Below are 144,179 nucleotides of genomic sequence, written 5' to 3' on the forward strand. Positions count from 1 at the left end.
ACCAATGGTTTTGCTAAAAGAGAAAAATTTGGGATCCATTGCCTACAATATGAGGTAATACCTAAAAAGGCACGTACTTCTCTCTGTGTGCTAGGAACATTCATTTGTGTAATTGCTTTTATTCTCTCTGGGGTCAACTTCCTTCCCTCCTTTGACAAGAGATGACCTAGGTAGGTCACTTCTTGGCAGCAGTATTGCATTTTTGAAGGTGACACCTTGTGATTCAAATCTGACAAGTGATGCAATAAAGAAATTGTAGCTGCTTTGCAAGTTTCCTTATCATCAGCAGCCACTAGAAGATCATCAACATATTGTATTAAAGCAGAACCAGGAGGAAGTACGAAGGAATCTAACTGGCTTTTTAATGCTTGACTGTAAATGGATGGGCTTTCACAATAGCCTTGTGGAGCGCGTTTAAACCTGAAGCTTCGTCCTCCTAGAGAGAAACCGAAGATATCTCTGCTTTCCTCGGCTATCGGAATGCTGAAAAAGGCATTTTTCAAGTCGACAACCGAAAACCATGCTGCTGTAGCAGGAATCAACGTTAACAATGCAGTAATGTCTGGAACCACAGGAAACTGTGGAATCACAATTTTGTTAACCTCTCTAAGATCAATTACAAACCTATATACTGGAGGTTTTGTTGGGTCAGTTCGTTTCAAAATAGGCAGTACAGGACTATTACAGACATTACCTCTAGTTTCTTCTATAACGTCTTTCTCAATCAGATCTTGCACTATCAGTAGGAGCGCACGCTCACCTTCACTAGAGATTCTGTATTGTGGAATTCGTGGAAGTTTGACATTTGCTTTCAAAGTTACTATATAGGGTGGAATTTCCAATAGACCTACATCATTAGGACCAGTCGCCCACAGAGTATCAGGGAGTGAACGCAGCTCTGGTGGGAGCGCATCCATCGACAAGTACATCGGAGAGATTATTCTTTTACCCAACGTAAGCTGTACTCCTGCTGGAGAACAGTACAATGTCGCGTACAGGCGTTTTAATAAGTCTAAACCAAGCAGATTTTCGTTACAACCTGTCGTCAAAATCAGGGGTGCTTTCAAGTGGCAGGGTCCAACAGAAATAGACAAAGGACCAGAAACCGGATTGTGAACAGGGGCGCCCGAAAAACCTACTGAAACGTTTGTTAAGCCAGACAAAGGTGCGCCAGGGAGTTTTGCATGTATGATAGAACTTTTTGCTGCACCAGTATCCAACAGAAACGGTTCGACTATACCTGATGTTGCTACTGCGACATAAGGCCCACTCTGATCTACTGGAACTGATACTACTCCCTCTCTTTGTCCATGGCTGTCCTAGTACTCACTTTGCTGAACTTCCTCACTAGCTTCATAATAATCTTCAACATGATACTGTGGAGACCTATTCTGTTGTGCAGATTGTCCATTTCGCTGGTCGAAATAATTAGAGGGGCGATCACTCGTCTGCGGAGGCATAACACCTCTTCCTCGACCTCTAGAATTTTGCATAGAACTACCACGACCTCTCTGAGCTGCTGCAGCATTATTTTGTGCCCGTACCGGACACTCAGTCTTATAATGGCCTTCCATTTTGCAATAAGCACATTGATTCCATTGGTATTGTGGCCTTTGAAAATTATAATCCGTTCTTTGATATGACCCTTGCTGTATATTAGTCTGATTCGTGCGAGGCGGATAAGCTTGCTGTAAAAGTACTTTAGTTTTTAAATCTTTCGTCTTTTTATCTGTTTTTTCCTTCTCTTCTTTATCCCTATTTTCATAGTACTGGGCAGTCGCAAGTATTTGCGCAGTCGTAGAGACAGCCCACGCACTCTCAGAATTTTTTAATTTACCACTAAGTTCTGGCAACAAATTGTGCACGAATTTATCAACAAATAATCTCTGGCCTCCTTCTGTGCTCATATCCTGACCACTATGATCCACAAAGGTCTCTTCGAATCTTGTGAAAAAGTCGGAGACGCTTTCGTCTTTCTTCTGTTTGCACGCGGACAATTTGTCCCAGTTAACGCGCAATGCTGGCATCAAGGTTTTCATTAAATCGATTATTCTACCAGGCAAATTAGCAATTAAGGGTTCAGGTTTGGAACCACCTATTTGTTGACCATCCGCTGCAATTATAGCTGCCCAGTCACCACCTAGGGCAACTGGATGATTCTCTTTACGAATTTTAGCTCAAATTGGTTGCGGTACTACATTACCAAATAGCAGATCTATGTCAGCAAGATTCAATACACAAGCGTCAACTGTTTGAGCCAACTCTTTGTAGTACCCTGCAGGATTTTTACGCGGATCTGGCAAGGCCTGAATTACTGCTAATACTTCAGCTCGCTTCCATGGAATATGTATCCATACTCTCTGGAATTGGGCCGGAGCAGCTGCGATACCAAGTTGTGCATTAGCTTGCACAGCTTCACGCCAAATTGGTGGAACCTCTCTCATTGGGTATTGACGATTTTGTTTCGTACTACGTTTCCCTAACTCTCTTGGTGAACGAAGGGATGGGTCATTCCTATAACTTAAAATCAGTTCCATCGCTTCTTTTATATTTTGACCGACTATTATACCTGCAGCAAACTCTTTCTGAACATTAATTAATTCTCCTAGATTTGATTCAGGGTCATCCTCTTCCAATTCCTCACGTAGAAGGAAACACATTTCATCGAACACATATCGTTGTGTCGGTTCATTCCATTGCATAAATGTATCTAAAACATCTTGTACATTATTAAGCATGGGCGGATTTTGCGGATTGGCAATCCGCGAACTTGCGTATTTACGGATTCGCAATCCGCGAAGATCCGCGAACTCTAGCGGATTTGCGGATTTTTCCGTTTTTTGTGTTGGCGCGTGTTCGCGCCGATTTTGGGACAAGTTCGCAATTGCGAACTTACTTTTCGGCTTGCAACGGCCGCGACTATGTTGTTTCTACGTCTGGTTTATCATCACAGGTTCACAGCACCCTCTGTTTCACCACTGCCACCCTCTGGGACACCCATGCCACCCTCTAGTACATCCTCACAGGCACCTATTAGGTTTATTTATTACTGTAGATTATGGTGGTTGAAAAAAGCTAGCACACCTGCCCTTCTTCAACTGCCATCAATTAATTTGTGTTTCATTAATGTGTCAGTAATTTTGAAAGTTCCAGTCTGGCTGGCACCTGCTTCCTTCCTTATCTGTAATTTGCTTTTTGTTGCAGTGAAATTTTTTTTTTACAGGACCTTTATGGTGCTATTCTATGAGCCTGCTGTTTGGGTCATAGCAGGGTCATAGAATTGTTGCAAACTCTGGAGGGGCCCATCAGGAAGCACTACCTTGAATGTTACTAATGTTAAGTTTGAACTTTTGCACCTGCTCATTGCTTTCATTTTAGCTAAAATCGTTTTTTTTGCAATTTCGCGCGTTATTTGGGGCGCGAATCCGTGCGAGATCGATTTCGGAAGCCGCGAATACGTGTGAATACAAAATTGTTTTTGTTGCGACGTGTATATTCGCGTGATCTTGCGCGTGTTCGCGAGGCGCTTCTAGCTATTCGTTTGCCAAGTTACCCTATCGGTCGTACACGGGCGCGGCCATCTTGTTGGCGTGACGTAATTCCGTTTCCGCCCGCTATGTGTAATCTCGCAAAGTGTGCTGCTCGCGAGTACAAGTTCGCGCGTACTCGCAAGGAAAATCTCGCGCGAACTTACCCACGCGGTCGTGAACGGGCGCGGCCATCTTGCTTCTCATTCATTGCTATGGTTCTGGGCATGCTTTCTCTATCCTCTCTCAATCTCTGCCATCCTTTGCTTGTTTGAAGTTTTTTTGATCTAATTTTACTTATTATCTAACCCTCTATTTTTCTAGCTCTATATTTTTGTGTTTTCTGCAGCTTTTAGTTACTTTTAAACTACTTTTTTAAACTCTTTTCTTTTCTTCTTCACTATTCTATTTCTTCTTTATCATTTAAGTTTATTTCTGCCCAGACCATGGTAAAGGGAGCCGGGAAGCACCCTGAGAAGGGGAAGGGTCCCGCACCCCGTGCCCGGCTCCCGTGCGGGCGTTTAAGGGGGGAGCAAGTGGTCCCGAGGGAGATCTTCAGCGCGGAGGAAGTGGCGGCACTGATCTTCCATGTCCAGCGCCGCCTCCCCAAGACGATCCTGGGAGGCGGCAAGATCGCGACCGGCTATGGCATCCGGGAGCGCCGCCAGCGGTGGGAGAAGGTGTGCCGGGCCATGTACAAGATCTCTGGGGTCCGGCGCACATATAACCAGGCCACCCACCGCTGGACCGATGTCATGGACCGGGAGCGGGACTTGCTGGACGCGCTCGGCGTAGAGGTCCCCGGGCTTGGTGAGTAGTAGTAGTAGTCCATTTACTACTCTGTTTTATCCTGCTCTGTTATTTGCAAATCTTTGTTCTTTACCAAGAGCAATAATGCTGCCGATTACATTGAGGTAAATTATATTTCAAAATCTTCTATGCATTTCATTTTCAGGTGCACTGCTCTCCTTCTCAGTAGCCTTGCTTGCTACTATGCTTCTTTGTTTTGTATGTTGTGTTCAGAAGCATTTCATTGGCCTGAGAAATTATGTATCAGTGTACTGTAAAGAAAAGAACTGCGTAATGCTAGACAGTAAGGGTCATATTTTCAATTACCGGCGCATCCCTGCAAAGTAGCAGGGATGCGGCAGTAATTGTGTGCCATGCCACCACCACCCATTGGCCCAAAACGTCACAGAAGCCTTACGCATCTGTGCCGTAAAGGCAGCGCATTGCTGGAGTTGCGTGCCAACGATGGCGCAGCTCCAGCAATGCTCTGGGGTACCCTATCTCCCCAATGCTGCATCAAGCCGTACGTCGGCTTCAAGCGCGCAGGGTTTGAGTCATGCATCATTGTCATAAAAATGACTGATTGACATCTTGTAGATTTCCCTCAGCCACTTTTAGGATTCGTTCCTGCGCAGGTACGCCCTCCCTTGCGCCGGAACGCCCCCTGATGGCGCAGGGCTTTACAACGTGATGCATCGCCCATATGCCCATATGTGTTTTTTTTTTTTATATATACGCCGCACCAACACCATGGCGAGTCTTTTGTTCTGCCGCTGCGTCAGAAAAGGCACGCAACAATGGAGGAAAATCAGCCGCAACTTCCGCAAGGGACTTATAAATCAGCCCCAACAGACTGAAGTCCAGTGTCCTTCCTTTAGACAGTCACATGGCTATCAGAAGAAATAGTGGCGGTGGTGGCGGGTGGATTGATAGTTTGAGTATTCACTGATCTGCAAGCAGGATGGACTTTGTCTGTCACGTGTTGCGCACTACTGCCTGCAGTGCCAGGCCTAGGCAAACCTCTTTAGTAGTCTGTTTATTGAGTTACATAGGAACTTTCTAAGTCAACGTTCCGCAAATCAGGCAATACGAATAACGTAGTATACCACATGAGATAGATCCCGTGGAATAGTTGTCTATCTATTTGCTATTTTTCCAAAATATGTTGTTATTGTTCTTTTGAAATGTTTGATTTGGTTGAAAAATCTCATCCATGTTTTATGGTTTTTCTTTCTTTCATGTTGTACATCAGCTCCCCCCAAGGGCAAGAGGACACAGGAGGAGGGTGCTGAGGATGCAGGCCAGGATCGGGCAGGCGAGGGCTCCTTTGCTGGCCCCAGTAAGTTTACATTTTACTAAACAGTACCTATTTTTTCCTAGCGTTCCTCATTCGATTTTTTCTAAATCGTCTTTGATCTTCTTGTAGACTGGATATAAATTCTTATCCTGCCTCGAATATGACTCCCTGTGGTATTACTAGACTATTCTTATTAGTCTGTCTGTGTAGCTAACTAAGATTGGACATTTGGCAATTCCATTGGACTCCCATTATATTCAGCAATACCTCTATGCACTGTCTCCTTACTGACTAGATAGTGTGGCAGAGTCATTCAGCTCCCGAAGTCACCGATTATAGATCCCCAATGATCTCTAGATTATTGTACGCAGGACAAGAGAGTAGTACGGAGTCACAGCACAGTCAAGAAGTGTCAGAGGCACTCATGCTTGCAAAAATTCCAAAACCTTTAGCTCATCCACTCTAGTCTAGAGGAACAAAAACCACAGAGTCTATTTAAGTGTAAAAGCTTTATTAAAAGTAAACACATTTATTGAAATCTACTTTGTCATAAAACTATTTAACTGTAAACGGAAAAGTGGTTAGTGCTGACGATTAATTGGACACATTTCTTGTGGTCGAGCCGAACTCTCACCTACTTTGAACTTGATCCTGGTCGTGTTCTTAGGACTCAGGAGTCAAGCTTCTGTCTGTTAGGAGAAAAAGTGGTGCGTGTTAAAAATCAAAAGCAAGCATTCATCAGTTGTGCATAAAAGTGCAGCAAGACAACAGCCTTCCCTGGAAAATGGGACATTTTTACTATGGAGTAGACAGTCACAAATTATTACATTGTATTCTGTTTTTTTAACATTTCTCCTAGACCAAATATTATATAGTAGTGAGTGGTGTATTCTAACTTTCTTAAATGTACTTTGTAGGTGTAACATCTGGTGACGGGGCCAGCGCGGAGGTGGCTGTGTTGGACTTGGACTCGGAGGCCTCTGGGGAGGATGCGGCGGTAGAAGAGCTGGTGGCCGTTCCTGTGGGGGATCAAACGGTGGTGGCGGAAACAGGTAAGCTATATATTCCTTACTTATTGAGATTGAAGACTGCATAGTGTGCTTTCTGCACGGGTGTATTACAATTACAAATCAACCAGGTAGTAGCCTCCTCGAAATGTACTTCGACTTAGCTGTGAAGTTTTTGGTGAGAAGAATCCCAATAAGTTCTTAGACGAACGTGATGGATGGGATGAACGAAAAGCGAAAGAAGGGTGTAAGTAAGTGGGACGCGAACTTGTATGATGGCTGGCAAAGAAGAACGATATGTGTTTGCTTGGACCCAGAGGTGGCTGGGAAGGAAAGAATATGGTATGGTGCATGGCTGGGTCAATGATGAAGCAAGGATGGGTGGAAGGACAGCAGCCTGGGTGGGTGAAACAGAAACTGTATGTGTGCGTATACTTTGAATGAATGGATGCCTGGAGCATGGTATTCTCTGACTCTTACATAGCAAATGTGTATCTAGAGAGAGTAGATGGTCGCCAGGTGAAGTAAGTGTTACCTTGAAGAGCATGTACCACCGCACCCGCACGTCCGTCCCAGTGCAGGGAAGGCAAGGAAAAGAAATTGTAAATGTGTCCAATACTACCATGAATAGTAGCAGTACTTTGTATTGCGTTTGCATTCACAGCATATATCTGGTTATTACGGTGGACACTCCGTACCTCTCTTAATAACTTTAGTTTACTTGTAGTACGTCATTCATGTGTGGGTGTATCACTGTGTTCACTCAATATTAAGCAAAGCACCTAAAGTCATCTCATCTGTCATTAAATACGTCCCATGTGAAGTGATAGATAATCAAATTAGTTAGCTTCTTCAGTTTCCTTTTCTAGTACTCATTTGCACTGTAGGGTGAAAGGTAAATTAATTAAGCAGTAGCCCTTGTAACAGAGTATTCTCAGTGCCACCCGTAATAGAAAAGTAATAGCTTCACCACCTGCATGTACTGGACCGGTACAGTAACGCAAGTCTGTCTCCATCATCATGGTGTGCAACTTTTTTTCTCGGGTGCAACTTCACTGTGCTGTGTCCATGTCATTCTGCCGGCTTGCATAAGATAACGTACCCATTTCCCTAAACAAGAGAGAAGAAGAAGAATAAGACTGGTGTACTGTCATTGTCGACTGTAATGGAAGTCCATAGTGGTCGTAGAATTAGTTCATTAAACTACCACTACTGTTAGAGCAAGGATGCAGAAGTGGGAGGTTACATAGATACTGTCCTCAATAGTTATGTACTGTGCTTTCAATTTGCTACTTGTACTCTGTGACCCAACTTTCGGCTCAATCACTTTGTGTTATTAATAAGGAGCATTGGTTACAGACTATGTCTTTCTTTCTTCATATAGTTGCTCCTTCCAAATCAACAACAAGGAGGGAGCAGGCTAGATTGGCCCGGCAACGGAGGCTGGAGGCCACAGTCGCCGAGTATCGGCGGCTGGTGGCCCTGGAGGAGGAGGAGGACACGCAGTCGAGCGGGGCAACATCTTCGACTGTGACCACTGCATCCTCCTCCGTGACTAAACCAGCGGGACCGAGCCGGGCTAAGAAAGCCGACCGCCACCGCCAAGCACCCGAAATACCAGCTGCCCCCCACAGGAGCTGCAAGGAACGCCAACGCCGCCTACGAGTCCGCATGTCCAACCTGGAGCAGGAGGTCCTGAGGTATAAGACCTTGGTTAAGGGCCTCCGCTCCGAGCTTGCCACCCTCCGCAAGGAGTATGATGCCCATGCCGCATCATGCACCAGCACCAGCACCCTCCAGTAGTGGAGTGTCCCTTGCCCTTTTTTTATAGACTTTTGGGGGGTGGGATTTGGGAGTTGGGATCGTTTTGGGACGTTTCAGAGACAATCGTTGGGGTTAGGGTGGGTGAGGGAGATTATTTTGTTAGGGATAAATAAATATATTTTTCAACTACTTTATCTGACCATACCTGTTTTTTACTGCTTTTCAGTCTGGTGGGTGGGGGGCGGGGGTGTAACAGTAACTTTGTTTTCCTGAACAGTCGTAGGACTTTAGTAGTACAACCGTCAATCTCTTGTCTACTCCGAAATAATACTCCATTATACTACCTCCCACCAAACGCTTATCTTACCTGTAATTTGTGTTAGAAATTAGGGCTAGGCCCAGGGCTGGCTCCAGGTGAAATGGGGATTAACGTTGTCATTCCTGGGCGGGTGACATTTCCTCATTGCGGTGTTACTAGTGGTGTGACACAGTGGCAGTTGCATGCCTATGGAAAAAAAGAAAACGAAACCTTGTTTGTACTCCTTACTGTAGCATTACAACGGTTACGGTACGATCGAGAAAATAGCAGGTGACAGTACACTAGAACAGTGCCATAATGTAGCCTAACAAATGGTAAAGTATTGCAAGTATAACTAGTACTTGCGTTGAATTTATTTGACATTGGCTACTACTACTAGAAGATATAGTACTGAAGCTGAGTAAGTCTAGAAGATATCCTCGTATTCCTTCACCAGCCTGTTGCTGCTATCACCTTATCCTCCCCAGCAAGTGTGTGGAATTATTGATGTCATTTTAGTCAGACATCAAGCAAAACAACACAGCCCGGGGGAAGAGGGTTAGGGTTTGTAAAATGGATGGGAATGGGGGTTTCTTTTTGGGTAGGTTTTGTTGAGAGAAGAAAAAAAAGCAGAGCATGGACAAACAATAATTGAAGATACAGAGTTTACAGACAATCTTTGGTCACAAAGTAAAGGTAAGCACATGCAGTCACACTCATAGAATAAAAGACAACAATGGATACTGTATCTGTATTGCGTATGTTGTTGGAGTTGTCCTGTTGAAATTGGTAAGTAAGTTGCATGCAGCAAACAATTCCTCTTATTGGCGGCACTCCTCCATTCCAGCTGACGCTTCGTCCATCAATGTGGTGGTGACCACTGACAGAAGAGACACCCTGTCCACTGCCTGCCTGGCGGATGTTGACTGAAACCCGGCCTGTAATTATTGAACGGAAAACAGGAAGTGCTATTACAATACCACTGATAAATAAATAAAAGGTATGTACGCTGTGTGGTTCAAAAAGTCACACTTTGATTTCCCTAATAGACAGTACAATATTTTTGAAATTGCGTGCTCTGTCTGAGTCACCTTTTTAAGGATCAATAAGTATGGCCAAAATATTATAGCGGATCTTTCCCCTCAAGGTGGGTGTACTACTGTGTTTTAGAACAAAATTTGACCTTCCCAGCAATGCTCCCACCAAGACCCTTACTAAAGCCAGTCGCAAAAATGTAGAAGAACCCAATCATATCTCCAAAAACGATGCCTAGCAGAAAAATGGTTACAAAACGTACTTTGAAAGTAACAGTAGACCCAAATACAGACCGTGGATTGTATTCAAACCACTTGCCTGCAAGCAAAAGTATCCATAGCCAGCATCGCTCCAACAGTGCTCTACAACAACAGAACCGCGTTGCAATAGAACCCCCCTAAACACATGCAATCCTGCTGCTAGGGCTAACCCTAACGAACCCTAACGTACAAAAAGTGCAAAAACTGGTGTTTCCTTATGGATTTTGTCCAACAAACTTCTAGCCGGTATTAGACCTTCCCAGGAATGCCCCAGGCAAGACCCGCCAACCCACCCGCAAAAAAACACGCGACACAACACCACCAAACAGCGAAAAAGCTAAATCTCATACTTACAATGTCTCTCGGCCTTCGGTCCAAACGCGGCGCTGTGCAGCTAGGTCGTCATCATCATCAATCATCATAACTCCTGTTTTCCACCACGGATTTCCTGAAAAGCAAATGCAATCAAGATTAGACTGTCGCAGCAGTGCTTCGACAGAGACCCCGGCCGCAACCCACCCACGAACAGCAGGAAGCCCCCCAAAACGCTACATTGAGCAAGATGTCTGAAGAAATGGCAAAAAAAAGGCTGTTCCTTATGGATTTTGTCCAAAACACTTGTATCCGGTATTAGACCTTCCCAGGAATGCCCCAGGCAAGACCCGCCGGCGCCAACCCACCCGCAAAAAAACACCCGACAACACCCCCAAACAGCGAAAAAGCTAAATCTCATACTTACAATATCTCTCGGCCTTCGGTCCAAAGTAACGCGCTGTGCAGCTAGGTCATCATCAATCATCATAAGAACTCCTGTTTTCCACCACGGATTTCCTGAAAAGCAAATGCAATCAAGATTAGACTGTCGCAGCAGTGCTTCGACAGAGACCCCGGCCGCAACCCACCCACGAACAGCAGGAAGCCCCCAAAACGCTACATTGAGCAAGATGTCTGAAGAAATGGCAAAAAAAAGGCTGTTCCTTATGGATTTTGTCCAAAACACTTGTATCCGGTATTAGACCTTCCCAGGAATGCCCCAGGCAAGACCCGCCGGCGCCAACCCACCCGCAAAAAAACACCCGACAACACCCCCAAACAGCGAAAAAGCTAAATCTCATACTTACAATATCTCTCGGCCTTCGGTCCAAAGTAACGCGCTGTGCAGCTAGGTCATCATCAATCATCATAAGAACTCCTGTTTTCCACCACGGATTTCCTGAAAAGCAAATGCAATCAAGATTAGACTGTCGCAGCAGTGCTTCGACAGACACCAAAAATTACACACAAACCCCCGGAACCCCGCCAAAGAGCACCTCAAAGGCAAGCAAGTCAGCAAAAACGGCAAGAAATTTCCACCTCATATTTGGTCCAAAACACTTTTGTCCATTATTAGAGCTTCACAGCAATGGGCCCAAAACCGTCAACTCACCCGCAAAGAAGTACAACACCCCCACAAGTGCTGAGTCTTTCTTCATTGTGCGTAATCCAGCACTCTGCTTGGAGGGAAATCGCAGTCTGGAGGAGGAGGATAGAGGAGCATGTTCTTCAGAACTTGTGAACCTGAGGAATGTAGACTGCGGCACCTTCAAATCAATAAGCAAACAAGTGAAGACAGTTCTGATGATGGTCTTGTTTTTGGGATTAGGTGATTAAAGTTTGAATTAAATTAACTGTGCAAAACAAAGAAAGAGAGACACAAAGCACACAGGAATAAAAGTGAATAAGGACGAAAAAGAAAGTTCTTGATTGATTGTCTCATTTTCAGGGCTCGGTGTCAGGGAATAAGAACAAGATTTCGTCATCATACTCTGCGAATTCAGGCTGGATGAGGTCAGTGGCACCGAACAGAGAAAAAATCCCCTCATCTACGTTGCTGTCCTCATCGTCTTCATGTGGCGTGCTTTCTCGCACTTTGTAATCTGGTGGTATGAGGTGCTGATTCATCTTGATCATTGTCAGCCGCTCCACATTTTTGGGCGATAGGCGGCTCCGTTTGGCAGTTACAATGCCACCAGCAGCACTGAAAACACGTTCAGAAGACACACTTGCGAGTGGGCAAGACAAATAGTTTATAGCCAGGTTGTAGAGCTGTGGCCACAATTGTTTTTTGCCATGCCAATACTGCAATGGCTCCTCATTAAGAAAGACCACTGTTGAGTCATTCAGATAGTCCTGCACCATCGACTCAAGGTCATCAACTGTTCCTCCACTTTGCTTACTTTTTGCTGTGCCTGTGACATTTTTTAGAGAACCATACCCCATCAAACTTAGCCAATCCTCCTCCCCAGCCACTGTTAGTGTTGTCATTGTGTGTGGTGCAGATGATCCAGTTGCCGGTGTCTTTAACGGCTGAGAGGTCACTTGTGCCCCAGCCACAGGTGCAGAAGTGGATTCTTGTGACTGCGGATGGCCTGCTGATGCTGATGCTGATGTACTGGCTTCTCCTTCAATAACCTGCCGTTCTTTTTCAAACCTCTTGGCTGACCAGGCTAACCAATGTTTGTACTTTTGAACATCTGCATCAGCGAAAGGAAAGAATGCGTTGTCTGCCAGCGCCTTTTTGTAGCGTGGATCCAGAATAGTAGCACAAATGTAATGCTGATCTGAGTTGATGTTTTTAAGACGTTCATCACCACGTAGGCGATGTAATAATTTCTCAGACAAAATGAAATGGTTTTTTTTTTTTTCATCTTTTTCAAACTCAGAAGAAACCGCCATCAGTTGGTGCTCCAGTATGCACAACAATGGGATAGCTTTTCCCAAATTACAGTCCTCCTGGCTGACTGCACGCGTGAAGAACTCAAAAGGACGAAGCATGTCTGTCAGGCTTTTAACTATGGCCCATTGCGCCTTACTCATCCGCAGGTCCTCCTTCTGAGATGTAGCCTCTGTCAAGAAATAGTGATCGAGTACCGTATACTGCTCATGCAGACGCTCAAGCATGTAGAAGGTTGAGTTCCAACGTGTTGCCACCTCCTGGATGAGTGCTTTCACTGGCATTCCACGTTGAAGTAGCAGTCTCCGCAGATGCTTCCGGGCCTTAAAAGAATGGCTGAAATGGTTGCACATTTTGCGGCAGGTGGCCATTACCTCGAACGCTGGACTCTCTTTATCACTCAAGAATTTTTGAACTACCAGGTTGATACAGTGCGCCAAACACGGCACTCTAACATGGTGACCCTGTGACATGGCCTTAACTACATTGGCGCCATTATCCGTGGAAACATAACCAATCTTGCGTTTTAGGGGGGATAGCATTGACAACACCTTTTTGTCAAACTCTTCCAAAAGGTTTTCTGCTGTGTGACTTTTCTCCAAGGCAAACATGGCTAGTGTTGCATGTTTCCGAGCAGCTTTGAAAACTTGGTCCGGGTCAACACCTGCGTTTAGCTTTGCTATAACACCTGAAAAAGAGACCCAGTGTGCAGTGATGCACATGTAATCATCGCCTGGGCCACTGGTCCACATGTCTGTTGTCAGATGTATTGTGTGAACAGCACTCTTCTGCAAAGCTGCCCCAATCGCCTGCAGCACATCTTCATGTAGTGCTGGAACCGCAACTCTGGCAAAATAGAACCGGCTCGGAACCTTCCATTTAGGGCAGAGCGTTGCAACTAATTCAAGAAAACCTACCGCTTCTACAAAAGAAAAAGGTAGAAGGTCCACAGCTAGCATTTTAGCCAGCTTAGTGTTATACAGACGCGTCAGTGGGTGGTTGCGTTCATATGGCACCTCTGAAGTAAGCATTGTTCTAATGTTGCCCTGGACCAAGCATTTACGGGCTGATAATGACTTCGTTGACCCAATTTTGCTCGCTGGTGAACTTTTGTGCGTTGGTGTCTCACTCGCTCCAACACTCTTAGTGTGCCTCACATTGGGTGTGCTGCTGAGAGGGGTACTGGGTGTAAGGGAAGTGTTTGACACGTCTTCTTCCTGCTCGTCAACATCAGATGAAACATCAACGTTTCCTTGATTTTGGCCTTTCTTGATCGCAGCTAGGTGCGCAAACCATTGGACAGCGTGCTTTCTGTCAAGATGACCACTCTGGCCGCCGGTACCATAGTTGCTACCTGGCTTACCACGACTAACTGCAAGCTTACAAAGGGTACAAATGGCGAACCTTGGATTTTTGGGACAAACAGTAAAGAAGTCCCAAACTGGGGACTTGAAGTGTCTGTGGGACCTGGAGGAGGCGGCGATACTGGTGGTGGTGGTGGTCATGAAGCTAATGCCAGATGAAGTGGAGGATCTGGATTGGCCAACTTTTGTACGTTTTCCACTTTCACCGCCACTAATTAAGGTCGAGGTTGACGCAGGTCTCTTCTTGCCAGAAAGAAATATGGAAGCGGGACGAGTTGGTGTACTACTTAACTCCAATGATTGTGGTGTTTCCACTGCCTCCTCATCGACAACATCATCATCATCATCATCACGCGCAGCAGCTCTTCGGGCTAGGGTCAAAATGTCTGTTTGCTGCATGCCCGCTGGGGCTGCAGTGACCTTTATGATGACTGGGTCGTCGTTGGCAGAGTCTTCATCAGCAGCAGTATCCGCCACTTCTTGTTGAGCCTCATCACACTCCATAAGTCTGAGACTTTGGACGAGCTTCCTTTTACGCTTAAGTACCTTTGTTGGATCATGGTGTGCCTCACTCTCAGACGGCTGTGGTGCTGGTTCCCAAGTTTGATCCGTATCATCAGAAGGAGGTGTGCTTGAAGAGGATGTAGACACCACCCTTGATCTCTTCCTTGCTAGGGTTGTGGAAGACAATGAAGGATCATCAGGAGGAGTGGCTTCCTCAAATGATACCTCGCCTTGATTGTCGATTTCCTGATGTGCCCCTACTTCGGGAGGAACAACTATTGTGGGCACTTGTTGTGACCCTCCATGCACCTCTGCATGCGCATCTCCTTGCGCTGCCTCTCCTTCCACATGTACTTGGGCTTGTACTTGCACATGTGATTGTTGTTGCCGCTGTGGTTGTTCAACACTCGTCAGATGAGCTACAACAACCTGTGTTGATTGAGGGACATTGCTGCTGCTTTCTTGCGATGAGCCAACATCACTGGTCGATGGTGATTGAAGAAGTATACTGGCTGCCTCTGCAGCACTCAAGGGCTTGGACTTAAGTTGGCGTGGTGGTGGTGGTGGCACTGAGCCCAATGGAGCGGGGGTGCTGCTGCCAGCTTGGTCCCCAGCAGATCCCGCTGCAGCTGCTGCAGGCATACTTTTTTTTTTACTCACAAAAAAAGGGGCGGGCGGCACACCAGTGTCCTTGGTAACTTGCTTCTTCTGCTCCTTACTGGCACCTTTCTTGCTAGAGGAGCTACGGGTTACTTTTTTTGGGGCCATCTTCTTCAGAGCAGGTCAGCAGGCAGCAGTTGCACGAGTTGCAGAGGGTTCTGTGTCCAGACGTGACGTCGCGTGACGTTATGCTGCACACACTGCTGCAGGACTTCTTCCTGGCACTGGTGGTTCTATTGAGTCTTCTTGTGCACCTAAAAGCAATGGAAGACAGAGGAACATCAGTTCAGTTATACACCCCAAAAAATCGACAAAACACAGAAAAATGAGCACAATCCCATGCCATCCATGATGTTTACATTGAAGACACCCCACAGAAAGACTAGGGACATGCAAGTATGCAACACTCACTACCCCTGGGCATAAGGGATGAAAAGTAGGCAAAATAAGTGCAGGCCTCAGACACTGCCTCTCCTCAAAATGGCCCCCTTACACCCCAAGCACATGTTGCCTGTACCAGCCAGCACTCAAGATGGCCACCACCACCACCCATATGGCCAGTCAACATCAACAGTACACCCCCAAAAAACAGAAAAACAGCCAGAAATCACCACAATCCAATGCCATCCATGATGTTTACATCAAAGAGAGTGAGACAACACCACAGGCACACTCAGTTCATGCACCACCACCACCCCATGGCAAGCAAAAGGCCACACCAGCAGCCCCCCAAAAACGACAAAAAACAATAAAATAAGCACAATCCCAGCCCATCCATGGCCTCAATTATGTTTAAATTCAAGAAGACACCCCACAGAAAGACTAGGCCCATGCAACACTCACCACCCCTGGGCAAAGGGCCACACCAGCAGGCCCAAAAAAACGACAAAAAACAATAAAATCTGCACAATCCCAGCCCATCCATGGCCTCAATGGTGTTTAAATTCAAGAAGACACCCCACAGAAAGACTAGGCCCATGCAACACTCACCACCCCTGGGCAAAGGGCCACACCAGCAGGCCCAAAAAAACGACAAAAACCAATAAAATCTGCACATTCCCAGTCCATCCATGACCTCAATGGTGTTTAAATTCAAGAAGACACCCCTCAGAAACACTAGGCCCATGCAACACTCACTACCCCTGGGCATAAGGGATGAAAAGTAGGCAAAATAAGTGCAGGCCTCAGACACTGCCTCTCCTCAAAATGGCCCCCTTACACCCCAAGCACATGTTGCCTGTACCAGCCAGCACTCAAGATGGCCACCACCACCACCCACATGGCCAGTCCACATCAACAGTACACCCCCAAAAAACAGAAAAACTGCCAGAAATCACCACAATCCAATGCCATCCATGATGTTTACATCAAAAAGAGTGAGACAACACCACAGGCACACTCAGTCCATGCACCACCACCACCCCTGGGCAAGCAAAAGGCCACACCAGCAGCCCCCCAAAAACGACAAAAAACAATAAAATAAGCACAATCCCAGCCCATCCATGGCCTCAATTATGTTTAAATTCAAGAAGACACCCCACAGAAAGACTAGGCCCATGCAACACTCACCACCCCTGGGCAAGGGGCCACACCAGCAGGCCCAAAAAAACGACAAAAAACAATAAAATCTGCACAATCCCAGCCCATCCATGGCCTCAATGGTGTTTAAATTCAAGAAGACACCCCACAGAAAGACTAGGCCCATGCAACACTCACCACCCCTGGGCAAAGGGCCACACCAGCAGGCCCAAAAAAACGACAAAAAACAATAAAATCTGCACAATCCCAGCCCATCCATGGCCTCAATGGTGTTTAAATTCAAGAAGACACCCCTCAGAAACACTAGGCCCATGCAACACTCACTACCCCTGGGCATAAGGGATGAAAAGTAGGCAAAATAAGTGCAGGCCTCAGACACTGCCTCTCCTCAAAATGGCCCCCTTACACCCCAAGCACATGTTGCCTGTACCAGCCAGCACTCAAGATGGCCACCACCACCACCCACATGGCCAGTCCACATCAACAGTACACCCCCAAAAAACAGAAAAACAGCCAGAAATCACCACAATCCAATGCCATCCATGATGTTTACATCAAAGAGAGTGAGACAACACCACAGGCACACTCAGTCCATGCACCACCACCACCCCTGGGCAAGCAAAAGGCCACACCAGCAGCCCCCCAAAAACGACAAAAAACAATAAAATAAGCACAATCCCAGCCCATCCATGGCCTCAATTATGTTTAAATTCAAGAAGACACCCCACAGAAAGACTAGGCCCATGCAACACTCACCACCCCTGGGCAAAGGGCCACACCAGCAGGCCCAAAAAAACGACAAAAAACAATAAAATCTGCACAATCCCAGCCCATCCATGGCCTCAATGGTGTTTAAATTCAAGAAGACACCCCACAGAAAGACTAGGCCCATGCAACACTCACCACCCCTGGGCAAAGGGCCACACCAGCAGGCCCAAAAAAACGACAAAAAACAATAAAATCTGCACAATCCCAGCCCATCCATGGCCTCAATGGTGTTTAAATTCAAGAAGACACCCCTCAGAAACACTAGGCCCATGCAACACTCACTACCCCTGGGCATAAGGGATGAAAAGTAGGCAAAATAAGTGCAGGCCTCAGACACTGCCTCTCCTCAAAATGGCCCCCTTACACCCCAAGCACATGTTGCCTGTACCAGCCAGCACTCAAGATGGCCACCACCACCACCCACATGGCCAGACCACATCAACAGTACACCCCCAAAAAACAGAAAAACAGCCAGAAATCACCACAATCCAATGCCATCCATGATGTTTACATCAAAGAGAGTGAGACAACACCACAGGCACACTCAGTCCATGCACCACCACCACCCCTGGGCAAGCAAAAGGCCACACCAGCAGCCCCCCAAAAACGACAAAAAACAATAAAATAAGCACAATCCCAGCCCATCCATGGCCTCAATTATGTTTAAATTCAAGAAGACACCCCACAGAAAGACTAGGCCCATGCAACACTCACCACCCCTGGGCAAAGGGCCACACCAGCAGGCCCAAAAAAACGACAAAAAACAATAAAATCTGCACAATCCCAGCCCCTCCATGGCCTCAATGGTGTTTAAATTCAACAAAACAGTTGTATCATGCACCCATAACCAACCCTGGTCCTACTGGATACTGTGGCTACCCACAATATAATTTATTTAATTTTCTGAAAAAGTTCCAAAATTGTACTTGCAGCAACTGTAATGCCCCAAACAAACTTACTTGTGAAAGTTGATTTCTAATCCAAAAGTGATCCAAAGACAGTCAAAAAGGCCTCAAATCCAAATATCCAGCAGCACCCACAAAAAGTAATCCTTCCAGCTCCAGATCCAAATGAAAGTGACCAGGAGATGGACAAAGCACTGGGAGGAGCCTGCTGGACAGGAACAGGAAGTTGGAGACTGTGGGGCACTTCCTTCCTCCCCCCCCCCCCCCAAAATGGACTCCTTGCAAAAAAAAAGGCCATGCAAATGTCAACCTGAGGAGTGATTCTGATAAAAATCATAATTTTCTGAAGGTTTATCCTGTTTGCTGGTGATTTTCTTGTGCGAAATTGCAAAATCTCTATTTCGCAAGTGCGAGATTGTTCCTTTCCGCCGCAACTACATGTTCGCAATTGCGAACTCTCGCGAGGTGTGCTGTGCAAGGTGGCAAGCCGCGAGTACGTATTCGCGGGCGACAAACTCCCGCGGGAACACGCAGCAAGATCTAAAATGGCGCGTCACTCGCAAAGAAAAACAACTCGGCAAACGCTAAAATGACGGAAAGTGAACGCCGTGCACCACGCCGCGCGCCGCAACCAAGCAAAAAATCCGCCGCGAGCGGATTCACGGATTTTCGACAAATTCGCGAGCGTTCGCGGATTGCGGATTTGCCGAAAATCCGAAAAATCCGCGAGCGGAGCGGATTTTACGCCCATGCTTATACATTATATCTTCCAACTTTCGAAACCCATCTAAGAGCAGTGGAATCTAATATCCCTCTTTCTTCAGTACTGGGAAGCTGACTACGTCTCTGCACAGAGTCAGAGGTAGGAGTCTTAATCAGAGTTTTATAGAAGGGAGATAGAATGTTAGAGACAGAATCAGTGATTCTCCGACGAACAGAAAGCGGAGTCATAATATTAGCAGAAGCAGTAAATAGAGTAGCAGTTGGAACAGATAGATCAGGAACAGTAGGAGTAGCAGGCAAAATAGCTTGTGAACTAGCAGGTGTGAGCGACACAGGCATAGGTAAAGAAGCCGGCAACCCTGGAAGAGGGGCTGTTAAAGGAACATGAATATTGACCACAGGAGGTACAGGAACTTGATTCAGGGGAGCGGGAACACCAGGTTGTCCAGCAACCGGTAACTGAGCATTCGGTATAGGTGGAGCCGTAGCACCCTGTGCATACGGTGGGGGTGATCGTAACAAGTAAGACAACAGGGGATCCTTTTCAGGGTCCTCTATTATCTTAGCTGTACTCGATGGCAAAACAGGATAGCACTTGTCTATCGCTAAATTACGTTCTCTATTGGCCACCTCCATTGCCTTCTCAGACTCGTTGAGTTGCAGCTGCTTAGCAGACTGTTCTAAAGTCAACTCTTGCTCTTTCTGTTCTTTCTTCAACTTTTTAATTTCTCTCTGTTTAGATTCTTTTCGCCAATAACGGAAAGAATCAAACATTGCCGGCCGGGCTTTCTTCTTAAACAACCTTCTTTCTAGATTATCGAGAACTTCAGGTTCAAAACTACCATGTAGTGGCCAACTAAGGACACCATCCTTCTCTGTATAGTGGATCCATACCTCGTTATAAGAGATAGGGCCCACACCAAACTTGCAATATAGATCATAAAGAGGAGTTCCAATCGGAGGAACCAAACACGAGTCCTCCAACTGGGAATCACTGTTGCAACTAAAACAAGACAACATACAATTTTTCCGACTTACCATTTTATAATCCGGAACACAAAACAGACAAAATACAAACAAAAAGGTGCGCACTTGAACCAAGAACTTAGGCCTACCAGAACTGACAAATGTATCGATACCCGAACTGAACAGAATGATTATCGTAACCAGAATAACCAGTGATAATCTTACAGAACTGAACTGAACTGAGAACGAAAAGGACAAAACCGAACTGAACTGGGAACTAAAAGGAATATCCAAACAGGAGCAACCCTTACAAAATAACCAACTAGCAACCACTGAATACTTAACTGAGGCACTGAAGACGTCACCAAGGAGAAACCCGTCACGTCTCGCCGTACTAAGGACTGCACCTCGGGTCCAAGACAGGGCGACGGTCAAGGCAACGGACCACTGCAGCCGTCTGAACGGGGAACCCTCGTGGAAGAGAACGTCGGGCCACTTTTGCGATATGCCGGGATCGATGAAGTGGGGCGCCTCCCTCTGAAATCTTCACACGAAGCTCCTCGAACTCTTCAGGCTTTTTGGACCGGTACCGAATGACGTCGCCCTACGTTGGGCGCCAATTGGAGTTCTGGACTTTTTGGTTCTGTCCAGAGGTGTCAGGGATAACACCCGAAGACCCCGGAGTTCTACCTGTCTTGGTGCACAAACAAACAGAAACACGGGCTTCTCGATGGTGGCGTCAAAGACCAAAGGTTTATTACTGCAGGGACACAGAAGTCACAGAAACTACACATGGGCAGTGTCTAGGAGCCTGTTTGATTTGTACAAAGAGGGTTGCTCCTTATATACTAAATATTGGGCTTCAGGCAAATTCTTTACATGTTAGCACATTCCAAAACCTTTGTATTTTACACAATAAATATTTGGCGTTGCACAGGAATCATCAACAATATCTGATGTCAAAACATTACGAACGAGGGGTTCCCACTATTCCATCATAATCCCATGTCAACTTCTCATTCAAGACCCGGACCGCCTCATCGTAAATTTCGTTACCTCCCCCTAATAAAGGCCCAGAAGGAAAGGAGCAGAGCCAGGTGCAGGAGATAGAAAGACAGGATAAGAGATATTTGTGGGTCGTAAATGGGCATGGTTACCAGCTTCGGCCGCCTAATCATGATCAGGCACGTGAACACAAGAACCAGTATAGCAGGACTGGCCTCAGGCTGGGGAGGCAGTTCTTGCCGAGTCATGCTGCCACAGCGTTACTGGCCTAAGGTGCACGTGTCACTCGCAAGGTGAATCGCCGGCTAAAGCCTACGTGTCCTTAATTGAAAAAGAGGTCATTGCGTGTCCATTGACTATGTGAGGGCAAGGAATACAAAATGGCTTCCGTGTTCTAAGATGGATGCCACGGGTAGATCAGAAATGTGTTCATAACAGGAGTGCTCTTGCTCGTAGCATAGCGAAAACACCAGGATATACTAAATGGATCATTTGCGGTTCACTGATACCAAAATTATGTATTTGCGACAATGTTACAAACACGGGTTAAAACCGTCACGGAACCTCACGGTGGAGTGCGATAGAGAGAGAAGCCTTCGCGGTGGTCTGGGCTGTGAAGAAGCTGAGGCCATACTTGTTTGGCTCCCACTTCCTGATGCAGACTGACCACCGGCCCCTCAGGTGGCTCATGCAAATGAGGGGCGAGAATCCCAAATTGTTGAGGTGGTCCATTTCTCTACAGGGGATGGACTCCAGGGTGGAACACAGACCCGGAGTAGACCACGCCAATGCTGACGGTCTCTCTCGGTTTTTCCGCCTTAGTGATGAGAACTCCCTGGAGGTTGGGTAGTTCTCCCCACTTTCAGCTGGGGGGGACACGTGTTAGACCTGTCAGCCTTAGGGTGGTCTCCCCTACATTTTTGCCCTTTTTGCCTCCTATTTTTACCTTACATTTTGTTGGACTTAGGACTCTGGGCGCCTCACCACTGCTAAACAGTGCTGAGGTGCAGGTGCTCTCCCCTAAAACATTGTGAGGCTGGCATATCTGCCACAAGCCCCTGCTACTGCAGTAAGGCTAACCCTCCATAGGATAATATTGGGAACCTCTCCTTATGGGATAACTTCTGACAGGGACCTAATAAGTCTGTCATGTTTGGTCTTGTTGGACTCGGGGCGGGGAACCCTTTCCAATGATATATAGGGTTTGGACATTACTACGCTAGAGATCCCACTTTTATAAAGGGGACCTTTTTCTGCCTACACTTAGATTAGGCTCTGCAGACTCCCCCCTCCCCTCTGCATACTGATAGCCTGCCTGGGTTGGGAGGTGGGAGTGGTGATTCACACCTTCTTCCCTGGGATGAGCTGCCCACTGTAGCCTTAACGGCCTGTCTCTCGTCAATGTGACAGCTAGGTCAGGGAAGGCAGGGAACATACCAGAACTCCCTGGACTCTTCCAGAAGCCCCTGCCTCCAGACCCTTCCAGAGACTTCCACAACTTTCTAGCCCTTAGAGTGAAAGATATATAAGGGAGGGTCCTGGCCTCACATTCTGGTTACACTGCTGGACCTGGAAGAATCCCTGCTGGAGTGAGGACTGCTGCGCAAGAGGATTGCCACTGGGAAGGAGGCTGACTGCTCCAAGGAACTGCTGCCCCACAACCTGCTGAGCTGCCCTACTGTCTGCTGATCCTGCCCTGCATGGGAGACTGCAACATCACCACCAGAGTGTCTCCACAACATCCCAAAGGAACTACTTTTCTTTGAACCACATTTTAAAGAATCTTCAACCTTTTAAATATTGCCTTTTTTGGGACTGCACCCTTTTTAAGCTAAAGGAAACTACCTGTCCTTGGACCACAGCGTTTTAAAGACTGCCCTTTGGAACAGCAACAACACTCTCAAGATTTGCCCTGCAACGCTGTGCCTGCCCTCAGCACTGCTTGCCCCGTGATCCTCCCGAGGGCTCTGTGATTGCCTCTGCTTCTGGCGCAAGCCGACTGAAACTGGCCCTGAGGTCACCGCCACTGAGACTGGAGCGCGCTGTGTAGCGCTGAGAAGCGAAGCGCTGTGTGGCAGGAGGCTCCGTCGTTGCCCTGGACTTGGAGGCACTGTTAAGCGCTGTGCTAAAGGAGCGCTGTGTGGCCGTGACCCCCACCCGTGCAGCGCCTGCTGAGCCCGAGGCCCCAGGGGGAGAGGAGCCTCGCACCCGCGCCCGCAACCACCACCCCAGGTAACGCCTCAGTGCAACCAGGCTACTGCGAGGGGGCGGGGTGCGGGTTGGCCGGGTACCTGGAGTGTGAGCTTTGTGCTTGGCTGGGAACCGTCCTTCACTGACCGGCCTACGGGGGCATAATTACTTGGTAATTGACACTGGGGCATTTTTTAGCATTACCAGCAGCGCCTGGGCAGCCGCACTTCCTACACTGGGAGCATCATTTCTATGAGAGACAAACTTATTATGCTACAAGGGAACTTTGGCCTAAGAACCTTCCCCCAGTGAATTTTGACCATAAGAACCTACCTCAAGTGAACTTTTGCCATCCAAGGACACTGTGAGAAAGACATTACCAGCAGGAGCCCTTGGCACACATGAGCTTTTGGTGATTTGATCAGGCCTGGGAACTGGATTCATTCTTATGGATTATTGATCTTGCTTGGAAACTAGAATCCTTTTTATTATTGATCTTGCCTGGAGCTGGATTTACCTGCTTTTGGTTCTCGCATAATTTTTAGATAAAGAAATTCTTATTCTTATACCAAACTGGTGTGGTGTTCCTCTTGTGAGTGTTTTTACTGTGTCACTGCTGCTGCGTGTTGCACAAATACTTTACACATTGCCTCTGAAGTTACGCCTTTGCTGCTCTGCGCCAAGCTACCAGGTCGGAAGCGGTGGTCCCTACTTGGACTAGGGTGCATACCCCTGACAACTAGAGACCCCGGTTCTAACAACGCTTATTCTGGAAAGTCACTTATTCACACCTGACTACCCCACCCCTTCTCCCTAGCTGCAACCGGACCTGACCCTCCAAAACAGAAGCATCAATCAATGCAATGCACTTGAGGGAACGCAGGAACGCAGGAACGCAGGCTCGCAGTCGCAATATCCGATCATAACGTAATGTCTCGCAACCGCTGCACCCTAAATACAGCAGCAGCCTTGGCCCTACCACAGAGAACAAGAAGGGATTCATTGTGATATTATATATAATATTTATACAATCTATGATTTTTTGGTGAGCCACACCAATACTTCATAGACAAAAGTTGCAGTTGAGCTCTTTTTGCAATTGCTGTTCATACTAAATTTCCTGCTTAATACGGTCCTCCAAGTTGTTTATCGCCACGCAATGTCCGATTTTGTTTAGCATTACTCCATATAGACATAAAAAACATTCCATTATCCTCTAACCATTCCAAGCTTCAAATTGAGTAAACTGTGAGAAAAAGTGGTGATGAATGTTCAAGGCAACACAAAACAACCCTCTCCCTTCCAACCTCCTGAGAAATTCACAAGTTAGGCAGCTACAAATTACTTCAAACAGAAACAGTGCTAATTCATGAAGTGGCCAGGCAACCAGAAGATAACTGTGGGTGCGCTAGTGCAAATTACGTGAAAGTGGCGCAAAGTGTGTGCGAAAGATGTGTGTGCGAGAGTGATAGTGGTATTTTTTTATTAGGCCAAAACACAAATAATATAGCGTGCATTGTTTATATTCTGCTGTTTTAACTAGTTTCAAGCTCAAAAGAACAATTTTCCAATGTTAAACTACCCCTTGTTTTTGGAAAAAGACAATTTCATTTTAACTCCATCAGTCGCCATGAGCCATGGAGCCTGGAGGTTCTCCAAGCAGCTTGCCTGAAGAGTGTAGTATTCATTTGATGTTGCCTTGTGTTGGCGGGGAAGCGGTGCAGATGGAAGCTGCCACTTGAAACATGGCACAGTCCAAGACTTTTAGATGAATGTGCAAATTTAGAATATCTGTGAGTGTTCACACACAAGGCCTGTCTGATAATCATTCAACTGTGTGATATACATCTAAGGTTACTACAAGAATGGAGATGCTAGAGCCAGGGGTCCTACAGTGGACCAATTTGCGCTAGAAACACAAACATAGATAGCCTGCAGGAACTTCTGTCAATTCGTGTGTCACTGGGTTCTGCCTAAAACTTGTACTGCAGCTGCAGACAAGTGCTGTAACCTGCCCTTTTTCATTTGCAGATTCTGCAAAAAGAAAAACAAGCTGGTTTACATATGCGGAAAAGCACTGTCACTGGCAAGTTACTCTGGTAACCCATAAATTGGGAGGCCCGGTGTGGCAGAGGAAAGGGGCCATTGAGTCACGAGGTGCTGAGCTTGAAAAAGTGTAGTTGACAGTTAACTTATACATTTATTTACTGCAAAGAAATTGGTGAAGAGGACACACAATAGTAAATCTGTTCCAGATTAATTAATAGCGACTTGTTTTAGTACTATCTACTACTCTCTTACCTGTGACCTGCAGTCTCCCTGGCACTGTCTCCGTTAGATCGCTGGCAAATAATGTGTTTTGGTGAGCCCCCGGCCCAGGCCAAGAGGACCAGCATGCAATGCAAATGACAAGTCAAAAGGAATTATTTATGGCCTGCTTCTGCTGGGTTTTCATTTCAGTGCGTGCGAGTTGTTAACAGAAAGCTGCTACGCACTTTTTTATTACTTCGACGATGTCGTATTAAGGTTATTGCTGATACCTGAACTTTCCAGGACTCAGGCTGCAGTGCCTGCAGCTCACTCATCAGCCCGCCCTCAACTGTAATAATTAACCAATGCAAAAGAAAATGCTCCTTGAAAGGCAGGCTTGCACTACTGACATCACTAACGTGATGCAGTCATCATGCCTGGACCTGGGAGGGCCATCCTGCAGGAAGGAGCACATCACAAGACACAGGACAGGTAGGTACATTTATTTTTAATAAATATTGGGCTCATCTCTCTGGGTAGAAAAATTCAATAGCCCTGTTAAAAAAGTGCAGGTGCTTAGCACCTGGAACCCCCTGCTTAAATTAAACACTGGGTGCCATATCGTGGAGCAGCTCCGTGAAATCTGGAAGGAGAAAGGAACCCCGGGAGGCGTCATTTTTGGGAGAACAACAAATGTGTAAATACACTGCCGAGGGTTCTGCAAGCTCCGCTGATGATGCTGTGTAGGTCAGAGGTCGTAAAAAGGGAGTGTCAGGTTGCAGTTCCAGTTCAATTTTTCTAGTTTTTTCAGAGAAGTGCACTGAGAAGTCCTCCCCATTCGGAAGCGAAGTCAAGGAAGTCAAGGAAGGGTTGGAAGAGTGGTTGGCTTTCTGTTTGAGGAGTTCAAAGAGCTTCTTGGCTCTAATTTTAGCGCTGTCCAGCTGAACCCTGAAATGGTCAGTTTTAGCAATGCAGATGTGTTTGTTGTAGGTACTTCTCATCTTCCTTAGTTGAGAGAGGTTTGTGGTGGAGGGTGAGTTTCTCCAGAGCCTCTCTATGAGCCTAAGTTTATGACGATCATCATTTATAGCACCATTAAACCAAGGTTTGGATTGTTTGACTGAAATCCATTTGAGTTGCTTTGGCGCAATAGTGTTAAAAATATTAGCCACAGTGCTAATGTAGTGATCAGAAACATCATCAAGGTTGGTCATGTTAGGGGGAAGCTGAAGCCTATTCTTGGTGATGGAAGTTAAAGCATTGATGTTGATGTCTCTCAGGTTGGGAGTCAGTTGTTTAGCTTTAGGCGGTTGTCCCTGTCTGCGCGTGATCTTTTCCAGGATGTGGAAGGAAATTTGATGATGATCCGACCAGTCACATGGTAGAATGTCACCCAGTTGTATGATATTGTCTTTAGCAATGATAAGGTTGATGGTGGCACCTTTGTTGTGGGTAGGTCACTTACAGACCTGCGAGAAGTTGAGATTCTAAAGGAAAACCTTAAAGGAGCAGACTAGAAGATCATTAATGTCATTCCAATGGAGGTTAAAGTCTCCGAGGAAGATATGGTATCGTTGGTCGGAACATAAGCTAATGACCTCCATGATTTGCTCAATGAAGAGCAGATTATCACCCGGTGGACGATATATCATGTGTAGCACACAGACAATCTTGCCCGTATTCCAAATTTCGGTGACTTGTTGCTCACAAGAAGATAGCAAAGCATTAAGAGATTGCTTTATAGTTAGGCTGGAGTGAAGAATGCAAGCAATGCCCCCCACCCCCCATTTTAACAAGTCGATCGCATCTGATAATGAGATAATTAGTCCTGGTGAAGATGTTGAGAACAAGGGAGATGGCCTCATTAAGCCAGGTTTCAGTGAGAAACATTATGGATGCTCGGATTACTTATAAGTAATCTTCATTACTCTGAACCCTAGTCTTCCTCGTCACAATCTTAAATTGCCTCCATTTCCAACCAAAGTGGGCTTTGGTGATTGAAATTAATCCTTGGATTTTGATGAAAGGTTGGTGTTCAATTAAAAGTTAGGGCAGATCTCAGGTTATACCACACAGGAAGGGGTGTAGTCAGTGCAGGGTTCCTTCCATTTATAGTTATTTATAGGATTTTGTATTGGAATACAATGAAATCTGTACATTTAAGGAGGCAAAACACATGATGTAAGGACTGTGATGAGGAAGCCTATGACTCAGAGTAATGAAGATGGATGGTAAGTGATCAGAGTGTTCTTCTTCTTCTTGCCGGTTGAGCCATCTCCACTAAGAGAGGTTGCTGCGAAAATGGCAACCTACTGGGTATAGACAACTACACAGTGCATATGGGTTGGTATTTTTGTTTGGAGGTCCTGCACATATCTTACTTAATAGCAGAGTACCATTGCTTCACAGCAAGAGTTCAATACTTCTAAAAAAAGAGTGTTGCCAACACTTGGTAGACAGCAGCCTCTCTGGGTCAGTGAGTACTTGCACTTCTACTTATCAATAGCCGCAATTGGTTCTACCAGTTACAATTTGCTGCTCATTCCATTCTGGGTATGTTTCTGAGATGATTCCATGACATCAAGGATGCCATGTTCCAGTCCTACACTTTCTTTTTAGAAATATTTTTCCACTGGTGTTACTTTAATTGGATCAGGTGAAATAATCCAAAACCATAGCCCCCAGAAAGCATCAGGTTGTTAAAAGTAAGCTCAGGATAGAGAAAGTTGTATCCCCGCTGACATGGCGTCCTCTGTAACCTTAACTAAGGGGGACCGACGGGCAACAAGGGAAAACACAATGATGATTTACTGTTATTATCAGCTTTCATCATTTACAAAGAGTACTGTGGCAGATACAAAGGTTCTTTTGCTGGAGCTGCTTACCAGATTCCCAGTTTCGTGTGTGCGTAGCTTATGCAGCCCTGATTTCACTTTGTACTCTGCAAAGTGTAGTCCTAATTTTAAAAGGGACTAATAAAGGGCTCGAGTCGGGATACCACTTATTTTACCAGGTGGACGCCATCCCGCCTGCCAAACAGCTGGACTTCACTCTTTGGCCCCTCTGGGACGAGGAGCTCGGAGCTCGGAGCTCGGAGCTCACAGCACGCTGCTCATGCGCTGACTTCTCAGATACAATCGCATTAAGGGGTGAGCGCGGGGAGGCAATGAGCCCGATGGTGCAAGCCACCTTTCGTGATGTCACTTCCTGTCGTGACGTCACTTCCGGTGACAGCGTGCCCCCACTTCTTTTTTTAGGACTTGTGCCCTGGGCTAATAGGACTACAAATCCCAGAATCCAAACAAAAAAACTGGACTGGAAGAATTATTCATGCGTGGAATTCGGAAACTTGAGAGTTTTGGCTATCATTTATGTTTTTTAGGCTCTCGTTCTCAGATAGAGGATATGATCATTCAATATAACACATACAATAGAAACACAATGCGATTTTAATATCCAGCTACAAATAGATCGACACTATTGACCATAAAGGGACGTACCCACACCAACTTACAGAGCTCTCAAAATTCCTAGGTCCATACAGAAGTACGTCAGCCAGCCCAGGGTTTAGCTTTGTAGTCCGTGGACTGTAGGTATAATATGAAAATGCGTGGCATTAAGAGGGCTGCAATCCAAGAATGCAAAGAAAATCCTTGGGCCTCATTTATTAAAAGTGACGCATCACTGCATGAAAACAGCGATGCGTCACTTTTCACTACGCCCTCTTGCGACACCAAAGATGCGTCATATTTACAGTATGACGCATCATGTCGCAAGGAGTTACAGATACGTCAGTATTTCTGACGTTTCTGTATGGCGCAAAAGTGGCGCATTGCTGGAGTGTGTCACAAAAGTGACGCAACTCCAGCAATGTGTCCTTTCACACAAGCCCCATGTGAAAGGGCCTGCATCATTCTTACGCCTGCAGTGAGGCAGGCGTAAGAAATTGACGCATTTGTTTCCTAGAAGTGGCGCAGTGAAATCTTATAGATTTCACTGTGTCATTTCTATGACCCTTTCTTGCGTCAGAACGCCCCCCCTGCATACATTATACCTGGCGTAGGTATAATGTAGCGCAGGTGTTTACAAAGTGATGCATCTACCTAGATGCGTCACTTTGTAAATATGGTGCAACAAGGCACATTTTTTACGCTGCTGGTGCGTTACAAAAAGTGACGCACCGGCGGTGTAAAAGTGACGCACAGCTTCATAAATGAGGCCCCTTAGATTTAATGAGCTTCTCACACACCGATTCGGGAAACTGGAGAGAGCTCTGTACTTGCAACTTTTTGTGGGGTGAGCCTATATCTTTTGCACAAAAGTGTTTGGTAAAACCGGGGCAGATATTGCAAGCCGCATCCTGAATCTGCAGAGGAAAAAAACAGCAAGGTGTGAAATGAGAAAACAAACATCTCATTTCGAGTCGCACGAACCAGCATGGGGTGGAGAGGAGATGAGGCTTGCACTGCTTAATTCCACACAAAATGCGAACCCCTAATTGATAGAAGTGCCTTATTATCAGCCGTCTCAGCTGCTAATGAATCAGCCCGGTAAGTCTTTCCACGTTGAGCAGAATTTTAAAAAGCACAAACGAAAGTGGCGCCCTGCCAGTGGGAGGAATTATTGACAACAATTGACTCTGTTAAACTCCCGCTCTGCTTCCATCGACTCCTCCTGCTCCCTCGCGATAAAGTACTTGTGCATCTGTGCTGAATTGTAATACCAATGTGGTATGACTTCACAGCACCTGGAGGAAGCGCGTGGCAGCTGTGCCCCTTTTCCTGTGAGAATGATGTCCATGTCTGGAAAGGATTGAACACCTCGGCCCTGCTTTAAAACTGCTGGACATTACATTATTGATAGGCCTGTGGGAAAGTCGGGTAAACATTCTTTATGAAAATTGTGTGGAATTGCAGAAAAATGCCGCGAAACGCTGATTAAGCGTTCTGCTCTATTTTTTAGCACCAAGTGAGTGATTACCTTCAGTGTTTCGTTGCAAAAACATGATTTGCTCTAAAAATGTAGCGCAAAATCGTGCATGAAGTGAGCAGCCACTTGTGTTCTATTTGCTCACGTTGTTCCTGTTCTTCCATGATAGGATTCTATTTCTTACCCGAACGGAGGCTCATGCGATGCTGCACAATGGCGTAATTTTGGCTATTTATTTAAAAAAGCGTAGCGTGAAATGTCAGAAAATTCATACGATTACACCAGCATGCATTATAGTTCTATCGCCATAAACTAAGGGGCAGAATTATGTTAACTGACGCATCCCCAGGGATGCGCCAGTTAATGTGCACCACAGTGCGCCACAGCTCCGCCACCCATGGTGCGCCGCATTTATAATGCGGCGCACCATGGGGCAAAAACGGCACAGATGCGTGACGCATCTGTGCCGTAAAGGTGGCGCATTGCTGGAGTTGCGTCGCAAGCGCGACGCAGCTCCAGCAAGGCTCGGGGGTGCCCCATCTTCACAATGCTACGTCAAGACCTACGCCTGCTTCAAGCAGGCGCAGGGTTTTGATGCAGCATTGGCCTGAAAGTGACTGAGTGAAATCTTATAGATTTCACTCAGCCACTTTCAGGAGGCGTTCCTGCGCAGGAACGGCCACCCCTGCGCAGGAACGCCTCCTTATGGCGCAGGGCTTTACAACGTGACGCATCTCCTAGATGCGTCACGTTGTAAATAGGGCGCATTGTTTGTGCCGCCGTTGCGTCAAATAAAGTGACGCAATTGCAGCGCAATTGCGGCGCAAAGCAGCGCAAGGGCCTCATAAATCTGCCCCAAAATTTCGCCCAGCATAATTATCAGACACTTCAAAAACAACTCCCCTACGGGCTACAGCCTTCTGTGATCTCATTTGTCTCTTGTACATGTTTTTGCAGCCCCTGGCCAGTGCTTAATTTGAGCTGGTGGTTTCCGATGCTCGTCACTGGCACTGGCATCTAATTGTCAACACCGTTACGACAGTTGCCACATGGTGGTGCCATTTGGATAATTTAGAGGTGGACAATTTAGAGTATACATTAAAAGCAACTAATACCTGCCGCCCAAGCCTTTTTTTGTAGCTTTGTGGGCTTTGTGGGTAGTCTTAATTGTCACACTTGTAGCAGTGTGCTGGTTAGTAGTTGTGTAGGTACTGTTTGGCAACGCTGACAGTAGCAATGGGTGGTGCGAGCTGCAGAGGCCTCCTGACTAGGGCCCTGGCACTTTATTTTTGCTTTTTTACAAATGAAGCCCTCGACGGCCCCAGATTGGCATGGACTCTATGGGATCAAGAACAGTTCCTTGTAACAATGGCAGGCCCATAGGTAACACAACCTGTGTTGTCGCACAGGATGGGTTTCCATTCTTCAGTATGAATGGCTGCAATGTACCACAACTATTGTGAACCCAGTGAATACACATCACTTTAGTGCTTCCACTGGGATGTAAACTATCATAAACTGCATCAGTGCAATTGTATGAAAGAATATCGCGGAGAAAAATATAATGTGACAAAAATATCTCAGCAAAAACATCAAGGAGCAAAAAATAAGAAAATAAGTGTAAAAGGTAAGTATAGTCTTAATGTTGTTAATTCAGCATTTAAGTACCTTGAAAATATATATATATATTGTCAAGGTATATATATGTAGAGTTAATTATAGTAAAACCCCATCATGCCATGAGCATGAATACTGTGTCCTATCTGCCAAGGCCCTTCATTGGTTGGGAAAATAGATGGGTGGGTGTAGTACTCCAAAGGCGAACGTACAGTGGCGTAACAAAGGCCCCTGCACCCACTGCAGCGCAGGGGGGTCCCAAGCTCCAGGTGGCCCCCTCAGCACAGTATGCTGGCCTGAGATCTCCTGAGTGAGCCAGGAAGGGGAGCCCTCCATGTACTTTGCAGGGGGGGACCGCTCGAGTTTCATTACGCTACTGTGAACATAACAGAATGCCATTTGGGTGAGTAAAGGTCGACCCAGAACTTCTCAAACTCATCTTTGGTCACACGAAACGTTGCATTCGCTCCAGGCTCTAATCTACACTTCTTTTTTTACAGAAAATATGATATTAGGTCTACAGAGTAAGACTCTGTTCTCATCCTGGGGTACCCAGACTACCCTGGCTCATGGGTCCACATCTTCAATGTTGGCTATCTTCAAACTGAAGGGCATGAAGAAAATTATATTTGGGTGTTATGATGTGATAGGTTACGCCTAAACAGGAGAGAACTAACAGTGACTGACACTCTGAGGGAAACCGAGGGGTGAGTGAAGAATTCCGCTCTGCTGCTAGTGTTTGCAGAGTTTTGCCCACTCTGCGTGAAGCACAGAGTTCTACAAAACTCAGCGAAGTGTAACAAAGTAGAGTTTTTTCTCTCAAGTGGCTCGCCAACATTAAGTTGGTGAGCGCTTTCGATGAAACATTGTGTGCTTGACCTTCTCATGGCAAGATTTCTCAATGAAGGTAGTTGCGGCAGGTTGTAACCGCTTGCGTTGAGGAATCTGCCACTTGCATTGAGGAAGCTGCTACTTGAGTAGTCCTCTGTCCCTCTGCAGCTTTGATCTTTTCTTTGCTCTCTCCTTTCCTTTCCTCCTACTCTTTGTGCCTTTTTATCTGTGTTTTTCCTTTTGCCTCTTTACTCTTGTTGCCTCTTTTTCTTGCCCTTAAGTGATTTCCTGTTTTCCCTCCACTGCTGACCCCTGTGCCCCTCCCCGCTCTAGCACGTCATTTTTCCCTCTCTCTGCTTCCCGCCTCCCAGCTGACCAGCTACTTAATGGCAGCCACGCAGTGAGGAGAGCAAGCCCACTGACCTGGTCAGTGTCACTGTTCTCCCTTGTACAGCTCCACCACTAAGTAACTGTCCCTGGAGTGTGCTCTGACCCTTCTGGGTCAGGTGTTTCAGCCCCTCCTCTACCGGCCGGCTCCTGCCTGGTGGTCAAGTTGGAGAGCATTCTGCTCTTCTGCCGTCCTGTTGTCTGTCCCTTTGCTGCTTCTGTCTTTTATTTGCTCTTTTACTTTCCTCCTACTCTTTGTGCCTTTTTTTTCTTGCCCTTTTCTCAGTTTTTTTCCTTTTGCCTCTTTACTCTTATTTGCTCTTTTTCTTGCTCTCCAGCAATTTCCTGTTTTCCTGCGGCTGCTGACCCCAGTTGTCCCTCCAGCGCACCCTTTTTCCCACTCCATGCTTCCCGCCTTCCAGCTGACCAGCCCCCCCCTCCCTAGACTACTTAATGGTGACTGCGCCAAAAGCAAGCCTGTCTGCACCTGTCTTCCACCCGACCGCACCCAGCGCCAGGGACCCTTGTCCTCCGACCTGCTACCGCTACACCAGCATCCTCCATGATCTCAAGCCAGATGCAATAACAACTGCCAGCTCTTTATGCCAACTAACACCCAAGGCCCGCTCTCCTGCCTCACTACCCTCTCACCTTCACCCACCTCAGTGCCCCAGCTCCCTCACCCAACCTACCAACTCTCACCGCAGCCAAGCCTCTCAAGTGCATCCTCATCAATGCACGATCCCCCCACAAACATGCCACAGAGATCCGGGACCTCCTCAGCGCCACCTGGCCCGACATCACCTTTTCTGATGGGAACCTGGACAAACTCAATCTCAGCGGCAGACATCGCCACCGCCATCCCCTACGGCTACCAGATCATCCACAAGGATGCTCCCATCCAGCCAGGAAGAGGCATTGCCATCGTCCACAAAAGCTCCCTCCACCTGACCGCCCACTTAGATGAATCAATGACCCATATGGAACACCTCCACTTCCAGATCCAGACCAAGCCGCAAAACCACCCTCTGCGTCACACTCGTCTACAGCCCACACAGTCCCTGTGCCTGTTTCCTCGACCCCGTCATCAACCTCATCACACACCAGGCCTTCACATCCACAGACTACATCCTACACAGAGACCATAACTTCCACCTGGAAAACCAAAACAATCCCAACACCTCCTCCCTCCTTGAGAACATCGCCAACATAGGACTTAAACAGCTAGTCACCTCTCCCACACACACAGCAGGACACACACTCGACCCCTTCTTCCCAGCATGAAACAGCATCTCCTACAGACACACCACCAAACTCCTTTGCACCGACCACCACTGTATCCACTTCTTTCAACAAACACACCTCACATCAGCCCGCCCACCATTTACCCCGCAGAAGCTGGAACAGAGTCACAGAAGATCAACACACCACCTTCCTCAATGAGACATTACCTCCGACATCCTCAGACATCAACACCACAGCACGCAACCTCCACCAATGGATCGCAAACTGCGCTCACACCCTTGCTCCCCTCAAGAAAGCCAGTGGCAAACAACACATCAAGAAAGCAAGCTGGTTCACACCGGCACTTCAAGACTTCAGACACACCTGTAGACAGATCAAGAAGACATGGAGGAACAACAAAACCCGAGAAGCCCACGCCGCCTTCAAAGCAGCCACCACCGCACACCACCAGCTAATCAAAACAACAAGGAAGAAGGCCCTCCAAGACAGAATCTCCAAGAACTCACACAACAGCAAAGAACTCTTCAGCATCATCAAGAAGTTCGCCAACCCAACAACGAGGCCACAGACGTCCCATCCTCCAAAGACCTCTGCAATAGACTCTGCACCTTCTCCTTCCACAAGATCAAGACTATCTACGACAACTTCAACACCCAGGACCACCCAACCGCGCCAGCAGCCACCATAACCAACACTGACCCCCAACTGATTCTGCACAGCTGGTCCCCACTCGCCAGGGACGACACCATAAAGACCACGAAAAGCATCCACTGAGGTGCACCTTCAGACCCCTGCCTGCACCACATCTTCCACAGAGCCACCTCCATCATCACACCGAGCTATGCTAAACCATTAACCTCTCCCTCTAGAGCACCACCTTCCCTGATGTCTTGAAACATGCAGAGATCAACCCCCTCGTGAAGAAATCCTAAGCGGACCTGATCGACCTCAAGAACTTCAGGCCCATCTCTCTGCTCCCGTTCCCAGCCAAAGTCACAGAAAAAGCCATCAACGCCAAGCTCGCCGACTTTATCCAATCTAACCATGTTCTGGAAATCTCCAATCAAGATTTTGAAGCAATCATAGCACCGAGACCACACTCCTCACCGCCACTGATGAAATCCGCAACGAGGGCGAAACCATGGCCATCATCCCACTGGACCTCTTAGCGGCCTTCAACACAGTCTCCCACTGCACCCTAGCCACAAGACTGCACAATGCTGATATCTGAGGCAAGGCCCTCAACTGGATCCACTCCTTCCTCACCGGCAGAACGGTTAGACTCCCACCATACCTCCATAAACCGACACAGATCAGCTGCAGAGTACCCCAGGGCTCCTCCCTCAGCCTCACCCTCTTCAACATTTACATGACCCCCTTCACAGCCATCTGCAGGAACGGTGGGTTCAACATCGTCTACTACAACGAAGACACTCAGCTGATCCTCTGCCTAACCATTGAGCCCAATGTTGCCCGGAACAACTTCCACAAAGGAATAAAAGCCGTCACTGCCTGGATGAAGGACAGCTGCTTGAAGCTAGATTCAGACAAGACAAAAGTCCTTATCCTGGGAGACTCCCCCTCCATTTGGTATGACTTCTGGTGGCCCTCTGCTCTAGGAAGTCGTCCTACCCCCATGAACCATGCACGAAACCTCAGCATCATACTGGACTCCTCGATCACAATGGGCCGCCAGATAAATGCTGTCTCCTCGGCCTGCTTCAACACACTCTGCCTCCTTCAAAAGACCTTCAGATGGGTCCCCCCGGAATCCAGCAAGACAGTCACCGATGCCCTCAACAGCAGCAGACTCCACTACGGCAACTCACTCTACGCCGGCGTCACCCAGAAACTCCTCCGAAGACTCAGGAATGTCCAGAACGCAGCAGCAAGACTAATCCTCAACTTCCCCCATAGCAGCCACATCACTCAACATCTCTGTGACCTCCACTGGCTCCCAGTTGACAGAAGAATACCCTTCAAACTCCTCACCTATGCATACAAGGCCCTTCACAACGTCGGACTCGCATACGTGAATCACCGCCTCACATTCCACGTACCCACAGACATCTCTACTCCGCGCAGCTTTCCCTGGCTACCATCCCATTTATCCGCAAGACCAGAACCGGAGCAATGTCTTTTTCCCACCTCGCCTCAAAGGCATGCAACACCCTGCCCATCTACCTCAGGAAATCACCCTTGCTGACGCAATTCAGGAAGGACCTCAAGATCTAGCTTTTCAGATGAACTTAACACTTAGGGGACCATTAGGATGGCCGGCGAATCGCCCCCGCCAGGCTGGCGGTAGCCACTGCTGGCCTGGTGGGGCCGATCCGCCCGCCATCCTAGCCAGAATTATTTACAACAAGGGGTGGTGATGGACAGAGTCTCTGAATTAAGCAGAGTACTCTCACCCAGTCAAAAGATCAGGGCTAGATCCAACACCGTTTTTTAGCTCATTGCACCATCCCAGTTTCAGAACCTGGCTGTATGCAAATTAGTCTGTCCCTGGCCCAGTGCATCATGGGAACAGGGCAGACCAGACTACAAAAGCCAATTCTTACACTGGGAAGGAAACAAGCTTCCGGGGACCGGTTTCTGGCATTTCAGCCGTCTTCGGCCCGGCTTGCTTGAATCCTGATGGTGCAATGAGCAAGGGACTCACATCTGAGTATACCCTTCCACGCTTAGGGTGGACAACATTATTTACAACAAGGGGTGGTGATGGTAGAGTCTCTGAATTAAGCAGAGTACTCTCACCCAGTCAAAAGATCAGGGCTAGATCCAACACCGTTTTTTAGCTCATTGCACCATCCCAGTTTCAGAACCTGGCTGTATGCAAATTAGTCTGTCCCTGGCCCAGTGCATCATGGGAACAGGGCAGACCAGACTACAAAAGCCAATTCTTACACTGGGAAGGAAACAAGCTTCCGGGGACCGGTTTCTGGCATTTCAGCCGTCTTCGGCCCGGCTTGCTTGAATCCTGATGGTGCAATGAGCAAGGGACTCACATCTGAGTATACCCTTCCACGCTTAGGGTGGACAACATTATTTACAACAAGGGGTGGTGATGGACAGAGTCTCTGAATTAAGCAGAGTACTCTCACCCAGTCAAAAAATCAGGGCTAGATCCAACACCGTTTTTTAGCTCATTGCACCATCCCAGTTTCAGAACCTGGCTGTATGCAAATTAGTCTGTCCCTGGCCCAGTGCATCATGGGAACAGGGCAGACCAGACTACAAAAGCCAATTCTTACACTGGGAAGGAAACAAGCTTCCGGGGACAGGTTTCTGGCATTTCAGCCGTCTTCGGCCCGGCTTGCTTGAATCCTGATGGTGCAATGAGCAAGGGACTCACATCTGAGTATACCCTTCCACGCTTAGGGTGGACAACATTATTTACAACAAGGGGTGGTGATGGACAGAGTTTCTGAATTAAGCAGAGTACTCTCACCCAGTCAAAAGATCAGGGCTAGATCCAACACCGTTTTTTAGCTCATTGCCCCATCCCAGTTTCAGAACCTGGCTGTATGCAAATTAGTCTGTCCCTGGCCCAGTGCATCATGGGAACAGGGCAGACCAGACTACAAAAGCCAATTCTTACACTGGGAAGGAAACAAGCTTCCGGGGACCGGTTTCTGGCATTTCAGCCGTCTTCGGCCCGGCTTGCTTGAATCCTGATGGTGCAATGAGCAAGGGACTCACATCTGAGTATACCCTTCCACGCTTAGGGTGGACAACATTATTTACAACAAGGGGTGGTGATGGACAGAGTCTCTGAATTAAGCAGAGTACTCTCACCCAGTCAAAAGATCAGGGCTAGATCCAACACCGTTTTTTAGCTCATTGCACCATCCCAGTTTCAGAACCTGGCTGTATGCAAATTAGTCTGTCCCTGGCCCAGTGCATCATGGGAACAGGGCAGACCAGACTACAAAAGCCAATTCTTACACTGGGAAGGAAACAAGCTTCCGGGGACCGGTTTCTGGCATTTCAGCCGTCTTCGGCCCGGCTTGCTTGAATCCTGAAGGTGCAATGAGCAAGGGACTCACATCTGAGTATACCCTTCCACGCTTAGGGTGGACAACATTATTTACAACAAGGGGTGGTGATGGACAGAGTCTCTGAATTAAGCAGAGTACTCTCACCCAGTCAAAAGATCAGGGCTAGATCCAACACCGTTTTTTAGCTCATTGCACCATCCCAGTTTCAGAACCTGGCTGTATGCAAATTAGTCTGTCCCTGGCCCAGTGCATCATGGGAACTGGGCAGACCAGACTACAAAAGCCAATTCTTACACTGGGAAGGAAACAAGCTTCCGGGGACCGGTTTCTGGCATTTCAGCCGTCTTCGGCCCGGCTTGCTTGAATCCTGATGGTGCAATGAGCAAGTGACTCACATCTGAGTATACCCTTCCACGCTTAGGGTGGACAACATTATTTACAACAAGGGGTGGTGATGGACAGAGTCTCTGAATTAAGCAGAGTACTCTCACCCAGTCAAAAGATCAGGGCTAGATCCAACACCGTTTTTTAGCTCATTGCACATCCCCCAGTTTCAGAACCTGGCTGTATGCAAATTAGTCTGTCCCTGGCCCAGTGCATCATGGGAACAGGGCAGACCAGACTACAAAAGCCAATTCTTACACTGGGAAGGAAACAAGCTTCCGGGGACCGGTTTCTGGCATTTCAGCCGTCTTCGGCCCGGCTTGCTTGAATCCTGATGGTGCAATGAGCAAGGGACTCACATCTGAGTATACCCTTCCACGCTTAGGGTGGACAACATTATTTACACCAAGGGGTGGTGATGGACAGAGTCTCTGAATTAAGCAGAGTACTCTCACCCAGTCAAAAGATCAGGGCTAGATCCAACACCGTTTTTTAGCTCATTGCACCATCCCAGTTTCAGAACCTGGCTGTATGCAAATTAGTCTGTCCCTGGCCCAGTGCATCATGGGAACAGGGCAGACCAGACTACAAAAGCCAATTCTTACACTGGGAAGGAAACAAGCTTCCGGGGACCGGTTTCTGGCATTTCAGCCGTCTTCGGCCCGGCTTGCTTGAATCCTGATGGTGCAATGAGCAAGGGACTCACATCTGAGTATACCCTTCCACGCTTAGGGTGGACAACATTATTTACAACAAGGGGTGGTGATGGACAGAGTCTCTGAATTAAGCAGAGTACTCTCACCCAGTCAAAAGATCAGGGCTAGATCCAACACCGTTTTTTAGCTCATACTACATAACTATAGGTGTGGCAGGGTATACTCAGACATGAGTCCCTTGCTCACTGCTCCATCAGGATTCAAGCAAGCCGGGCCGACGAGGCTGAAATGCCAGAAACCGGTCCCCGGTAGTTTGCCTCCTTTCTGGTAAAGAATTGGCTTGGTAGTTTGGTCTGCCCTGTTCCCATGATGCACTGGGCCAGGGACAGACTAATTTGCATATAGCCAGGTTCTGAGCTGGGATGGGGCAGTGAGCTAAATAACGGTGATGGATCAAGCCCTGATCTTTGGACTGGGTAAGAGTGGTCTGCTTAATTCAGACACTCTGTTCATCACCACCCCCTTTTCTGAATCGTTTTTGGCCACTATAGGTGTGGCAGGGTATACTCAGACATGAGTCCCTTGCTCACTGCTCCATCAGGATTCAAGCAAGCCGGGCCGACGAGGCTGAAATGCCAGAAACTGGTCCCCGGTAGCTTGTCTCCTTTCTGGTGAAGAATTGGCTTGGTAGTTTGGTCTGCCCTGTTCCCATGATGCACTGGGCCAGGGACAGACTAATTTGCATATAGCCAGGTTCTGAGCTGGGATGGGGCAGTGAGCTAAATAACGGTGATGGATCAAGCCCTGATCTTTGGACTGGGTAAGAGTGGTCTGCTTAATTCAGACACTCTGTTCATCACCACCCCCTTTTCTGAATCGTTTTTGGCCACTATAGGTGTGGCATGGTATACTCAGACATGAGTCCCTTGCTCACTGCTCCATCAGGATTCAAGCAAGCCGGGCCGACGAGGCTGAAATGCCAGAAACCGGTCCCCGGTAGCTTGTCTCCTTTCTGGTGAAGAATTGGCTTGGTAGTTTGGTCTGCCCTGTTCCCATGATGCACTGGGCCAGGGACAGACTAATTTGCATATAGCCAGGTTCTGAGCTGGGATGGGGCAGTGAGCTAAATAACGGTGATGGATCAAGCCCTGATCTTTGGACTGGGTAAGAGTGGTCTGCTTAATTCAGACACTCTGTTCATCACCACCCCCTTTTCTGAATCGTTTTTGGCCACTATAGGTGTGGCAGGGTATACTCAGACATGAGTCCCTTGCTCACTGCTCCATCAGGATTCAAGCAAGCCGGGCCGACGAGGCTGAAATGCCAGAAACCGGTCCCCGGTAGCTTGTCTCCTTTCTGGTGAAGAATTGGCTTGGTAGTTTGGTCTGCCCTGTTCCCATGATGCACTGGGCCAGGGACAGACTAATTTGCATATAGCCAGGTTCTGAGCTGGGATGGGGCAGTGAGCTAAATAACGGTGATGGATCAAGCCCTGATCTTTGGACTGGGTAAGAGTGGTCTGCTTAATTCAGACACTCTGTTCATCACCACCCCCTTTTCTGAATCGTTTTTGGCCACTGTAGGTGTGGCAGGGTATACTCAGACATGAGTCCCTTGCTCACTGCTCCATCAGGATTCAAGCAAGCCGGGCCGACGAGGCTGAAATGCCAGAAACCGGTCCCCGGTAGCTTGTCTCCTTTCTGGTGAAGAATTGGCTTGGTAGTTTGGTCTGCCCTGTTCCCATGATGCACTGGGCCAGGGACAGACTAATTTGCATATAGCCAGGTTCTGAGCTGGGATGGGGCAGTGAGCTAAATACCGGTGATGGATCAAGCCCTGATCTTTGGACTGGGTAAGAGTGGTCTGCTTAATTCAGACACTCTGTTCATCACCACCCCCTTTTCTGAATCGCTTTTGGCCACTATAGGTGTGGCAGGGTATACTCAGACATGAGTCCCTTGCTCACTGCTCCATCAGGATTCAAGCAAGCCGGGCCGACGAGGCTGAAATGCCAGAAACCGGTCCCCGGTAGCTTGTCTCCTTTCTGGTGAAGAATTGGCTTGGTAGTTTGGTCTGCCCTGTTCCCATGATGCACTGGGCCAGGGACAGACTAATTTGCATATAGCCAGGTTCTGAGCTGGGATGGGGCAGTGAGCTAAATAACGGTGATGGATCAAGCCCTGATCTTTGGACTGGGTAAGAGTGGTCTGCTTAATTCAGACACTCTGTTCATCACCACCCCCTTTTCTGAATCGTTTTTGGCCACTATAGGTGTGGCAGGGTATACTCAGACATGAGTCCCTTGCTCACTGCTCCATCAGGATTCAAGCAAGCCGGGCCGACGAGGCTGAAATGCCAGAAACCGGTCCCCGGTAGCTTGTCTCCTTTCTGGTGAAGAATTGGCTTGGTAGTTTGGTCTGCCCTGTTCCCATGATGCACTGGGCCAGGGACAGACTAATTTGCATATAGCCAGGTTCTGAGCTGGGATGGGGCAGTGAGCTAAATAACGGTGATGGATCAAGCCCTGATCTTTGGACTGGGTAAGAGTGGTCTGCTTAATTCAGACACTCTGTTCATCACCACCCCCTTTTCTGAATCGTTTTTGGCCACTATAGGTGTGGCAGGGTATACTCAGACATGAGTCCCTTGCTCACTGCTCCATCAGGATTCAAGCAAGCCGGGCCGACGAGGCTGAAATGCCAGAAACCGGTCCCCGGTAGCTTGTCTCCTTTCTGGTGAAGAATTGGCTTGGTAGTTTGGTCTGCCCTGTTCCCATGATGCACTGGGCCAGGGACAGACTAATTTGCATATAGCCAGGTTCTGAGCTGGGATGGGGCAGTGAGCTAAATAACGGTGATGGATCAAGCCCTGATCTTTGGACTGGGTAAGAGTGGTCTGCTTAATTCAGACACTCTGTTCATCACCACCCCCTTTTCTGAATCGTTTTTGGCCACTATAGGTGTGGCAGGGTATACTCAGACATGAGTCCCTTGCTCACTGCTCCATCAGGATTCAAGCAAGCCGGGCCGACGAGGCTGAAATGCCAGAAACCGGTCCCCGGTAGCTTGTCTCCTTTCTGGTGAAGAATTGGCTTGGTAGTTTGGTCTGCCCTGTTCCCATGATGCACTGGGCCAGGGACAGACTAATTTGCATATAGCCAGGTTCTGAGCTGGGATGGGGCAGTGAGCTAAATAACGGTGATGGATCAAGCCCTGATCTTTGGACTGGGTAAGAGTGGTCTGCTTAATTCAGACACTCTGTTCATCACCACCCCCTTTTCTGAATCATCCTAGCCAGAATGACCCCCCCATATTAGTATGGCTGGGGGGTCCGCGGCGGACGGAAAGACCGTCCGCCGGCGACCGGGGCGGAAAAGGGTTTATATGGTGGCGGTGTCTATCAGACACCGCCAGCCATATTAGGATGCGCAATTTTCAATGCCTTTCCGCCACGGAAAGTCCTGCAGAGTCTGCTTTGGGGGCCTGTTGCGGGCCCCCAAGCACTCCAGGGGGTGGAGGGTGCACATGGGGGGTAGCTATAGTACCCCCCCAGCAGTTCCATGCACAACATGGCAGGCACCGCGCGGTGCCTGCCATTTTGTGCATGGAAGTGCACTGCATGCCTTCCTACGATTGTGGCGGGCGGTGCTGAGTGCACATCCTGCCACAATTATAGGAATGCTGGATGCGCCCGCCACTGTGGCGGGCGCATCCTAATGCCATGCACGGGACCCCCACCCTTATGGCAGGCTGTCCCTAGTACCGTGAGGATGGCGGGCGGGCAAAGTCCGCCCGCCTTCCTAATGGGGGCCTTAGTCTGATCCTCTGCGCCCCTCCCCTCACATCGCCTTGAGACCCTACAGGTGAGTAGCCGCACTTTACAAATCCTTATTGATTGGTTGATTGATAACTAATGGAGACTGGCCATTCTGTCACACCATAGAAGGTTGCAGGCAGGGTGGGCTGCTATGACCAAACCATGCTCCATGGCTTATTGTAGTCACTGCATCCTGTGGTGTGGGCCTGTTTTGAACAATTTTACCAGGTCTAATTATGGGGTTGAGTCTGACCTTGGCTACCAACTAGGGGTGGGTATAACTCACTGAATATGCTGTACTCTAATTATGTGAAATTAGAGCAAACTTTTCCAAGATTACGAGGAATCATGTGAGGGACTTAATGGAGGAGTTAGTTCTATTTGTGTATTATGACATGCACCCTCTCATCCAAAGTGAACCTGAGGATGCATTTTGCGAAAAGAAAATATCACTAAATGCAACAGAACACAAACAGCAGCAGCCACACACGCTAGCTAAGTTCACTGTTCCTGTGCTCCTGCGGTAAAATTCTTGTGGTAAGTTACTCATAATTACATGAACGGGGATAATCTTTGGTAATTTTGCATCAAAAGAGTAACACAAAATTATCAAAATTACTCATATTACTTCTGTGTAATTAAAATGTCACCTAGGCCTACTACCAACAAAGGTTGATTCCTTCTCAGGGAAAATTTCTGTCACAGATAATCACGCATAGGCCACTATCTATATGGTAGTCACACTTTCACCCTGAGCATACCTCTAGCTAGACCCCTTCCATGTAGTAATTGAATCACTCAGCTGCTGCTATTTAAGTAACCACTATTCTATCCCCATAAGGCCTTTTGTTGCTTAAGGAGTCCAATAGGAGCATGCACATAGATCATTCATCCTCCAGGTGCACTTTCTCTTGACCTCAGTATACTGTAACAATCCGGGTGCATGCCTCCCTGCTCTGACACAGAAGCCTGTTTTGCTGTTTTCATGGTGATAGGACTACATGCCCCATAACTCCATGAGGCCAAAAAGGCTTTAAAGGCAGCCGAGGACTCCCACAGTGTGGGAAGTACTCTGATACAGATACCTGTTTTGATGCTTGCTGGGGGATAGGATTGCATGCCCCATAACTCCCTGAGGACAGGGGGGCTTTAAAGGCAACCGAGGACTCCTGGAGCATAGGGTGATCCGGGGAGCATGCCCAGGCCAGAGCAGGCCTGTCTGTGCCTGTCAGAGCCCAAAAAAGGCTGTGCTCCTCCTCCTGGCTTTGTTCCCCGGCCCTGAACCTGAGCCAATTTTCTCTTTCACTATGCAAGGTGACATTTGTTCCCTAGTGGGACTTATATTTCAAGGCCTGTTCAATATTTTGTTTGTTTTATTTTCAGACAAGTGAGCTATAGCTTGCCTGGGTCTGTACCATTTGGTGTCTTGCCTGAACTATTGCAGGAAAGGGATATAATCTGCAATATGGGCAAACACAAGTTGGGGGTACCTAATCCAGCCAAAACCAAAAACTCAACTCTGGATGGGTTCAGTGAGCGGGCGGTGGGAGACATTGATAAAGAAATTCTGCTTGCAGATCAGCTGCTATCACTGGCTGCTGGCAGCCTTCACTTACCCTCACTTACTACCCATATAGATCCATCTGTTCATACTGGAAGGGCTCAAAGCTGTGGTTCTGGAGGTGCTATAACTAATAACCATAATTCCTCAGCCCACTCCCTGTCATTGATGAAAATATTACCCCTCGCTGCCAGGTCTACCCCTGTAAAATAAAAGAAGTGTGGAAAACAACCCAGACCATGGGTCATCAAGGCAGAGTCAATGACTTTGCATTCTTGTGGCCCTTCTCACTCTTCATATCCTCCCCATAGGGATTTGACATTAATGACCTCCTTACCCGGTTGTCATACTCCTTAAAATCAATTGTATCCACTGGCCTTTCTCCAGTGCTTACTCGCTTGTCTGCCACCGAAAGTAAGCTGTCAGAGGTCATGGGCTTGGTGACTGGGTACGCAGAAAGGAGAAATCCAACTCCACCTTTCAAACTACGGCTACACAAACTAGTCTTCATGAACATAAATAAGGTACCCTCCCATTCATATACGTCTTCGCTCCAAATGCCACTTGGAACTCCATCTGGCTCACCCCCAACTCGTCACCCTCCAAAGTCCCGCCAGCATCCTATTTCTTTGGATCCCCACCAGACCTTGCCAGCCTCAGTCAGTGTCAGGCACAGTTCACCAGCATTTCTTCCACTCCCTTCTGCCTATCCTTTCAAAGGGGCTTTAGCTAATGTACCAAGACTCGAACCACAGGCGACCAGGAGCACCACACAGTTAATGAACAAGGCCAATCATTGGCTACACACTCATATTCAATGTAAAGAAAGCTTGTTTTCAGATATTCTGCTTGCCCACAGAGTGGCATGGGTGGGCTATGTGGGAAAGGAATATGAGGGGGATTGTATCATTGTTAATTTTGCCAATCCAATTGTAGCACGAGATTTGATTCATTCAAGACATTGTTCGGGAAATTGATGTGAAGGTAATTGTCATTGGGGTATTCTCACAGAGACATGGGACAGAGGGATGGTGTCCTGAGGGAAAATAATGTCCCTGATGTGCGACAGAGTGTACGCTATTGTGTGCCCACTACTAATCGCTTTTCTATTTTCTCTGGGGAGTGTGGCATTGGCTAACTCAAAAGCCCCTTTTCGCAGCCCAATTCTGATTGTGGCACTGATGTTAACATACCCATTCGGGTGTTCACTATGCTACCTGCTACTGACTTGTTCATTGAAGTTTTTCACAGTCCTACTATCAAGCTCCAATTGGTATTCTCTTACCCCTGTAAAAAGGTCAAGCTAATGAGTTGGAATATAGCTGAGCTTGCAGCTTTAAGACTTGTGTGGATTTTATCTTATCACACAATAGTCATCCTATAGGAGACCTGTGCCACTAGGGACTTAATCTGTGATGGTTTCATCTATTTTTCTGTCCTACTATATCCTCTGGGATGGGCAGGGCCCACGCTAGGTTAGCCTTTTAGTTTGAAACCACCCTTGATTGCATCATCTCTCCCATCCCTACAAATAGGTTAATCCAGGTGTTCCAAGTCAATTGGTCTAAAACCTTTAGCTGTGACCTCATTAATTTCTATAATGATAATTTTTCCACCAATGGCAACCCACATTTTGCCTTTCTTGTCGATTTTGTTGGTGACCAGCAATAAAGTTTTACACTTAGACAATGGTCTGAATTTCTTTCTTGTTTGGGACTTCAATGCAAACATTGGTTTTGATGCAGTGAAGTTAGCATGTCTTGAACCACATGTTTTCAAACCCATTCATTGGTAGCCGCTGCTAGTTTCAGGGACTATAGAGGGTTGATGTTATTCCCACCTTTGCTTAAATTTGACCTCTGTAACGCCCTTGCATGGGTAGCGTCACATGCCTTTCAACCCCCACTTTTATCGGTAGGGCTGGAACGTTAATAATCAAATATATTTTTGCAAGTTGTAACTTCCTTGAACATATTGTGGATGGAGAGGTTATTCCTAGTACCTATATTGATCACAACCCTCTTTCTATTACATTGGCATGCCCGGAGCTTCACTCCCGGAACATTGCTGTAGGGGGCATGAATGTCCTTCCGAGGAGTGATGGACTTAGCTTAGTGTGGCCACACTATTAAAACATACCTTTTGATGCCCTTAGTAAGCACCAAGATGGCCACCCATTCCTGGTTTGATAAGGCATGCAAGGAGGCCATCAGGTGCTTGCATAGGGCCTTAAGGGCTACTCCCAGGTATTTGGTGGCAGTCACCTACTGCAGACGGCTGATAAAATGGCAATCAGCAGGAGGAAAGCAGCATTTAGGAAGGATGTATAAATCACCATAAGTTCCTCTTGAAGGTCTAGAAATACTGTTTTGTTTTGCCATATTGTGAATAACAACAAACTACTTAAAACTGATGTCAACTCAATTTATGCCAATATTAGTGCAGATGCCTGGGCAGACCACTTTAGATAAGTGTGACATACGTGTGACATAGTCAGTGGTGAATCCGATGTTGGTATGCCTACTTTTCGATTGGATATCAATCTACTGCGGAAGAAGTAGTGAAAGCCATCCATGAAAGCCCCATTCATAAAGCCCTAGGAGCCAATGGAGTACCAATAGATTTATATAAGTTGTAGGTGGATTTGTGGGTACAAACTATTTCAAATGATGCCAATACAGCCAGTAATACTAGCCTGCCTGAGTCGTGGTGTTCAGCTATTACTGTCCCTATTTTGAAAAAAGGAAACAGTGCATTTCCCAGTTGCTGTAGGCCTATCTCCCTATTGGACTCTTTGGTAAAAGTTATTGGCAGGATCATCTTTAATTGAATTATGTCATTGGTTTCTGAGAGCCATATTATCTCCATTGTCCAATATGGATTTAGTCCCACCATGGGCGCCCAAGAACAGTGTCTCATCTTATATTTATTAATTAACAAATTCACTTCAGCTAAAGGTGGTATTGTCTATCTATTCTTCATGAATCTGTCCAGTGCTTTTGATAGCATGGTCAGATCCAAACGAATGCAAGTGTTGAAATCTATGAGGCTTGACACTGGCCTGGTGTCTTTCTTATGTACCCTCCATCTAGACTCCAAGGCCTTTATTAGATTTGGGCAGAATGGTGAATGTACTGAGAGCTTCAGCCTGGGTTGAGGTATCCGGCAGGGATACGTTCTGGCACCAGTCTTATTTCTTATGTTTATAAAAGGATTGGATTCCACACTAGTTGGTAAGGGGAAGGACATGTTGACAATAAATGGCCAGAGTGGTCCCATGTTTTTTATGCAGATGATGCTATTTTAATGTCAAGAACTCCTAAAGGAGCTTACTTTGTTATCTTTATGGATGGCCTAGGCTTGGACACAAAATTAGCCAAAACCTTTGTCATAGCCAGTGCCCAAAAATCTGGTCATGGTCTCGCACTTAGGGGAACCCCTATTGCACAAACTCACAAATTTCCATACCTGGGGGTGACATTAGACTCTCAGGGGACCTAGGCGCCCTGCCTGAAACAGACAAGACATATCTTTTGTCACTCGATTGGTTATCTTAGCCTAGTCACCAAAATTGTTCATGAGCCTATATCTCTCCTTGTTGAGATTTAAAAAAGGAAGGGTATACCCGTTCTACCTAATGGTTCGTGTCTGGGGGGCTATAAATCAGCCAAACATCTGAAGAATGAGGGACAAAAAGAATGCAGGCATATGCTTGGGGTCTTGTGAAGGTCACAAATGTATGCTGTAAATGAGAAACTTAGATTACCCTGTGCAGTCGATGACATTAACCTGGCTTCGATAATGTTGTGGTGCTCCATTTGGCATAATCCTCAGCCTTCCCTGACTAGCGAGATCATTGATGATTGACTTTTATTTGACAAGAGTTTCTGTATCCTGTGCTTTGCATCGCTAAAGTACAACCTGGACCCCTGCAGCAAGCTAGGGTGTCCTTCATCTTCTCTATGCCAGCTAATATTACTGGGAGAGATTCCAACTGGGTTAAATCCAGCTTTAAAGAATACAGAAGAGGGGAAAGAGAACTGTCTCAGCTTAAGAATCCAGCCAACAGAGTAGCTGCTGATTCAAAGTACTCTGGGGATGTATTTGTATCTGGAGATGGTGCCAAAAACCTGGGACAGAGCATCATTGACTAGATTCAGGCAGATCACTGACATAATATTGATCACAGCAATATCATGATACAGAAATATCACATAAAAATATTGTTTGCAAAAATATCATTTCACACTAATATTGTTACAAAATATACACGAAAATAGTCTTTCGAAATATATCTATGTATACATATACATATATATTACCTACTGGCGGTCGCCAGTAGGTAGTTATAGTTAGGACCTATTTTCCATAGGGAATCCGCAACATTCTATTTGGAATAACTTTGGCGCCGGTTTACAAATCGACATTTTCAAGACTGGTGGGTGCTCTGGTCCGCTCCTATCCTGAATGTCTTGGGGTGATTCGTGAAGCGAGGGCTGAGAAAAAAGGGCATCCCAAAACGTGTTCTCCCAATGCAATTTTCCACACGACCCGTTCCTCGTGGCTACAGCCCGAACGGCTGAACGGAATTACACCAAATTTGGCAAAGTGGTAGTCCTTGGTTCAGACTCATGCCTTTTGCTTATATGGTGTAAATCCGTTCAGTAGTTCCTGAGAAAATTACAATTAAAAGCACATATATATCTATGGCCTCGGTGGATCCACGCATCTTGCGCGCACTATAAGCGCACCGTCCCGATCACGCGCTGAATGCTAATTGGCTGTCAAGTGGTTGTCAACATTCAAAACCAGCAAGTATTGGCAGCCATTTTGTGCCTCGGTAGATGCGAGGGTCTAGAAATTAGTGGAACAAGTGTTCAAAATGTATAAAGGGAGCAGGTAAGAAATACTTTGACCCTCTAGACATGCTTAGGGGGTCCCACAAGGACATCTAGGGCCCAAAAAATACATATATATTTTTTAAAACAGAGAAATGTGTGCTGGGTGCCTGGATCCGCTGTAAAACAAATAAAAATGAAGCACTGGCTCCTGTGCTTGTTTAAAAATCCCGGGGTCTAAAATATTGCATTTGAAGCGGGGGCCAAGAAAAAAGGGAGGTCCCAAAATGTGTTTTCCCCATGCAATTTTCCATAGGAACTGTTCATTGGGGCTACAGCCAGAATGGCTGAACAGAATTGTATCAAATTTGGCAAAGAGGTATCCTCTATACAGACTTGTGCCTTTTGCTTAAATGGTGTAAATCGGTACAGTAAATTCTGAGAAAATTACAATTAAAAGTACATATATATCTATGGCCTCGGTGGATCTGCACATCTTGCGCGCACTCTAAGCGCACCGTCCCGATCACGCGCTAATTGATTGTCAAGTGGTTGTCAAGATTCGAAACCAGGAAGTGTTGGCAGCCATTTTGTGCCTCGGTAGAAGCGAGGATCTAGAAATTAGTGGGACAAGTGTTCAAAACATATTAAGGGGACAGGTAAGAAATATTTTGACCATCTAGACCTGCATAGGGGGTCCCAAAAAATTATTATTTTTGTGTGTGAAAAAAACGGAGAAATGTGCGCTGGGTGCATGGATCCACCGTAATAAAAATAAAAATGAAGCGCGGGCTCCTGTGCTTGTTTAAAAATTAGCTACCTGGGAGGGCCAAATCCTGGGGTCTAAAATATTACATTTGATGGGGGTTCCGAGGTGCCCTGTAGCCCGGGGACTGCCGTTCCTCGGTGCCACAAAATAAATTGGTCAGGGAGCTCAAAGATCCATCTAAGCCCCAGAGATTACCACCCTCCGGGCTTTTTATATTTTGGGAGGAGGGCTGCGTGGTCTGCATTCTGGAGCAGTCGAAAGCCTTGGGGAACACCACCCCCCAGGAGCGGCTCCTGCTGTGTCTCGGGGTGTCTACTCCCGGAACACTGCTGTTTGCTGTGGCAGGGCGGGAGTCGAGGTTCATGCTGTGTCATAGCAAACTTGAGGGCATATTAACAAGTGCCATTTTGCCGCAATCTTTAAAAAAAAGGCAAAAATGCGTTGAAAATTATATTGCCCTATTTACTAGGCGACGCTAATATGCATTAATGCATGTTAGCAGCCAGTTTGCTAAGGGCTCGCCTCGTATCTCCAATGAGTTGCAATGTAGGCGTTCTCAGTGGCAAGGTAGGTGTTCCTATGACAATATAAAAAGGTAGAGGGCGGTATGACAACAGCGTTGTATTTTCAAGGCGGCCCTGGATTTGAGGACCGATAGCAAAATTCTCGCTAATTGCGGTTTATGTCAGATCCTAACATCTGTTCTGAAGTAGACTTAAGCATGTTCAATATGCGAGGTGAATTGATATGGTAAGTCCACAAGCTTTTTACTTGCGAACATGAATTATCGCTGTATTTCTCGCGATATTGGGGGCATATTTACAAGGACACCGTTAAAATTATCGTCACTTTAGCGTTAGGAAAGTGCAGTTAGAGAATTTGTGAGAATTCCAATAGAAGCCCAGGTGTACACCAGAACATTTTAACGCTGTACTTGTAAATATGTCCATTACAGACTCCTAATTTTACTGTAAAAAAAAAAATCACCTACTATTGATTTTTATTATTCCTCGGTATCCCATCCCATGGTATACAACATTGGGGACTGTGGGTGGAAGCCCAATATCTCTACGGTCCCAGTTAGCTCCCTGCGTCCTTCGGAACCCGCCATTACTTATGCATATGGGGACCTGATAATATGCAGCTCCCCATGGAGAAAAGCATTCTGCTTTGCATTTTAAAAGAGAGAGTAGGTTTTCGTGTTCTCTCTTTCAAAATGCAAACCAAGTTTGGCCGCGGCTCTCACCCTGCCATTGCAAACAGCAGTGTTGAAAAAATCTTCCGGTAAGATAACAAAGTATTTTGAAGTCCATTATCGCCATTTTAGTTGTAGTTTGCTGCCGTTAAAGTGACGATAATTTTAATGCCGTCTTTGTAAATATGCCCCTAAGTTTTGTAATGTCGACAATCCCATCTTCTATTTAAATAGGTACAATGTATTTAGTGAAGTGCATTGTGAATCGTGTAGCAACACTGTATTATTGTGATCAATAAAGAATTTGAAGAGTTGTGTACTTCTTTTGCTCGTAATGTACATGGAGCAGATTTACAAGTCCCTTGCACCATTATTGCGTCACTTTGAACATGGGAAAAGTGACGCGAAAGTGGCACAAGGGGCTTGTAAATCTGCTGCACAGTGTTCTGTCGTATCAGTTTGTTTTCCCCTCTGTCATGTATAGGATCCTGGGCAAATATAACGGTTTCTGTACAGCCAGTACCTTTCAACCCTACCCCCAAACTGCTTACTGCCTGTTACGATAGTAACAGTTCATGGAACACTTAAGTGAGCACACAGGTCACAAGTTCACCACACAATGTTGCTAATCCAAACAGTAACTGTGCTGGAGTTTTTAAAATTTTCCATAGGAACCGTTAATCGCAGCAATAGACTCTTGTAAAGAGCTGGTAAAGAGTTGGCCTCAGTATTATACTTCTAGTTATAAACATCATTGCTACTTTAATTGTTGAATCTTCTCTAAGCACATGATTATCACACTAAATAATAGTGAAACATTGTTAGAAAAGGAAGACGTATACACTTTTTTTAATTAACTTTTATTACAACAAAAATAAATAACTAGAAACGTAACTTTAACATAACAATATAATAAATAACTAGAAACGTGACATTAACATAACAATATAATAAACAAAATGTGATATGGACTCCAATGGTAGGAGTGTAGGTAACCTGCAAAACAAAAATGTCACAAGTGTTTAAAGTTAGATCGATGTGACTGAATGAAGTCAAAGATCGCAAATTAACATAAGACTTGGCAATATTTGGTTATTTGCACGTCTGCAGTGTGCCTGATACATCCCAGGCCTCTCATAGGTCCACGTTGAAGAGGTGTCTGTAGGAAGTGCCTAGTGCGTCAGATCTACAGTATCGTCCAGCAGGTCTTTAAAATGATTCAGAGATGAAACAGAATTAGGTGAGAGATCAGGTCATTATGCAGGACAATATCATTTATTTGCAACACATTTAATTGGAGGCATTGTGTATCTAGGCCGCTCTGTTTACCTTTTGTAAACACTGTGTCAAACAGAGTTCACAACTTGAAGTCTGCTTTGTTTGTATACTGCAGACTGTATTAAATTCAGCTTTGATTTATTTATCTGCAGAGTGGACAGCAGTGTCCATAACTTTAAAAGAGACAGAGAAACAATGTGATAGAGAGGGAGAGAGAGAAAGAAAAAACTAGATTAAAAGTGTGTGAGAGAGAAGGCAATAGATGGAGCAGGAGAGGTAGTGTTAATAGTGGAGAAAATCTTCGTAGCTCACCTTTTTGCCTCTGTTGTGTGTACAAGCGCGTGCCGGTTTATAGTACACCCTTAAGTTTAGTGAACTGAAAGATAGTATAGAGTTAGTAATAGCAGAGTACATACAACTGCACAAGTATATTTCTGATTTATGCCTTTGGACACTCAGGATACTGTATTACATCAACTTCCACTGCAAGGTGGTATCTGTGCGCACTTTTTCTCCCAGAGTGCTATACCCATGCACTCCCACTGCATAGCGGTGGGTTCTCATTACTGCGTACCCAGACTGTTACACCCCATTGACTCCCAGAGTCCAGAGTTGAGTGCCTTTTCTGGCGCACCCAGTCTTTTCCAACCTATCCATTCTCACTGCCCGGAGGTAATTGTACATTCCTACGCAGTCAAGCTGCTGCACACTACCCACTCTCTCTGCCCGCAGGTGACTTCTTGTTGCTTTGGAAACAAGCTTCTTTTCTCACCTTGTGCAATTGGCGTGATTCAAAGAGGGTGCACCACGTGTCGAAGCAGCCTTCTCAAGTGTTGTTACGATGGCCACGCATCATCGCAGAATCCGCAGAATCCTCAAATGTTGAGCTTTGGAGGTGTTGGGGGGGGACTCCAATTTGTGAAACACAACCTGTTAGATAAAAAGGAAGATAAGATTGTGCACCATTTCTTTATCAAAGGAGAAAGGAAGTGAGAGAGTGACTGAAAAGAATATTCGCAGCTCACCTTTCTGTCACCGGTGTGTCTTCCACCACGTGCCGGGACATAGTGCACCCTGAAGCTCTACATCTAAAAGAAAGTAAAAGAAAGATGTTCTGATTGGTAATTGTCACTATCATAATGTGCAGCCGAATATCATTGTCATTTCACACACCTTCCCTCCCGCATTTAAAATACAACTATTTGTACAGTTCCAACTTGGTTAATGGGCTTTGATTTATGAAAAATTAGCAGAATAGTAATGTTTTGCATCCGGTTGTGAAAGCAAGTGGTGCGCAGTAATACACATGGTTTCAATCATCACGAGCGACGGACATTTGACTGACTTTAAAAACTTTCCTGCAATTGGAAAAAAAAATACAAATGCAATAAAATACGGTATATAGGACTGCGTACGCCTAAATCGGTGCGTCGCCTTTTTGTATCCAGTCTGCTACACCCATCTACTCCCTCCGCTGCGCACCCAGGCCTCACTGCTCACCTTTTCGCGGATAGGGTACGTTCTACATCATGCAGTCCTGCTCTGCCACCATGAAGTCTCAGATTTGGTGCTGAGTCTTGATATCACTATGGCAAAAGATATACTTGTGCACCTATCTTCATCACAGGTTCCTCACCTACTCAGTCCTTGTGGTACCACTAACTCAGTGACAAAAGTGGCCACGCACATAGTAGTGGGCCCCCCTGTTCGGTAGTTCAGGCCTGCATGAGGCGTTCGAACCACTAAGACAGGCCATCACAGCGCTTGCGATGGGAGCAACTCTAAAATGGCGTAGAGCATTTATTGGTAGGGTCATGTGTGTAGTGATGTATGTGCTGGATGGGTGTGGTGTGGGTGTATACCAGCCATGAGGGAGTGTGTGTGTGCCATTCGGACAACTAGACCTGGAAGTAAGAAATCACTACAATTGAAATCTGGGCCATGTAGCGTTGTTGTGTTTTCCTGGTAGCGTAAGTGGAGTGGGCTGGCCTGACATATGCCAGTGCTGCGCGAGGCTGTGAACGATGACTCCGGAGCTATGGGCGTGATTTTGTCATGAGCTATATGAGAAATCAACTGATTTGGGTGTCCGTGTTGTAGTGCTGCCGTCACCCGGGTCTTAAACGCAAATGTGTCATTATGTTTGTAAAGTCCCACAACATGGCAACATGGAAGTTATGTGGTATCACTGACCTTATATTCATCCATAGTTGCACACATAAAAGTTGCTGAACACGACGCATTTCTGCAAATATGAATGTTTGTTGTACATTCAGTGGAGTGGTGTAGCTGTAGTAATACAGGGCTGTGAAAGCTTTAGGTTGCAGTTTTTGGCACATGAAAGGCAGTTAATATATATACGTATGTGGTCATTCAGGTATACTGTCGAACTTGCTGCTGGAAATCATTGTTCGAGGCACATCCACATCCTGTTATTGTAGAGAAATGACATAATCTACGCATACCTGAAAATGTACTGTAAATACGGTGCTCATGTAAATTGCTGATATAGTTTTGGGTCGACTTCGCGATATATAAATATGCTAAAAAATAAATAGCACACTCTTATAAATTGACTGTACACTTTCTTTGCAGTATTGTAATGATCCACTTTGTACGCTCGTATTTGTAGAATGAGCGATAGAAAGTTATATAATCAAAGTTTTTGTTACTGGCAGAGGTAAGTTGGTTGCATACACTGTTTACAGCACAATATAATGTGGTAAGGAGCAGTAGCAGCATTTTACAAAAATAATAAGTACACAGACACAGACATAGTTAAAGTGGGTACGGGCACGAGTGCTCGACTCCATTTTATTACGTTGCTGTTGGTAACAAGTAGAACAGTAATCATGATATCATACACAGATATTCAATCATAAACAGTTTATGACTTCTGCTGGGCAAAGGTAGGAGCATTATATGTGAAATAATACACAGAAGATTCTATCGTAAAGGTTCATGAGTTGTGGTGCACTAAGGTAGGGTCGGTTTGTGTGGAGCCTGCGATGATGCGTGGTTCAGGCAAAGCGCACTGGTAAGAATGTCTTTTGGCTACTGAATTTTGCCTTAATAAGGCCACGTGGTGATTATTATGGTGCACTGAGTTAGTGGTACGTCTGGTGCTCAGCATGTGCTCACCCTGCGATGATGCGTGGTTCGAGCAGTCTGTACTCAAAGCATTGACTGTTGCATACTGGACTGCATCCATCAATGGTTTTCAATTGCTCTACAAACTAGGTCTACTGATTGCTCACCATAACAAATTTAAACGATTGCATTCTAACTTTCTCAAAATGGGGACGTATGTCTGGTGGCGATGTTAAAGGTGATGCCCCAGAGGTACTTGGTTTTTCCGGTGGTGGAGGTACATTTTGGCACAGTGTTCTACATTCTTTGTGAGCATAGTTCACATGATTCAGGGATTAAAGGGGCTTGCGCATACTAGCAGTGCCACAGGAGTATTTTTTGTCTCTGCCTGAAATTACTCAAGGCTGAATTCCCTACTGTCTGTAGTGTAGGTCCAAAGCTGAATTCAAGTTGTATACCCTGCTGTCCGCAGTGTAGATCTTAGGCTGCACTGCATTATCTGTAATCACAATTGAAATAAAAGATGAAACATGTATGGAATACATTGTCAAAATGTGTATCTTTCGGAGATATTATAGTTCAAGTTGTGACCTGTGCTGTCCACAGTGTAGACTGCCATTGAGTATGCCTTTGCAGTTGGAGCGTGAATTTTGTTTTTCAACTAAACCTAGAACTGATATAAAAGAAGTTTTTGAAGGAAGCATAGTAAAGGGATATTGAATAGGGTTTGATAGACGTTTTACTTAGTTTGGTACTGCACTGTGCAAATAATGAATGAAGAGTCAGTTGAATTCTGCCTAAATACGGCCACATGCCGATGAATTATGGTGCACTGAGTTAGTATTACCTTTGGGACTGAGCGTGTACGTAACCTGCAATGATGCGTGGTCTGGACAGGCTGCACTGGGGGTAATGTTTTTTGACTACTGAATTTTGCCTTACTAAAGCCACGTGGCGATTATTTATGGTGCACTGAGTTAGTGGTACGTCTGGTGTTTAGCATGTGCTCACCCTGCGATGATGCGTGGTCTGAACGGGCTGCACTCAAAGCACTGAATGTTGCATACTATATTGCATGTACTTTGAGGGGAAAAAAAACTACCATCGATGGTTATCAATTGTTCTGCAAACTAGGTCTACTGATTGCTCCCCATAACAAATTAAACAATTGCACTTCACGCACTGCATTCTATCTTTCTCAAAATGGATGCGTATGTCTGGTGGCGATGTTGCAGATTGGGAGCATTTGGTTTTCTTAACCGATTATTCTTACACAATATGCATCGGTGCTAATCTTGAATTGTGAGCCCTACTGTTCGAAGGATGGACCGGAGGCAGTCAACAGGAAGGGCCCACAGCCATGTGGGATTGACTTGAGCTGTATAGAGTTAGTGGTAGGTGTGGCTCTCAGTGTCCATGCAGCCAGCGATGATGTGTGGTGTGGGCCAGCCGCACTGGGAGCAATGTTTTTGCTAGTGAATTCTGTCTTAATAAGGCCATGGGGAGATGACTTGTGGTGCAGTGAGTTAGTGGTACCCGAAGAACTCAGCATGTGTGCACCCTGCGATGATTCGTGGTTCGGGCAGGTCGCACTGGTACAATGTCTGTTGCCTACTGGAAGGCATCATGTGCAATCGCCATTCCACCTGAATCGTGAGCCCTCACAATGTAGATCGAAGGCAGTAGTCAGTACAGACATTTTTACAGACATTGAGGAATGTTTTTTGTCGCATCCTTTAACAAAATCTGGGAACATAGAGTACAACTGTCTCTGCGTTAAAGAAAGCAAGGCTGAATTTCATGCTGTCCGTATTGTGGACCCAAAGCTGAATTCAAGTTGTGAACCCTGCTGTCCACAGTGTAGATCGAAAGCAGTAGTCAGGACAGACATTGAGGAATGCTTTTTGTCACATCCTTTAACAAAATCTCTAGACATATAGTACAATTGTCTCTGCATTAAATAAAGAAAGGCTTAATTCAATGCTGTCCGTAGTGTAGATGTAAAGCTGAATTCAAGTTGTGAACCCTGCTGTTCGCAGTGTAGATCGAAGGCAGTAGTCAGCACAGTTATAGACAAATGCTTTTCGTCACATTCTTTTACAAAATCGGAAGACATAGAGTACAATTGTCTCTACCTTAAATAAAGCAAGGCTTGATTCAACGCTGTCCGAAGTGTAGATCCAAAGCTGAATTCAAATTGTGAACCCTGCTGTCCGCAGTGTAGATCAAAGGCAGTAGTTGATACAGACATAAGTCTGCGGTGCTGTGGCGCTGAGTTGGCAATGGGCCTGTATCGAGGAAGCACATGGTGATGGTGGCAGCTACGTGGCAAGGTAAGAACCTTCGCTGTGCCAGAGTCTTTTGTCCTCGCACAAGAGAACCACGCCCAAGGCGTAGCCTATGTATTTATACTCTTACGCTGGAGTTTCGTACATTGGAGCAGCCCACTCCGCTTCTGCTTCAAGGGGGGGACAACACAGCTACATGACCGTGATATTCCCCAGTGTCTGAGATAATATGGGTGCGTCCACTGTGCAGTACACTACATGTATCAATACTATATATCCACATGGAAAAGTTTTTTGTTTCTATAGTGAGTTGTATATAGCATATCACCGGTACACTTGGGATTCTGTAAATTATTGTTGACGTGCAAATTTACTCCCTTATAAATAGTTGGTTGCCACATCTCTGAACATTCAGCTATTGGAGAGTGGAGCGGAGAAGTGTGGCTCAATGGTTAGAGCGGCAGACCCTGATGCAGAGGTCTAGCCCGGGACCAGGGTTCAATTCCCCGCCTCGGCGGGTCTTGGGCTCAAAATTCCACGGACCTGATAATTCTCGCCTCGGTGCCTATTCCAATCATGGAATCCCACTCTGCAACTCTGGGCAATAGCTTGCTTAATCTCCACAACGGCCCCCACAACGCTAAGGATGCCTGGCCTCCACCTTGGGGGTGCCCAGGAGTGGACACCTCACAGGGAAAGCCAGGATGGGTTCCACAGCGGTATTCGTACAAGCGCCTTGAGACCCTTGCGGGTGAGTAGTGCGCTATACAAGTATCAATTTACAATTTTTTATTTACAATTCTGCGGTTGAGAGGATATTTTTTTTTTTTTTTTTTTTTTTATTGGTGTAAGAATTTTATTGCACTTTTGTTCATAACATACAAGACAAATCGATAATCATCAATAGCGTGCTCGCCTACAACCTCACTTGGCCGGCGTCCAGCACTTATAGTTATTAGCAACATTGTTAGATGTACACAGCCCATCAGCCGACATCCAGAGGACCGGCGGCGAATTGTCAGATAGAGTCCAGTCGCACGTCAGTGCTGCGTCCGCTGCCTGATACATCAATAATCTTACTTTTTTACAGTTTTTTGTTCCCTTTAACTTAAATGTAACTTAACTGTGCATTCCCCAACTTGTAGTTTCCTCCCTGCATCCTCCCCTCTGCATCACAGCATCCTCCCTCCCAGGTGCCAGCACTTTACATTCGTTCGTCCTGTGTTGTCCCCATCAGAAGCCCCATTACATCGCTTCCGATTCTGAATCTGACTTACCATGCTCAAGTAAATAGACACGTAGATACCCCCAGTAGTCTTTTGGCCTAGAGCCAATTGGTAGTTCCTCCTCGTATGTGTTGAGCGTGTCTCGGCAATATACCATGTCTTCAATCCAGCGTTTCACCTCTGGTGCCCTTTTACTATTCCAATGTATGGACACCCTCCTTTTAGCTAACAGGAGGGCAACAGCACAGAATTTACGCTTCAAGGCTCTCAAGTGTGGGGTTATACCCAATAAACAGATTTTTGCTTCGCATGGCATGTTAACCCCCAACATTTCGTTCAACACCTGCACGACTTGTTCCCAATATCCCGCCACCTTTCTGCAGTGCCACGCTAGATGCATGAAGTCAGCATCTGCCTGTTTACACCGGCAGCAGTTCGAATCCTCCCGCAGGCCATGCTTGTGTAGCCTCTGGGGGGTGTGGTAGACCTGATGTAAGTACTTGTAATGTATAATTTTCAAATTCCCGTTGGGCGTCAGCATACCCGTAAGCATGCATGCGGAGTCCCATTCTACTTCCGTCAGGGGTTCTGCTAGCCCAGCACTCCATCTGTCCCTGGCCTTGTGTGTGTTGTTTCCCACCGCCCCTTGTGTACTCGCATACAGCTTGGACACCATGTGTGATGCTGTGGGTGTAGTCAAGAGCAGCTGTAGGGGTACCAACGTTGGTGGCTCCTCTGGATATGTTGGGTAGTGTTCTCGTATTGCTCTCTGTAGCCTGTAGAAGTTAAAATGAAACAGCGGAGATGGATTTGTGATGTAATGTAATTTATCTAGCGTCTGGAATTCTCCATTTTTGTATAGGTCCCCCAATGTGTCGATTCCGGCCTGCCGGAGCAGATCCATGCCAACCTTTTCCTGTGTCACCGAGAGGGCTGGGTGATGAGCCAGTGGGAGTGCGGGTGCGTACAGTGGCAGGCAACTTGCTTCCTTGCCTATTAGCCGCCACGCCTCAGCGGTCGCGTTGACTGTGTTAATATCCCGATCATGTAGTCTGGTACGTTTGTGCGTGAGTACATTGGCCAATGGAATCGGGTCAGTGTCGCCCGCCTCCACCGCCACATGAGTCAGGAAGGGCACTTCATGATACCAAAAGTGTGCGTATTGCGCCTGCGCGCACAAGTAGTACAGGTAGAAGTCTGGTACCCTGAACCCCCCCCTGGCATATGGCAATGTCATGGTGCGCAGGTCCATCCGTGCCTGCTTGCCCGCCCATAGTAAACTGAGTACTAGCGTTTTGATATTGCGGAAGACAGCGGCGGGGGGTTTTATTGGGATGTTGTTAAATAAATAAAGACATTTTGGCAAGAGCACCATTTTTATTATCGCTGCCCTGTCCGCCAACGAAAGTGGCAATCTGTTCCATTTCTTTATTTTATCCTCCAGGGTTGCAATCGCCCTCCCGTAGTTCGTTCTAATGACCACCTCAGGGTCTCTGTGGAACCATATACCCAAATATTTAGTGGGTTCTTCTTGCCACTCCAATGGATAGTCTAGGGTGGTTGGTTGCGTGCTGTCTGTTAGTGGCAGCACCATAGACTTATCCCAGTTAATCTGTAAGCCCGCTTGGTGACCAAATTTTATATATTCCCTCAGTAGGGGATTCAAGTGTTGTTCCGGGTGTTTAACATACAACACCATGTCATCTGCGTACAGTGAGATGTGTATGGGTCGGGAGGGCATTTGAATCGCTGAGTGGTGATAATGTTGTCGGATTTTGCAGGCTAGAGGCTCCAGCACTAAAGCGAAAAGCATTGGTGAGAGCGGGCACCCCTGTCTAGTACCTCTGCAGATTTTTATGGGTTCTGAGATGTATCGATTCACTCTGATGCGTGCTTTCAAGTCTGTGTAGAGCATCGCTATCCACCCTTGAAATATCCAGGGGAATCCCATGCGCACCAGCACCGCGTGTATGAAGGGCCAGCCTATTGTGTCGAATGCTTTAGCAGCATCTAGGAGCACTGCCACAGCCTTCGTTTCTGGAGCCAGATAATGCGCCAATGCGAACAGTGTCCGGGTGTTGTGTGTGGTGGCCCTGTCTGGAATGAATCCTGACTGGTCGGGTCTAATTAACAGTGGCATAAGTGGCTTTAGCCTGTCCGCCAGCAGACTAGCTATGATTTTGGTATCCACATTTAACAAGGATAATGGACGGTAGGAATCGCATTTATTAGCGTCTTTGCCCGGTTTTAGTAGCGTGATGAGCAGGGCTTCCCGTAGTGAAGCTGGTAGTTTCTGGGCCTCATGTGCCATCCCGTACATCCGTACTAAGTGCGGCGCAAGGAGGTCCACGTATGCCTTATAAAATTCCGCTACAAAGCCATCCGGACCTGGTGCTTTGTTGTTGGGCAGGCGCCTGATGGTGTCCGTGACTTCCTCTATAGTTACGGGGCGTTCTAGGTATTTCCTATGTCCATCCGCTAACCACGCCATTTCAATATCTTCCATGTAGTGCAGTAAGTCAGGTTGTGACGGCGAGGGGTGCGCCTCGTATAGTGTGCCATATGTGTCCATGAATGCTCGCAGTATACCCTTGGTGTCCGTGACCTTCTCCCCGGTGCTGGTGGTTATGGATGTGACAGTATGTGGTGCTTTGCCTGCGCATATCTTTGTGGCCAGCTCCCTGCCAGGTCTACCTCCCTCTCCATACCTCCTCGCAGTGGCTCGTTTAGTGACATAGTTCAGCTCGTCCGTTGCAAATTTAGCATGTTCCGTCAATAGTGACTGGATATCCCCCAAGAGTTTGGTGTCTCCCGTCTGTGTATAGGATTGTTCTAGCGCTTGAATGGCTTGTTCCCTTGTGTGCAATTGGTGTCTGATATCCTTTAGGATGCCCGAGGCCGTACTGAGGCAGACTCCCCGGATGGTAGCCTTGAAGGCCTCCCACAGCAGACCTGGGTCGTCCGTGGTTGGGCCGTTAAGATCAAAGTAGTCCCCTATCGCCTTATGTATAGTGGAGGCGTACACTGGGTCTTTCAATGAGGCTGCGTTAAATCGCCAGGTGAAGGGTGGTGGGTCGTAGTGTGGGATATCTACTTCCAAAAGTACCGGACTGTGGTCTGACAGTGTACGTGGCAAGTGTACAGTATCCACAACCCATGTGAGTACTTCTTGTGTGCCCAGCCAGTAGTCTATTCTGGACCAACTGTTGTTCGCTGCGTTTATGTGCGTCGCTGTTGCCACCCCTGGGTTGCGAACCCGCCAGAGATCTACCAAACGTAGATCCTCCATCACTTCTTTCACCATTGCCCTGGCATTACCATGTTGTTCTGAAGTGTGTGCTGCTCTGTCTAGAGTGTCCTGCAATGTTACATTAAAATCCCCTCCCCATAATACATGAGGTGCCTGCATGCTTGCGATGGTGTGCCAGACCTTGCTAAAAAACCCCGGGTCATCCATATTTGGGCCATACGTGTTCACCAATAAAATCTGCTGTCGTCTGAGTCTGCCTGCTAGCATTATGCTTCGCCCGTCTGTGTCTCTGTGCACATCTGTGACTTCAAAGCCCGTACCCTTCCTGATTAATATGCTCACACCTCTCGAATATGTGGAGTAACTAGAGTGAACCACTGTCTCAGCCCATCTATCCCCCAGTGCGGAGGTGCTGTCTCGGTCTAAGTGCGTTTCCTGCAAGAAAACAATGTTAATTCGCAATCTATCAAAATACGCAAATAGTCGCCGGATCTTCTTTGGGTTTCCTAGGCCCCTTACATTCCACGTTAGAATTTTCAGCGTGTTACTACGTGACATGAGCATGTGTTCGGTGATGATTTGTACACTGTAGACGGCCAATCCGCTTGTTATACCCTGCGTGTATGGTGCCATAGTGTACATCTTGAAACATTGACAACGTCTTTCGCTGATTGCAAACAATATGTACATGCCAGCATATACCCAAGGAGTTCGCCATGCTTCTCAGATACAGAGGTTGCAGTCGGTTAGATTCTGATCCCCCCACCCTCCCCCCACCCACTTTAGCGCCCAAACTTTGCCAAAGCCATCCCTGAGTCAACCTTAACTTTAACAGTAACTTCTGTGACCAACAAAGTACGGGGTACACCCGCCTGGGGGTGTCACCAGGTTCACACATCTCCACCCACATAGTGGATGTGGACAGTCGCAAGTGTGCGTTTTAGAATATAGCTTGATTGTGACATCCCCCAACCCCTTGTCACCCACTAAACATAGTTAGCATCTCTGCAGTGATATATCGCAATAACTCCAGACTCCCCCACGTCTCTAGGTCCAGTGTACACGTGGGCTACGCCATGTAACATGTGTAACGTCCCCTGCTCATAGATCAGTTGTGCCACCAGGCCGGTCATGGTCATGGCTACCTGCCCGCCGCCCCACATTCTAGTAGCCGGCCACCCCGTCCCTCCAGGATTATAACATCGTTTCGCATACTCACAACTGAAGTAACACTACCACGGGACCTCAGCCACAGGGGCCCCACTTACTGTTTGTCCGTAAGCACCAGTCCCGTACAGCCGTCGCCACCATTGCGGCCAATATGGTCCATGTGATTGTCCGCGGGTCAAAGTGTTTTTAGTTAGCCGCAACTCATTGGCGAAGTCCGCAATTCCGTCTTGCTGGTTAGTGTTCTTTCTCGCTCATTCCACGTCACTGGTTGGTTCATTTCTGTCGTGCTGTTTTCTCCTCTTGTCGTGTTGCTTGATATATTCCTGTGCCGCCTGCACCCTCCGTTGAGTCCCGGCCCCCTTCCACCTCCGGGTCAGTTGCGTTAGTCTTACCCTGGTTCCGCTTTTCAAACTGGAGCTTAGTTTGATTCCGGTCCTGTTTCCCCATTTCAGGGTGCTGTTTGGACGGGTGTGACTCTGCTGATTTTGGGCTGCTGCCCGATGTTGCGTTGGCTGTGGAGATGGCACGAGGCACTGTCACTGCAGCACCCCCCCTGGCCGTTCGTGTGGTCATCTATTGGCTGCCTAGCGCCTGGATGCAAGTTGGCGCCCCACCAGGTCACCTCCGTCATGCACGGTAGGCGGTGTCGTTGTCTGGGCCGTTGAGGCACTACAAGGGCAGTATTACACAGTCACACATCCCGCTGCGGGGGGGGCAGTCCCCGTGTTGGTGGTGGAGCCGGCGTTATGCCGATGCCTGTGTGTTCCTACGTTCCGAGTACAGGCGCCTTCGCATGCCAGCTGGTCTGTCTGCTAACTTCCGTGGCTGACACACTGTCAGCCCCCTGCGTTGTCCTGCTGTCAGCGCCCTGAGTGTTGACCGATGCGAGGCACGCACACTGGTAAGCGCCGGGAACCTCCCTCTGCTGCCGGGTTATATGCGCGTTCTTCACAGGCAGATCATGGGGGGAATTCGACCGGCGGGAAAGTCCGCCGCCGCCTCCAGCCCGGTGCGTTTCACGGGCGCCGCCATCTTGTCCGCGGTGGAACGCACGCCTATCTGTTGCGGCGCTGTGTCTTGGGGGCACACTCAAGCCTCGCAATTGTCGCGCTGGTGGTCTGTGGCCACTTACCAAGTGGCGCCGAGTGTGCTTCGTTGTCTCGCTGCTTCAGGAGGCTTGGTATGCGCCGATCCGCCAGATGCCCGGAGCGGCCATTTTGGCGATGCAGCAGCCTGGAGTCCGAGTTTCGGGCTGGATCTTCCTTTCCCCGCACAAAATGCCTCTCAGTATTAGCGTGGGATGTCGGCCTCACCTTCCGATGCCCATATTTACAATCGCCGCATTTTTTCGTGGGGTTTCAAGGGGTTAAGGGCCGCTAGGCGCACGACCGTCCGGCGGAGCTGACAAGCTAGCCAGCCATTCCGCAGTGCGCCCTCTAGCGCCCCCCGCGGTTGAGAGGATATGGTATCTTGGGAAGGTCCATTGTCCTGTTTTGTGCTGCCTCTTAGGTAGTAGGGGGGAGGGGTCCGGAGGTGGTGGTTGTGGTGGTGGTAGCGCTGGGTGTTGTGATTTTGCCTGGGTGTTGAGGGGGATGATTAGTACCACTATCACATATTCGTCTTTAAACATGGGCGTGAGTTCGGTGTAATTCACGCAGTAGATAGTCGACCTCCTTACAGCAGTCAAATGTTGATGTTAATTTGTTACTGGTAATTGGAGCTACCGCCTGTTTTTTTGTGGTTTGTGGCGATTTTATTGGCGGAAGGAATCAATTGAAGAGTGTTGATATTTTCAGTTTTTACTAGGTTGAGAAAGAACAAAACAGATATGCTTAATGAACATTATAATTAGAAATTAGCATTTAAAAAACCTTTGAAATTCAATGAAAAAAACATAGGTTTCAGGCTGGTTATAGTTAGGAATTATCATTTAAAAAACCTAAGAATTCCACTGAAAAAACCATAGGTTTCAAGCAGGTTATGGTTAGGAATTATCATTTAAAACACCTCAGAAATTAATTGAAAAACCCTTAGGTTTCAGGGATGTAATAGTTAGCTGGACATTTCACTCATACAAAACCATTGAAATTCCTCCGTTATAGTTAGTTGTACTAACTGTAACTCTCGCGCCCGCAATCCACTGGTGATGATGTCACATATTACATCATTCATGACATGGTCAGTGACATCACTGATGACATCACTGTTGAGGGAGCCCCTTATCTTTAGCATTTAGTATTCTGTTATTGTACTGTATTCTGTCATGCAGGTTCACTGTTGTACTATTTTTGCACTTAGCTAAAGGGGGGTTTGGTGCTAAGAAGTTCAGTTCTGTCTGTGGGCTGTGTGGTTATTTTATTAACTCAGATTGTTGCATTTTTGTTGATAGTACACATTGTATTCTTTATTTATTGAACATTGTTGTGTAATAATTTTTAGAAGTCATAAAATAGTTTTTTTATTTGTTCTAAAATGGAAGTTGCCCAAGTATGCCATTCGTCAGATTTCTTTGTCAATCATTTAGTCTGTCGCTGAAAATGTCTTCAACGTTTGGGCATTATGGGCCCGATTCAGAAAGGTAAAGTGAAATCAAAAGTCTAACTGAGACCAAAAGTCTAACTTTACTACTTTTCGGTAAGTTACTACCAGTAGCATTACTACTAGCAGAGTCACTAGTAGTGAAGTCACTAGTAGTAACTTTCCTTTGTGAATACCAAAACGTAGTAAACTTAGACTAAAGACTATGTTTACTACTTTAGATATTCATAAAGGTTTGTAACTACTAATAGCTTTATTACTTGTAAACTTACTACAAGAAAATGTACTACTAGTAAAATTACTAGAAGTAACTAACCTCTGTGGATAATGAAAAGAGGCAAACTTAGACTTTTGGTCTAAGTAAAACATTTGGTCTAACTTTACTTTTGTGAATCGGGCCCTTAGTGTCTTGCATAAGTTCTTTTTCACACATATGATTTTATATCATATATTTAATCATTCCTTTTATTGTACTTAATATGTATGTGCTTTTATGGTTTGCTTTTATGAACCAATTACAGCTTGATTGATTGTTTGACTGAGTTCCTGCAAAACTTACCAAAGAACTAGCATGTAAGTGGCTTATTGCAGGATCTGGCTTGAAAGGCATACATCTGAATGTTGTGGCACTGCAGCCTTCACAACATATAACTCAAACTCCGCATGGTCGTCATAGCTGTAAAATGGCCTCATATCACCAGGATAGCTTTCAACCTTTCTGGGTTTATCCACAAACTGGGGAGGTGGCTGGAGATATGTTGTTGTGCTCTCTCATTTCACGACCTCTGTTCTTGTCTGTAGTACCCGGATAACCCAAGCAGGGCATGCCACTTTCTGAACTGCTTTGAGATAAAGAGCTGGGCTTGATGGTAAGCCATTATGTGTATTGCACATAGGACTGCACTCCCTGCTGTTGTCATTGTGCAAGCTCAGCTCATGATTGTCGTGCACAGGTCTGCGTGAGGTGCTGATTTGAGCAACTGTTTGTGCCTGTGCACATTCTACCACTCAATGAGGGAACTACCTGACCTCTAGTTCAAACCTTCCTGCAGGTTTCGATGTGCTCTCTTTTGGGTATCACGGGCCATGATGAGGGTATGGTAAACGCTCACAGCTGACAGGTGTAGTTTTCAACCTTTTAGTTACAAAACTTGATATTAACTTGATGCTTTCAATCTTAATAACACACAGTCCCATAGCCCTCTGTAACTTGCTCTGATTGAGTTTTCTTCCTCTTAAAACCATCTAGAAATAATTAAGTTGTGAGGTGTGCCCTTTACAAGCAAAGTCTGCATTACCACAAAAATAAAACTCAAGGTAGCTATTGCTACCACCATGTAAGGATCAGGCCCCCATTAAGGGCTAGGATCTGACAAAGGTAAACACTTCAGAAAGAGTTCACACAGTGCTAAATGTAAAGGACTGAGCATTAATATGTGTGTATATCTGTTGGAGAGTCACTCTGAAAACACACTTGTAGATCCCATGACCATCCAATATGTATCTTTGGGCAAATGGCCTGGTTAAATTAAGAGGCAGCTGGCATTTTAAGCACTTTAAGTACTCAAGCACTTTTGCACATTTCACTTTGGTATATGGTTCCTTACCTCTTAATGGGAGTGGAAATTCATAGTTGAGAAAAAGCTGAGGCACCTTAGATGTACTTTAGGACACCAGAATGATAGTCAGCGTTTTGTACTTCTCAATTGAAGTGTTTTCGTTAATAATTTTTTGGTGGGGCACCTTAGAGACTCTTTAGGATACCCAAAATGGCAGCTAGCATCTTGCATTTTAGTAGCGAAGCACCTTCATGTATTCTATGTTGTGGTGAAAGACAGCAGATCAGTCTTTGACAAGTTAATGACACAGCCACCACCCCCCTGGCCCTGTATGAAAATGAGGATACAACATTATTCCTTGAAAATAATTGTGTACAATGCCAATGGGTTGAAAAACAAGTGAAAAGCCAAGGAGGTCGTGGATTGGATAGAAGGCCACTCCTCTGATAGGGTCTTTATTCAGGAGACCCACTTCAAGAAGGGGGTGGAGCAATGCACTACTATGCCCTACTATTTTTAGAAATTGGGTCGGGTTTGTATGTATATTAAATGCAAAGGCTGCCCATAAGGGGGTGGCTATATATGTCAAAAATATCTTATATATCGCATAAACAATTTTCATGCAGACAAAAAGAGGAGGTGGGAATGGGTTTGTGGGCTAATAAATTGTGCCTGAATATCTGTTGCCACAATATATCTCCCTACTGTTGATGATCCAGCCCCATTGTTGGAACTCTTTCAGTCCTTGACCACCATCCCTTGTAAATTAATCATAGGAGGCGATTCCAATTTACTTCTGAATCCGGAATTTGATTTGTCCCCCATTACCCGAAAACATAATAAACTGCAATCTGCCCAACTTATATCTGACTACATGAACTGTTTTGGATTTGGTGGATAGCTGGAGAGAGCAATATCCATTGAGGTGTGAGTACACATGCCTTTCAGAATGATATGTCATCTGCAAGGCTGGAAGCCGCTCTAAGAGACTATACACATGTGCTAAATGTGTTCTCAGACCGCACCCTGGTAGAACTTTCTGTAATGGGGTTGGTGCTTGATAACTCAAAAGGCAGATGGACTTTTAGTAGACTTAAATTAGTGTATGAGGCCTGGTCCAAAAGGGCTGAAGATGAGATTGGCCACTATTTCAAGGCTAGGCAACACCCATACTTACACAAACAATCACCGACACAGCCATACAGATACTCACTCACCTATCTGCTTCTCACACACGTACTCACACTCACACACACACACACACATACTCACTACCTCATATAGGCAGAGACTCACCCACTCACTGATCCATACAGGCAGTCACACACCTCCTCACTCACACACACAGACACCAGGCAACCATAGAGATAGTCAACCAATCAATCACCCATATAGCCATTCACATACCCACTAATACGCTCATACACAGATACATTCACACAACCAGGCACTCATCCATACATTCACTGAGACACCTAATCACTCACTTATACAATCAGTCACACACCCACTCAGTCATCCAAATAGTCACTCATGCACCCAATGATTCTCCAATACACCTAGGTAAATATATTTAACACTCTTAAACCTTTTTTTAAAAAACTCAGTCGCTGGATGATGTCATCAGTGACATAATTTGAGATGTCATCAGTGATGTCACTGATAATGTCGTGAGTGATGTAATATGTGAGTTCATAAGCAGTGCTTTGGTGGGCACAATTTATAGTTAACTCAGGTAGCTATAACAGCTGAATTTCTTTGGATTGCTACGAGGGAAATGTCAGTCGAACTATAAAATCCCTGTAACCTTTGTTTTATTTGGGGGTGAATTTTTAAAGTTTTTTAAAATTTTATCTTCTAACTATAATGTCCCTGTAATCTTTGTTTTCTTTAGTGTATTTCCAAGTTTTTTTTATTTCATTTGTTAACCCCTTCGACGCTCATGACGAGCTCAGCTCGTCATGAGGTACACCTCTCGTACGCTCATGGCGAGCTGAGCTCGTCATGAACCGCGGATTTTAAAAAAACTCAGCGCACCGCGGTAAATCCTACCGCGGCTAAGGTGTTAACTACAACGCCCCTGTTACCTTTGTTTTTTTTGTGAATTTCTAAGGTTTTTTAACATTCTATTTGCTAACTTTAATGTCCCTGTAACCTTTGTTTTTTTTGTGTGAATTTTTTTAACTAGCAGTCATGTTTGCAGAGGGGTGGCGAAAGGGGGCTGGGCCTCCAACCAGCTCTCAGGAATTCTGCTATGTAGGACTGTATGCCCCCAAGGTCCCTCTGAAGACAAGGGGACTTCATCCCCCAACTAGTAGTGTACCTGAAGGCACTTTTTCTGAGTGGTGGAGAAAGGGTGTGAGGCCTCAGACAACTTCTCAGCAATCCTGCTGTGTGGGACTTACTGGAGAAAACAGGCGGGGTAGTTTTTTGTCTACTAGCCCCGATGAGGTGCTGGTCTGCGGGAGGCCGCGTGGCCCCCCGCATTTCAAAAACATAGCCCTGGGGAGGTGAAGGTCCTTGGGGCTGCGTGGGGAGGCTGGAGCCCCACACGCACTATAATTCAATATAGCCCCAGGGTCTACGCATCTATATTTGTTATTGCCCCTGGGACCTGCCCCCCCCAAGGGTTCAGAGTAAATGAAGCGCGGTAACCTGTGATTCATTTTTTTTAAACAATCTGCTAGATTTGCAGATCCACCACAGAATTTGCAGAATTTTTTTTAAAAAATGCTTTTTGTTTGGCCCTGGGGGGTTCCTGTGCGATACCCTGAACAGGCCTAGGGGGTCGGGTGTTTCTACCCTGCCCCTTTTTTTAGTTTTAACGTTTTTTCATGTGACTCGGTTCAACCTAGTCACAAGATGGCTGCCAACACTTCCTGCTTTGAAGTATTGGCAGCCAATTAGATCCCAGGCACAAGATTGTGAGGGTTCACGGATCCACCGCAGCCACAGTTGTTATATCTGATAAATCTTTCAATTTCTCAGGAATTACTGATTGGATTTACACCATTTAAGAAAAAGAGTGCTCCCTGGACCAAGAGCCACCTTTTTGCCAAATTTGGTGTAATTCCATTCAAATGGCGCCAAAATGATTGGCAAATCAAAAAACGCTTTTCCTATGGAAACTAGATCCTATACCATAACTATCTGATGGCGACCGCCAGGAGGTAAAAAAAAATTGTATATATATATAGGGGAGAGCTTATCATTAAATAAGCTAAAAACCATTTGGTGTGCCGCATCCTTTGTTATAAAAAAAAATAAAAATAAAATAAATATATATATATATATATATATATATATATATATATATATATATATATATATCGTATTATCACATGAATGATGTCATCAGTGATGTGATCAGTAATGTCAAATGAGATGTCATCAGTGATGTCATCAGTGATGTCATTTGAGATGTCATCAGTGATGTCATCAGTGATGTCATTTGAGATGTCATCAGTGATGTCATCAGTGATGTCATTGACCATGTCATGAATGATGTAATATGTGACATGATCAGCAGTGGATTGCGGGTGCGCGATATATAGTTAGTGCAGCTAACTATATATGCGAATTTCAATGGTTTTGTGTGAGTAAAATAAGGTTTTGTAAATGCTAATTCCTAACTATATATGGTCTATAACCTATGGTTTTTTCAGTGAATTTTCAAGGTTTTGTAAATGCTAATTCCTAACTATATATGGTCTATAACCTATGGTTTTTTTCGGTGAATTTCAATGATTTTTTAATAGCAAATATCAAAAGATTTAAAATAAATATTCTTCATTAAATCGAAAAATATATTTTATATGTTTTAATACAATTTTTTTATGTATTTTTTTTAAATTATTTTTTTTGTTTCGCTCCCGGTCCGCGAACCGGGTAGCTCCCCGTTAGCTCAATTTGTTGCCGCGACTCGGTCCGCGAACCGGTAAACGTTCCATTTGCGCAACTGCCGCGTAAGAAAACAACATTGTGACGCGTCGCGTAAGCGCGACGTATCGCGTTGTCGCGTAATGCGTCATATGACGCGCCGCGTTAGCGCACCCGGAAGTGCTCCGGTACGCGAAGCGAGGCGCGAAGCGCAGCTTCCCGGAAGCGATCCGGGGCGCGGCGCGGAGCGCGTAACGTAAGCATAACAGGTCATGTGACTTGTTAATAACACTTTCAGTGGTTCATTTCACTTTTGGTTTCTTAATGATGTAAGGCTAAGTCATGTGACCTATAAATAACACTTTTCATTGGTTTAGAACTATTTTTTTTCCCAAATGATGAAAACCCCTCCTTGTTTCCTCACTCTGACTTTCATCTTTGTGAGAGAAAGACCTTTTTTCATTACTTAGCAATGGCAAGTGTTGTAGCTGCAGCTGGTGCACCCCCACCACCACCACCACCACCACCACCTCATAGGAAGAGAGGACCACCTCCTCAGGTTATCGTTCAGCAAGAGGAGTAAGAAGAGGAAGAAGAGGAAGAGGAGGAGAGAGAGTTTTTGCCTGAAGAGCCTAGGAGGTCCCGTGTCAAAGAGAGTTTCATGTGGCAATTTTTCAAATATCCCCGGGGCCAAAAAAAAGTGAATGCCCGCTATGTAACTTGCCTTATTTGCAAAAAAGATCTGTCCAGAGGGACAGATAAAAAATATAGTTATGGCAATTATACCATGCATCGCCATATGGACAGGTGGCACCCTATCAATTATAGTGCTGCACAGGTACGTGACCTGCAGGATAACCCCCATCCTGTGGCCAGTACATCACATCAAGAGGCACTGACGGGACCAGAGGCGAGGGAGACGGTCCCAAATATTCAGCTGAAGTTTGGGGAAGTGAAACATGTATGCATTTATTGCGGACAATTGATTTGCTACAGGGAGAGTAGCATACATTTAATCAATGCTGCTATTGACAATCATAATTGTCCAAAACGCCCCAGACAATAAATTATCTTTTTTTTTGTTGCTCCTGTTGAGCCCTTTATAATGAATCATTTTCGTTTCTCCCCCCCCAAAAAAACCCAAAACAAATATAAAACCGTTCAAAAAATACAAAAAAAGTAAAAAAATGTTCAGAAAAATAATTAAAAAAAATAAAACAACAAAAATAATAAAAAAAAAGTTATTTTCAGAACTACCTCCCCTTTATAAAAAATTGCTACAATGTTTAGCACTCTGGCAACCTCTATTTCTTTTGATTCGCTTCCCGGTTCGCGCGCCGGTACGCGAACCGGTAGCGAACCAGAAAAAAAAATAAAAAAAAAAAAAGAAAAGAAAGTATAAGGGAAGGAAACAGAGAGTAATATTAAAAGGAAGACAGCTAGAGGGAGTAACACAGAGATACTGTTTAATAGATCTATTTACCGAAGAAAAGATGTAAGAGGGTATAATTGTGAAAAACAAAATAGATAAGGAAGTGAAAGAAAAAAAGGAGAGTAGAAGAATAATAAACAAGAGTTTCTTAGAGAATGTGAGTGAATGTTTAAATTAAGAAGAAAAACAGTAAAGGATGTGGAATGAGAGGTAGGCATAGAACCGGACTAAAAGAACAACCCTGAGGGAAAGTGTTAAGAAAACAGTGAGCAAAAGTAAATAGGAATAAAACAAGATGTATGACAGTGACTAAGGTTAAAACATGTGGAATAACAGAAGGAAAAAACAGAAAGCAGAAAAGAAGAAGTGACATAAAAGGAATGATTAAAACAGCAAAGAAATGTAAATAACATAGGGGCATATTATCAACACAGGCGATAAAATTATCGCTGCTTTTATCGGCAGAAAACTGCCGCTAAAGCCGCTTTTGCGGAAGAAAACTGCCGCTAAAGCCACTTTTGCAGCAGTTTTCTGCCGATAAAAGCAGTGATAATTTTATTGCCTGTGTTGATAATATGCCCCTTAGTGTGTTTGAACTACAGGGAGAAAGCATAATGAACAAGTAGTGAAAGAGTGATGAGTCAGAGATAGTGAGAGTAATAGAGACGGAGTGAGTGAACAGGAGTGAGGAACTATGAGAACAGAGGGACTGAGAAAAGGAGTGGAAGGAGTAGAGTAAGTAAGTAATAGAAAAAGGAATGAGGGAAGTAGCAAAGGCAGGAAACTGACGGTTAAAGAAATGAAGCAGTGGAACTAATAGAAGTTAAATGTGATAGAAATGTAATAAAAAGAGTACAAAACACTTACCTTATAATTGTCGTTAACTTAGTCACTTGTTATTTTTATACTTTCAATCTGTGAAAGAAACAACAAAAATTTGAAAAATATTAAAACATGTATTTAAAAATTAGAAAAGACAAGGGAAAAGATTGACAATCATCCAATTTTACAAAGAAATAAAGTTAGAGATAAACATGCAGAAAAAAAGAGAAAGAAACGGTGATAGACAGTCAGAGACAAAAAGAAAATGAAATAGAGTAAATTACTAAGAGAAAAAAAGGAAGATACTTTCAGTGACAGAAAAGAAGGATAGAAGAGAAAACTAAATTGAAGTTGTGTAAGCTAGTAAAAGAAAGTGAGTAAGGTAAACTATATAAGGAAAGGGTGAATAAGGAAAACAGAGTGAGGGAGAGAGGAGACAGAGGAAGTGAAGGAAAGAGTGTCAGATACAGACTGAGTGAGGCATCTACACAATGTGATTCGTAATGTTAGGAAACACAGGTAATGTAATTGAAAAACGTGCAATTTTTTTTGCTCATTCCACAATCACATCACTTGTGTTTCCTTTGCTTAGGTATCTCATTGTGCAGAAGTAGTCTAGCATATGAAAGATTACGCAGAAGGTGAGCACTGTATGCAACAACTTTGACACTTACAGAAGCCTCAGCTTCTCCATGCCTCCTACACAGTCCTAAATATATACAGTTTAAACTGACGGTATCTTGTTGCAGATGAAGTGAGGCGTATCTTGCAACATGGTGCATCTTTTGCACTGCTGCTGCGTCACAAAAGTGACGCAACGGCGGCGCAAAAGAGGCGCACGGCCATCATAAATCTGCCCCTAACATTTTAAATGATTGTTTCAGGATGCCGATAAGGTGTGGCCTATCCAGAGTTTTGTTTCAGGTGAGGCCTACTCAGAGTTACAGATTAAATTTAGGCTTGTTGAAGAGTACAGAGGAGATAATACATGTGCAGGCCTACCAACGAAGTGAGTCATGTCCACTGCACTCTTGAACAAAGGCCAGACCTCCTCTGTCTCCCTGGACAGACCTAAACCTCATCTGCACAATGTGATTCGTAATGTTAGGAAACACAGGTGATATAATTGAAAAACGTGCAAATATTTTTGCTCATTTAACAATCACATCACCTGTATTTCCTCAGCTTAGGTATCTCATTGTACAGATGTAGTCTAGCATATCCAAGAGTACGCAGAAGGTGAGGACTGTATGCAACAGAGCAATGTACATTACTCACCTCCCTTGACACTTACAGAAGCCTCAGTTTCTCCATGTCTCCTACACAGTTCTAAATGTATATCATAAATACAAAAAGTACAGAATTAATTATACATATTAAATGGTTTATTTTTGCTGTTCTCAGAATATATCAAATTTCACTTAAAACAGTGACTTGAAGGTATTCATCATATAACAGCGGGGAAAAAAACCACAATCATAATGATTGTGTTTAAAAAACCCATATAACATAACCAATCAGAAATCAGAACGCCTTAAAAGTAACTTACTTTCCATGACGTCGAAGGATGTCCTATGAACAGCTTATACTCTGTTGTGCTGTTATTATTTTCAGGCAGCCACTTTCTGAAAGAAAAGCTCCATCGTTTTGACAAATATGATACATACAATAAATGACTTCTCGCTCTCTACCGCACTTCTCCTCAAGGCCAAATCGTGTAAGAGCCATTTATAACTCTTGGAATTCTTCTAAGCAAATCCCACAAAGCCACAACATTTGTAATTAAAGTTGAAAACTTACTTTCATCAGGTTTATATAGTTGGAATTTTCAAATGACATTATAACCAAAAGTTTGTTCAAAAAATGTAGACAGCGTTGCAGACTTACATTACCTCTACTCCATGTTTTGATTGCCTGCTTGAATTAGCTTATTAAAAGAAACAGTTTTTCTGAACTCATTCAAAGTGCAGTTATTTTTCCATGACGTCAAGTGTTATGGTAAGAATACCGTTTGCTTTGGGAAATACTCTGTTGTCCTTTAACTAATCCGTGCCCACCACTTTCTGTAAGAAAACCTTATTTTTTTTCAGGAACTACTTAAAACTCAAAAATAACTTTTTACTCTGTACTACACTTATCCTCAAGGCCAAATAGTGTAGGAGCCCTTAGAACCTCTTGAAATTCCTCAGAGCAAATCCCGAGATTCTTTCCCTAAAATGTTGGTTGTAAAAACACCAGGTAAGAATTTTTAAGGTCAAAAGGCAATTTTTTTTTTAAAGTTAAAACAGAATCATTGCAGAATGACCAGCCGTGTCTAGACTTCAAATAAGCTGTGTAATGTCCTGATGTTGTTGAAGGACCATCATGATATATAATTGCTGCAGTTACAAAAGTCCTTCCTGATATTGACAACTGCGAAGCCACAAAATTTTTAATTAAAGTTGTCAATTTTGTTCCATCAGGCCTACATCGTTGGAACATTAAAATGACATACTGGCCATATGTTCGTATAAATAATGTGGAGAACATTGCAGACTTACATTGGCTACACTCCATGTTGTGATCAGCTGCTTTTACTAGCTTACTAAAGGACACTGATTTACTGTCTGGCAAAGTTAAATATATAAATCTTTCAGACTCTACACTAGTAGTACTTGATACCCTACAGTTCTCGCAGTCATGCTGCCATTGATAAGAAAGGCCAAACAGATGATCTACATCTACACCTTCATCTTGCAATACATCAAGCATATACATTAAAAACTCCTGACAATCTTGCTGAATATTTTGAGAGAATTGCATTTGACCTGAACATTTGTCTAACAGATTTCGAATTTCAGACACACTTTCTATTTTTGTTCTATCAGTGCTACATTTCTCTAACACAGAATTCAACAAACTGCAAAATCTTTGATCCGAATTGACCACAATCTCTTCTTTTAAAGTTTCTAGAGAAAAGACAACATTAACCACTACATTAGCATATCAGTTGATACCAGAACTATTTTCAAATTGAAAACCAACAACATCTTCAACAGAATCCATTTTTTTTCTGCTTATAATTTCAGGTTCATCGACTTTTCGTCTTTTTGCTACAACCTCCCTACTATTGGTCACATTTCTTCGTTTCCGGCCTACCACACGTTTCTCAAACAAAGGATATTGAGGCAAATGTGGCGCATACTCTCTTCTTAACCTATTGTATTCCTTAACAAAATCTAGATCCGCACAAATGTTTGTGACATCACACTCAATCAAGTACAATCCCGATAAACTTCTGACTCGTGACAATGCCACATATGCCATACCCTCCTTGAACACAGAACTGCCAATATTCACCAATGCACTGTCTACACTTAAACCTTGCGATTTATGGATTGTCACCGCATATGCCAAGCAAACAGGAAACTGCTTACGGCGAACATATAAGTCTTTTACAAGCAAAAACCTAGCAGAGCAATGACCAATTAGCTGTACTTCCTTAATGCCATCAAATTTAATTTCTAAAAATTCAATTCCATCTCTATTTCTGTATTTTTCAAAATCAACAACATTACCCATTGATCCATTTACCAGACCTCTTTCAACATGTAAATTCCTTCTTAAAATTATACGGCAATTTAAGCACACATTCAGAGTCTTTTCAAAACCAGCAGTTTTAGATATAGTCTTCTCTAATGAATCCAATTTAGATTTCAAATTCTCAGACAAAATAATTGTTGCTCCCATATGCTCTATTCTGTCAATAGCTTCCAGTTTCACAATCTCTTGGTTTTCTAAATTCAACATTTTGTTGTTGAAGATGGCACCTTCTGCAAGAGTTGGCATCAAACATATTCCAGATTTCTTCTCAGTAATTTTCCGAAAAATATTCTCTGACTCAACGTCTTCTTCTGGATACAAATTTGACAGTAATCGTGCATGTAAAGCTTCTTTCCCATGCTCGGTCACTTTTCCGATTCTAACATCTTGTAGAATATTCTTATAATCTTCATCCTTCGCTTGACGCATATTTTCACGCAGTTCAGCATAATTGAAGTTTAACCATATATTGACGTTGCCAATGCTCCCTAGGCACTTCCTGGTATCTTCATGCGTGAGCATTTTGAACACAGGTTGTCCTTTCACTGGTGTCAGCTGCAGAAGATCACCGAAAACAATGATGTGTTTGCCACCAAATAACACATCATAATCTGTTTTGAGAACTTCTTGCATTCTCAAATGCACAAAGGCAAGCATGACATTGGAAACCATGCTTACTTCATCAATGATAAGAAGTTTAATTTTCCTCAAGACTCTTGAAACTTCACAACAAGCATCTCCAGATAACTTGTGGTATTGTAATTTGTTATCATGCTCCTCTGGCAGCATCAGTAGACGATGCAAAGTAATACCTTTAATGTTATGTGCTGCCAGTCCAGTTGGAGCGGTGACAACACAAGACAGCGATGACTCAGTCCTTTTCTGCAAATAACATGAAATTGCTTTAATGAGGAAACTTTTTCCAGTTCCCGCTTCTCCACTCACGTACAGTCGGACAGGCTTCAACGACGTACATGAGCACTCTTTCTTCTCATGACTTAATCCATGATCAATTTGGTTGGTAACTTCATCATACATTTTCCTCTGCTCAACGTTGAGTTGTCTTTCCAAGTCTTCTAAGTAAACCGCATCCTCCTGAGCATGTGCCATGGCTCTTTCCACTTCAATCATGGCAGTGGCAGCTTCATTTTCGATAACTGGTCCTCCTAGTGGATCCTGACTCAATGAAACAGAACTCTGACTGTCCTGAGAACTGTCTCTAGCAATCTCGGCTGCAATCATTGCTTCCTGCTTGATTTCCGCATTCAACATTTCTAGATATTTGGGAAAAACAGGACATTCTATGGTCTCCTTGGCAGCATTGAAAGAGTCTTCGTAACAGAGGAAATCTCCAAGCAGCTCCTCTTCTGCACGCCAAGGCTTGAAAAGTTGCAAAAGAGCTAAATAGAAAAACTCTTTTCTTTCAGGAGATTCGCCACTCAATTTTCGATGGTTTACCAATTGGCATTTTCTTTGCTTGACCAGACATCCCTCACTTCCAATTACAGCATACACTCCTTTATCAATATCTTCTTTGATGTTCCTCTTGAATATGTAATTTTGTAGAACCTCATACAGACAAACATTCTCAAGGTGACTGCTTCTATTTGGATAATATGTATCCAACATGTTGGTCTTCAAAATATCGGTACTGTTTGGCTCCTTTTCCGCCAAATACTAAATTTCCCGCACAGGTTTCAGAACTCGATTACGAGTTGCAGCAAGACCAAGACTCGCCCAAATGATACTCCTAGATTTGGCATAGAGACTTGCTGAAGATAACCGGTCAGAACATTCGTAAGCTCCGATTTCTCGATGCGACAACATCTTCAGACTGAAACTGTACAACTTCTTACTGAGGCTCTTTTCATGGGAAATGTCCTCCCACATATCCTTCAATTTTGTCTTTTCTTTTTTGGTGATGTAAGATGTCACATACCGAGTCACAGCCATACAGTTATCAGCCACAAACTGTATATCCATGTTAGCATTCCACATGGACAAAATCACTGGGTTGTAGTCGTTGATGTACTTGGACTCTTCGTTCCTTTTCAAATTGTATGTATTTTTGGGTGATTTCGTCATCACATTATGTCGCAGCGAAGACATCAAACTGTTCACTCTTCCTTTAGAAATCACCGGTCGTGGAAAGGCGAAACGACATTTTGTGTAGAATTTGTCCTTGTTTCTGAATTTACGACGACAGTACTTTCCACAACGATGGCTTTGGAAGCGTAAAACTTGTTCTCTTAGGCTTTTGTCTTCCTTTGTGTTTGGAACAGCACATGTAGAATACTGTTCTATGAAACTCATCACTAAGTCATCCGGATCTGTTCCAAATTTGGGTGCATCTTTGATCCATAGCAGCATATGTATATGAGGAGCACCTCTTGCTTGGTACTCCTTTCTCCAGAAGAAATCCAACACCTCTCCAAGAGGTGGATTTTTCTTGTTCATGATGAAAGACATCATAGCTTCAAATCTATGATTGAAGTACCTGCATACATTCACTGGATCCAAAGAGCACAGTTCTCCGGGTGTCTTGAATTCGATATTTTCAATGATTCCATTTGCCTCTCGTAGAAATTCAAGTAAGTCTTCCCAGCCATACTCGGCACAGCTGAGAGTGAGGAACCATGTGGGAGTTCCTAAGTTCCTCAGCATACATTTTAAATCACCATGACGACGGTACCAGTACTCATTAGTACCACGCTGACACGCCATGAGATTAATCAGGTGAGAATCCAAAATACTGTCTTGCACATTGACTTTATCCATAAAGTCCCTTGCCGAGATATTTTGCATCTGTACACCACTTTTCAAGATGTGGTTCACTGCATATGACAGTCCAGACAGATCGCTTTCAAACAGGAGATGAAACAAATAGGGAATGCATTGACGAAACCTAGGATCTTCAGCATACAATCGTAAAGTACGGTATTCAGAAGCAGGAATTTGATCAGGTCGCTCATCATATCTTCCTCCTTCACCTGTTGGAAAGAGCTGTGGGAAACACCGAGCTTCCAAACTTTCCTCCCAAACACTAATAGGACTCCCTTTGGCTTGTTTCATTTGAAACAACTCAATAGCATTCCCCATGACTTCCTTGAAATGCAAAGGATGAACACTATAATGTTCATATATTCCTTCATTTTCAGAGGCTTCGACTTTCTCAATTTGACCAGCACACAAATCGCTATCCTCTTCTTCACTTACTTCCTCTTCTGCAACATATACATTCTTATAGTACTTATTTTTTTTCTTCAAATACAATGTTGCCTTTTTGACTTTCCTAACATCCACTAAATCTTGCCATATTTTCTTACTCTTTGTCGGAACCCCATTTACTAAGATAACCAGAGGTTCCTCTTCCACTTTCTCTACTCCAATTGTATTAATGTTTTTCTTCAAATCTAGAGGCAAATAAACAACTCTTCCCTTTAATCCTCTCTGTAAATCTGATGGAGGCAATTTCCCTGTCTTTGGCTCCATTCGTACAATAGCCTGAAAGGGATGGACACTTTGAATCAAAATAGATTCATAAGTATTTAAATCCTTCAATTCAGAAGGACTCTCAACCAATTCCAGATTATTATGAACCGCTCTAGCAGGCATCCGGTTTGGATTTAATTTGTTACAACAATAAGTACACACACGTTGATCCAATCCCAAATCAAAACAATTTTCTACCATCAAGTATGTTGCGAAATCCTTCCATTCACTATTATTTTCTCTTTCACTTTTTGCATATAAATCCACTAACTTAGTCTGATTCTTATAATAAGTGCGTCGACAACACACACAAGTGAAATTAGGCCTCTCACTTGATTTCACCTGAAACGTGGCAATTTCCTTCTGAAAATTATCTGTACTGGAAATCTGTACACTCTCTTCCACATTACCTTCTTCTTCTGGGTCAATTTCAACATTCTTCTCTTTACTTGCAAAGTAACAAAACTCAATTTCTGCACAAATATTCTTCACATCTACTTCTGAACCATGCAAAAGAGCAGTGCATAATTGTTTAAGCATAATTTCTGGACTCTTAGCATAATACAACATTCTAACTAATTTCCTCACTTTATTATGATGCACTGCTAGCATCCTGAAATGATGAAAAACACTCTGGCATACTCTCCTGGAAAGACAAGCCAATGAATGACCATGCAAACCTGTCAGTTCTCTCAATCTGCAAGGATCTAAGTCTTGCAACAACTTAATTTTTTGTTTCAGACTTTTCTTACTATATGTACTTAAGAAATTACAAAACAAATCAATTGATTCCTGTCGCACACTGCAAATACTACTACACTTCCAGGTGTACACTGGACCCTTAGGACGTCTCCCTAAAACTTCATCACCTAACACCTCTTCTGCCTCTGTTGTCACAAGTTTTTCTTTTTCAACCACACATCCATCTTTCACCTCATATGCTCGACCACTGGTGTCAACTGCATGCACCAAATCATTATCCTGGAAATAACTCTCCTCATTAAAAAATGCCTCACAACTTGAACTATGCATCCATTCTCCTGAAAAAACTTCACAAAAATTACTACGATTAACTGTTCTCTTCCATCTACTATTTGATTTGAAATCATAAATTACCTTGTTTAGTTTCCTAATTCTATTGATTATCAAAATAAATAACTTTCGCTTAATTTCGAATGCCTGAACAATAATTTTCTCAATATTTCTTTTTCTTTTATAAAAAACCACTTTCTGTTGACCTTTCTTAATATTTTTTAACAAATTGCCAATTATCCTGTTGCGGAACATTCGTCTACGAATGTCCCTAAACTGATTTTTCCTTCTACTACCATGCACAGAGTTATCTCCAGCTCTAGCAGTAACATTTTTGATTGGCCTTTCCTTTCCGTTTAAATTGGCTCTCTTTTTCTGGACTAAAACATGTTCTGTAGTGATACTTTTTTTTCTGTAAATATTTCTTTTGAATGATTTTGTTGTCTTACCCGGAGCTTTCTTGGTGACTTGACGAGTTTTTATTGTAGAGAACTGCTGCAAGCATTTAGTAATCTGCTGTCTTTGATGTTTTGTAGCCTTTCGGATTCTTTCCTTCGATGGCATACTGTATTTTTGAAATGATCTGCACTTGAATCTGTGGTAAAATATAATAAAAAATGTTATTAACCACTATTACCAAACAGTAAATCAATAACAGTCGTCAAAAAATTAACACACTAGTTGTCAATTCTACATACAATAATTTGTAGTGCATTGGCAAATTTAAAAGTCACAAATAGTAGCAAAGAAATGGAATGCTTCTACATTTGACCTGTGCTCTTTTATATGTGAATCTGAACTAATTTTATTAGCATATTTTACTATTTTATTAAACACACTTCACACAAGCTGTTTTTAAAGTTGTGTTTAATTTTAAATGAAATGGTTAACATGGTTACTTTTCATTTCCAGTAACTTTTAAAAATAACTCTTTATAGTTCCATAGGCTCGAGCAGGTCAGCTTCCCACCCTATGTCATACAATTCTGACAAATCGGCATCCTCATCATGTTCTTCATCATCCTCAGGATTTAAATCATCCAAGGGATCTACTTCCACTGATGTTTCAATGACAAGTTCAATGATAATATCGAGATCAACAGTTTGCTCATTATCACTCATGCTTGATGTTGTCGTTATCTTTAAAAAAAGAGAACAACAATGAGATGTTGCAGAGTAAGAGACAAATCTCAGAGACTATAATAGTAAAATTGTTTAACAAGAATAACATTTTGCAGATATTATTTAACCATGTCCAGCGATGCTGAGGAGGTGAGGCCTATGTCCAAGTTTTCAGTGAACAGGACTCATCTTTTCTTAACCTTGGATAAGCCTCACCAACTCTGTATCCCCTGCTCATACTTAAATGTAAAGGTGCAGATTTATGTTAACTGGCGCATCCCCAGGGATGCACCAGTTAACGTGCGCCGCTGCTCTGCCACCCATGGCATGCCGCATTCACAATGCAGATCACCATTGGGGCAAAAACAGCACAGATGCGTCACGCATCTGTGCCGCAAAAGCGGCACATTGCAGGAATCACGTCGCAAGCGCGACATGACTCCTGCAATGCACAGGGGCAAGCCACACATTGCGTCACTCCTTATGCCTGTTTCAAACAGACGTAAGGTTTTGATTCACCAATGCCATAAAGCTGACTCAGTGAAATCTTGTAAATTTCACTGTGTTAGTTTTACAGGGCTTTCATGCAAGTGAATGCCCACCCTGCAACAAAACGCCCACATGAAACCTGACGCAGGTTTCATGTGGCACAGGACTTTACAGCATGACACATCAGCCTAGATGCATCAATTTGTAAATATGTCGCAACATAGCGCATCTTTTGCTCATCTTCTCCATGCCCCCTACACAGTCCTAAATGTATACAGTTTAAACTGACGGTATCTTGTTGCAGATGAAGTGAGGCCTATCTTGCAACATGGTGCATCTTTTGCACTGCTGCTGCGTCACAAAAGTGACGCAATGGTGGCACAAAAGAGGTGCACGGCCATCATAAATCTGCCCCTAACATTTTAAATGATTGATTCAAGATGACGATAAGGTGTGGCGTATCCAGAGGTTTGTTTGAAGTGAGGCCTACTCAGGGTTGCAGATGAAATTTAGGCTTATTGAAGAGTACAGAGGAGATAATACATGTACAATCCTACCAATGAAGTGAGTCATGTCCACTGCACTCTTGAACAAAGGCCACACCTCCTCTGTGTCCCTGGACAGGCCTAAACCTCATCTGCACAATCTGATTCGTAATGTTAGGAAACACAAGTGATGTAATTGAAAAATGTGCAATTTCTTTTGCTCATTTCACAATCACATCACTTGTGTTTACTTTGCTTAGGTATCTCATTGTGCAGATGTAGTCAAGCATATCAAATAGTACACAGAAGGTGAGCACTGTATGCAACAATTTTGACACTTACAGAAGATTCAGCTTCTCCATGCCCCCTACACAGACCTAAATGTTTACAGTTTAAACTGACGGTATCTTGTTGCAGATGAAGTGAGGCCAATCTTGCAACATGGTGCATCTTTTGCATCACTGCTGCGTCACAAAAGTGATGCAACAGCGGCAAAAAAGAGGCGCACGGCCATCATAAATCTGCCCCTAACATTTTAAATGATTTATTCAAGCTGACGATAAGGTGTGGCCTATCCAGAGGTTTGTTTGAGGTGAGGCCTACTCAGGGTTGCAGATGAAATTTAGGCTTATTGAAGAGTACAGAGGAGATAATACATGTGCAGGCCTACCAATGAAGAGAGTCATGCCCACTGCACTCTTGAACAAAGGCCAGACCTCCTCTATCTCCCTGGACAGGCCTAAACCTCATCTGCACAATGTGATTCGTAATGTTAGGAAACACAGGTGATGTAATTGAAAAACGTGCAAATATTTTTGCTCAATTTACAATCACATCACCTGTGTTTCCTCAGCTTAGTTATCTCATTGTGCAGATGTAGTCTAGCATATCCAAGAGTACGCTGAAGATGAGGACTTTATGCAACAGACCAATGTACATTACCCACCTCCCGTGACACTTACAGAAGCCTCAATTTCTCCATGCCTCCTACACAGTTCTAAATGTATATCATTATCATCATAGTGACTATGAAACTCTAGCAGTACATATTGTGAAACCTAATTGACTTCAAAAAACGTTATGACCTTCTCATAAATGTGAAAAGGGTTTTTTTAAAAAAAAAACGATTTTCTGGTCATAATTTGAAAACACAACACAGGTCCTATTTAGAAGCACACCCTGTCAGTACTTAAATTTACCAAGCACACATGGGGTCGTATTTACAAGGACCTTGCACCAAGGGGAAATGACTTAAATTAAAATGGGGAAAATAACATCAAAGTGACTCAAAGGCCTTCTAAATATGCCCCAAGCAGCCTATGAAACTCTAGCAGTACATATCAAGAAACCTAAATGACTTTAAGAAACGTTTTTATACACATGAAGTAAAACAATTATTCAACCACATTCTTGGGGAAGTGGCTTAAAATGCCCTAACACACATGAAAGCGTATTTTTAAGGCCCTTGCACCATTTTTGCATCACTTTTAACATGGCTATGTAACTCAAAGAAACAAAATCTAAATTTGCCAAGCACACATGGGGGCGTATTTACAAGGACCTTGCACCACAGGGAAATGTCTTAAATTAAAATGGGAAAAATAACATCAAAGTAACTCAAAGTCCTTCTAAATATGCCCCAAACAGCCTATGAAACTCTAGCAGTACATATCAAGAAACCTAATTGACTTCAAAAAACGTTTTTAAACACATCAAGTAAAACAATTATTCAACCACATTCATGGGGAAGTCACTTAAAATGCCCTAACACACATGAAAGCGTATTTGTAAGACCCTTGCACCATTTTTGTGTCACTTTTAACATGGCTATGTAACTCAAAGAAACAAAATCTAAATTTGCCAAACACACATGGGGGCGTATTTAAAAGGACCTTGCACTACGGGAAATGACCTAAATTGAAATGGGGAAAATAACATCAAAGTGACTCAAAGGCCTTGTAAATATGCCCCAAGCAAACTATGAAACTCTAGCAGTACATATCAAGAAACCTAATTGATTTCAAAAAACGTTTTTAAACACATGAAGTAAAACAATTATTCAACCACATTCACAGGGAAGTGACTTAAAATGCCCTAACACACATGAAAGCGTATTTGTAAGGCCCTTGCACCATTTTTGCGTCACTTTTAACATGGCTATGTAACTCAAAGAAACAAAATCTAAATTTGCCATGCACACATGGGGGCGTATTTACAAGGACCTTGCACCACGGGGAAATGACCTAAATTAAAATGGGGAAAATAACATCAAAGTGACTCAAAGGCCTTGTAAATATGCCCCAAGCAACCTATGAAACTCTAGCAGTACATATCAAGAAACCTAATTGATTTCAAAAAACGTTTTTAAAAACATCAAGTAAAGCAATTATTTACCCACATTCATGGGGAAGTGACTTAAAATGCCCTAACACACATGAAAACGTATTTTCAAGGCCCTAGCACCATTTTTGCGTCACTTTTAACATGGCTATGTAACATGGCTATGTAACTCAAAGAAACAAAATCTATTTGTAAAACACTTGACACAAAGCAACATGTTAAATACACAACTTTCTTCATAATTTTCTCCTTAAAGCATACTATTCTCTATTTAAATTAAATGAATCTTTTCTCACCTTAGCAAATACTTTTTGAGTTTCAAAACAGTCTCAGACACACACCAATTTGTCTTCAGCAGAACAAAGGGTATGCACTCCAGAGGCTGCAACCAACAATGGCACAGAAATGCTGTAATTCATCACACATATCTCTCATGTCACCCAATCAAAACTATTCCCTCACTTTTTTCAAATCAACACCTTCCCCCCCTCTGCCCTTTCTGCCTTTTTTCCATAGCAACCACCTCCTGAAAGACCTCTCATGTTTGCAAGTTCACACAACAATGTTTCAATTGAACTCTGAACTCTCAGTACACCTGAGTATCCAGTGCAATCTTTCATAAAATGATTTTTTCTTGACCATTCAAATTACATCTTTCAAAGAACTCATCCATGCACCCTAACTTTCTGTTTCCAGCAATCAAAATCCACCAATCACTGCTACTGATTCATTAGCACAGAAACTCCACAGTTTTTTTTCATTACATACTCCTACTGTTTCAACTGCCATTTCATTACCACACTTCATCTGACTGCAGCAGAACCTCCTCTCACTATGTTTTCTGTCTGGATTGTTGGACATAGTTACATCCATTGGGCTCAAAGGTATGCTGATAACAGAAATTTACACAACCTCAATTTACAAAATGTGGAAATCAACTGGATTGGCCACAGGGGATTACGATGTCACCAATTGATACCATTGGTGAAAACCTTTTTGCATTTGCCAAAACCTGACCTGTTAATTGTGCACTGTGGAGGAAATGATTTGGGGACTTTGACTGGGGTAGGTCTGGAAATGCTTTTAAAGGACACCTTTGAACAATTGATGGCACTTTTTCCTCAAACTGCCTTGGTATATTCAAATATATGCCAAAGACAGAAATGGAGGTGGTCCAAGCAATTTTCTCCACAAATTGAGAAATCGAGGAAGCATGTAAATAAGTCTGTTTCAGCTTACATGAGAGACCATGGAATGGGCTCCATCTACAACAATAACTTGCGTTACTACATGCAAGATATCTACAGAGAAGATGGAGTTCACTTCTCAGATGAGGGGAACAGAGTTTTCATCCTGAATTTAAGACTATGTATTGGTACCTACTTATAAGTACCTAAATCTACCACAGACCCAAAAGCTCTTCTCAGAGCTACCCTAACTATGATCACTATAAACAAATTTTAAATGTAAGTTTTTTTTTACTAATTTTCACAATTTACGCTTTCCGGAGCGCTACCCGGTACGCGCACCAGACGCTAACCGCGCAATTTTTTTTTAAAAAATGTGTTTTTTTCCGCACATATGGGCCTCCTCAGCCACCCTCAGAAAACCTAGGGGGTCAGGATACGTCTACCTTGCCTCCTTCTACCCATTCTGAACATTATTTGCCCTCCATCTTGCATCTCAATTCTACCGAAACACAAAATGGAGGACTCCCGTAACGCTGCAGGTTCGCGGCAACTAAACTACTGGAGACACTTTCACCAAATATAGATTAGCTCATACTACATACCAATATCTACCATTTTCACAAATTTGGTTGGAATTCCATTTAGCCATTTAGCCTGTAGACCTCTCTGAATACCCTGAGGTAAATTACTTCACAAAACACATCTGAAATGTTGGAATTTACAACCAATTAAAATGTTACTTTCATTTTCTACTTTTTTTCACCTGACATTTGATTGGTTATGTACCTGAACATATATAAAGAAAGAGAGAGAAACACTGCCATTTTGACTACTACTTCCTGACGTACATTGCAAGAGCATTTTCACTGACAACTTAAACTTGTTTTTAAAAGGTAAGATGTTATTTTGTAAATTTGAAAGGAGAACTATGTCATGCACTTTAAATTAATTTGGGAAAACATTTTCAGATAGTTATATACTGTCCCTCTGTAAGAGTTAGAGATTGAGAAAGGCTTGTTTATTATAATTATGGATTGATTTAGGTTTCTGTGGTATAATTATGAATTTACATAGGCTTCTTCACAGGCACTTTTTAATAGTACTACTTCACGCCTGAAACCATACAGTACCCATAGATTACTTCTCTGTTATAAACTCACAAGTACCTGTCTGAACTTAAACCCAACAGTGCCCTATCTCTACTGATATATTTATTTTTTATGCAAATTACAGCAAGAAAATGGAAGAGAGCAGATTATTTCCTTCAAAATTGTTCTGGAGAACAACACAGAAAAAGTTATTGAGGACAATGATGACTAAGATTTCATGGATGAATCACGGGACCATGAATTAGTTCAATGTGTAGATGCAGTAGATTCGCTGATTGAAAATGAGGACATTTCCGACAATGTGTTGTTAAATGTTCTGTTAAATTTGGAAAAAGAATCACAAAAATAAATTTATAAAAAAAAACAAAATGAACAATCAATAAACATACAATATTTGAAAAGTCTATCATTCTTTTTTCCTTATAGTACGCTCCCCAGACGGGGCCCTTTTAAATCCTCCACATCAAACCTAGGGGGTCAGGGAGGATCTGCTATGCCCCCTTATGGTCATTTACCCCTTTGTTTTGGCCTTCTCTTGTTTCTCGATCCTACCGAGAGACAAGATGGCGGCCGCTCCGGACTGTTTAGAATGTTGACAGACACCGGAGAGCCAATCAGCTTCGCTTCGCGAAGTTCTGTTACGCGTCAGGTACACGAACCGGGGCGCTGCCCGGAGCGCTGTTACAGATATATATATTTTTTTGAACCTTAATTTCTCAAAATCCACTGGACCGCATATATTGAGACCTAGCAAAGGCACATCGGGCTACCAGTCCCTACAATTTTGCCAAGTTTCGTGGAAATCCATTCAGCCGTTCGAGCTAAAAGTGAGTCCAACCGCCCTATGGAAAATTGCATGGGAAAAACGCGTTTTGGGACCCCCTTTTTGTCTCGGCCCCCCCTTGACGAAACCCCCCCAAATTTTCAGGGGCTGCTCAGAAACACAATGTTCCATTTTCCTGAAAATTTCAGCCAATTCCGTCCTCAAACGGCAAAGTTATTCGACATAGAATTTTCAAAAATTCCATAGGAAAAAAATCCTAACTATGGGGTCGATCAGGATGGCGGACGGAAGAGCCACCGCGGCCCTGGAGTAGGCGGAAAAAGCCTTTTCCGTGTCCGCCTGCCGCGGATACTCCGTCCGCCATATCAGGATAGGAAAACGTGTCAAATTTCCGTCCGCGACGGAAAAGCACGCTCCGCCGGCCAACTACACACGACCACGCGGCGGACGGAACACATCCGGACGCTCCGCCGTACGCACTGACGTCTAAGACCGTCCCCCAAATCAAGATGGCGGAAAACACACATAAAACCGCAGCGGAAAAACAACCTGTCTTAACACGGCGGAATCCCCACAGCGAACATAGGTGACACAGCCGAGATACCCACCGCAAGCTGACCACCACCATGGACCCGGCGCTACACGCTTTCCCGATGCTCTTCGCGATCCACCACGTCCTAGTCATGGCCTACTATGGACGACGACGCAGGTAAGGTACAAACCATTGGCTGTCTGGAGGGGAATACCAGCAAGGGACGTGACGTAGGGAGGGGGAGTGTCATGTTACCGAAACCACTGATGAGAAGCATATACGAATACACATTTGCAGTACGCAAGCAGGAATGGCAACGACAGACCACGAGACTTGATAGACTACCTTTATTGTCCAAAATAGGGGTCAAATCACAGTGTATGCGTGAGCATGGGAAAAGTGGGCACCAGAGCAGGTACAACATAGCAGGCAACGAGAGGGCAGCATGCAGTATCAGAGCATCAACAGGGCATTGTGCAGTACAGAGCAGGTACATCAGAGCAGGTAACGAGAGGGCAGCATGCAGTATCAGAGCATCAACAGGGCATTGTAGAGTACAGAGCAGGTACATCATAGGCAGGTAACGAGAGGGCAGTATGCAGTATCAGAGCATCAACAGGGCATTGTAGAGTACAGAGCAGGTACATCATAGGCAGGTAACGAGAGGGCAGTATGCAGTATCAGAGCATCAACAGGTCATTGTAGAGTACAGAGCAGGTACATCATAGGCAGGCAACGAGAGGGCAGTATGCAGTATCAGAGCATCAACAGGGCATTGTGCAGTACAGAGCAGGTACATCAGAGGCAGCACGTGAGAGGGGCAAAGTGCATCAACAGTCCATTGCACAGAACAGGCCCATCAGAGGCAGCACGTGAGAGGGGCAAAGTGCATCAACAGTCCATTGCACAGAACAGGCCCATCAGAGGCAGCACGTGAGAGGGGCAAAGTGCATCAACAGTCCATTGCACAGAACAGGCCCATCAGAGGCAGCACGTGAGAGGGGCAAAGTGCATCAACAGTCCATTGCACAGAACAGGCCCATCAGAGGCAGCACGTGAGAGGGCCAAAGTGCATCAACAGTCCATTGCACAGAACAGGCCCATCAGAGGCAGCACGTGAGAGGGCCAAAGTGCATCAACAGTCCATTGCACAGAACAGGCCCATCAGAGGCAGCACGTGAGAGGGCCAAAGTGCATCAACAGTCCATTGCACAGAACAGGCCCATCAGAGGCAGCACGTGAGAGGGGCAGTATGCAGTATCAGAGCATCAACAGGGCATTGTGCAGTACAGAGCAGGTACATCACAGCAGGTAACGAGAGGGCAGCATGCAGTATCAGAGCATCAACAGGGCATTGTAGAGTACAGAGCAGGTACATCATAGGCAGGTAACGAGAGGGCAGTATGCAGTATCAGAGCATCAACAGGGCATTGTAGAGTACAGAGCAGGTACATCAGAGCAGGTAACGAGAGGGCAGCATGCAGTATCAGAGCATCAACAGGGCATTGTGCATTACAGAGCAGGTACATCTGAGGCAGCACAACTACGTGTCCCTACCAACCCGTCACAGGGACCACAAGAGTGCCATGCAGTTCTCAATGGACACACCATGTGAAGTAACATTTGAGTGAAGTGTACAGCACCTCACATCACAGATTCAGGGGGACTGCGTGAACTACCTGCCTCGGACACACTGGCAGCACCAGCAACAGGAGTGTGAGACACAGCCACAGCCCGAGTGACACACACATGGGCCACGGACCCAGACACACTGGCAGCACCAGCAACAGGAGTGTGAGACACAGCCACAGCCCGAGTGACACACACATGGGCCACGGACCCAGACACACTGGCAGCACCAGCAACAGGAGTGTGAGACACAGCCACAGCCCGAGTGACACACACATGGGCCACGGACCCAGACACACTGGCAGCACCAGCAACAGGAGTGTGAGACACAGCCACAGCCCGAGTGACACACACATGGGCCACGGACCCAGACACACTGGCAGCACCAGCAACAGGAGTGTGAGACACAGCCACAGATGTAGTCACTGACACGTGAGCCACTGACCCAGACAGACTGCCAGCACCAGAAACAGGAGTGTGCAACACAGCCACAGATCTTCTAACTGACACGTGAGCCATAGACCCAGATACACTGCCAGGACCTGAAACAGGAGAGGGCACAACTGACACTGTGCCACCATCTGATACATGAGAGTCAACTGCACCAGCGCCACTGGGACAACTGAAATGATGAGCCACAGGGCTGTATGGGCCAGGAGGCAGGGTGGGCCTGGGAGCTGGGTATAGCTCACCTAGAGCCAAATCGGGGTTGGCAGGTGTCAATGGTGTGTGTCTGCGTTTCTTAGGGAGGTGTGAGTGCACCCTGGACAGGACAGGACTGCCAAGTGGTGGGGACTCCAAAGAATCACCACCCAGCATAGGTGGAGAAACTGCTGCCGGGGATCTGGTTTCGGGGGAGGTGCTGGAGCCTGCTTGTCGTTTGCTCTGTGCCTGCCGCCTGGACTCGGAATGATGTGTAATGGGGGATGCAACAACAGGGGACACCCTCCTCTGCTTCTGACTGGCCTGGATGGGAGTGGAGGTATGGGGGGACTCCGCCGCGGAGACATCAGTTTGGCGTTTAGTAGAAAACATCAGCCTCAGTGCAGCCAGGGGTGAAGTATGCCTGTCCTTGATAGCGCCATTGTCCATGCTAGATGCCTTGTCCGTAGGATGTGCCTTATCCTTAGGCGGAGTGTTGTCTCTGGATGTAGCCTGTGCCCTGCTCGCCGCCCTGTTCCTGCCAGCAGACTTGTCGTCTGTGGTGCACCTGCCTCCACCAGACACCTGCTCCCTGTGTGTGTCCCTGCCCTTGGGAGTGTTCCTATCCACTGCTGTGGGCCTGCTCTTGGGAGTCTCCCTGCTCTCAGTAGGTGCCTTAGTCTTCTCACTGTCCTTGGGAGTGTTCCTATCCACTGCTGTGGGCCTGCTCTTGGGAGTCTCCCTGCTCTTAGTAGGTGCCTTAGTCTTCTCACTGTCCTTGGGAGTGTTCCTATCCACTGCTGTGGGCCTGCTCTTGGGAGTCTCCCTGCTCTTAGTAGGTGCCTTAGTCTTCTCACTGTCCTTGGGAGTGTTCCTATCCACTGCTGTGGGCCTGCTCTTGGGAGTCTCCCTGCTCTTAGTAGGTGCCTTAGTCTGCTCACTGTCCTTGGGAGTGTCCCTTACCTCTGCTGTGGGCCTGCTCTTGGGAGTCTCCCTGCTCTCAGTAGGTGCCTTAGTCTTCTCACTGTCCTTGGGAGTGTCCCTTACCTCTGCTGTGGGCCTGCTCTTGGGAGTCTCCCTGCTCTCAGTAGGTGCCTTAGTCTTCTCACTGTCCTTGGGAGTGTCCCTTACCTCTGCTGTGGGCCTGCTCTTGGGAGTCTCCCTGCTCTTAGTAGGTGCCTTTGTCTTCTGACTGGCCTAGTCCAAGGAACAGTCCATGGACATGTGAGTATCCCTTGCCTTCGGAGTACCTTTCGTGTTGAATGCCTGTGTAGCTCCGGAAGGCATGTCCCCCAACAACACTTGTGGATCCTGTGTGTGTACTCCAGTGCATCTGACGTCGTCTACGTGAACAGATTTAGCTGATCTAGGGGATGGGGTCTGTGCCCTGCGTGCCCTGACGTGCTGTCTGACGCTGCTTCTAGTGCAATAACCTGTATTTGAGTCCTGCTCTGAATAATCACTACCCCCTGAGACATCCAGCGGTGTAGATGGGGAAACAGAAGTAGCACCCTGTTCATTCGACTGTACTATTGCAGACGACACACTGCTTGCCAATGACTGCACTGTCCTGTGTAGACCTGCAAGATCGCCATGCATCCCTTCCATGAATGCCACCACCTGCCCCAACTTCCTATCATGGTCCTGGAAAGCATTTGTCATATTGGTCTGACCCACACACAGCTGTCGCAGCAGATCAACGGCCTCAGCACACAGTGCATTTTGGCTCACCGTGGCAGGGGCAGCGGTGCCTGCACCGAACGCCACTCTGCTCCCCCTACTCCTCCGGCCACGAACAATACATGGTGCAGTTGGCGGAAGTGTGGGCCCTGTGTGCTGTCTTCCGACAGAAGGTGATGAGTGCCCACTCCCAGTCTGTGACAACAGTGCAGGCTCACCAAGAGTGTCCGACGAGGAGGACGATGGTGTCTCCACATGCGAGTCCTCAGGGACGGTCCTGTCCCCCTCTCCGGCGCTGGCCTCCTCCGTGTCAGTCTGCGTGTGTGCGAAGTCTGAGCCGGACTCATTTCCTCGGCTACTCTCCACCGTCTGTGGCTGAGTGTCCTCTGTCAAAGCTGAAATGCACAGAAAAGATGTGTGAGTCATGGGCACACTCACGTACAGAAGGAACAGGATAGCCAAATCACATAGCAGACAAAGGTTCATGAGCCCTCATCCTGCACATGGCCCACCCCTACCAGTCATCCTCACATTTTCTGCCATGGGGCCATGGACCACTAGGGGATGTGCTTTAACACTCAACTACTAAGCAAGTGGCGTGTCAACATGGCGGACCTGGATGTCAAATGAGTACCACCCAATGGGACCAAAATGCCATCACAGGCATACATACGCAACACGGAACTCAATAGTGTGTCTGTGCACCAATACATGCATAGCACTCACAAGTTTCCTACACAGACAGTATGCTCACCGCTAGTTTGCTGTTGATCGGCACTCAGACGTTCGGCCAGTTCAGGATGCGTCACTGCAATGATACGGTGCATGAGAGGGGTCATGGAGCGTCGGGCCAGACGGGGCGTCCTTGGAATCAGGCCCAGTGTTACTTCCGCTACATTCTTGCTCAGCCTGGAAATGTCGTCCCAGCGTTTGTGGCAGTGTGTATGTCGTCTGTTGCACACCCCCAATGCCCGTACTTCCCGTGCTATGGTCCTCCACAGGTCCTTGCGAAGGTGCAGCTTGACCTACCATGATGGGAGACAAAAGGGTTTAAGTCAGTGGACAGGTGGCCTGTCACACACATAGGGGCAAGACGTTACTGTCAGCAGCCATGCACAATCAGGAACATATGTCTAGCCCACACTACACAGCTAAGATATAAATAGGCCTGATCATTTGGCCCCCTCATGCACACCAACATGTCCCACACTGCACTTACCACCCGTCCCGGTGCGCCGTAGAGGCGTCCATAGTTGCGGAGTACACCGTCCACGAGGACATCAAGCTCCGCGGCGGTGAAGGGTCGAGACCGGATCTCTTTGCCACTCGACATGGCAAGATCACGGAGTATGGCACTAGAGCAGCAGTCGGTGGTCAGCTCAGCAGCAGCAGCAGCAGGTCGAGGTGATGGTCACAGGAAGCAGTCGGTGGTCAGCTCAGCAGCAGCAGGTCGAGGTGATGGTCACAGGCAGCACTGGTCCCCAGGGTAGGAAGTTTCATTTTGGCCAAGACACATATATAGGGCCCTCAGCACGTGTCAGTGGCATACGTCGCCAGCAATTGGTCAGCCCTGGAAGCGTGATCGTGAAATGGGCCAATGACTGGCCCTGTTGTTGCGGTGCACAGCTTCCGCTACTTGCGATTGGCCGTATGCGGCCTGCGTCCCTCTTCCCATTGGCTGCATGTGCAGGGACCGTCACGGGCACACATCGGCAACCGCACGTGCAAGCTTCAGGCACGGATGCTTCAGTTGCAACAATGTACTATCACTGGCGCCTCCATGGCGGTGCACGTACACAGCGGGGGAGGTGCAGGCCTATACACCCTGCAGATGTACTCAATGGACATGCCAGTTCATGACCCCCCTTACAGTCACCTTGCATCATCCACCGTACACCGGCCGGAGCGGCCGGCCCATGAACAACCGCCGGTCCCGGCCATGAACACAACCGCCATGGCCGGGCACGGCGGTTGTTCATGGCCGGGACCGGCGGTTGTTCATGGCCGGGACCGGCGGTTGTTCATGGCCGGGACCGGCGGTTGTTCATGGCCGGGACCGGCGGTTGTTCATGGCCGGGACCGGCGGTTGTTCATGGCCGGGACCGGCGGTTGTTCATGGCCGGGACCGGCGGTTGTTCATGGCCGGGACCGGCGGTTGTTCATGGGCCGGCCGCTCCGGCCGGTGTACGGTGGATGATGCAAGGTGACTGTAAGGGGGGTCATGAACTGGCATGTCCATTGAGTACATCTGCAGGGTGTATAGGCCTGCACCTCCCCCGCTGTGTACGTGCACCGCCATGGAGGCGCCAGTGATAGTACATTGTTGCAACTGAAGCATCCGTGCCTGAAGCTTGCACGTGCGGTTGCCGATGTGTGCCCGTGACGGTCCCTGCACATGCAGCCAATGGGAAGAGGGACGCAGGCCGCATATGGCCTTTGGGAAGTAGCGGAAGTTGAGCACCGCCATGGCGGCGCCAAATATGTGATCTTGTCAGACGCTGCACCGTGATGTGTTGTGTGCAGTTGCGTCATGAGGGATGTGAGCGTGATTGTGAAAGGTCATATGTCATACAATATAGCATGTGTGTCCATACAATGGACATCGGTCGGCACACAATGGGCAACAGATGTGCATTTGTACGTGTTGACGTCGGGTTTGACCCTACAGACGTTGTTACATCTTCACAACTACACAGTACATCACGGCTGTGTGGCCAATTAATGCATCTGTTGTCAGTTTCTTGTTGTGTCGAGGTGACTACAGTGGTGGTGGTACACATGCATTCCGTGTATGTGATTTATACGTTCTGTCACCATGCATGTCATTACCGTATGCACATCATCATTGGTGGTGGCATTTGTGCTTGATGACATGGCGTGTGTAAACTTATCGTTTGTGTGCATGCAGTTGCATGAGTGTCTGTGATGTGTCTACGATACATTAGGGTGACGACTGAAGTTTTGTCAGTAAGGTACACATGTGATGGAGTTGTACACGTATGCGTCGTTTGTAAGTTGACCTAAGTTACATCTCTCTCCCACACAGGAGGGCTCCAAATGTGCATCGCCCATACACTCTGCTGGAGGATATGGTAGACGAGGAGGTGATTCGGAAATTCAGGCTGGATCGACGTCGGTTGCTGGAGCTTGTGGCTCAATTGTCTCCTCATCTGCAGCCACGTAGAACGTATCCTGGCTCGTTTACACCCACTGCAAAGGTCATGGCGGTACTACATTTCTTCGCTACTGGCACATTTCAGTATACAGTTGGAGGTGCCGGGGGTATGTCACAGGCCATGTTCAGCACGGTTCTTCGGGATGTGTTAACAGCTATGATGCTGTACAAGGATGAGTACATACATTTCCCACGTCCGGAAGAGTTGCCAGCTGTCAAAGCTGGTTTCTATGCACTGGGCCACATACCTCACGTTGTGGGCTCAATTGATGGCACGCACATCGCGCTCATTCCACCACGGGCACGCGAACAAGTGTTCAGGAATCGCAAACACTTTCATTCGCTGAACGTGCAGGTGGAGTGCCTGGCGAGCAACATCATCTCCCATGTGTGTGCAAGATTTCCTGGATCCGCACATGACGCCCACATCATGCGAACCAGCAATGTCCCACGACTCATGGCAAATCTGCCACCCGGTCAAGCGTGGCTTGTTGGTGAGTGTGCAGTGGGGACTCTTGTGATCTCTGTGTTGCATGGGGTACCCACCATATCTTGTTCTGATGTTTGTCTCTGTCATCCCCCTACATAGGCGACTCGGCTTACCCAAACCGGCCCTGGCTCCTCAGTCCCCTACGTAATCCGAGGACGGCGGGTGAAATGCGGTACAATGAGGCACATGGAAGGACACGGAGAGTCATCGAACGTACCTTTGGACTGCTCAAGCCTAGGTTTCGGTGCCTCGATAAGACCGGAGGGGCCCTGCCTTACTCACCAGGAAAAGTATGCAAGATCGTGATTGCCTGCTGCATGCTCCACAACCTGGCAGTACGCAATAACATTGAACTGCTGTTGGACCCTGAAGACGAAGGGGTTCCTCGGCCTCCCATCCCACCCATGTCGACTGATGAGGATAGTGGTGAGGAGGAAGGTGTGGACCAGAGGCGCCAGCTCATTGATCGCTACTTCCCTTGAATGTGAGTATCTACCTCTAGTGGCGGTTGACAATGGCTCATGTATGTTTTCTGGTGTTGTGTGGATATGGGGTTAATCAGCTGGGTGTGGTTTGTGATGGTTGCACATGTGTGTCTTCATGTCTTTGGACATAGGAGTGTCCATGATGTGTGTGCTCCCATCCCATGCTTGTGTGATGGTTGTCGTTTGTGTAATGTTGCTGTGCATTGTGTTGTGATGTGTGTGAATCTCTTTAGTGACGTGTGTTTGCTGTCTCTGGTTTTCTCTAGGTCACTCCCGCAGCGCCATGATCATGTGCGACTATGATCCCTGTACCTGTTTACGTCTGTATCTGATGGCAATCATGTGAATAAACATGGAGGCAAAACATCATTGTGTGAGTAAATGCAATTTATTGACAGGTTGTGCTTTTGTGCTGGTGAATATTTACAAGTAAGTGGGGGGGAGGGAGTTGGAGTTGAAGGTAATGGCAGATGAAATGTCCGTGCTGACACCACATTGGGGGGTGTCAGGCTAGTCCAGCAGACCAGTGGCAATGATTGTCTATGTGGGACAGGATGGTTTGCAGGGTGAATGTCTGGCACAGGCAGTGGCATTGTCAAGGTCGTCCCCTCTTGGAGCGTGTGCCTGGCGCTCCAACACTGCTCTCAGCCACTTCCTGCCTCGGCCGCCCCCTCCGTCTCGGAGGTGGTACAGAGTCAGCTGGGAGGGCAGGTTGGTGATGGGCCACATCCGTCGCCAGGGGCTCAGGTGGTGGTGGCGGCGGTGGAGGCGGAGGCGGAGGTGACGGGGGAGGCGGAGGTGACGGTGGCGGTGGCGCTGACACACTTGGTGGAGGGGGGGGGGGTTGTTCCGGCCAACCCATTCCCTCCACATCGTTGCCTGCTGGCCCATGATCACCAACATCTGGCCAAGGATGCCAGAGATCTCGCGCAGGATGTTGGTGTTGTCCACTGAGTCCTGGTGAACACGATCAGCGTTTGCCTGGGACCGGTCGTATGAGGCCTGGCACCTGGCAAGAGCTTGTAGGGACTGTGCCACTGGCTCGGGTAGCTGTCCCTCCTCTGACCGGCGGTGTGTGGCTCGCCTGATTGGCAGTTGTCCCGTTGCCTGTGTTTGTGGCCCACTCACCCTGCTTGTGTGTGGGGCCGTTGGACCAGCGTTGAGCGCTGGGTCATGCTGGGTGGCACCGGCAGGAGTCGTGGTGCTGGTGGTAGTGGTGGTACTGGTGGTACTGGTGGTACTGGTGGTACTGGTGGTGGTGGGGACTGTGCAGATCACAGAGACAGGTGCCGCGGGAGTCACACATGCGACGTTGGTCGGTCCCGGGAGTCCCTGTGAGCCAGATGGCCCTGGCTGCGTGCTTGGTCCCGCTCCATCCTCCGCCCCGGAGCTGCCTGTGTCGTCGTCAGCAGAGAGTCCTGTAGGTGTGGGAGGCGAGGCTGGCGGCCGGGTACTGCTTTCCCCAGTCAGTTGACGATCACCTGAGGGACAAGATCGAGCTGGTCAGTAATGTGGACAGTACATGGTTACATTGATTTGTAGACATTTCTGTTTCCTGTCGCACACACCCCACCCTCCACCACCACCACCACCACCACCCTCCCCGTGCACATGGGGGCCTGTTGGGAGTTGTAGTTTGGGCCTCTCACACACCCCACCCTCCACCACCACCACCACCACCACCCTCCCCGTGCACATGGGGGCCTGTTGGGAGTTGTAGTTTGGGCCTCTCACACACCCCACCCTCCACCACCACCACCACCACCACCCTCCCCGTGCACATGGGGGCCTGTTGGGAGTTGTAGTTTGGGCCTCTCACACACCCCACCCTCCACCACCACCACCACCACCACCCTCCCCGTGCACATGGGGGCCTGTTGGGAGTTGTAGTTTGGGCCTCTCACACACCCCACCCTCCACCACCACCACCACCACCACCCTCCCTGTGCACATGGGGGCCTGTTGGGAGTTGTAGTTTGGGCCTCTCACACACCCCACCCTCCACCACCACCACCACCACCACCCTCCCCGTGCACATGGGGGCCTGTTGGGAGTTGTAGTTTGGGCCTCTCACACACCCCACCCTCCACCACCACCACCACCACCACCCTCCCCGTGCACATGGGGGCCTGTTGGGAGTTGTAGTTTGGGCCTCTCACACACCCCACCCTCCACCACCACCACCACCACCACCCTCCCCGTGCACATGGGGGCCTGTTGGGAGTTGTAGTTTGGGCCTCTCACACACCCCACCCTCCACCACCACCACCACCACCACCCTCCCCGTGCACATGGGGGCCTGTTGGGAGTTGTAGTTTGGGCCTCTCACACACCCCACCCTCCACCACCACCACCACCACCACCCTCCCCGTGCACATGGGGGCCTGTTGGGAGTTGTAGTTTGGGCCTCTCACACACCCCACCCTCCACCACCACCACCACCCTCCCCGTGCACATGGGGGCCTGTTGGGAGTTGTAGTTTGGGCCTCTCACACACCCCACCCTCCACCACCACCACCCTCCCCGTGAACATGGGGGCCTGTTGGGAGCCATGGACATGTTAGTGTGTTGGTGTCCGACGTGCATGGGTTGGGGCGTGGGGGATGTTTATTCTCAGTTGTGTGAGCCTGACCATGTCGTGCTGATCGTGGTGCTTGGTTTGTACTCACCAGTCTCTTCTCCTTCGTCAAGGCCGTCTAGGCTCTCTGGGTGTAGTATCACCAGCACCTTCTCCTCCCAATCGGTGTAGGGTATGGGCTCCGGGGGTGTGCCACCGCCAGTAAGATTGGCTCTGGCGTGGTTTTTCGCTCGGATGCCCTTGACCCTGGTCTTAAGGTCATGCCACCGCCTCTGAATGTCGTGCTTGGTCCTCGGCACAGTCCCCGACGCATTCACCCGAGTGACGATCCTGTCCCACATGTGGTTCTTTTGCGCCACGGTCGTCTGCTGGACTTGGGCCCCGAAGATGTTGGGCTCCACACGGATAATTTCATCTACCATTACCCGCAACTCTGTCTCCGTGAATTTGGGTTTTTTTTTGGGTGCCATAGTGTGTGGTGCTCAGTGTGTGAGTTGAGTGAGTTGGGAGGTGCAGGTGTGTGGTGTGTGATGTGTAGGATTTGTGTGGTGGGTGTTTGTGTGGTAGGGTGGTGGGTGGGTGTCTTCTATGTGATTTTATGTGAGTTAGCAGTGTCTCGAATGGCCCTCTTGCTGGCAGCAATGCTGTGGTGCAAGGGATTGTGGTTGTGTGAGGGTGTCTTTTTGTAGTCGTGTCTCAATGGTTGTTGCGAGTCAGGTGGTAGGTGGGCGTGTTGACTTGTGTGCATTATTGGATAATTGGGACGTGTCATGGTGGCTTGTGCTTGGGGGGGGGGGGCCTTGTCAGTGTTCGTATGTTTGCTTAGGACTTGCGGTGCACTTTCATACATTTGTTAGGCGCTAGGGATGTTGTGCGTGTTGGCCTTCCGCTCTGATGCTGTGGTTCTCGTAGCATTGTTTCCGCCGCGGACGTGGATGGCTGTGAGTTCCGTGGTACGGGCGGATTTATCCTAATTGCGGCCACGGAGTATTCTCAGGTATGGCGGTACATGTTTTATTTTCCGCGGTCATTTCCGTCCGCGGCAGTGGTTGTTCATTGGACTCCGTCCGCCGCGGACGGACTTGGTTGTGTTCCGTCCACCGCGGACGGTGTTGGTTGTGATCCGTCCGCCGCGGTCGGAGTTTCGTGACATGAATATCCTAATCCCAACCGCGGTTTCTCCGCGGCGCAGCCGGGAGTAAAATTTCCCCCACCATGGCGGACAGTACCCATTTCCGTCCGCCATCCTAATCGGCCCCTATATATACCTACTGGCGACTGCCAGTAGGTATTATATATATATATATATATATATATATATATATATATATATTACCTACTGGCGGTCGCCAGTAGGTATATATAGTTAGGATTTTTTCCCTATGGGATTTTTGAAAATTCTATGTCTAATAACTTTGGCGTTTGTGGACGGAATTGGCTGAAATTTTCTGGAAAATGGAACATTTTGTTTCTGGGGAGCCCCTGAAAATTTGGGGGGGGTTTGTCAAGGGGGGGCCGAGAAAAAAGGGGGGTCCCAAAACGTGTTTTTAACATTGAGTTTTCCATAGGGCGGTTAGCCTCACTTTTAGCCCGAACGGCTGAATGGATTTGCACGAAACTTGGCAAAATTGTAGGGACTGGTAGCCCGATGTGCCTTTTGTAGGTCTCAATATATGTGCTGCAGTGGATTTTGAGAAATTAACGTTCAAAAAAAGATATATATCTGTAAGCGCGGACCGGGCAGCGCCCCGGTTCGCGGACCTTAAGCGTACCGGAACTTCGCGTAGCGAAGCTGATTGGCTCTCCGGTGTCTGTCAACATTCTAAACAGTCCGGAGCGGCCGCCATCTTGTCTCTCGGTAGGATCGAGAGACAAGAGGAGGCCAAAACAAAGGGGGAAATAACTATAAGGGGGCATAGTAGATCCTCGCTGACCCCCTAGGTTTAATGTGGAGGTTTTAAAGGGGCCCCGCGGGGCAAAAAAAAAATAATTGTTTTTTTTGTTTTTTTTCGTGGTTAGCGCCCGGTCCGCGAACCTGGAAGCGTTCTGGGGAGCGTACTACAATGAAAAATGAATGATAGTCTTTTCAAATGCTGTATGTTAATTGATTGTTGGATTTTTTGATTATTTTTTATTTCCTTTATCTTCCCAGGGAGCGACCAGGTACGCGAACCGTTGAGCGCCTCGGTTCGCGTACCTTAAGCGTTCCGGGAGTCCACCATTTTGTGTTTCGGTCGAATTAAGATACAAGATGGAGGGCAATTAATGTTCGGAATGGGTAGAAGGGGGCACGGTAGAGTTATCTTGACCCCCTAGGTTTTCTGAGGGTGGCTGAGGAGGTTTATATGTGCGAAAAAAAAACATTTTTTAAAAAAAATTTCGCGAGGTTAGCTCCCGGTACGCGTACCGGGTAGCGCCCCAGGGAGCGTACTTTGTTGAAAATTAGTGAAAAAAGTTAGAGTAAAATAATAATTGTGAGTGATTAGATGTAGGGTAGCTCTGAGAAGAGCTTTTGGGTTTATGGTACATTTAGGTACTTATAAGTAGGTACCAATGCACATTCTTAAATTCAGAGTGAAAACTCTGTTGCCCTCATCTGAGAAGTGAACTCCATCTCCTCTGTAGATATCTTGCATGTAGTAACGCAAGTTATTGTTGTACAGGGAGCCCATTCCATGGTCTCTCATGTAAGCTGAAACAGATTTGTTTACATGCTTCCTCGACTTCTCAATTTGTGGACAAAATTGGTTTGACCACCTCCATTTCTGTCTTTGGCATATATTTGAATATACCAAGGCAGTCTGAGGAAAAAGTGCCATTAATTGCTCAAAGGTGTCCTTTAAAAGCATTTCCAGACCTACACCAGTCAAAGTGCCCAAGTCATTACCTCCACAGTGCACAATTAACAGGTCAGGTTTTGGCAAATGCATAAAGGTTTTCACCAATGGTATCAATTGGTGACATTTTAATCCTCTGTGGCCAAACCACTTAATTTCCACATCTTGTAAATTGAGGTTAGGTAAATTCCTGCTTTCAACGTACCTTTGAGCCCAGTGAATATAACTATGACCAACAATCCAGACAGAAAACATGGTGAGAGAAGGTTCTCCTGCAGTCAGATGAAGTGTGGCAATGAAATGGCAGTTGAAAAAATGAGAGTGTAAAATGAAAAAAAAACTGTGGAGTTTCTGTGTTCATGAAGCAGTAACAGTGATTGGTGGATTTTGATTGATGAAAACAGAAAGTTAGGGTGCACAGATATGTTCTTTGAAAGATGTATTTTGAGTGGTCAATAAAAAATCATTAAATGAAAGAATGCACTGGATATGCAGGTGCACTGAGAGTTCAGAGTTCAATTGCAACATTGTTGTGTGAACTTGCAAACACCAGAGTTTTTCCAAGAGGTGGTTGCTATGGAAAATAGGCAGAAAGGGCAGAGGGGGAAGGGTTTTCATTTGAAAAAAAGTGAGGGAAGAGTTTTGATTGGGTGACATGAGAAATATGTGTGAAGAATTACAGCATTTCTGTGCTTTTGATAGCTGCAGACTCTGGAGTGCATACCTTTTGCTCTGCTGAAGACAAATTGGTGTGTTTCTTAGACTGTTTTCAAACTCAAAGTATTTGCTAAGGTGAGAAAATATTTCTTTACTTTAGATAGAGAATAGTGTGCTTTAAGGAGAAAATTATGATTTATGTGGCGCAAATTGCTTGTAAATATGCTCTCACATGTGTATGGAAAATTTTGATTTTGAATGTTTGTGTTACATAGCCATGTTAAAAGTGACCCAACCATGCTGGAAAGCCAATCAAAAAATGCTTTCATGTGTTTTAATGACATTTTAAGTCATTTTCCCATGTGCAGTGTTTAGAAATTATGATTTGAAAATCGTTTTTGGGGAAAAGGAATTGTTTTTAAATTCATGACAAGGACATAATGGTGTATGGTTCTTTATAAGGCAATTGACTGTCCCTGATGTTATTTTTCTCATTTTAGTGTAAGACCTTTCTCTGTGGCGCAAATTGCTTGTAAATATGCTCTCACATGTGCATGGAAAATTTAGATTTTGAATGTTTGTGTTACATAGCCATGTTAAAAGTGACCCAACCATGCTGGAAAGGCAATCAAAAAACGCTTTCATGTGTTTTAATGAGATTTTAAGTCATTTTCTCATGTGCAGTGTTTTGAAATTATGATTTGAAAATCGTTTTTGGGGAAAAGGAATTGTTTTTAAATTCATGACAAGGACATAATGGTGTATGGTTCTTTATAAGGCAATTGACTGTCCCTGATGTTATTTTTCTCATTTTAGTGTAAGACCTTTCTCTGTGGCGCAAATTGCTTGTAAATATGCTCTCACATGTGCATGGAAAATTTAGATTTTGAATGTTTGTGTTACATAGCCATGTTAAAAGTGACCCAACCATGCTGGAAAGCCAATCAAAAAATGCTTTCATGTGTTTTAATGACATTTTAAGTCATTTTCCCATGTGCAGTGTTTAGAAATTATGATTTGAAAATCGTTTTTGGGGAAAAGGAATTGTTTTTAAATTCATGACAAGGACATAATGGTGTATGGTTCTTTATAAGGCAATTGACTGTCCCTGATGTTATTTTTCTCATTTTAGTGTAAGACCTTTCTCTGTGGCGCAAATTGCTTGTAAATATGCTCTCACATGTGCATGGAAAATTTAGATTTTGAATGTTTGTGTTACATAGCCATGTTAAAAGTGACCCAACCATGCTGGAAAGGCAATCAAAAAACGCTTTCATGTGTTTTAATGAGATTTTAAGTCATTTTCTCATGTGCAGTGTTTTGAAATTATGATTTGAAAATCGTTTTTGGGGAAAAGGAATTGTTTTTAAATTCATGACAAGGACATAATGGTGTATGGTTCTTTATAAGGCAATTGACTGTCCCTGATGTTATTTTTCCCATTTTAATGTAAGACCTTTCTCTGTGGCGCAAATTGCTTGTAAATATGCTCCCACCTGTGCATGGAAAATTTTGATTTTGAATGTTTGTGTTACATAGCCATGTTAAAAGTGACCCTACCATGCAGGAAAGCCAATCAAAAAACGCTTTTATGTGTCTTAAGGACAATTTAAGTAATTTTCCCATGTGTAGTGTTTTGAAGTTATGATTTGAAAATCGTTGTTGAGGTAAAGGAATGTTGTTAAAATTTATGTGCGCCATATGCCCCCAAATTTCTTTTTTAGGGTTGCAGCAGGGTGTTCTTGAGACACCCCTGCACCTTTGGAATAAATTCCTAATTTGTGATGAGCAAATTGTTAATCGCAAATTGCACCTTCATTTATATGAGCCTCCTAGCCCATGGAAATGAATGGGTAAAATAGCATTTAGCAATTTGCTCATTGCAAATTAGGAATGGTAAAGAATTGCTATTTATTCCTTAAAATTCGCTATTTAGGAAATGCAAAATAGTTTGATGGTACATATGGTGGTTCATCTGTAACAAGATAAGAAGCTTAGGGATACATTTATGATGACTGGCGCAATAAAGTGCACATTACTTACTTCATTGGTAGTCCTTTATATGTATTATCTCCTCTGTATTCTTCATCAAGCGTAACTTTAATCTGCAATCCTGAGTAGGCCTCACCTTAAACAAACCTCTGGATAGGACACACTTTATTGTCATCCTGGATTAATCATTTAAAATGCTAGGGACAGATTTATGATAGGTGTATGCCTTTTTTGTGCCACTGTGCGTCACTTTTATGATGCAGCGGTGGTGCAAATGATTTGCTATGAGGCGACAACATTACAAATTGATGCATTTAGGCAGATATGTCATGGTGTAAAAAAAAACGTACCACATAAAACCCAAGCAGCAGTGATGCAAAAGATGCACCATGTCGCAAGACAGGCCTCACTTGGGGCCATATGTATCAAGCTAATTAGCATTTGCAAAGATCAAAATTCTATGAATTTCGGCCTTTGCGAATGTTAATTAGACAAATGGTATGTATCAAACAACTTTGATGCAAAATAAGGAGTAGCAAAATTTGCTATTCCTTATTTTGCGATTGCACTGAAGCATTTGCAAATTTTGTGACTACTTAAATGCAATGTATCAAACAAAAACGATGTAAAAAATGACATTAAGGATTTGGAAACTATTGTGGTAAATTGGTGGTAATTTGTGAATTCTTTTCAAAAAGCTTTTTTTCAAAAAAACAAAAGGTGCCATATGACGCCAACACATGCCCTTAGGGCATGTATGTGTGCCATATGCCCCCAAATTTGTTTTTCAGGGGTGCAGCAGGGTGTTCTTGAGACACCCCTGCACCCTTGGAACAATTCCTACTTTGTCATGAGCAAATTGCTAATCGCAAATTAAACCTTCATTCATATTAGCCTCCTAGGCCATGGAAATGAATGGGTAACTTGCAATTAGCAATTTGCTCATCACAAATTAGGAATGGTAAAGAATCGCTATTTATTCCTTAAAATTCGCTATTTAGAAAATGTAAAATATTTTGATGATACATATGGCAGTTCATCTGTAACAAGATAAGAAGCTTAGGGATAGATTTATGATGACTGGCGCATCACCAGGGATGTGACACTGTTCCGCCACCCATGTTGTGCTGCATTTACAATGCGGCGCAGCATGGGGCAAAAACGGCACAGATGCGTGACGCATCTGTGCCGTAAAGGTGGCGCATTGCTGGAGTTGTATCGCAAGTGCGATGCAGCTCCAGCAAGGCTCAGGGGTGCCCCATCTCCACAATGCTGCGTCAAGACCTATGCCAGCTTCAAGCAGGCGCAGGGTTTTGACGCAGCTTTCTCCTATCTGATTGTAAATGCGGCACACCATGGGTGGTAAAGCAGTGGTGCACATTAACTGGTGCATGCCTGGGGATGTGCCATTTAATATAAATCTGCCCTTTAACATTTAAGTATGTGCAGGGGACACAGAGTCGGTGAGGCTTATCCAAGGTTAAGAAGAGATGAGTCCTGTTCAGTGAAAAATTAGACATAGGCTTCACCTGCTCAGCATTGCTGGACATGGCTAAATAATAGCTGCAAAATGTTAATCTTGTTAAACAATTTTACTATTATAATCTCTGAGATGTGTTTCTTACTCTGCAACATCTCATTGTTGTTATCTTTCTTTAAAGATAAAGACAACCTCAACATGAGCGACAATCTGCAATCAGTTGATTTTGACCTCATCATTGAACTTGTAATTGAAACATCAGTGGATGTTGATCCTTTGGATGATTTAAATCCTGAGGATGAAGAAGAGCGTGATGAGGATGCAGATTTGTCCGAATTATATGATATAGGATGGGAAGCTGACCTGCTTGAGCCTTTGGAATTATAAACATTTATTTTTAAAATTTATAATCAATAAAAAGTAAAAAGGTAAACCGTTTAATTTAAAAATAAAGACACCTTCAAAAACAGGTTATGTGTAGTGTCTTCAATAAAATATTAAAATATGCTCATAAAATTAGATCAGATTCACATATAAAATAGCATAGGTAACATAAATATAAATGTCATTTCTTTTCTGGTATTTCTGTATTGTAAAATTGCCAATGACTAAAAAATCTTCAAATTAAAATGTCAAGTAGTGTGTTATGTTTTTGATCACTATTACTGATTTACTGTTTGATAATAATGTTTATTAACATTTTTTATTATATTTTTCCTCAGATTCAACTGCAGATCATTTCAAGATTTCAATATGCCTACAATACAAAGACAGATAAAGGCTGCAAAACGTCAAAGACAGCAGGTGAAAAAAAAAAACGCAGCAGTCCTCTAACAAAAAGATTTCTCAAGCCACGAAGAAAGCACCGGGTAAGAGCTCTAAATATTTCATAAGAAATATTTGTAATAAAAAAAATATTACTACAGAAAATGTTTCAGTCCATAACATGAGAAGGAAATCAAATGGAAAGAAAAGGACAATGAAAAATGTTACTGCTAGAGCAAGAGATAAATCTGTGCATGATAGTAGAAGGAAACAACAGTTTAGGGAGATTCGTAAACGAATGTTCCGCAACAGGATAATTGGCAATTTGTTAAAAAATATTAAGAAAGGTCAACAGAAACTAGTTTTTTATAAGAGAAAAAAAAAAGTTGAGAAAGTTATTGATCAGGCATTTGAAATTAAACGTAAGTTATTTATTTTGATAATCAATAGAATTAGGAAGCTAAACAAGGCAATTTTTGATTTCAAAAGAAATAGTAGATGGAAGAGAATAGTTAATCGTAGTAATTTTTGTGAAGTTTTTTCTGGAGAATGGATGCATAGTTCAAGCTGTGAGGCATTTTTTAATGAAGAGAGTTATTTCCAGGATAATGATTTGGTGCATGCAGTTGACACCAGTGGTCGTGCTTATGAAGTGAAAGATGGTTGTCCAGTTGAAAAAGAAAAACTTGTCACAACAGAGGCAGAAGAGTTGTTAGGTAATGAGGTTTTAGGAAGACGTGCTAAGGGTCCTGTGTACACCTGGAAGTGTAGTAGTATTTGCAGTGTGCGACAGGATTCCATCAATTTGCTTTGTGATTTTGTACGGTCATTTAACAAAAAAAGTTTGAAGCAGAAAATGATGTTGTTGCAAGAATTAGATCCTTGCAGAGTAAGAGAAGTGACAGGTTTGCATGGTCATTCACTGGCTTGTCTTTCCAGGAGAGTATGCCAGAGTGTTTTTCATCATTTCAGGATGCTAGCAGTGCATCATAACAAAGTGAGGAAATTAGTTAGAATGTTGTATTATGCTAAGAGTCCAGCAATTATGCTGAAACAATTATGCGCTGCTCTTTTGCATGGTTCTGAAATAGATGTGAAGAATATATGTGAAGAAATTGAGTTTTGTTACTTTGGAAGTAAAGAGGAGAATGTTGAAATTGAGCAAGAAGTAGAGGGTCATTTGGAAGATAGTGTACAGGTTTCCAGTACAGATAATTTCCAGAGGGAAATTGCGACGTTTGACGTGAAATCAAGTGAGAGGCCTAATTTCACTTGTGTGTGTTGTAGACGCACTTATTATAAGAATCAGACTAAGTTAGTGGATTTATATGCAAAAAGTGAAAGGGAAAATAATAGTGAATGGAAGGATTTTGCAACATACTTGATGGTAGAAAATTGTTTTGATTTGGGATTGGATCAACGTGTGTGTACTTATTGTTGTAACAAATTAAAACAAAACCAGATGCCTGCTAGAGCAGTTCATAATAATCTGGAATTGGTTGAGATTCCTTCTGAATTGAAGGACTTAAATACTTATGAATCTATTTTGATTCAAAGTATCCATCCCTTTCAGGCTATTGTAAGAATGGAGCCAAAGACAGGGAAATTGCCTCCATCAGATTTACAGAGAGGATTAAAGGGAAGAGTTGTTTATTTGCCTCTAGATTTGAAGAAAAACATTAACACAATTGGAGTAGAAAAAGTGGAAGAGGAACCTCTGGTTATCTTAGTTAATGGGGTTCCGACAAAGAATAAGAAAATATGGCAAGATTTAGTAGATGTTAGGAAAGTTAAAAAGGCAACATTGTATTTGAAAAAAAATAATAAATACTATAAGAATGTATATGTTGCAGAAGAGGAAGTAAGTGAGGAAGAGGATAGCGATTTGTGTGCTGGTCAAATTGAGAAAGTAGAACCCTCTACTAGTGAAGAAATATATGAACATTATAGTGTTCATCCTTTGCATTCCAAGGAAGTCGTGGGGAATGCTATTGAGTTGTTTCAAATGAAACAAGCCAAAGGGAGTCCCATTAGTGTTTGGGAGGAAAGTTTGGAAGCTCGGTGTTTCCCACAGCTTTTTCCAACAGGTCAGGGAGGAAGATATGATGAGCGACCTCATCAAATTCCTGCTTCTGAATACCGGACTTTGCGATTGTATGCAGGAGATGCTAGGTTTCGACAATGCATTCCTTATTTGTTTCATCTCCTGTTTGAAAGCGATCTGTCTGGACTGTCATATGCAGTGAACCACATCTTGAAAAGTGGTATACACATGCAAAACATCTCGGCAAGTGATTTTATGGATAAAGTGAATGTCCAAGATAGTATTTTGGATTCTCACCTGATTAATCTCATGGCGTGTCAGCGTGGTACTAATGAGTACTGGTACCGTCGTCATGGTGATTTAAAATGTATGCTGAGGAACTTAGGTACTCCCACATGGTTCCTCACTCTGAGTTGTGCCGAGTATGGCTGGGAAGACTTACTTCAATTTCTACGAGAGGCAAATGCTAACGTAGATAACATCGAATTCAAGACACCCGGAGAACTGTGCTCTTTGGATCCAGTCAATGTATGTAGGTACTTCAATCATAGATTTGAAGCTATGATGTCTTTCATCATGAATAAGAAGAATCCACCTCTTGGAGAGGTGTTGGATTTCTTCTGGAGAAAGGAGTACCAAGCAAGAGGTGCTCCTCATATACATATGTTGCTGTGGATCAAGGATGCACCTAAATTTGGAACGGATCCAGAAGACTCAGTGATGAGTTTCATCCAACAGTATTCTACGTGTGCTGTTCCAAACGCAAAGGAGAAGAAAAGCCTAAGAGAAAAAGTTCTGCGTTTCCAAAGCCATCGATGTGGAAAGTACTGCCGTCGTAAATTCCGAAACAAAGACAAGTTCTACACCAAATGTCGTTTCGGCTTTCCACGACCGGTGATTTCTAAAGGAAGAGTAAACAGTTTGATGTCTTCGCTGCGACATAATGTGATAAAGAAATCACCTAAAAACACATACAATTTGAAGAGGAACGAAGAGTCCAAGTACATCAATTACTACAACCCGGTGATTTTGTCCATGTGGAATGCTAACATGGATATACAGTTTGTGGCTGATAACTGTATGGCTGTGGCTCGGTATGTGACGTCTTACATCACCAAAAAAGAGAAGACAGAATTGAAGGATATGTGGGAGGACATTTCCCATGAAAAGAGCCTCAGCAAGAAGTTGTACAGTTTCAGTCTGAAGATGTTGTCGCATCGAGAAATCGGAGCGTACGAATGTTCTGACCGGTTGTCTTCAGCAAGTCTCTATGCCAAGTCCAGGAGTATCGTTTGGGCGAGTCTTGGTCTTGCTGCAACGCGTAATCGAGTTCTCAAACCTGTGCGGGAAATTGAGTATTTGGCGGAAAAGGAGCCAAACAGTACCGACATTTTGAAGACAAACATGTTAGATACATATTATCCAAATCGAAGCAGTCACCTCGAGAATGTTTGTCTGTATGAGGTTCTGCAAAATTACATATTCAAGAGGAACATCAAAGAAGATACTGAGAAAGGAGTGTATGCTGTAATAGGAAGTGAGGGATGTCTGGTCAAGCAAAGAAAATGCCACTTGATAAACCATCGAAAATTGAGTGGCGAATCTCCTGAAAAAAAGGAGTTTTTCTATTTAGCACTTTTGCAACTTTTCAAGCCTTGGCGTGCAGAAGAGGAACTGCTTGGAGATTTCCTCTGTTATGAAGACTCTTTCAATGCCGCCAAGGAGACCATAGAATGTCCTGCTTTTCCCAAATATGTAGAAATGTTGAATGCGGAAATTGAGCAGGAAGCAACGATTGCAGCCGAGATTGCCAGAGACAGTTCTCAGGACAGTCAGAGTTCTGCTTCATTGAGTCAGGATCCACTAGGAGGACCTCTTATTGAAAATGAAGCTGCCACTGCTATGAATGAAGTGGAAAGAGCCATGGCACATGCTCAAGAGGATGCGGTTAACTTAGAAGAGTTGGAAAGGCAACTCAACGTTGAGCAGAGGAAAATATATGACGAAGTTACCATGCAAATTGATCATGGATTAAGTCATGATAAGAAAGAGTGCTCATGTACGTCGTTGAAGCCTGTCCGACTGTACGTGAGTGGAGAAGCGGGAACTGGAAAAAGTTTCCTCATTAAAGCAATTTCATGCTATTTGCAGGAAAGGACAGAGTCATCGCTGTCTTGTGTTGTCACTGCTCCAACTGGACTGGCAGCACATAATATTAAAGGGATTACTTTACATCGTTTACTGATGCTGCCAGTGGAGCATGACAACAAATTAGAATATCACAAGCTATCTGGAGATGCTTGTTTTGAAGTTTCAAGAATCTTGAGGAAAATGAAACTTCTTATCATTGATGAAGTAAGCATGGTTTCCAATGTCATGCTTGCCTTTGTGCATTTGAGGATGCAAGAAGTTCTCAAAACAGAGTATGATGTGTTATTTGGTGGCAAACACATCATTGTTTTCGGAGATCTTTTGCAGCTGACACCAGTGAAAGGGCAACCTGTGTTCAAAATGCTCACGCATGAAGATACCAGGAAGTGCCTAGGCAGCATTGGCAACGTCAATATATGGTTAAACTTCAATTATGCTGAACTGCATGAAAATATGCGTCAGGCGAAGGATGAAGTTTACAAGACTATTCTACAAGATGTTAGAATTGGAAAAGTGACCGAGCATGGGAAAGAAGCTTTACATGCACGATTACTGTCAAATTTATATCCAGAACAAGATGTTGTGCCTGAGAATATTTTTCAGAAAATTACTGAAAAGAAATCTGGAATATGTTTGATGCCAACTCTTGCAGAATGTGCCAAATTTAACAACAAAATGTTGCATTTAGAAAAGCAAGAGATTGTGAAACTGGAAGCTATTGATAGAGTAGAGCATATGGGATCAACAATTATTTTGTCTGAGAATCTGAAAACAAAATTGGATTCATTAGAGAAGAGTATATCTAAAACTGCAGGTTTTGAAAAGACTCTGAATGTGTGCTTGAACTGCCGTATAATTTTAAGAAGGAATTTACATGTTGAAAGAGGTCTGGTAAATGGATCAATGGGTAATGTTGTTGATTTTGTGAAATACAGAAATAGAGATGGAATTGAATTTTTAAAAATTAAATTTGATGGCATTGAGGAAGTACAGCTAATTGCTCGTTGTTCTGCTAGATTTTTGCTTGTAAAAGACTTATATGTTCGCCGTAAGCAGTTTCCGGTTTGCTTGGCATATGCGGTGACATCCATAAATCGCAAGGTTTAAGTGTAGACAGTGCATTGGTGAATATTGGCAGTTCTGTGTTCAAGGAGGGTATGGCATATGTGGCATTGTCACGAGTTAGAACTTTATCGGGATTGTACTTGATTGAGTGTGATGTCACAAACATTTGTGCAGATCTAGATTGTGTTAAGGAATACAATAGGTTAAGAAGAGAGTATGCGCCACATTTGCCTCAGTTTCCTTTGTTTGAGAAACGTCTGGTAGGCCGGAAACGAAGAAATGAGAACAATACTGGGGAGGTTATAGCAAAAAGACAAAAAGTGAATGAACCTAAAATTACAAGCAGAAACAAAAAGGATTCTGTTGAAGATGTTGTTGGTTTTCAGTTTGAAAACAGTTCTGGTGTCAACTGCTATGCTAATGTAGTAATTAATGTTTTGTTTTCTCTAAAAAATGTAAAAGAAGAGATTGTGGTCAATTCTGATCAAAGATTTTGCGGTTTGTTAAATTCTGTGTTAGAGAAATGTACCACTGATAGAAGAAACATAGAAAGTGTGTCTGAAATTCGAAATCTGTTAGACAGATGTTCAGGCCAGACACAATTCTCTCAAACTATTCAGCAAGATTGTCAGGAGTTTTTAATGTATATGCTTGATGTATTACATGCTGAAGGTGTAGATGTGGATCAGCTGTTTGGGCTTTCTTATCAATGGCAGCATGACTGCGAGAACTGTATGGTATCAAGTACTACTAGTGTAGACTCAGAAAGATTTATATATTTAACTTTGCCAGACAGTAAATCAGTCTCTTTTAATAAGCTAGTAAAAGCAGCTGATCACAACATGGAGTGTAGCCAATGTAAATCTGAAATGATGTCCACATTATTTATACGAACATATGGCCAGTACGTCATTTTAATGTTCCAACGATGTAGGCCTGATGGAACAAAATTGACAACTTTAATAAAAAATTTTGTAGCTTCGCAGTTGTCAATATCAGGAAGGACTTTTGTAACTACAGCAATTATATATCATGACGGCCCTTCAATATCATCAGGACATTACACAGTTTATTTAAAGTCTAGAAATGGCTGGTCATTCTGCAATGATTCTGTTTTAATTTTCAAAAAAAAATTGCCGTATGACCTTAAAAACTCTTACCTGGTGTTTTTAAAACCAAAATTTTAGGGAAATAATCTCGGGATATGCTCTGTGGAATTTCAAGAAGTTCTAATGGCTCCTACACAATTTGGCCTTGAGGATAAGTGTAGTTCAGAGACATAACTTCTAATCATAGGACTGGACATGATGGAGATATATGTGCACTTTGAATGAGTTCAGAAAAACTGTTTCTTTTTATAAGCTAATTGAAGCAGCCAATCAAAACATGGAGTAGAGGGAATGTAAGTCTGCAATGCTGTCTACTGTTTTACATTGCTTTGTGATTAAAAGTGATGTAGAGAATTAAATAATTGTACTAGTCATAAAGGTAGTGTAAGTCTGCTTCATAGTAAGCAGTATCAGTGTCATAGGAAATGTAGAACATGACTGAGCAAGAAGGGGAAGATATTACTATTCCAGGATTGTGAAAATGATCTTCAACATTTTAATTCTGAAAGTTGCGGAAATGCCAAATGATGGGATTGGCTTACAAGAAATCCAACAGTTATAAATGGCTCTGACTAGATTTGGCCTTGTGGAAAATAGTGGTAGAGAGCAAGAAGTCATTTATTGCATGTAACGTGTTTTTAAAAACGATGGAGGTTTTCTTTCAGAAAGTGGCGGGCTGAAAGTAATAACAGCACAAAAGAGTGTAAGCTGTTCATAGGACATCCTTGGACGTCATGGAAAGTAAGTTAACTTTAAGGAGTTCTGAATTTTGATTTCTGATGTTGTATGGGTTTTTTAAACACAATCATTTTGATTGTGTTTTTTTTTCCCCGCTGTTACATGATGAATACCTTCAAGTCACTGTTTTTAGTGAATTTTGATACATTCTGAGAACAGCAAAAATAAACCATTTAACATGTATAATTAATTCTGTACTGTTTGCATTTATGATGTATATGTAGAACTGTGTAGGACGCATGGAGAAGGTGAGGCTTCTGTAAGTGTCAAAGTTGTTGCATGCAGTGCTGCACTTCTACGTATTCTTTCATATGCTGGACTACATCTGCACAATGAGATACCTAAGCAAAGGAAACACAAGTGATGTGATTATGAAATGAGCAAAATAAATTGCACATATTTGAATTACATCACCTGTGTTTCCTATCATTATGAATCACATTGTGCAGATCAAGTTTAGGTCTGTCCAGGGAAACATAGGAGGTTTCTACTTTGTTGAAGAGTGCAGTGGACATGACTCACTTCATTGGTAGACTTTCACAGATATTATCTCCTCTGTACACTTCAACAAGTGTAAATCTTATCTTGAACTCTGAGTAGGCCTCACCTCAAACAAATCTCTGGATAGGAGACATGTTATTGGCATCCTGAAGCGACACTTTTCTGAAACAAGAGCAATGCAAAAGATGCACCATGTTTTAAGATAGGCCTCACTTCATCTGCATCAAGATACTGTTAGTTTAAAATGTATATCTTTAGGACTGTGTAGGGGGCCTGGAGAAGCAGAAGCTTCTGTTAGTGTCAAAGTTGTTGAAAAACTATTTGTCCTTCAATCTTTTCCCTTGTCTTTTGTAATTTTTAAATACATGTTTTAATATTTTTCAAATGTTGGTTCTCTCTTTCACAGATTGAAAGTATAAAAATAAAAAGTGATTAATTTAACGGCAATTATAAGGTAAATAGTTGTACTCTTTTCGTTACATTTCTATCACATTCACCTACTATTAGATCCACTGCTTCACTTCTTTAACCCTCAGTTTCCTGCGTTTGCTACTTTCCTCATTCCTTTCTCTATTACCTACTTACTCAATCCTTCCACTCTTTTTCTCAGTCCCTCTCTTCTCATAGTTCCTCAGTCTTGTTCACTCACTCCGTCTCTATTACTCTTAGTGTCTGTGAATTACTTTCCCACCTTTTTTTTTGGACCGCTTCCCGGGAAGTGGCCCGGTTCGTAAACCAGCAGCGTTACGGGAGTCCACCATTTTGTGTTTCGGTCGAATCAAGATACAAGATGGAGGGCAAATAATGTTCAGAATGGGTAGAAGGGGGCACGGTAGATGTATCTTGACCCCCTTGGTTTTCTGAGGGTGGCTGAGGAGGACCATAGTTCTTCACTCTTGTTCATTCTCTCTGTTTCTATTAATGTCACTGTTTATGACTGATCAAAATTTTTTTTTTAAAAAAGAACAGTAACTATAAGGGAAGGAAATAGACAGTTATGTTAAAAGAAAGACAGCTATAGGGAGTAAACTAAGGATACTGTTACCCGCAATCCACTGCTGTTGATGTTACTGACCATGTCATGAATGATGTAATATGTGACATCATCAGCAGTGGATTGTAGGTAACAGTATCTCTTGTTTACTCCCTAGAGCTGTCTTTCTTTTCACATAACTGTCTGTTTGCTTACCTTATACTTACTGTTCTTTTTTAAAAAAAATATTTTTTTTGGTTAGCTTCCGGTACGCGTACCGGGTAGCGCTCCGGGGAGCGAACTAAGAGAAATAGAGGTTGGCAGAGTTACAAATATTCTACCAATTTTTTTATAATGGGGAGGTAGTTCTGAAAAGAACTTTTTTTTTATGTTTTTGTTGTTTTACATTTTTTTTAGTATTTTTTGAACATTTTTTTACTTTTTTTGTATTTTCTGAACGTTTTTAAATTTTTTTTGGTTTTTTGGGGGGGGGGGGAAACAAAAACGATCCATTGTAAAGGGCTCAACAGGAGCAACAAAAAAAAAAGAATTTATTCTTTGGGGCGTCTCGGACAAACATTAACATGATTTTGAATAGCTCTCATAATTAAAATGATGCTACTTTCCCTGTAGCAGATGAAATCGCCACAGTGCACGCACACTTGCTTTACGAGCCCAAACAACATTTGGATGTTTGGGATCATCTCCCTCGCCTCTGGTCCCGACACCTCTGGAACAACCGATCTTCTTGCCATTGGGAGGGGATTTTGTTGCTCATCACGTAGCTGGGCAGCACTATAATTATTTGGGTGCCACCTACTCATATGCCGATGCATAGTGTGATTGCCGTAACTGTATTTTTTGTCAGTTCCCCTTGACAATCTATCACCGCATATACGGCAAAACACGTAGCGTGCATTCACTTTTTATTGCCCCTCAGGAATTCTATAGAATTGCCAGATGTAATTCTCCTTTCGATTGTACCTCCTGGGCTCCTCTGGCAAAAACCTTGGCTCTTCCTCCTCTTCCTCCTCTTCCTGTTCTTCCTCTTCTTGCAAAATTACTTCAGCAGGTGGTCCTCTCTTTCTTGGATTTGGTGGAGGTGGTGGGTTAGAACCAGCTGAAGCTACTACTGAAGCCATGTCAAAGTGTAAATAAAGGGTCTTTCTCTCACCAAGATGAAAGTCAGAGTGAGGAAAGAAGGAGGGGTTTTCATCATTTGGGAAAAGCAAAAGTTCTAAACCAATGAAAAGTGTTCATTTTAGATCACATGACCTAGTATTACATCATTAGGAAACCAAAAGTGAAATGAACCAATGAAAAGTGTTATTACCGAGTCACATGACCTGCTGTGTTTACGTTACGCGGTCGGCGCCGCGCCGCGGATCGCTTCCGGTTCGCGTACCGCTGCGCTTCCGGGTACGCTAACGTAGCACGTAATATGACGTATTACGCGAGAACGCAAAACGTCATGCTGACGCGACGCGTCACGATGTTGTTTTCTAACGCGAGAGGTGCGCAAAAGGAACGTTTACCGGTTCGCGGACCGGGTCGCGCCTCCGGATTGAGCTAACGGGAAGCTAACCGGTTCGCGTACCGGGAGCGAAACAAAAAAAATAATAAAAAAAAAATTGTATTAAAAACATGTAAAATATATTTTTCTATTTAAATAAGAATACATTGTAAAGGTTTTGATATTAGCTGTTAAAAAACCAATGAAATTCACTGAAAAAACCATAGGTTATAGACCATATATAGTTAGGAATTAGCATTTACAAAACCTTGAAAATTCACTGAAAAAACCATAGGTTATACACCATATATAGTTAGGAATTAGCATTTAAAAAACCTTATTTTACTCAAACAAAACCATTGAAATTCCATATATAGTTAGTTGTACTAACTATATATCGCGCACCCGCAATCCACTGCTGATCATGTCACATATTACATCATTCATGACATGGTCAGTGACATCACTGATGACATCACTGATGACATCTCAAATGACATCACTGATGACATCACTGATGACATCTCAAATGACATCACTGATGACATCACTGATGACATCTCAAATGACATCACTGATGACATCACTGATGACATCTCAAATGACATCACTGATGACATCACTGATGACATCTCATTTGACATTACTGATCACATCACTGATGACATCATTCATGTGATAATACGATGAAGCTCTTCAGACTCTAATATAACCTTAGATACAGTAAGTGTAAACAGACACTCACAGACTGTCACTCATCCATAGAGTTACACACACACCTAGTCAGTCATGCAAAGAATCAATCACACCTCCATTTTTCTCAACTATACAGTTATACACACCTTACTTATTCAAACATATACTAACACATATTTACTCTCTTATACAATCCCTGACACAAGTTCACAATGATCCATACAGCCACTCACACATTCACTGGCTCTTATGCACAGTTATTTATATATGTCAACTCTCACATGTACTGTGTTTTACATATGTACTTACTTTGACATGTAGCACTGAGATATCCATTCACTCAGCAATACACTCATGCACACAGTCAACCGCCCATACAGCTGTTTCCACATGCACTTTTGAACCCATACATCTAGTGAATCAACTGCTCACACATCTATGCACAGAGTCATACACCTCCCAGCCACCCACACACACACTCAGTCTCCCATACAAATACTTGGGCAACCAATCAATAACCCATATAGTTAATCATATTGCTAATGATTAACACATGCTGCAGTTTACAGAACAACAGACATAATGATGCACAAATTAAGACAGTTTAGTCACTAACCCATGCACTCAGTGAGACACATTTAATCACTCACTCATACAGTCAGTCATGCACCTACTAAATCCTTCATCCAGACATTTATACATCCACTCATTCTTAAATATGTAAGACATATTTTAACTTTACAGAAAAATACAGTCACTGGATGTTGTCATCAGTGATGTCATTTGAGATGTCATCAGTGATGTCATCAGTGATGTCATTTGAGATGTCATCAGTGATGTCATCAGTGATGTCATTTGAGATGTCATCAGTGATGTCATCAGTGATGTCACTGACCATGTCATGAATGATGTAATATGTGACATGATCAGCAGTGGATTGCGGGTGCGCGATATATAGTTAGTACAACTAACTATATATGGAATTTCAATGGTTTTGTTTGAGTAAAATAAGGTTTTTTAAATGCTAATTCCTAACTATATATGGTGTATAACCTATGGTTTTTTCAGTGAATTTTCAAGGTTTTGTAAATGCTAATTCCTAACTATATATGGTCTATAACCTATGGTTTTTTCAGTGAATATATATATATATATATATATATCTAGCTCCAAACACCAACTAGCTGCACGCGTGAGCGGGTGCACGCCGAAAACGGGGGTGTACCCGTTATGTGAATCACAGCTCCAAACATCCACAAACGATCAGTTTGTATAGAAAGCAGCACACGCAGGGGGTAGTTCCTCAAAAGATTTTATTGGGGAACTTCACAGCATACCGTGTGCTGCTTTCTATACAAACTGATCGTTTGTGGATGTTTTGAGCTGTGATATATATATATATATATATATATATATATATATATATATATATATATATATATATATATATATATATATATATATATATATATATATATATATATATATATATATATATATATATATATATATATATATATATATATATGTATATGTATATTATTGCTCCATACCCACTATAAGTAAGGAGCACAGTGGTGGTCTGTGTCAATCTACACGCTCCGATGCTCCTGCTTAACAAGAACACAACCCAGCACTCGCGGGGCAATTCCAAAGAAACTTTATTTTCTTCTAGCAACAACAAATGCGTTTGGGTATTCGTGCCTTATATAATTAATTAAACAAAAGAATGCCGCACTCCAGGGTATCGTAGTTGTCAAGAGTTTATGCACAACGTTAACACCACCGCGTTTCGACACAAGGTCTTGATTACGGATGTATGACGTTACAACGCATACTTTTACAACGACTACCATTACCACGCAATTTTTACAACGCAGGAACTATTACAACGAAGTACCATTACAACGCTGGTATTTACAACGCAGGTGCCTTTACAACGCATACCATTACAACGTAAATATTAGTAAGTATATAATATTTTTTTAAATGTAAATTAATTAAATTTAATTTAATTTAATTAATTTAATTAATTTAATTAATTTAATTTAATTAATTTAATTTAATTTAATTTATTTTATTTTATGTAATTTAATTTAATGTAATTTATTTAATGTAAATAATTTAATTTAATTAATTAAAATTTAATTTAATGTAATTTAATATAATTAATGAATTTTAATTAATTTTAATTTAATTTAATTAATTTAATGCAATTTAATACAATTAATTTCATATAATTAATTTAATTAATTTAATTTAATTAATTTAATTTAATTAATGTAATTAATTTAATTTAATATAATATAATTAATTTAAATAATTTAATTTAATTAATTTAATTAATTTAATTTAATTAATTTAATTTAATTAATTTATTTTAATTAATTTAATTTAATTAATTTAATTTATCCTGTACCCCTTTACCCAAAAACCCCAAACTGACCCTGAACCCTAAAAATACCCCTTTACCCAAAAACCCCAAACTGACCCTGAACCCTAAAAATACCCTTTTACCCAAAAACTGAAAACTGACCCTTAACCCTAAAAATACCCCTTTACCCAAAAACTGAAAACTGACCCTGAACCCTAAAAATACCCCTTTACCCAAAAACTGAAAACTGACCCTGAACCCTAAAAATACCCCTTTACCCAAAAACTGAGAACTGACCCTGAACCCTAAAAATACCCCTTTACCCAAAAACTGAAAACTGACCCTGAACCCTAAAAATACCCCTGTACCCAAAAACTGAAAACTGACCCTGAACCCTAAAAATACCCCTTTACCCAAAAACTATAATACTATACAAACTATATACTTACCAATACTTACGTTGTAATGGTATGCGTTGTAAAGGTACCTGCGTTGTAAAAACATGCGTTGTAAAAACATGCGTTGTAATAGTTTTTGCGTTGTAAAAATCTCGTTGTAATGGTAGTTCGTTGTAAAAGTTGCGTTGTAAAGGTTGTTTCCCCTTGATTACTGGCTGTTTATTGGAATTATGTGAATATGAATATTGTAACAAAGATTTCCATTTGGATTAATGTATAATTAACTACTCCTATAAACCAAGAAAGGGCCTGACTCTAATCAGTAAGGCTGAGTCCAATGAACCAACAACCAACAAAAATGCCAATAGTGATAAAACACTTTTAACACAATGAGTAGTGCAAGGACATTCAAACCAAGCACCAATGCACTTATTATTTGCTTTTATTTTCAATTTTCAAAAGAGATTTTTCTTTTTTTCAAATGACAAGTAGGGGATATACATACAAAAATGCACCACAAATACATGAATATTTACTACGTACTATTACTACCAATCATAACCCATTTCCTTCATCAAACCTACAATCACAAATATTTCGACTCCACTCAAACACTCACCAAACTCACACACACCACAAAGTCCTAGTAGGCCCGAAATTTTTTTCAATAAGGGCCACACCACTAAACAAACAAAATCCTGTTTGGGATATTAAAAAGTATGCACCAATTTTTTCAAAATCTAAACAATTATTAACAGTGCGCACACAGTCTTAATCATAATATATAACCAATTGATTGCTAGTGGAAAAACAAAAAGGTCTATGCGTTTCAAACCCCACCCGTTTTGGGGGTTCTCATCAGGACCAGACACCACTGTGGAGACAAAAAAGAAAGGAATAATCAAGACCTTATTTAAGATACGATTTTGCATGCGCTCATAAGCGCCCTCCTGAACCACTGCTTACCAAATCTGTAATGCAATGCCACCGCCGTGGACTTCCTAGATCTTATTTTTATACTGTGAATCTAAAAACAAAAGAAGAGACGGACAAAAATGTCCTGTAAACACGAACATGCAGAAGTTATAACGTGAAAAGGTCCTTATTGACAATAAGAGTCACTTACTTCCTCTTGAAGTATTGCTGTTAGTTTGAAAGAAATCCCATTTATTCGCTCAGTTGTACCAATGGACGGGCACCTGAATACATTGATGGGAATAAGGATAAGAATCAGGCTCCCTCCTGCATGTGGTTAAACACTGATTATTACGGGATCGAGTCTCCTAACGAGCGTACCTGCTCTTCGCCGTGCACGGCAAACTGTTACTGACGCCTCCCCTTGCTATCCAACAATCGAACGTTCGTATCCACTGGAACAACAAAAGAATGAATAGAAGGTTTAAATTATCGTAGATCTACTGGTGCTCCCAAGTGTTGGCGTCCTTTGTCCAGCAGCTCTTACCGTGAGTCGTATCACCGTGATTCCGTCTACCGCTAGGTCTCCTTCGAGTTTGTTTAACCTGGAAATGAACTCTGGTACACCGTAAGGTAAGTCCCGGCGGGGCTCCTAATCCATACGCATCATGCGTATCTCGCAAGGCAATGTTAGTTGGATACTGTAGTTCCTTGCGATTTGTTTATGTACAAGTAACAGTCCTCGTCCACTCCTTGCTCCCTGGGATATCTACAGGGGCTCTGGAAGTTTTATTAGTACATATATTTTATTACCTCCCACGTTAACAAAAGGATAGATGTTTTGAAATTGTTTTGTAATAAAACGGACAGGGTGCCACCAAAGGCGGGAGGAAAGGGCAGTACATTGCCAATTCAGTATCCAAACCAGTTGTTCCTTGGACAATTCATATAGGCACATACATCGTGGTGGGAGAATGGTGTCGTTCAGGATCAACGGCCCCCAATGGTGTTGATTTTTTCTTGTGGAGTCAATGTAGAAAAAATGCGAATTGTGAATGGGAGACTCTAGACCCATGTGCAGAAAGTCCAATTGGAGAGGACCTTAGGAGGCAGTACCTGCTGCGAACCGACTTACAAATTATATAGTTCAGACAACTCATTTAAACCCGACACAGCTGTGTCAAATTTAAGTATAAGCATTGCTTCTCTTTGTGTTAGCTGCAATTCGATCTCCCCTCCTCTGTGGTCACATTCCACCTTGTGGATTACTGTCCACCGGATACCTCCTTCCACATGTGATTTTTTTATCCAGTGGTTAACCAAAGGTGCAGAGGTCACAGTGTTCCTTATACGTGATTTGTGCTGCGTAATGCGTTGGCGAATTTCCTGATTCGTTTTGCCAATGTATAGTAATCCGCACAGGCATAGAATACCATACACCACGAACCGTGTTTTGCAGTTGGTAAATACAATGTGTTTCCAATGGACATTTTTATGTGAAAACAGCGATCCTTCTATTGCTTGATTGCAACATAAACAGGTACCACATCTGTGGTGTCCTGTAACAGGTTGAAGGCCCATTAAAGTTCTCAGTGTTGGTTTTGGTTGTTTCTTTACTGCTGCTCTCACAACAAAATTTGAAATGCTCTTCTCCCTTTTAAAGGCAAATAGGGGGACTGTTTCAAAATCTTTATCCAATTTATTTATTAAGTGCCAGTTCTAAAAAATCACTTTTTTTAAGTTGTTGGAATTTGGACAAAAAGTTGAAACACACACTTGGCGTTCTACGGGGGATTTCACCCGTCTCTCCAGTAATGTTTCTCCCAGGGTGCACCAAGCACGTTTCATAGCCCCTTTAACAAGTTTGTTCGGGTACCCCCTTTTCCTTAAGATCCCAGGTAAGGTGGTGGCATTTGCAGTATAATCATCCCTGTGAAAGAAGTGTCTGCGAATTCTTAGAAATTGCCCGTAGGGCAAATTTTCCTTCAGGCTCCTGGGATGGTTGCTGGAGAACAGAAGTGCATTGTTTCTATCTGTTTTCTTTTTATACAATGTCGTTATGAGCCCCCCTTCCGCAGAATGAACTTCAAAATCGAAAAACGGAATTTTGTGCGCAAAATGCGCAACGCTGAATTTAATGTCCAATGTCCTGTGGTTGAGCCACTCAAAAAATGCCATTAGTTGTAGCTCATTTCCGGACCACACTAAGAACACGTCGTCTATAAAGCATAGCCAGGTGGTTATTTGAGAGGAAAATGGATTAATATTGTATACATAACAATCCTCAAACATTGACATGAACAGAAACGCCAATTCCGGGGCGAAAGGACACCCCATTGCAACTCCCTTGATTTGAAATAAGAAGTCGTCTCCAAATGCAAAATAATTTTTCTTAAGTGCAAAGGCAGCCAATTTCGTGATGAATTCTGAGGGAACTCTGACAGGTTTTTCGCGTTTCTCTAAGAAGTGGAACAAAACCTCTATTGCTTCATTTTGTGGAATCTGTGTGTACAAGGAGGATACGTCCAAAGTTGCCAGTAAATCTGTTTTGCTATTGAATGGTATTGTTTCTAACTTATTGATGAAATCTGTGGTGTCTTTAAGGTAGGATTTAACCTGCCCCATAAATTCTTTCAAGAAGAAATCTACATAGTTCGATATTGGTTCTATTAAAGAACCACAGCCGGAAACAATTGGCCTTCCCGGGGGTGATTTTTTGTTTTTATGAATTTTGGCAAGGGCATAAAACACTGGTGTTCTCGGATGCTGATTATTTAAAAAGTTGAACTCTTTTGGACCCAGGATCCCTTTGTCTAGACCTTCCTTTAAAATTGATAACAACTCTCCTTGTAATTCAGACGTAGGATCTTTAGGCACTTTTTTATAACATTCCTGGTCATTCAATTGGCATAAGACTTCAGACGTATATCCTCGGTACCCCAGACCACTATTGCACCTCCCTTATCCGCCTGTTTGATCGTAATGGCGGGATCATTTTTCAATGAGAAGAGTGCATCTCGTTGTTGTTTTGTAATGTTATGTTTCGCATATTTAGATTTTTTCTCCATTTCTGATATTGATGATAAAACCGTTTTCTCAAAGAACAGAATTTCTTTTGGTATTTTGTTGCTTGGAGGGCAGAAGGAGGTTTTTTTCCTCAGGCTGGTGACTTCCAAAGTTGCTGGTCTCTCACAGTCCTGAAAGAACATTTTTTGCCGTAATTTACTGAAGAATTCAAAGAATTCTGTTTTCATCTTGATGAAATCCGTCCTTTGAATGGGCACGAATGTTAACCCTTTTATAGATTGAAGATTGGAGAACCTGCTAGTTCTTGTAGTGCTTTTTCCTGGTTGTCATTTCCCAAGGTTGGTTATTGTAACGGCTAGGTGCCCTTCGTCTGGTCTGGCCCCGTCCTAAAAAAGACAATGACCCCTGTTGTTGTGGACATTTCCATTTCTTAGTTCTATTTGGACGTCCTTCTCCACTATCTGTATCCCTTCCAGAAGAGGACGAAGTATCGGAAAAAGAAATAAATTGGTTTTTGGACCTCCCTTGGTTGTCAGATAGGAATCTACGTGAGTCTGCTTTTGAATAAAAGTCTGCTTGTAAATATGGATAAACACTATCCAAAGAAAAATTCCTTTTATCCTTATCGAACTGATTTGTCTTTGGATTATTAGTGTAGTCCTTAAATTCCAAGATGTCCTTTTTCCAATAATGCTTTAGAATCTGTGATAGTTTGGTTGTTTTTTATTTCCGATGTAGATATTTCTTTCAATTCCTTTTGGGAGATTCTGAGGGCCGTTTCAACATTAAGGACCATAAGGTCCCTGCTACATTTACTTTCTATTAGACTAAATCCATTTTTTTATATCGGGTCATCCGTAAAAACTACGGGGATGTTACGAATTTGTAAGCCTGCAGGAATTTTGCCTTCTCTTAAGTGCTGTAATAAAAAGTGACCGTGAAGATCAGTTCTGATTTGGGTTTTTTTAAGCGTAACAATTTGTCCGATTTGTTCTGTGTTTGTGCTTACACACTTAGAGTGGCTGAGGCGAACAGTGGTGGAGCGCTCAAGAGTTAATGTCTTCACTATACGCAAACATATCAGCTTCAGTCATAGTCAACAAAAAATCAAAAAGTACAAACAAGTGAACCCTACCCTCTACCTAAAACATAAATTCCAAATAACTCCCACCCTAAGTTTAGGGTAAACACGGCCTCAAGGGGAAGCCCCCGCTATATACACTATAAACCAAGAAAGGGCCTGACTCTAATCAGTAAGGCTGAGTCCAATGAACAAACAACCAACAAAAATGCCAATACTGATAAAACACTTTCAACACAATGAGTAGTGCAAGGACATTCAAACCAAGCACCAATGCACTTATTATTTGCTTTTAGTTTCAATTTTCAAAAGGGATTTTTCTTTTTTTCAAATGACAAGTAGGGGATATACATACAAAAATGCACCACAAATTCATAAATATTTACTATGTACTATTACTACCAATCATAGCCCATTCACTTGATCAAACCTACAATCACAAATATTTCGACTCCACTCAAACACTCACCAAACTCACACACACCACAAAGTCCTAGTAGGCCCGAATTTTTTTTCAATAAGGGCCACACCACTAAACAAACAAAATCCTGTTTGGGATATTAAAAAGTATGCACCAATTTTTTAAAAATCAAAACAATTATTAACAGTGCACACACAGCCTTAATCATAATATATAACCCATTGATTGCTAGTGGAAAAATAAAAAGGTCTACACGTTTCAAACCCCACCCATTTTGGGGGTTCTCATCAGGACCAGACACCACTGTGAAGACAAAAAAGAAAGGAATAATCAAGACCTTATTTAAGATACGATTTTGCATGCACTCACCAGCGCCCACCTGAACCACTGCTTACCAAATCTGTAATGCAATGCCACCGTCGTGGACTTCCTAGATTCTTATTTTTATACTGTGAATCTAAAAACAAAAGAAGAGACGGACAAAAACGTCCTGTAATCACGAACATGCACAAGTTATAACGTGAAAAGGTCCTTATTGACAATAAGAGTCACTTACTTCCTCTTGAAGTATTGCTGATAGTTTGAAAGAAATCCAATTTATTCACTCAGTTTTACCAATGGACGGGCACCTGAATACATTGATGGGAATAAGGATAAGAATCAGGCTCCCTCCTGCATGTGGTTAAACACTGATTAATACGGGATCGAGTCTCCTAACGAGCGTATCTGCTTTTCACCGTGCACGGCAAACTGTTACTGCCGCCTCCCGTTGCTATCCGTCAATCGAACGTTCGTATCCACTGGAACAACAAAAGATTGAATAGAAGGTTTAAATTATCGGAGATCTACTGGTGCTCCCAAGTGTTGGCGTCCTTTGTCCCGCAGCTCTTACCGTGAGTCGTATCACCGTGATTCCGCCTACCGCTAGGTCTCCTTCGAGTTTGTTTAACCTGGAAATCTCTTCGCTTTTGACCTGAGCACATCAAAGCTCCTTCCTCAAGGGTCATCGTTACATGTTTAACTATCCGTCCTGATGATGGTCTTGTGAAACTGACTCGTTAAGACCGAAACGTCGACCTATATGTCCATTTCTGTGTCATCGACATCTTGCCACCAGTGACTTACCTCTATTATAGTAGTAGTCATTGTGTTTGTATGTAACAGTTTGGACTTTGTCTTTTGTACTATAGGGAAAACGGCTGTATTCCTTTTACATTAGATTTACTTTGCTTGTTTAATTCTCATGACTGATTAAGAACTCTTATGACTCTATAAACAAATAATAACATTTTTGATACAAAAACCCTTTTGTGTTGCATGTCTTTGATTTCTCTAGATAGTGTGGTAGCTATATGCATGGATTTTCTATTATTGAATATTTGAAACTAACACAGCCGCTGATGGTCACAGTTTGAATCTTAAATTTACATATAGATTCTATATGCTGTACAATCTATCACCAAATAAAACCCTTGCTGGCAATTTCCATTTTATACACAAATGTGCCCAAGCCCGCGAGGGTATATTGGGTTACCCACCCCCTTTTGCTTCAACATCTTATACAGGCATTTAAGATGCTGTATTTTCAACCAACAGCTACATTATTCATACATGGCTCACTTACTAATACCTTTAGAATAACTTGTGGCACACGCCAGGGGTGCCCTAGCTCACCTCTGCTATTTGTCATATATATCGACCCCTTCTAACGCACCCTGGAGTATAATCAGAGGATTAGACCGATAATTAGTCAAGGCTGGGAAACAAAAGTATTGGCGTATGCCGAAGACATAGCACTTGTAACATCCAACCCGATAGAATCTATGGCAGAGGTAGAGCGAGAGGCGTCAAGATTCAGCCTTTTGGACGGATATTCCTTAAAATGAACCAAAACCCTGGTTATTTGTAAAAATGTCAACATGGGTGATGACGTGAGACAGGTAGGAAACGCCACTTATTTGGGGGTAGACATCACCGCCAATATCGAAAAGCTAGTCGAAGCAAATATCAACCCCATGATGGATAAAATAGAACCAGAACTGAGGCGACTACACAATCTGCATCTTTCAATAATCAGAAGATGAAATATAATCAAAATGCTTTTTTTCCCTAAAATCCTATATCTGATGAGAGCCATTCCATTAGAATCCAATCCCAAATGTATAAAAAAAGATCGAAGATATGTTTTCCCGGTTCATATGGTCTTATGGGAAACCTAGAAGCGCATATAGGTTCCTTTCTCTACCAAAGGATAGGGGTGGCTTGGCTCTCCCAAACATTAAACTTTGTTATTGGGCAACCACTCTCTTACACAATCGCACCCTTTTCTCCGACAAACCACTAGACGATTCACCTAGTCACATCCCCACACCTATAGAACTAATAATGGGTAATTCGGCCTGGGGTTGGGCCTGGAAATTCTTGAATGATTCTCACTACAAAAAGGTACATTATAAGATGCTGGTTGTGGGATATAAAACCATGAAGGCAATTCGGAAGATGCTAGGACTGAGCCGTCTGAATTATTATAACTTGATTAGTAATAACTTTAATCTGCCTGGAATATTTAGAGATCCCACAACCAGGAGATGGATAGTCAAAGGACTATCCAAGCTTAGAGATTTTTATTCTCTTACGGATATAATCACGTTTGAAAATTTTAAGATACAATATGGACTAGATTCGAAAGACTTTTTTAAGTATCTACAAATACATGATTTTCTAAGTAAGAAGGGTGGAGGCCCAATAGGATTTTTAAACAACTCCATTATAGATAAATTAAGACAGAACAGCAAATCAATCAGAATGGTATATAACTCGGTTAATTCCCTGATGACGGATGACATGGGGCATCGGGCTAGCAAATTGAAAGAAGAAATAGACATCTCAGAGGATTTATTTCTATACTCCACTGAACTAGCACAGAAGCTTTTAATACCGTCTTCAGACGCAGTACTACAAAACCTATTTTTCACTTTATTTTATGCCAAAAAGGATTGCTAAATGGGGAACTGGAAAGGGGACCTTATGCCCGCGATGCTCGCTGCCCCATGCATATGCTGGCATCATGTCCTACACTTAATATCTTAAAATCTGATATCACGAAAAATTTTAATGGCAATTTATCGCCTTACCCTAACATCAGCCTGGCTAGATCCATCACCGCCAGTTTACTGTCAGTGGTTATCAAGTCAAATCGCGAACTATAATTTTGAAAAAGCAATATAGGGGAAAAGGGGGACTCAATCCCGCTCCAAAGGGTTAAAAATTTGGGAACCACTGACTAAGTGGCTCAGGAGATAAAAGCAGCTGAACACAACATGCTAGATACACCCTAGAACTATCAAGATACTCCAATACAATATGACATTTAGATAGATGGTCAACCCAGGGGAGAGAGTGGGGGGAAAATATCAAAAATGTGCATGAGACAATATTATAGAAACGTTACAGATTTGATTTAACACCTTTACTTGTCTTTCATTCTTTATTTTTTTGCTATACATTTATTGACTTTAGAGACAAGCAAATGTTATGAATATAGAATCTGTGTTATGTTGCTGTATCTTTAAGAGTGTCATGGTCAATTACATCATTAATGGAATGATTACATTCCAATTGTTGAAGAGTCAGTTTGCTGTAACTACTGCTTGTTGATGGTTGTACATTAAAGCTCTTTCTTCAACTTATCTCATTTCTGAGCTATTATCACTGGCGACGAGGGTCAAGGCTTGATTGGGGACAAGCACTCACAACCATCAACTTCCCTACCATTGGAATTTCGTTTTGGACTTGGATTTGCTCGAATTTTCGTTTTTGAACATTGGATTGAATTTTGCACTTGGGATATTGGACCTTTAATCTGAACTCGGTTTCAATTTACTTGGATTACTTGGTTTCAATCTACTTGAATTTCATTCATGGATTTATTCCTATTTTATTTCTCATCTGCACCTTATTGGATTGATCTGCACCTTATTGGATTGTCTGCCTTTCCGTTAATTGAACAACCTCGCTGTGTTACATAGTTCTACATTGGACAGCATTGAGCCTCCTTTCGACATCGTGCTCATGTACTTTAAGCCATCAAAATTGAGGAAACAGGTATCGTCTTCGCCTATCTGGCGCTTACCGTTATAATTTGATTTGTTTTCAAATCTCACTGTGAATCATCGCGTGTGGCTTGAGCTGCGGGTGCCATTGCGCGTGTCCTGCAGCGCTTCTGTGCTCGCTCAGCTGCGGGTGCCATTGCGCGTGTCCTACAGCGCTTCTGTGCTCGCTCTTTCCTCATTGTAGAACCTTGACCTCACGGACAGCACGCAAACCACGTGGAGCGTCATCACGCAAACAGCGGCCATCTTTGATTACCTTGGTTACCATAGTAACACCGATGCGCACGGCAGCGCAATTTACTTGACTTTTCATACGGATGTTCACAGCAACGCGGATACACAAGGTGCAGCAATTTAAGCTATTTGGATTATCGACATTAATATACTTGTAACGATCTCTACAACGCCGATGTGCACGGTTGCACATCGATTATTCTCTTAGTTGTGCATCAACAGTGATTAAATTGTTAATTCCACGCGGATGTGCACCGCTGCATTTCGATAATTCATACAAACGCTGATGTACACAGCTGTACATCAATCCTATTGGATTATCATTTTTACGCTATTGTGCACAGTTGCACATTTACACTTTTTTTTTTTTTTTTTTCTTCCCAGGTCAGCATAGGTAGTAGTCTGGAGGCCAGGTGGTATGTAGACAGAGAGCAGGGTTATCACCTTCCCCTCCCAACGCCCAACAATGGCGGCATATCGTCCCCTATCGTCAAGGATGGTCTCATCAATAGCAAGAGGGAGGGAGTTCCGGACCAGAATGCCCGCCCCCCTGGATCCAGAAGTGAAACCCGAGTGCGCCAGGAGACGATAGCCACGCCTATTCAGCGCATGGCACGTATTACCAAGCAAGTGCGTCTCCTGGAGCAGAACAACATCAGGGGATAGACGTCTCAACAGTTGCAACACCACTCCCCGTTTAATCCTATCCCCCAACCTGTTGACGTTCCAACACAACAATCGAAGTCCCCTACCCCCCATCCCAGTGTGCAGCCCCGCCCACATCCCACACCCAGCGCAACGCTGTACAAGAAAAGCTCGACATTACTGTGCCTTGTGAATAAACATGAAACCTAAACTTCAACCCCCCTTCCCCCAAAAAACCCCATACATCTCACCCCCCTCCCCGCACCCCTGCGTGAGACTAAAAAGCCACCCCAACTTGCAGTGTGCCTGTCACCCAAGTACCCAACTAATCTACGAAAAGAACCCCAGAGGAGGAAGGGTCACCCACCCCCCGCCCATCCCCAAAAGGAAGAAACGTTTGCAAGCAATAATATTGTGGCATCAAACCACAGCTGAAAGTCAAGTCCATGGAAAGGGGGCCGATCTCGATCTCTATTCTTGTTCCACCGGGCCACCTTCTGCACCACCGGAATGTCCAAAGTTCTCAGAATGTTCCTGCCCCGTAGACAGGGAGTCCATCCAGTCACTTGCGGCCTCAGGATGGTCGAAGAAGAATGTCCGCTCTTTATACACTACACGTAGACGGGCCGGGAAAAGCATAGCATATTTCATATCTCTGTCCCTCAGCCTCTTCTTCACTCCTTGGAAACCAAGTCGCTGTTTCTGGACCTGCTGGGTAAAGTCCGGGTAGAAACTGACTGTAGTATTCTCGAAAGCAGTCGGACCCGACTGGCGTGACGCTTGCAGGATTGCGTCCCTGTCCCGAAAATTAAAAATCCAAGCGATGATGGGACGCGGAGCGGCACCCGACTTAGGCGCGCCTCCAGGGATCCTATGCGCACGTTCCACAGCAAAGAACTTACTAAGGCCCTTGGGTGCTAGATGGTTCAATACAACGTCTTCCACCAGTAAGTCCACCAGAGAGGCCCCCAACGTTTCCGGGACACCAATCAGGCGGACGTTGTTCCGCCGGGCCCTGCTCTCGAAATCCTCCAGGCGTCGAGAAAAGTAGGCCTGGGCAGTCCGTAGGTTACCGACCTCAGCCTGTAGATCGGAGACGTCGGTCGTGAGGCTAGATGTCTTAAGATCAAGGGACTTGACCCTTTCATTGGTCTTTGCAAGGTCAGCCCTGATCAAGTTAACATCAATAGCGACAGTGTCCAGTTTGTGGGACAGGGCCTCATATTGTTGTCCCACTGTGGCCTTCATCGCAGAAATGACGCCCATGACGTCTCATAGCGACAGGTCCTCACCAATCGAGGAGTCGTCTGCAGCAATATTCGGGGATTTAGTCGGTCCTCCAGGAGAGCCCTTAGTGAGGGTGTATCTATCCATGATATTCGATTGCACGGAATTCCCCCGGACACCCGGCTTGGTCTTGCGTTTTTCACCCTCAGGCTTGGTGGCCATTTTAGATCTGGAGCCCCGGAGGGAAGCCTGATACCGGGTAAAAATGGCTACAACCAAGCCGCCCGCAGCAATGAGAAGGAGGAAATACGGGCCCCTCACCAGGCAGTGAGCCAAATGAACCAGAGGCACCATTCCGAGAAGTAATAAGGTGGGAGGCAGTCGGAACAGGCCACTCAGGCAGAGTCAATGAGGCCCCTGGGTGAGAAACGAAACCGAAAGTAGACGACCGAGCCAAGATGACTCGGGTGGTCCGTTGTTGTTAAATTGCTGTCCGGCTGGCAGAGAAACAGAGCCCGGGGCAGTGCCATGGAGCAGGCCTGAAAGAGTCAGAGATCCATATCTTCGGCTCCCAAAGTCCAAATCAAAGTCTGTAAACGGATAATTGATCAGCGGGGCTGCGCCAGTAACAACCCGTTGTCCAAATCAGGATAGAAGTCAGGATAGTCGGTGGAGGTGGCGAGGGTCCGGGAGCCCTGTGCTCACGCGACCATCTTGGTTGCGCACGAAGCTCCTCCTCCCCACATTTACACTTTTAATTTTAAGGTTTGGACTACACTGATGTGCACCATTATATATATTGCTTATTTCCTATATTGTAATTCACACATCAGTAATTCATGCTCTTCTTCATAAGTGTCCTTTGGAAGTCTGGGTACTTTATAGACACTTACCACAGCCTATTTGTTTTTGTTTTTATTATCTGAGGTTATTATTACTGTTATTACAAGGTTCTCATTAGTGTAGTGTATTACTTCTTCATTATGGCTACTACATCTAGCATGTCACAACCACCACCATTTCTTTCGGAGGAGGGTGAGCCCATTCTTCCTTGGAAGAGGTGGAGAAACTTGTTTGACTCATATTTGGTTGCTATTGGTGGAGAGAAGTTTTCGGCTGTTAGAAAACAAGCCATCTTGTTACACAATTTAGGAGTTGAAGGCAGACACACTTATGATAGTATGGACAGTATACCTGTGGGTGGGGCTGATGGAGAACCTGCAGATGTTTTTGAGATGTCTATGACTATGTTCGAACAATATTTTGGTCCAAGAACTAATGTTGTTTTAGAACGACATAGATTCTTTACTCGTGTCCAAGGTTCTCGTGAATGTGTGGGGACATATGTTGCAGCTCTGAAAACTCTTTCACGTACATGTGATTTTGGAGATTTGTCTGAATCTCTTGTTAGAGATCAACTTGTTCGATGTACGAACAGTTCTAGGGTTCAAGAGAAGTTATTATCCAAAAATCCCACATTGAAAGAAGCTTTAGATATTGTAGAGGGTATGGAGAACACCTCTACATGGGTCAAAGAAATAAGAAAAAATAAAGAAGATGATAGTCACACTGTTAGTGATAATAAAAAGAAGGTTCCTGACTCTGTACATATGTTAGAAGAAGATGAACGGTGAGTGTCATGAAGAAATTGCTAAAGTCAGTGTTGGTTCTAAGAGCAAACCTATCCAAAAGACATTTTCCCACAAAAACACCTTTGAAAATCGCTCTTCTTCTTCCAAAGAGTCTAATTTCTCTAAAGAACGTGATTCTCGCCAACAACGTCCCATAAATAACCAAAAAATGCGTTGTTTCAGGTGTGGGAGTTTTTCTCACACTTCAAATTTTCCTCATTGTTTCGCAAAGGACAGCATTTGTAATAACTGTGGTATCAAAGGACACTATGCACGCGTATGTAGGTCTGGTAAAAAGAGGGAAATCAATGAACCTACCTCTGATATTGTACGTACACTTGTGGTTTCCAATGTTAATGGTGCAATGGTTGACACAGAACGTATTTTCATGCCATTCTGTGAAGTAAGAATTGACAAATTTGTATTTAAACTTATGGCAGACTCTGGGTATCTCTCCTCTCAGTTATAATAAGTCAAAAATAGAAATAGAGATTTTGGGATACACTGTAGCCAACATTTCCTTCAGTGGTAAGAGTATTTCTGGAAAGGTTTATGTAGCCGTCAGAGGTGACAATCTTCTTGGATGGTGACATCAACATGATTTAGGGATTATTCTTAATCCCGGAGCAGAATATCCAAAAAATCAAGGCATGCTGATGGAAGATTTTCTTTCTAGTTCTCTTCTTTCTCATGTAGATTTTGTGTGTGGGTCAGACAAATATTTTGCTGATTATCCAAAAGTCTTTTCTGACAATTTAGGGTGTCTAAAGGGATTTGAACACAAAATCATCCTTAAAAAATCTGCCAAACCATGTGTGCACAAAGTCAGGAAAGTACCTAACATGATGCTTGAGCCACTTAAACATGAGATTGAAAAATTGTTAAACTTAGGAGTGATCGAAGAGATTGAATCTTCTGAGTGGTTAAGTCCAGTGGTTCTAGCACCCAAGGATGGTGGGAAATCGATTAGAATGTGTGTGGACCTTCGCGGATTGAATGAGTGGATCTGGGTAGATCGACAGCCATTGCCCAACATAGCTGAGAGTATTAGTATTTTGAAGGGTGCAAAGATATTCAGTGTTCTTGATCTCTCTTCAGCTTACCACCAAATTGTTTTACATAAAGATTGAAGGCATTTAACATTTTTTGTTACACCTTTGGGTGCTTATCAATTTCTAAGAATGCCATTTGGTTTAGCTTCGGCAGCCGCGTGTTTTCAAAGAGTGATGAAGATGGTTTTGGGCAGTCTCTCCAATGTAATGTTCTTTCAGGACGATATTTTGATTCATGGTGTGGATATGTGTGAGCATGACAAAGTGTTAAGATCTGTCTTAGATAAGTTAAATGAGAGTGGACTTACAGTGAAGAAGGAAAAGTGTTGTATTGGTTTAGAATCAGTCACATATTTGGGACATGTTATTTCTGGGAGTGGAATTCAACCCAAACTAGAGTTAGCTGAGAGCATTGTTAAGGCACCGACTCCAGTTGATAAAGATCAGGTCAAGTCATTTTTAGGAATGGCGGAATTTTATTCCAAGTTTGTTAAGGGTTTTGCCCGTCTTGTTGAGCCCATTAGATCTCTTTTAAAAAACGGTGTACATTTTTCTTGGTCTGGTGATTGCGAGAAAGCCTTTGAATTGGTTAAAAAAGAGATAGGTGAAATGCCAACTCTAGGTCATTTTGACTCCAAACTCAAAACCATTTTGACAACTGATGCCAGCCTTAAGGGGTTAGGTGCTGTGCTTTCCCAAGTTGTAAATGGTGAAGAAGTTGTTGTTGCTTTCGCTTCAAGAGCCTTAAAGGAAGCTGAGCATAATTATTCTTGTATCGAGAGAGAAGCGTTGGCAGTATTTTGGTCTATATATCACTTCAAATTTTACTTATGGGGGATTCCATTTGTGGTTAAATCTGATCATCGTCCCCTAGTTCAAATTTTCTCATGTCATCAAAGTGATCATATGACACCAAGGTTGAAAAGATGGAGTGAAGGTTTGCAAGAGTTCAACTTTATTGTACAGTACATTCCAGGGTTGAACAATAAACCTGCTGATTGCTTATCACGTCTTCCCATTGAAAGAGATTGTGTTACAGATGTTGCTACTTGTATAAATTGGGTTTTGGAGTCTAGTATTTCCGAGGAGGAATGGACACGGAATGTTGATGATGACGTCGTTTTCCAATTGCTGAGGAATGTCATCAGAAATGGTTGGCCAGATTATGATGTTCTTGAGAGTGTTTTGAAGCCTTTTTGGACAGTGAGAGATGATTTAACCTTCTTCCAAGACCATTTAATGAGGGGTGATAGAGTTGTGCCTCCAAGTGATTTAAGAGAGAGAGTTGTTAATCTCGCTCATGAAGGGCATTTGGGTAGAAATCTCACGAAGGCTCGCATTAGGGAAAGATACTGGTGGCCTGGAATGGATCGCATGGTGGAAACTGTGGTCAAAGATTGTCATTTGTTTGCAGTCAATGACAAGTCACGTACCACCAGTCAATCTCCATTGTCACCTGTTGAAGTTCCTGTAGCTGTTTGGACAAAGTTAGGCTTAGACATTGCAGGTCCATTTGAGCTTATGCCCTCACATGAGAGATATGTTGTATTATTGGTTGATTACACTTCTAAATGAGTAGTGTCCAAATGCATGAGTGTTGTTAACTCCAGAACTGTAATTGAATTCTTGAAAGATGTGTTTGGGTCGGAAGGTGTTCCAAAGTTTTTACTCACTGATAATGGGGTACAATTCACTTCCAATGAGATGGATAGTTTCTTGAAAAGCCTGGGTATTATTCATCAGAAAACAGCCCTATACTCTCCTCAAAAAAATGGTCTTACGGAGAGGATGAATAGGGTTGTGAAAAGTTGCGCACAGAGGGCTTTAGAGTCCAAGATTTCATTTACCACTGTTTTAAGGGAGACGTGGTGGGCACACCGCACGACTCCCAATGCTGTCATGCAAAAGTCTCCTTTTGAAGCTTTGAGGGGTAGATTAGCTTGTTCTAAGCTCAATCCTACTTGGCTTCCAGAGAAGGTGGGTGAAGACAGTGTTGAAAGAGAAGTGAGAAGGAGAGAAGTGTTGACAAATTATCAGCAGAGATATAAACAACGTTATGATGCTAGAATGGTTGTCAAACATAAGAAATGGAATGTGCGTGACAGTGTTCTCGTGAAAAAAACTAAATTTGGTCACAAAGGTGTTTCGAACTTCATTGGTCCTTTCACCATTGTTTCCATTAGAAAAAATGTTGTCACTTTAGACAATGGTTGCACTTGGAATATGTCTAAACTAGCCAAATGCAATGATTTCAGAAATCATTACAATGATAGTTCTAAACACTCCAGCGATCCCAATGTTTCTCCTTCTACTAGTTACCAGAGAAATACTCATAGGAGGTCTTTACAGCTTCCCAGGAAGTTCAATGATTATGTGATGCGTTAATGCATTCTGTTGTTTTATGATCTTCCTCTATTTGATGTTATTTTTACTTTCTTATCAAAATTCATTTTATTCTTTTATTGTGTATAGGGGATGTGTTATGTTGCTGTATCTTTAAGAGTGTCATGGTCAATTACATCATTAATGGAATGATTACATTCCAATTGTTGAAGAGTCAGTTTGCTGTAACTACTGCTTGTTGATGGTTGTACATTAAAGCTCTTTCTTCAACTTATCTGATTTCTGAGCTTTTATCAATCTGTAACCAAATAATTAAATTTTTTTTTTCTTTGAACATGCAGTTTATAAGATCATTGTATAACATTTTGAAATCATGCACCAATAAAAATATATATATAAAAAATGGGACAGTACAGACTGCATTGGCAGCTCTCAGGGTTCTTTCATGGTCACTTAAGCAGCAACCATCGTCAAACATCAGATAATTTGATTCAAGTAGTCTATATTTCATTATCATCAAGACAGTCATGTCAAGGCCAACTTCATTTTCAGTTGCATGGTTTCCAGGTACTGGCAAACGCATGGCATGGTTAAGTGTAGTACATCTCCTGGGAGTAACATTATCTGCTTCAAACATAACTTGCTTATAATTCGTGAGGCAACTGTTGGTGAGATATTGGTTTCTTGGTGTGAGTTAACAATACCTCCACGGAATGGGTAACAAAAACTGTCAGTGGATGTCCCACAACAATGCTCTTGCGCTCCAATACTGATGCCTGTGGATGCCACAGCTTTGAGACAGCGGGCAAAGCAGCAGCTACTAGATCAAGTGTGGCTGAAAAATATGCAACAGGTCTTCAATCATTCTGAGATAGCCTGAGAGAGTGCAGCCCTCCCTCTCACTACAAACCAAGGCATGATATTTATTATAATCAGGCATTCGTGGTGCAGGAGCATGGCAGAGACATTTTCTTAGCTCTGAGAATGCACACAGACAGCTGTCATCCCATGGTACTAGATCTGACACATCTCATTGTATCAGCCTCTGTAAAAGCTTGGCCACTAGGGAAGAGTTGGGAATCCACTGTTGACAGTAGCCCACAATTACTAAGAACATCCTGACTTCTTTCTGGGTAGTCGGCGGCTTCATTTTCTGAACTTCTGAAATCAATCAATACATTTATAGAGCGCGCTACTCACCCGCAAGGGTCTGAAGTCGCTGAAGGGAGAGGGGGGGGGGGCGCTAATGCTCGAATAGCGAGGTCTTGAGATGTTGCCTGAAGGTGAGATGGTCCTGGGGCAGTCATAGGTGTGCGGGGAGGGAGTTCCATGTCTTGGCGGCCAGGTAGGGGAACGACCTTCCTCCAGTAGTGGCTCTGCGGATCCGTGGGACGGTTGCGAGGGCGAGGCTGGTGGAGCGGAGCTGGCGGGTGGGAGAGTAGAACAAGAGGTGGTTGTTGAGGTATTCGGGGCCCATGTCGTGGATTGCTTTGTGTGTGTGGGTGAGGAGCCTGAACGTGATCCTCTTGCTGACGGGGAGCCAGTGTAGGTTTTTCAGGTGGGCCGATATGTGGCTGTGGAGAGGGATGTTGAGGATGAGTCGTGCGGAGGCGTTCTGTATGTGTTGAAGTCGTTTCTGAAGTTTGGCTGTGGTTCCTGCGTAGAGGGCGTTCCCGTAGTCCAATCGGCTGGTGACAAGGGCCTGCGTGACCGTCTTCCTGGTTTCTGTGGGGATCCACCGGAAGATCTTTCGGAGCATGCGCAGGGTGTTGAAGCAGGAGGATGAGATGGCATTGACTTGTCTGGTCATTGTGAGCGAGGAGTCCAGGATGAATCCCAGATTGGGTGCGTGGTCCGTGGGTGTCGGTGCGGTGCCCAGCGCTGTGGGCCACCAGGAGTCGTTCCAGGGGGATCGGGATTGTCCAAGGATGAGGATCTCTGTTTTGTCTGAGTTCAGTTTCAGCCGACTGAGCTTCATCCATTCCGCGACGTCCTTCATTCCTTCCTGGAGGTTGGTTTTGGCGGTGGTTGGGTCTTTGGTGAGGGAGAGTATCAGCTGGGTGTCGTCGGTGTAGGAGATGATGTTGAGGTTGTGTTTGCGTGCGATGGCGGCGAGGGGGTTTATGTAGATATTGAAGAGGGTTGGGCTGAGCGAGGAGCCTTGGGGTACGCCGCAGATGATCTTGGTGGCCATGGAGTGGAACGGCGGGAGGCGGACTCTCTGGGTTCTGTTGGAGAGGAATGAGGTGATCCAGTCCAGCGCTTTTCCTTGGATCCCAGTGTTGTAGAGGCGGGTTATTAGGGTGCGGTGGCAGACGGTATCAAAGGCGGCAGAGAGGTCTAGAAGGATGAGGGCGGTTGTTTCCCCGTTGTCCATCAGGGTCCTGATGTCGTCGGTGGCTGCGATGAGGGCTGTCTCGGTACTGTGGTTGGCTCGAAATCCGGATTGGGATGGGTCGAGCGAGTTGTTTGTCTCGAGGAATGCAGTCAGCTGTTTATTGACGATCTTCTCGATGACTTTAGGGGGAAAGGGAAGAAGAGAGATGGGGCGGAAGTTCTTGAGGTCTTTAGGGTCAGCTGTGGGTTTTTTCAGAAGGGCGTTGATCTCTGCGTGTTTCCAGCGTTCTGGGAAGGTGGCTGATGCGAAGGAGTTGTTTATGACGTTCCGGAGGTGGGGTGCGATGTTGGGTCTGCTTTGTTGTAGATGTGGTGGGGGCATGGGTCAGAGGGAGATCCGGAGTGGATGGTGTTCATGACGTGGGTGGTGTCTTCTGTGCTGATGGGGGTCCAGTTGTTTAGGGTGGTGGTGGTGGTCGTTGGTTTGGAGACTGGAGGCGGAGTTTGGGCGCGAAGCTGTTGTGTATATCTGCGATCTTGCGGTAGAAGAACGTGGCGAGTCTCGGTACTGTGGTTGGCTCGAAATCCAGATTGGGATGGGTCGAGCGAGTTGTTTGTCTCGAGGAATGCAGTCAGCTGTTTATTGACGATCTTCTCGATGACTTTAGGGGGAAGGGAAGAATAGAGATGGGGCGGAAGTTCTTGAGGTCTTTAGGGTCAGCTTGTGGTAAATAAATAATTAATTACCGGATCTATTTTTCAGGATACAATATAAACAGATAGCTCAATAAATAAGAGTCAAGATTCGAGGTAGCTGGAGTTTACAGGCTTTAATCAGGCATAAAGGACAGGAACAGGACAGCCTGTATGGGGACAGGATGGCATGGACGACATGACATCAATGGCAGCTGCCGGGGGACAGGGGATGAGCGCGCTGCCGGGCAGTAACAATACATTCATATATATACTTTAAGTAAATACAGTACATTCAATACAGTGGGCGTAGCAATAGGCGTGTCTTGTAGCGGTCGCGAAAGATAAGGACAAGATGAGGTAACAAGAAGGCGTGTACAGGGCGTATACATAGACATGTGATGTGAACGTAACAGAAGTGTCATAAAATAGGCGGAGACATGGAGGGGGCTACCTAAGGAGCTGGAACCTTTAACCTAGTGGTGCGCGCAAACGGGCTATGACGTGTTACTAGGGAGAACTGGGGGCTATGACTCCTGCGCTAGAAGAGGAGACATAAGTCTGGAGTGTCAGAGCGACATGTACCTAGGCATATCTGGTATCTTGTGTTTGGAGAACATGTTGATAGAAACTAGAAGTCAGGAGGGGAAAGGCTACTTGACTCTAAGACTGGGGCATGCGTTATTCTACATGTGCGAGGAATATTCTATGAACATTAATACAGTATTCTCTTACATGGAGACAGTAAGGCTAGACCATGACGGAAACTATTGATGCAATTCAGAAGCTTAGGAATGCAGAGAAGGAGAGCTGGACTGATAACTGGAAGCATAACATACTCTTGGCAGACTGGGAGGCAGAGCCAGGCCGGGCCGGGCACTACGAGGCAGGAAGTAAGTGAAGGGTCAGGGATGCAGGTGGGGGCTGTATCGCTCCTCGGAGCGAGGTTCAGGAGACAGGAGCTGAATCTGAGTCCGGGCCCTTTTGAGGCCTAGAAACGGGGACAATTCAATGCATTAACGTGCATACTGGAAAACGTGGCAACGCAGGCCAATACTCGTTGCATTCACGAGAACTGGGAACTGGCATATTAGAGATGGACACAACTGTAATTGCGTCTTTAATCGGACATAAGGGAATACATATGCATATTAATCATGCACATATAACATAAGGTGGGGAACACGTAGGGACATAGAACATGGCAAAATTTACTTTTCCACATTCCCTCCTTGTCACTACGTTTCCATCAGGAAACATCAATATTCATGATACCATCTATCACTTCATACAGTATCATTTGCTCGTCTCGAATTGTCTTGGAACGGGACTTGGGACTAGGAATACAAGAGGTAGCACAAATGCAGCAAATCGCAGGGCCACATTGTATACAGAGGCAGCAACTGAATATGATCATTACTGCAATACCTAGAAATGACAATACTTTCCATCCCCAGGCAGATATAATAGTTCTTCCCAGGTGGCGAAAAACCTTGGGATTAAGATCGACAAGGGCCTCACACTGCGCTCCCAGATAATCGGCCTTACCGGCACGTGTTTCGGCCTGCTCCGGATGTTGCGTAAGTTTCTCCCTTTACTATCAGAGGAGCACAGGAAGGTCACAGTGCAGGCGATAATTGGCTCACGTATTGATTATGCGAACATTCTTTACCTTGGCCTGCCGGAATATCTGCTTCAACGGCTACAGGTGGTCCAGAACTCGGCAGCACGGGCTATTTTTGGACTATCTCGCCGTGCTAGAGCCTCGGGCCTCCTGCGGGCACTGCACTGGCTTCCCATTCGGAAGCGGATAATCTTTAAGGCCTTGACGTTGGCACATAAGGCGCTGCATTTCACCGGAGCGAAATACCTTAAAAAAAAAGGCTGGCTTTTTATCATCCAGCCAGGTCCTTGAGGTCAGGGTCCTTGTACCTTGCCAATGTTCCGCGTGTCAAAAGGGCACGTATTGGAGGCCGTTCCTTCAGATTGCTAGCCCCCCAGCTCT

This window comes from Lissotriton helveticus, chromosome 11 (genome assembly GCF_964261635.1).
Source record: "Lissotriton helveticus chromosome 11, aLisHel1.1, whole genome shotgun sequence".
NCBI lineage: Eukaryota > Metazoa > Chordata > Amphibia > Caudata > Salamandridae > Lissotriton > Lissotriton helveticus.